This window comes from Schistosoma haematobium, chromosome ZW, assembly GCF_000699445.3.
Source record: "Schistosoma haematobium chromosome ZW, whole genome shotgun sequence".
NCBI lineage: Eukaryota > Metazoa > Platyhelminthes > Trematoda > Strigeidida > Schistosomatidae > Schistosoma > Schistosoma haematobium.
Window position 1 is genome coordinate 64,765,052 of NC_067195.1, and position 113,597 is coordinate 64,878,648.

General features: G+C 34.6%; 2 protein-coding genes across 5 annotated transcripts; one reads left to right on the top strand and one right to left on the bottom strand.

Moving 5' to 3' along the window:
- The first annotated feature begins 19,547 nt into the window (after positions 1–19,547).
- On the top strand, positions 19,548–85,024 carry PAK3_1 (Serine/threonine-protein kinase PAK 3). The gene is made up of 16 exons (XM_051212037.1): positions 19,548–19,633; positions 22,163–22,237; positions 22,276–22,337; positions 22,377–22,450; positions 23,974–24,083; positions 25,685–25,847; positions 43,854–44,149; positions 46,523–47,041; positions 49,798–49,933; positions 58,524–58,792; positions 64,206–64,498; positions 66,210–66,378; positions 67,812–67,922; positions 72,268–72,570; positions 80,101–80,235; positions 82,188–85,024. Exons 2-16 carry the CDS (start codon positions 22,229–22,231, stop codon positions 82,281–82,283), a joined length of 2,745 nt encoding a protein of 914 aa, XP_051072178.1. The 5' UTR covers positions 19,548–19,633; positions 22,163–22,228; the 3' UTR covers positions 82,284–85,024.
- A 439-nt stretch (positions 85,025–85,463) lies between these two features.
- STK25 (Serine/threonine-protein kinase 25) lies at positions 85,464–112,269 on the bottom strand (the record flags this gene model as incomplete). 4 transcript variants are annotated; one of them, XM_051212041.1, is made up of 10 exons in its annotated part: positions 86,950–88,106; positions 88,886–89,126; positions 92,052–92,203; positions 92,898–93,145; positions 95,633–95,974; positions 101,961–102,109; positions 105,031–105,216; positions 110,144–110,301; positions 111,730–112,120; positions 112,204–112,269. In XM_051212041.1, coding segments are annotated over 9 exons (1,908 nt in total), but the record flags the coding sequence as incomplete, so codon positions are not given. The 4 variants fall into 4 exon arrangements, with proteins under 4 accessions (XP_051072181.1, XP_051072179.1, XP_051072180.1 ...); XM_051212038.1 differs by having other exon boundaries at positions 85,464–89,126; positions 95,633–102,109; positions 105,031–112,120; XM_051212039.1 differs by lacking the exons at positions 105,031–105,216; positions 110,144–110,301; positions 111,730–112,120; positions 112,204–112,269 and having other exon boundaries at positions 85,464–92,203; positions 101,870–102,638.
- Between the last annotated feature and the right edge of the window lie 1,328 nt (positions 112,270–113,597).

Below are 113,597 nucleotides of genomic sequence, written 5' to 3' on the forward strand. Positions count from 1 at the left end.
AGAAGCTTTCGCTTAACAGGCTTCCGTGTCTAGTAGCAGGGGATCACCAAATCCTCCAGGCAGGAACCTAGGTATGTTAACAATAAAAGAGGAAAAGAGATTGGTAAATCATAATGTGATGCTGTTCTTGGTCCTTAAGAATAGGTCAAGTTGCCTCTTGAAGGACTCCTGAGAAGTCGCTTGGACTAGCTCGGCTGGCAGCGAATTCCAGATTTTGACAACTCTTAAGGAGTAGAAATTGTGTCTACATTCCGTCTTGCTATGTTGTGTTTCCAGTTTCTGGGTGTTGCCCCTTAGGTTATTATTCGAACTAAGCTTAAGTAGGTGTTTAAGAGGATGTCCAGAAGTGTTAAGAATACTATAAGCCATTAATAAATCACCTCTAAGACGCCTATATTCTAATGGGTAAAGGTCTAGTGAACGGAGGCGTTCTTCGTAAGGCTTAGATTTGAGTCCTCGAACTGATTTCGTGGCTCGCCGCTGGATACGCTCCAAAGTGACCTTGTCCTTTTGGAGTGAGGGGGGAGTACTATGTTTCCGTACTTTAAATGGGGACGGATGAAACTATTGAAGATTGTGTGGAAAGTTCTTCCGTCAAACTGGCCAAAAATGCGCCTCAACGTTACCAGTGCAAGGTTTGCTCGGAAGGCACTTTTGTCACAGCGTAAGACTTTAAATCATGGGGCACCAGGACTCCTAAATCTTTTTCGACTTGGGATATTACTAGAGAGGAGTTTCCTAAGTTGGAACTGTAGTTTGCGACATGTCGCAGATGGACTACTTTACACTTTGAAGTGTTGAAGGTAAGTCCGTTATCGTCTGCCCAACTTTGAAGTCGAGTCAGATCCTCCTGAAGTGCCTGTGTATCGTCTTGGTTGTGTATCTCTCTCCAAAGTTTCACGTCGTCGGCAAAAAGTAATAAATCTGACGTTACCTGTTGAGGAAGATCATTTATGTAGATCAAGAAGAGAAGAGGCCCTAGTACTGAGCCCTGGGGGACCCCACTAGGACATTCCATAGCCTGAGATAAAGTGAAATTAACCCTAACCTTAAAGTGTCGATTTTTAGGTATGAAGTAAGCCAATCGATTAGGGGTGGTTTGATACCTAGTCGTTTGAGCTTGTTGATAAGACACATGTGGTTAACCTTATCAAAAGCTTTTGAGAAATCAAGGTAGATGACATCAACCTTTCCCTTGCAATCGAGGATGCTTGTCCATCTGTCCACCGCAGTCAGCAGGTTGGTTATACAAGAGTAACCCTTCCTGAAACCATGCTGTTGGGGTGAGAAGAAATTTAAGGACAGTAGATAGTCATTTAAACCGTCGCATATCAGGGACTCCATGAGTTTTGAAGGTAATGACAGAAGAGCCACCGGCCGATAACTTGAAGGTTCATTGCGTCGACCACCTTTGAAAATTGGTGTGATGTGAGCCAACTTCCAATTTTCCGGTAATTTGCCTCGGCTAAGCGAGTGAGAAAACATCACGCTAAGCGGCGTTGACAAGATTGAGGCTGCCTCTCTCAGTATGGCTGGATGAACCGTATCCGGGCCAGGAGAAGTGTCTAATCTTAAGTGCTGCAATTTCCGGAACACCAAGTCAGCGCTTAGGTCTACTTCGGAAAGTCCTGTGGAATTGCAGATGAAACTGTCGTCAGTAAAGTTGATGTCAGCCGGTTGAAACGTTTGAGAGTAATGTGCAGCCAGAAGGTTAGCGGCGTCGCCATCGTTGTTGGTCGGGCCGTTAAGACCTAGCAGTTGAGAAACTCCTGTTTTGGCTTGACGAAGAGAGGCTGCATAACGGAATAAGCTTCTAGGGTTAGAGGCGAATTTGTCCATAAGCTTTGTTTGGTACTGAAGCCTGTCTTCTCTTATAGCCTTCGTGCATATGTTCCTGATATGTTTATATTGCCTATACGCTCCATCGTTATTAGTTCGTTTGTATTCCGCCCAACAGTGCCGTTTGCGGCTTAGGAGGCGAAGGGTACGGTTCTTGATTACTGTAGGTGGCTTGAAGCTTTTGGGAACCGTTTGAGGAACTGAATGGTCTGTAGCACATAAGAGCGTGTGCAGTAAGAAGTCCCAATGACCATCCACATCGATTTGAGGGTGAACATCCCAAGCCACCTGTTGTAGATAGTCATGTAGAGCTGGGACATTCAGCCGTTTAAAGTTCCAACGCAAATTATTGTTGGGATACCTTAGCTTAGTTTTGATGACAAAACTGAAGGCTATGACGGCATGATCGCTCTTTCCCAGAGGAGCCAGGATTGAGAGGTTGTCGACTAGGAATTCTTCGTTAGTGAATACACAGTCTAAGCGCGATGGTGTCTGACTGTTTCTCCAACGAGTTGCCGACCTCACGTTTTCATATAAGCCCAAGTCATCGATGAGGTTGTAGAACCGAGCTTCAATTGAGTTGTCGCCTCCAGTGTACGTGTGTTCCGCGAAGTTGACTCTAGGGAGATTAAAGTCCCCTAGAATCAGGATGTGTGTGAAACCGAGACGGATAGAGCGGGATAGTCCTTCCAGCATACGACTATCGTACTCGATGTCGGCAGTTGGCTTTCTGTAAATGACTCCGACTAGACACCTCGAAGTACTAGACAATCTTACAGAGCACCATATGGATTCCTCAAGATTGTTAAACTCGAGGTTGTGAACTTGGTGCACCTCCAAGCAAGAGCTTATGTATATGGCTACTCCGCCCCCAATTCCTGTTTTTCTGTCGTTGCGGAACAAAGTCATCCCAGGTAATGCTAACTCATGGTCCGAGAACTGAGAAGATATCCAGGTTTCAGATATTCCTATCAGATGGGCCTTATTAGCGTTGCTAAGTTCACGTAATTCATCCAGTTTGTTTGGTAGACTCGCGGCGTTCATATATAAGCAGTTTATGCTTTCAATTTGAAACGCGTGAGCTTCGTCCTGTTTTTCTGTATGAACCTTATGTGAATGGACAGGTAGCCCACCTATATGAGGTTTGCCGAGGTGGTAGGCCCTGTCCTTTACACGTTTTTTTTATCGTTTAGACAGTCCACAAGTGGAATGGTCAACTCCAACTTGCCTTTGTTCTTGGTCCTAGCTTCGTATGGCCTATCCGGGTGCATGTGGATTCCAGGTGGCAATCGACGTCTATTAGCACGAAATGCTTCCAGAACTGCAGCCGCCATGTGGGAAGATGGGAAGGTTATCTTCATTAGACGGGGTCTGGGGTCACCGTCCTTCTTGGCTAGTCTCGTCACATGCTGAGTCAGTATGTGTTTGAGCCTCAAGGACTGTTTGATGAATTTCCATTCCCTGATGTCAGAATGTGATTGAGTAGGGTCTGCATTTTCCGGTATACCTTGAACAATTATGTTTCTACCGCGGAAAAACTTCTCACGAGATTCTTTAGGGATGTTTCGTATGATATTGCGCTCAGAGTACGGTATGTCGGGCAATATTCTTACGTTACCATCTGATTTCAGCAAGTGACTTGCTAGCATGACGTCCTCTACGTCGGTAGCATTCTTAAATGTTACTCGGAGAAGCCTCGGGTGATTTAGATGCTTAGAATCCTTTCCTCGAGTGAGCCGGGTGACCGTTAAAGGCTCTATTCTAGGAAGTTCAAGCTTCTTGTTCAATTCACCCCAGAGCATCCTGTCGTTTTTGTCCTGCAGACTGAGAGGAAGGTCAGGATTGTCAACGAGGTTCATGATAATGAGAGAATCGTCACGAACTGTTGTTGATTTACCAGGTTTCACGATGGGTTCAGGTTTAATAACTTGTTGTTTGGAGGTCAGTGTGCGTTTTTGAATCTTGGGCTCTTTATTGACCCGACGGACAGTCTTGGGGGTAGACTGTGCGACCAAATCACCAGTTATTTTCCGTGCAGCAACACTTGGGTTGCTCGGCTTAGGCGGTGATGCCTGGTTCTTATGGGCTCTCTTAACGTGGGTCGAATCACCTACAGGGTTTTTGGGAACCACTGTTGTGTCCAGGGACCCTGAGCTGGGAGACCCGAGTTTGCTTAGGGAGTCTAGTACTGTCGACGTAATGATGGTGCTGAGCCTCAACACGTCGTCATTAGTGTTGATGGATGCTCCATCGTTGGTATGCCTGTCGACATCCCTATTTTTGAGTCCGTCACACGCTCTTGTTTGTCGACCGGATTTTTTACTAGTGTTATCCAAGTTAACTGACAACTTGTTCCGAAGACCTGTCAGTAGGACAATGATGTTACTCGGCAAGACAACTGCGTCCGTGCTGCACGTGACACATACCCACTTTTGGTCTGACTTGCTGAGTTTGTTGTAAGAAGGAGACCTAACCGATCGACAAAGGTTAGATCAACTCTTCAATAACATCGACCTGCAACACGGTTCTGCGACGGACATGTTGCAACGGATGAGAGAGGTTATAGGCCCAAGAACTTTCGACGAAGGTCTATTCAAACAACTCTTCTTGTCAAAACTTCCCCAACAGGTGCAAGCAGTTCTGGTCTCGTTCCAGAACAACGCCTTAGACGAGCTAGCTGCATCTGCCGACCACATTTTAGAAATTACGAAACCTACTACCGAGGTATTTTCAGTCAAAGAAAAACTTCAAACGACTCAGAATGATATAACCGAGTTATGTCACACACTCACGCGTTATCTTAGTCTTCGTACCGACCGTAAGAGATCGCGCACACCACGTAGAAGCATTTCACGTAAGCGATCTGTCTCTAGACCACGAGAGACAGATAACCCCGACTGGTGCTGGTATCATAACCAGCATGGAAAGCTTTCCAGAAATTGCAGAAAACCCTGCAATTTTCCCAACACGAAACCGACTGACTCGAAAAACAACTCGGGAAACTTCCAAGCCTGCACGCGTTAACGGCAACCGCAGCCGGCGAACATAGCCGTCTGTTATACGTCACAGATGTGACAACGAGAGTTCGCTACCTCGCCGACACTGGCGCAGAAGTTAGCGTTCTCCCAGCGAATTCCAACGATCGACTTCACGAATCGACCCTAAACTTACAGGCGGCAAACGGAAAACCGATCGCTACGTATGGCAAAAGGTACGTTTACCTTAATGTGGGTTTACGCAAACCCATTCACTGGATCTTCGTTGTTGCAGATGTTTCTATGCCAATCATTGGTATGGACCTTCTACAACACCATAATCTGATCATCGATACGCGCAAACGGAGGCTAGTAGACGGAAACACTAATTTGTCCGTTTGCGTAACTTCCTTCTCTGGTTGCAGATTATCCCCAGTCACAATTAAGCATATGATAGACCCACTTTATCAGCCACTTCTCGATAAGTGTCCTGGGATACAACAAACGCAACCGAGATTACCTTGTGTAACCAGCGACGTTACACATCACATCACGACTACAGGACCACCTGTGTTTTCTAAAGCACGACGACTAGCTCCCGAAAAACTAAGGTTAGCGAAAAACGAGTTCGACCACATGATAGACTTAGGAATCATACGACCGTCAAGTAGCCCATATGCATCTCCGTTGCACATGGTCCCTAAAAAGGACAGCAACGATTGGCGTCCAACTGGTGACTATCGGCGATTGAACGCGAAAACCATTCCCGATCGTTGCCCGTTGCCTCACATTCACGATTTGACAGCTGCCTTGAAAGGTACAACTGTCTTTTCAAAAATCGACTTGGTTAAAGCGTATAACCAAATCCCTATGGCTACTGACGACATTCCGAAAACAGCTATCATAACTCCTTTCGGACTCTATGAATTTTTGCGAATGCCTTTCGGTCTAAGGAATGCTGCTCAAACATTCCAAAGATTCATAGACGACGTTTTTCGAGGTCTCAACTTCGTACACGCGTATGTTGATGACTGTCTAATCGCAAGTCCGGACAGAGAAACACATCTCAAGCATCTGGATCTTGTTTTCGAACGACTTCAAAAACATGGCATTACTGTAAACGTTCAGAAATGCCAATTCGGAACCGACTCGTTAGACTTTCTGGGACACACTATCGATACTCAAGGTATCCGACCCCTTAGAACCAAAGTGGTGGCCATTCTGGATTACCCAGAACCGACCACCGTCAGGCAATTACGCACGTTTAACGTCCTCGTAAGTTTCTATAGACGTTTCATACCGAAATGCGCATGACTTATGAAACCGCTAACCAACCAACTTCGTGGAAATGCAAAATCCATCAATTTGGACGACAACGCACGAAAAGCATTCTCCACAGTTAAGGAACTGATTGCTAAAGCAACAATGCTCGCACATCAGGACACCGAAGCACCCATTAGCATCGCAGTAGACGCATCCGACCCAGCAATCGGAGGAGTCTTACAACAATGGGTTAACAACTCCTTGCAACCATTAGCATTTTTCTCTAGACGGTTGCTAGACACTGAATCGAGGTACAGCATATTCGGTAGGGAACTCCTAGCTATGTATTGTGCTGTACGACATTTTCAACACTATATCGAAGGCCGTGAATTCACTCTTTTCACGGACCATAAACCGCCCACTTTCTCGTTAAGCTCTCCTTCTGACAAGTACTCTCCCCGTGAGTCTCGACAACTGGACTACATTTCGCAGTTTACTTCAGATATTCAACACATCTCTGGAGCAAACGATGTAGTTGCAGACGCCTTATCTCGCATAACTTCCTTGAACAGTTTCCAAGGGATCGACCTCCTGAAACTCGCCCAGCTTCAAAAAGAAGACAGTGATCTTCAGCACGAGTTATCGTCCACAACCCTTAAACTACGCATCAAACAGATGGGAACAGGTAAGGAAACCTTACTTTGTGACACATCTACAGGTAGGGATCGCCCAATCGTGCCGAAACATTGTCGACGCAATGTCTTCAATACATTGCACAAACTTTCGCATCCAGGTGTCCGTGCAACCATCAAGCTTATAGCAGAAAGGTTTTGCTGACCTGGAATGAATAAAGACGTGAGGGAGTGGGCACGCTCCTGTGTAAGCTGCCAGAAAATCTAAGGTTATCAGACACAATAAATGTCCCTTAGGCTCATTTAGAACTCCCGATGCTCGTTTCGACCATGTTCATCTGGATTTCGTAGGACCTTTACCAGATTCAAATGGATACTCTCACCTCTTAACCTGCGTAGACCGTTTCACTCGATGGCCAGAAGCAGTAACTATCAAGTACATCACTGCTGAAACAGTGGCTCGCGCCTTCGTCGAACGATGGGTAGCAAACTTCGACTGCCCTTCAACCATCACTACAGATCGCGGACGTCAGTTTGAATCTGATCTTTTCCGTCGTCTGACCACACTTTTAGGAACCACTCGCTTCCGAACGACCACCTACCACCCACAGGCGAACGGGTTGGTAGAACGTTTTCACCGATAACTAAAAGCTTCACTATCAGCTGCAAACGTTTCACAGTGGACGGACGCTCTTCCACTCGTCCTACTAGGTATCCGCAATGCAGTGAAAGCTGACATTGGATACACTGCGGCTCAACTCGTTTATGGAACGACATTTCGACTTTCAGGAGAATTCGTGGATCCTTCGTCCTCTCCAATGAACATGGATCTAACCTCCTACACGAACAGGCTTACAAACGCAATGCGTTCAGTTAAACCTGCTTCCACTCGACCACAATCAACCGATGTTTTCGTTCAACCTGACTTACGATATAGTACACACGTTTTCGTTCGTCGAGACTCACATCGATGACCCTTCGAATCAGCATACGAAGGACCTTTCAAAGTTCTTCAACGCGAACCGAAGTACTATATAATCGATAAGAACGGAACCAACGATAGCATCAGCATCGATCGCCTCAAAGCAGCGTATTTAGAAGGAAATCCTATCTACGTCGATTTTCCTTCGGTAAAATCGAACGAAACGACTCCACTCATAATTCCTCGACCGACTACCAACACTAGCGATGATACTCCGAATGTATCTGAAAATAAACTTAAAACGACGCGTTCTGGAAGAAGAGTTAGATTTCCAGAACATTTAAACGACTATTGCACGTAAGACACTACCAGACATTTAATATTATCTCGATCTTTCTTTTTACGATATATAATATTTTAAAAAAAAGCAATTTCAATATGCTTATACATTTTTATTTTTATTCCAAAAAAAAAACAAAAAAAACAAAAAATTTTTTAAACGCTATTACGTGTGCTTGAAATTATTTTCCATTTTTTCGCCGACATTGTGTTTTTACGCACATACGAGTGTATTTCGACATGCACTTAAACTTTCTTTTTTCTTTTCCAGGACGGCTGGAAAAGAACGATGAAGTTTACGAGGAGTCGAAATTTTCGTTGTAACTTTTTCTTTTTTTACTATGTTGTGCCTCGGTCCCATATAGTAAGGAAAGACGACCAGACGCTGCTAATCCTAGCAAGCTATCAGAAGAGTGTTTACCAACGACAAACTCGCTCGGTTTAAACTTCTGGCTGGACACGTCTTAGGGTCATCACTAACCCACTAGGGGGGGGGAGAGTGATCTGTAGCGGTAAATAAATCCCTAAAATAAATAGCCCTGTAAGTTTTCGACATTGGATGCTGACCATATGTTTTAGTGGACTCATCTAGCTGAAGGCGCTCGGTCATGCATCCGCACCAGATCACGTGTGGTAACGCCGTGCTTAACATCAACCGCAATCGCTAGCCAGATTAGATCAGAGAATTCCGATAAATTGGTTATCGCCAAATACACTCTTCCGATCTCCTCGACTCTGTCTTTTGATTTCTCTGGGTTGGAACGAAAAATATATTAGGTGTTGCTGGTAAAAGCGTTGTCAAACACTGAATACCTGTCACATCCTCAGTAGTATACGCATACTAAGTACTTTGTGTTTGTATGTAAAGAGAACAGTGATGATCCAACTCTAAAGTATTTTTTCGTGAGATATGTCTGTACGTATCGATGTAAACGCAGTTCGTCGGAGTCAGATGCTTGTTTTCAGGATGTAGATGATGATAGAGCATACAACTTCTAACTCGTCACCACAACCTAGACAAAGAAGACGAAGTCGGTCACCTAACAGCACCTGATTAGTGAATTTTCAAGGACTTAGCGATACCATGTACCGAAAAATGGAAAAACCCCTTTTCATTTAATCGTAAAAACGGAAAATAAACTCGCAAATTTATTATGAATTATTTCGAATTTTGGCTGTGCACAAAGCAGAAATAAGAAAGTAGCGCAGAGAAGCGTCGCGATACCCCTGGAGCGTTGCCACACACTAAGCACGGAGAAATTCAACATCCTGAGTACTGAAGATCACGTGTCCAATATTTCCAACTACATCGAACTTGCGTATGATAGATGATTAATATACTTTTATCTCCGTAGGTGGTAGAACGATTGTATGTATTAGATATAGTCGCGTTTATGAAACCTGGTCATCAAACAAGAGTATTTCAGACTTTTAAACATACGCTTGTTAGTTTGTTGATTTCGAAGCTATATGAATAAGCTTGACATATAATTGTGAGACTAATAGGGCTACCTATACCTGTGTTCTCTGGTAGTAATTCCACTTGCCAGACTATCATATGCAGAGGTGGTAAAGTGTTAAACAACTGAACTGGCAATTCATATCAGGAGAATTTTAACGGTGATCCGATACAGATCCTTGTCTATGGAACTAACAGCATCCAACCAGTAAATGTTCATTAGAAGTAGGTGTCAATATCCATCACTGGAAAGCTGTTTGCTTTGTGGATTTACTTAACACTACAACTTACTCCCTCCTACTGGGGTAGTGATGACTCTAATACGTGACCAGCCACAAGTTTAAACCCAACGACCCTGCCGTTGATAAGCACTGTTCTGATAGCTTTCTATGTCCTCCAACGTCTAATATTTCCTCACTACACGGAGTTACATAGTACAATATTATGACAATAAATAATATTCCTCATCAGTTTTTCGTCTTTCCAGTCCCAATCAACCAACAAAGGGGAAATAAAGGGATAAAAACGTAAATAAAAAGGAAATTTCGCTTTTTCACCTTCACGTCGGTTATTTAGGGGAAATTTCGATTTTCCCCCCTTACGTTGAGTATTTGGGGATATTCGTCGACACTTATACGTAACGTACGGTGTTTGACTATGCCACATCCCGTACTTATGTTTTCATAAACGTCAACAAAATAACGCATCGTTTAATAAAAAAACTATTGTCATAAACATAAGTAACAAAATACGGACACAGAGATTTGACTGAGACGCATATACACTGACTTCGTTGTTTGTTCAGCTAAAGTGTTCCGACACTCTTGGTAGCCATCACAAATAAATTGCGTGATTATAATATTTGAAAGTATTTGAATTATCGTATGAACTAGGAATCCCAGAATTAACGCAATCGAATAAAGAAGTACTAGATGAGCACAAACGAATGTATTGTATTTAGAATTCGAAATCAAGCAATCAACAAGTACAAAAGAATCATTAGTTCGTTCGAACACCATAGTGATGCAAGTGAGTGACGTGCTGTCCGTTTTTCAGGTTCATTATGACTAATTACCTTGTTAGCCCAACGCGATGAGTTCAGTTAAAGTCACTGAGAGAGCTTGTAGACATAGGGAAAATATCAACGTATCAAGCGTCCTCGGCCGTCATAGATTGGCTTTTAACAGACGGTAGAATAAAATGCGAACAGCTTTCATGAAAAAACATAACTTGCTTTCGTTTAGCCAGGTCGCTAATGAAAGTACGGTCAAAGGTAACTGACTTTAGCACTGGTGTATGTTTAATCGATAGCAGTTAAGAGAGAAATTAGTTGCAATGAGAATCCTTTAACTGTTACATCATCCACTAGCTAAAGCAATGAAGGGCTTCTAGATAATCATGGTATGTATATGAAGTGAATACGTTAATATATTTCTTATAGGATGTAATGACGTTAATTTTTGCTCTCAAAAGTTCATAAATCGTAAAGACCAGATCACCAATGTATTGATGAAATTAATTATAACAACCTTTCTGGTTTCAGACTTATCAAGGAGCATTATAAGTGTCCTTAGGACATGCAAAAGTGTTCAACCAAAGTTCATCGGCAGTGGTGTTTACTACCACGTCGGACTGAAAACCAATCTGTTTAGATATGTTGAACTTTGGTTGTGTATTTTGATTTTGATACTTTAAATCTGTATAATAATGTAGATGAACTTTCTATGTCTAGGAGCTCTAATCTACATTTATGTCCAATATTAGGACAGATCGTTGCCCCAAGGTTTGATGACGTGTTCATAATAGGGATCTACGGAGGGAATATTAAACCGGCCGAATTCAACGAATTTTCTCCGGACAAAATTTCTGAAATAAGAGGAATGACTGACGTGGGTCTGTTTAGTGTTAAGATTAATATTAAAGTAGCTATTAAGTTGTTCGCTGTAATATGTGATAACGTTGTCCATGATTAGAGAATAATGGGATTGAAGTTGCATGTGCACGTCGAATGCACTCGTACTAGCGTAAGCAAGTTAAATGTGTAAAAAACAGATATATGTGCGGATGTACATACTATACTACAGCGAGAAAAATGCGACACAAAAGGGCTTTTAAGATTTTTAAAAAGTGTACGTACATAAGCATACTAAAGACAATTTTTTAACGCAACGATGAAAAAATATGACAACCCAAGCAAATTCATGTTGTAGCCCGAAAATAGGATGAACCAAAAGGTTTCAGAATTCAGTACTCATTCAAGTGTACAGAAGACCTTACAGATCTGATAGTAAGAATCGTTTTTGGCGATTATCAGATGCCCGCGATGTTTCGTCGTGATTGGGAAAAATCAAGGATTACTTAATAGCCACGAGAATTCTGTCGTTCAATTATTTAGCGAGAAAGTCAACGTAGATAAATTTCCCTCTATTAAAGCAGCTTTTGGACAGTCGATGTTGATATCGTGAGACGGGTTGGACGGAAACATCCATCGGCCGAAGTTGTTTGGGAACAGGTTCAAGTGAACACATAGCCTTTGTAGGCCGGCTCGTGTAGGAGTTTAAGTTCACATTTATAGCGAAAAATGAAGAATCTGCAAATCCTTCTGAGAGTTGGAGTGTCGTTCCGTGAACGAGTTGTGTTTCAGTGCACCCATCGTCAGTTTTCATTGCATCGAAAGTACCGAGAAACATGTGTGGAAGCCGTCAGTCTATTTTAAAACTCGTCTACCAACCTGTTAGCTTGTGGTTAGTAGGCGGGCATTCGGAGTCGTGCGACTTCTAAGAGTGTAGCAAGATAACTGGAAAACAAGTTTCGGAATGATGTATATGGTTTTTAGTAATTTTCATAGGGCAGCCAAAGTTTGCTACCCACCGTTCGACGAAGTGTCTGGCCATTATTTCGGCAGTGGTGTCCTTGATAGGCACTTTTACCAGTTATCAAGTGAAACAGTCCAGACATACTAAAGGATGAGGGTATACATCGAGTCTGGTAAGGGTCCAACCAACATGGTCAAAACGAGCGTCGAGAGTTACGAAAGAGCCAATCAAACATTGATTTCGTCCAGTCATCTTATATGTCTGGCAGCTTGCACGAGTACGTATTTACTTCCACACGTCTCTATTCATACAAGGCTAGCAAAATCGTTCTGAAATGAGCTTGATGGTTGCACGAACACCGGAATAAGAAAGTTGTTACGACGTATTGGTGACATTGCGTCGATAATGGTCTGACACAGTTAAACGATTTCCACCTGCATATGCATCACAAAGTAAGGTTCACTCACATCTTTCCATCTACTTGATCCGTAGTTTCAGGGTTTTCGAAGATAACTCATGCTAAAGATCTGTATCTCTTTTTGAAGCTGGGTGAGTTTAAGGAGGTCGATTCCTTGGAAACTGTTGAAAGTTGTGGGAGACAAGTCATCTGCAACTACACTTTTTACCCCAGAAATATGTTGTATATCTGAAATAATTCATTCTCAAATAACATTGTTACACAGAGCATGTCATTTTACAGGCAAGATCAAAATTTTACTAATATAATAGGATTTGCTGTAATAAGTTACTCAGTTAGATCGACAAGTTATTAGGACTGCTGGTCGTAGAAAAGGAGTATGATATTCTGTACACAAGAGTGTTAATAATAATATATATCTGGGAGAGCGGGTACACGCCATTTTTACAGGCACGATCGGTAATTCGCAAAACGGGTTTGAAGATAAGATATTATTCAGGTATTGCGTAGAATGTCGAGACTCGAAGAGAGTAATTGTCTGAAGACTAGCTGAGAGAAAAGGTGAAGTTCTATAGTTTAGCGTATTGCAATCATCTCGAGAAGAATGCCACAGGTTGCCAGGTGTTATTTACTTATTGTCATAAAATTCCTTTGATTTCCGGATTGCATGCGTCTTAGGCGAAATTAATGGATGATTTCGCGTTGAGATGTGCCAGGATTGAAGATATGGTAATACTGCTTCTCACCGTGGTAGATGTGTCGTGGGATTCGGTCCTAACCACACGACCTTTGAAGCTGAGCACATAACTACTGAAAAGACTTATGTTCAGTAGTTAACACGAAGAGGTTAACAATGGAGAACGCTGGAACATTCACTCAATTCACGAGGCTGGCATGACTCAGCCTCGCAGACGTGGTCATTCTGAAAAACATCTTTACTCACATCAAACATAATATGCTGTCCTTAGCCTTAAAGTGTTCCTTAGAAACGCCAAACATTATATTGCTTATTGTCACGACACCACGTGTCAGGATACACAATGATGTGACTTCACGATTGATTGGTCACTGGGTGGTGATCAATGTCATGTGTATCAGGTCCTTCTTAGTTCAGATCGAATCCGATCGACCAAGTTGCAGAATGGCCACCAGTTCAGATGATTCTATAGTGTGTGCACTACGTTGAGGTAAGATGGTGGTCGACCAATAAATTGTGGACACAGGAGGTCAGTTGCGGCCCGAATAGCCGAGTGGTAACATATCTGACTGTGAAGCTGGGTTACACGGGATCGAATCCGTCAGGGAGGTACACCCTTCTGACGAGTGCCGAATCGCACGAAGCCCCGGCCCAGGGTATCTCGTTGACTACCTCCAACCACCGTCGTGTATCAATGATGTGACATCCACGTAAGATCCAACAGATTAGGTAGCCTTGTCATGACAAACCTCCAATTTTAGGACCATTTCTATTATTAAAGTAGCACTAACATGTGAACTGGAATATAATACTACAGATGCTTCGCATTGTCGTCTATGTTGATGATTTTTTCAGTTCCACTAAGTTAGTCTGTTAGAGATCTCATGAGACGCTCAATTCGATATGGAACGTCGATAAATCTTGCCGGGTCGTTGAACTTGCGTGACTGCTCCGTGATAGTTTTGTGGTTCTATGTAATCCACAATGACAGTCACTTTATCTTGTAGAGACTGAATACCTTGAGTGTGAATGTTATGCTAGTGAATTTTTAGGGAGTTGGCTCCTAATGACATTTTCGAATGTTTGCAGTAATGTCATATTTTTGGAGTCATTTAAAAACAAGTTCATGATGCTGGAGATGAGATCTTCTTCACGGACTTGTGATCATGAGGTCATCAAAGTAGGCGTACACGTAGTTCAGACTCATGAATACGTCACTGATGAATCTATGAAATTTTGTGCAGCATTTATAATGCTGAAAGGCATGCTCAAAGGTTTGCAGAGTTCAAAACGAGTGGTGATAGCTTTTTTAAGAACGCTCCAGATAACACTGTAATTCGGAACAGTGTTCGGGACCGTACGTGAACATTTGTAACCCCGGTTGAGAGGAGTGTGTGAAGAACTGAAGGCAACAGTCCCAGACCTGATCTTGCTACAGCTGCGATTAATATTTGGTTAAGTTGGAACATTGGAGATTTCTCTTCAGAATATGTGTACGACCCTCCCTTGAATACTGCTCTTTTGTCTTCTCTAATATGAATATCACAGACAAGATAAGAGTAGAAGATGTTCAAAGACGTTTCACACGTCAACTACTAGGATGTAACTCGAATCTCAATTACACAGATAGATGTAAGCATCTATCTTTAGAACCTTTATGGCACCGTAGGCTAAAGAACAATTTAATATTTCTCTACAAAGCGATATATGGGCGCTCCTTTCTAACCCACTGCCCGACTATCACCCACGACCCAGCCTATAGACTTAGAAACAACGCATATACACTACTTACCGTAAAACACCAAAAACAAATGCGTTGTAAGTTTTTTACAGTACGGTATAGTTTATTTTGGAACAGGCTGCCAATGCCTATCCGTAACTGTGATACGTTTACCAGATTCAAAAAGCTAATAACCCTATTTCTAGACTCCAAAGAGCTTCAACATTTCCTTGAACTCCCGCCCACCAATGAGGCACTTTATTACGGACCGCCTAGTATCTAGAAAGAACAAGATTATAACAAGTTCGACTGTTACTAATATGAATATAACCAAATCACAGAATGTATGGCTTATCCTTTCCTATTATTCATTGTTTATTAATCATGGCCTTATGCTCCTAACCCTAGCTTTCAGTTCCTAAATCTCTACAGGTTAAATGTACATTATTCTTCCTAAAAGTCGCGCCTTTTTTTCTACTGCAAGTAGACAGATAGCTCAATCTTATGGATGCTGATCTACTAAGGCCGATCATACAAAGCTCAAAATCTGGCCACAAAGTCTTGTGAGTTTCTTAATGTTTTATTTGTCTTACCCTGACATCTTTTTTTTCTTTCTACAATTTTATACCCTCTCATATCTTTTGATTTGCTATTAGTCCTTACTTCTTTAAACCATTAGTTATTTTCATAGTAGTGTGATATACTATGTGGACATCTAACCCATAAAACAGACTTTTCAACTATCTGATTTGCTTGTAACATGGACCTAGTAGAGACAGTGTATTCCGACCATGGGCTTTGATTAAAACAGTTTTCATACCACAAACGTAAGAGAGCCTAACATCACAAAAGGAGGGAGGGTGGCATTACTGACCAGCAAACATGATGGTGGGGAGATAAATTCAATCCGCCCATGTCTGTAGGGCAGAACACTTTGTTTAATTACGGCTCCTTACGGTTTAATGGGATGTCACGAACTTATGGTATTGATGCTGATTTGTCACGCAAAATACCTCATTAAATCGTGTTACGAACGTTGAATTGGTTTCACTTCCTACCCAGTAATCCTATTACAAGCAAACTAGACAATTCGCGAATATACGAAGCCTACTCAAGACCCTATAATACCTGAAAAAAATAATAGTACAAAAAAACGAAAGGGGCTCTAATAGCTTCGATAAAAAAGGAAGACAGCCAATTGTATATCACAATACTGTTTCTAGCACTATATTTTATTTTATAACCACACATAATCCCATAATCTCAGCTCCTTTCCGAATCGTCTCCATTTGTCAGTTGTATGTCCACTCACACCTTGTTAACACTTATTTTCTTTGACCTATTAAAATGCTCTTTCTTAACAAATACCTTAATAAAAGAAAATTAGACTGAGTAATCATACCTTAGACACTCCTTCATGAATATTGGCTACTTTGCCTCTCGTCCTTTCTTTTACTTGCTCCCTCTTTCAGTCCCTTTGAGATATGGAGCGGGTGACTTCATCTTGCACCATCCTTAAAGCCTCAGATATTCCAAAGGGACATAAGGTTGCGATTCCTAGAAGCTCCCACCTTCAATGGACCTGTCCTTGGCCATCAGTTGCACATTTGCAACGCACTTTTCATGAAGCGCGCCAACTGTGGTACTGATTAAAACCATCTGCATTCATATCTTATAAATTATCAACCCAGCTGAGTAATTTACTACAGTAGATACTGTGTCATTTGTAACACTTTGATCTTGCCTGTAAACTGGCATGCCTCATGTAACAAACTGTTATTTGAGAATGGATTATTATTACTGTTATTGCTATTACTATTATTATGATTTAGAACATTTTGGATATATTGTATCCAGGGTCTAATTGTCTGCGCTGCGAATTCTGCACTAGACATAGATGTGTACGCTTAGGAGCAAACGGGAAGTCTCCGTTATGTCGGTGGAATCCTTTCAATACACCATCTGCTCGTAAGTAGTGAACGACCGTACTGAATCTTATGGCTGCCGGGAGTTTACTTAGATCATGGAAGATTCAAATTCTATCTGACGTCCAATGCTACCTCAATAGTTCATGGGCAACAATAATAACAATCTTTTAATGGAGGAGCTTGTTTTTATTTCAGGAATAATATAGTTGATAGAAACTCCTGATTATCAAATAAAGCGATCAAAATTTGTTCAGTGAAATTCTCTGTCAGATGCTGTAAGGAACCCTCAGATTAAGATCTACGTGATCAAAGCATATTTAGCGGTAAATTAACCCCCGAAATTAATAATTCTGTAAGTCTCTGGCATTAGTGGTTATCTTATCAGTCTTGATTGATACACCCTGGATGAAGACGATTGGTGATGCATCCGCACAAAATTACCACTTCATACATCTTGTCACTCACCTCTTGTGACAATTAGCCAAGTTAAATGAAACGCTTCATAACATATCGACAATTTTTCAAATATACCTTCAAACACTTTTGTTCCTGACTTTTAATTTGACTGGGTTGGAGTCTTTCGATTACAGAGGTGTGGCATTTTTACGTGTATCAGTAGTTTAAAAATAACCTGATAAATATTTAAGACATCTCGCAACCTTCAATTCCGACGACTAACTCGCGAGCATGTCCTTAATCTCATGTCATATACCATTCCTAACTCGCCAAATTGCCAAGACGGTACATAAGATGACAACCTATCACAGATGTCCGACGATAATGCTTCCCAATGGTCAGACGGTTTTTGTCTTTTGATATTTTCAACATATTAGCATTTCCAAACCGCCCCATTCAGTTTCGGTTGGAGTTTAAGGGTTATTGGCGACAACTAATGATGAATATCAATGTTTTTCTTGAAAGACAAATTGCTTCAAAACGAATAATGGAAGAAATCCCCGACAAAGTATTCGGTAATGCATTATCCACCCGTGAAATATATTATATACTTAAAGCAACTTGCAAAACTGAGTCTATTTGGTTGGAATGTCGTAGACAGTATTTGTAGACTAATGAGTTTAGATAAGGTTATCAGTACCTACAGTCTAAGAAAGTGATGAACCGTCGTAATTCAGTGGTGTCCAAAGTGCCTTAACACACATAACAGAACAGAACGTTCATTAACCGGATCGAATATCTTCTGACTTGCAAAATAATGTTGATGTCGAGTTGCAAAGTATGTACTTCACATACGAAGATGTTTCGCAGATGTAGTCGTCACTCTTAGGAATTTCTTCGCAGGCCCTAACTATATCGATTACCGAAAAAATACTCTTATCCCCCAATATAGATCTCGAGTCGTTAATTCTCTGTGAGATATAACGAGTTGGATTGGCTTAAAAATTTAGTCATTTACAATCACCACCAAGGCTCCAACAACTACTAGCCTTTAGTTGTAAATAAATCCACAAAATGAATAGTTCGGTAAGTCTTCGACATTTGGTGCTGATCTCAACGGTTTTACTGAACATATCAAGCTGAAGGTGATCAGTCACGCATCCGCACCGGATCATGAATGGGTAAGCCGTGTTACGCATCCCTTACAACTGCTAGCTAGATTAGATCAAACGTTCCCACGACATATCGATAGCCTCTCAAATATATTTTCAAACACCCCATTCTCGAACTCACTGTTAGCCTACATTTGTTCACACTGAAAATTCCGTTGTTTGGGAGGCTACAATTTCGTAGTAGTTGTTGATGCTCGACTTACTTTATCAAGCACTGAGGCCGTAACCTCCGGGATACTCTGAAATTATTTTAGGCCAAATAAAGAATAGTGGATTCAGCTTGTCAGTTCACGTGGCAATGACTCACAGAACCGCTATGAAACCAGCTGTGACACTGGATAACGTACTTGGCAAAAACGTAGATCGGCATGTAGATCACTAACGTAGACGAGCTATTTCGAATAATTGACGGTCTAATCGAGATAGACGGGAATGATTTGATGAACCAGATAACTTCGAAGTCATACCTCGTGGTCTGCACCTAACGTTGATTACCCCTTCGTCGCATCAAGGTACTATGATTTCCTTGAAGACCGCATAAAACAAAGGACGTTTTTACGGAAATATAATAGTGAAAACTGGTACAGAGAAGACAGTACGACCACCACCTCATAGGCTAGTCCATGGCGTACGATTAATTAATGCGCGTTGGTTGTCCTTAATCCTACGGGGAACGATAGACTGTTCGAAATTCAGTGACCCAACCGATGGATGATTTGGCTAGGGCGCAGTGCCATTTCACTGGCCATACAGGCCCCCAAAACAAACCTGAAAGATGCAAAAACAATTCTCAGGCCTTTTGTCCTCAAAAAATTAACCTAGACCTTCAATTTCGCTATCAGCAGTGCCGATAGCTCAAGGAAAATATTCATGACTAATGAATTTCATTTTGTATATATCGTTCACATAGTGTATGTTGGCGAAGCTATTGTTGTAGTAAGTCCAAACAACTGAACTTGCAAAGTACGACAGAAGCTCTCAGTTTGAAATTAAGATGAGATTACGTGTTGTCGTACAACAAATTATTCTGACACCATTCTGTCTTCATTCTACTCTGGTGCGTTTTTAAGATTGGTCTTATTATATATTATTCTATAGATTTGATTGTAAAACCGATTCACCAAAACTTATCGATCCTTGCTTCAAAGAACGCCTATGATAACGGTCTTAAATAATCCATATTGTTAAGGCCATTTCGTACGTTGGCCTTAATGTGAATCACCTTAGTCGGTGGCTTTTGTTTGTGGCCATCCTAAAGGTTGATTAAATTTCTATGAAGTTGAAAAGTGCACCTCACATTAAGTGCGAAACATTCGAAATTCTTTAGCAACAGAAAAAGTCTAATTTCTTCATAGGAATGAGCAGACCGACTATCTGAAACGCCACTCATGCTTCATAAAAAGTTCTTTTGAACTGCCATTCACGTGCCCATCGTTACACATCTACTTTGCCAAATGGACAATTTTCTTACCAACACGCTGTTAGTTTTACTTAAGAAGTGTATTAAAGGATTTACCTGGAAAGAGACGAAAAAAATAAGAGTTATCAAAATCTTTTTACTGTCTGGAGAGAATATGCCGAATAAGTGCATTTATATAAAAGTTAGATGAAGTCTCGCCCTAGTGGCATTGTTTGTATATTTTACGATTAACATTGGGAAGAAGAATTATTTGCTTTTATCCAAAATTATACTTTTTGTCGGGTGTTAGTCAGTTAAATCTAATATCCGTCTGTATCAAGTTATTAATTAACAATACATATGAAATTCAACCTCAGGGATACTACTCGTCCTTGAATATATAAAGTTCCAACAACACTTTAAGTCTTGATTTCATATGATTTTTTCCATTTGACATCTTTTTCGCCGTGAAACCCATTGTTACTCTATATAAATTTGGTTTGTGGTGAATTTTAAGACAATAAGTAACGTTTATCTGTACCCACACTTAATAAGCATCATCTCTTAATATCCTGTGTATGTCAATTAGCAAGTTGGTATAAGTTAATTTTGAAGCTTAACTTTAAAATAACCCATTCACCGATTGCTCTGGTACCAGTCACAATCTAATTGTGAGGACCAATAAAATCACTTGGCTGCCAAAACTGAAGTGGACGGAGAAATGTATAAACAAGAGGTTTAATAGCTGAAGGTTACCGTCCCATATAACTTAGTTATGATCTGCTAAGAATATCTTAAAATTGTAGCAATTTTGATACATTAGAGTTGTCTATTCTGTTGGGATTTATAAATAGATTGGATATGCCAACTACCTCATTTTGATCATGTTTTACTGATTGTGAATGCTCTATAAACAAACGTTATATCACGTGTTGGATTGTTTTACACTGCCACTATTGTGGGATATAGCCAAATGTAAGTCAGTCAAAGTATGGAAGAAATCGATAGATCTACTGATTTGTGGTTAAATACTTGAGTTAGAGCTCGGCGTCTGAATATTTGGGATGAAAAGATGTAAAACAAAAACCACAGAAAATTTTGTGAATGATGTTTTCAAGAATATGAATCCTTTATTACTCTTTGCTTTTTGTTCCATATCACATAATTAACTTCCTCTTTTTATTAAACTCCCTTGGTTACCGCCGTTGTCTGTTGTTCTCGGGTTCCTTGGTGCCCGGTGATTCGGACCAAGAATCTTTGTGCAAGTTTCTATCATGTCGCCTTGTTTATTTGAATAAATGAGCTTAAACGACAATGAAAAGTCAGCTTACTAAAAGTATCTGGAAGTGACTGTACGACTGTAAGGTAGTAATGTGACTTTATGTTCGAGAATAAAAATCATATTTTTCACATCTTTAAATTTATTTAGGTTTTTACCTAGAATTGTATGAGGTTAAAATTAGCCATAATTTGTTTTCGATATCTTGTACTTCAACATTGACTACTAAGAATGTTTCATCTGGAATGTTAATGATTCTTATTGAGCTGATATCAAAACTAATGACAAAAAGTTTGACATTTCATTCTACTTTCTTGGCTTTCGGTCTATCTATTTAAAAATACGTAGCTAGCATATTTTGGAACTCTTCATCATCTAATTTAATTTGGCTGAGCGTCGTTGACGCACATGAAGTATAAAAACCCTTTCCATTCGTATTGTTCTTTGTCCAAAACTTAAAAATAGGTTTTTATTAGTCGTTTGTGCTTGAAATAAGAGCGAATAGATACTGAAAGTAGTTTACTTAAAGCTTCTGTTATAATATTTAGGGAAACTTTTCCCTTACTAACCACAATTTTAGTTAACAGCCTTTCAAGAATAGTTGGAGTGGGTTCTCGAAGTAGTATGCAAATTATAATAACTATGAAAGTTCTACATCCTATTTCTACCTGACACTGCATCACTATGACGCGGTCAAGCAAAACCTTACCATAGTTAAAGTAATTATCGAATAGCTCTGACAAAGCATATGATATCCATCAGGTTAAAGTAGCTTAATTATAGATTTATTGGGTAACGGATGGTTATAAGTTCTGTTATCAAAACTCATTTTGGTAAACAGAACATTTACCTAAACTTAGTCTGCCCATTTTCGAACGTTTCCATCAAACTCACGTTTATTTATTCAGGTTACAGAGCCAATTATATCCCTAAACTCATGGGAAAAAGAAATGTTTTCGTAATTGGAAGCTATTATGGAAGAGGTATGTATTTTCAATTTATATGTCTATATCATGCCCAGGATTTAAGTCTATCTCATAGCTGCACACCACCCGAACCACCAGTTCGATCTTCCAGCACTATGTAAGTTAAGTCTGATACATTCATGCTCAATAATTCTAGGCATCGACATCCCTTGAAGGTTGCACCCAAAAAACCACTCCCAGATCTGCCAAAGAAAGCCGGAAGAAGCAGAAGTAATTTCATATCATATCATTGCATTTTTCCCTATTGTGGTTTTACATGACAATATCTAGCTTATTTCGTTAAATAATGCTCGTGTACAACTCTTAAAATCTTTTTATTTCTAGCATAAATGCTGTAGGCCTAAAAACAGGAACATAACTGTCTTTGAAAATTATCTCATCAACAAATAAATGATATGAGAAACGTTTCAAAACGCTATCCGAAGCTACAATAGCCCAGCAAAAGCTTTGCATGAAAGTAATGTAATTGTGAAATATAGAAACCGCGAACGGTTGTCTTGAAATATTAACAGGCTCCGTCTAAATATTTTTGCTGGTTAGATTTTCCTACACATCTTACCATATGTTACTTAATATCATGTGCTCTGAGGCAATTAGAACGATTTTATGTATCAATACTGTTATTTTGGAAGCCTGCTGGTTTTCTATAGTTCTCTAGTTAAGCGTCTCGCTTCTGGAATATTTAGGTCAACTAATTCTCTGTTAAAATACCGGTGTTGTCACATATGACCAGTGACTGAATTTTATTAGTCAAGAAATGTGATATCTTTATTACTGCAAGTGATGTAACGTAGCTATATTATTTACAACCATTTTATCCACCAGGAAAAATGCCTTTAGTTATTCAGGGAGAAATTCGGAACCCGAGAAACGTTATCGTTTTCAATTGAAACGAGGCGGACTAATAGTATGAAAGTACTTTTGAAAATTTTCGAGAAAGTTAGAAGAGCGTTTATTCCGTTGTTTATAATACTATTTCACCTGCATTTAGGCAGCGAAATGTTAATAAAAACTTTCCGTGTAAGGGATAGAATAAATTATGCAATACTAAAAATCGGCTGTCTTTAATTAGAAAAGATGAATTAAAATTGATTGTATTAGTTTGCTTTAAGCTTTACTCTGTTCATGGATAAAACATAAATGTACTCTATCAAAAATACCAAAGGCAAGCATCGTTAATGACCCTATATTCTACTATAATTGCTGTTTGTTAATGATGTTGAAGCCCTAAGCTGTCTTCGTATTCGTTGGAAATTTTTGATAAATTAGTAAGTAGAAAGAAAATCCCAAAACGGGCTTCATACCTGTCTAAGTTACGTCTACCAAATCTTTCCATTTATATGGTCTCACTTCTGCATCTTGAAGGTTGGAATGTGATCCAGAAATTGATTCTTAGAAGTTTGGATAACCGGACTACAGATTTAAAACCAATCACTGAATTAAAATTCAAAACTCAATATTGCTATCCTTTGACAACCATTCTATGCAAACTATATGTACTTTGGTTCAAGCGATTAAATACATTAGTTTATGGGTCACGGATAGTCCTGATTGTTGTATATACTGTATAAAAAGAGACATAATAAAATATCCTTCATTGCTTGAATCCTATATAGCTTCCTTGGACGTGCATAAACGACTATTTAGATGGAAATATATATAATTTTCGTTGATTTTTAAGTTCGTTAACTTCTGGTCACATATTTAAGCAAACTAATTTCACTTTATTGTAGTTAGATTATTCAGGTTACCTAAACTGACTAGTGATCCGAAAATTTCTTCTCCGTTATGTGTTAGTCATGAACTACACGTGGTCTATGATGAAAATACCGGAGAATTCAGAGTAAGTTTCTGAAAAAATGAAAAAATGAAAATAAATTTACCAGTTCATTTGTATTTTTATTGTTGCATCCGTTGGCTCCTAGTGTTCTGTATTTATGATCAATAGGTTTAATTGAAATTTAACTGTACAACTGTTATTCATCTGTTCTTTTATAATAAACTATCCTAAAACTTCAACAATAAGTTAAAACAGACAAGACTACTCATGTAGATAGCTATCAAGATCACTAACAGATATTTCCTAGACGGGAAAATCTAACAACTTTGATCGGTCATGCTTTGGTGCTTGGAGTTTTAGTTATTCACATCAAAAGGATAAGAAACTTTACTGAACCGACACTGAGTTGGCGTGCGCACATTTTAGATAGTTTATTGAATGAGAAAACACTTTATTATTGCTTTTTAGTTTCATCTGGTTTTCCAGATAATTCTGACCATTGATAAATTTTATATTGGTTTTGATTAGTGGTTGTTTGACTCTCTTTCTTCGGTCTTAATGTACTTTCGTCTTGAGCTTAATGTATGTCTGCATCTAAAAGTATGAATGAAGACAAGTTCGTGTTTTTCATTTCATTTTATTCTATATGGCATATCCCATGGCATTCCATACCATGCAAGTACAATATTCTATAATTCACTCTGTTTGACATCGAAATGTGATGGGCCGTCTACGGAAACTTCGATCAATAGTGTCCTAAGAAAATTTCATTTACTTTTCTTGTGATCAATGCAAGCAAATAAATTTGATGAAATTTTGTTACGAGGTTTCATAGAAATTAGTTTAACTTATATGTCGTATTTGTTACGATGTCGTTAGCTTTGGTTTCAGTGCAAATTGCTTTACAGTAGTAAGTGATTACTCAACAAAGCTCACTCACAAACTCCTGTTGATATAGCTTCAAACACCACATGCAAATCGATCTAATATGGCCTAAACCTCTTGGAAAAAATACAATAGTGCACCCACAAGTGATTTACTTTGAGGTGAACCAACTTGGTTTAAGTGAGAATTTGTGGTTATCGGAGTTTGGCAATGATATTAGACAACTGTTACGTTGTTTCACAACCCAACTGAAGTTGGCCGGTTCGATTGTTGGGCTTTATTTCAGCGATTTAGAAGTGAAGCGCTAGCTACACGACCTATGTAGCAGGAATTTAACCTTCGGTTTAGCTGTGGAAGTTCTGTACGTGAGAAGGCGTCTATACCTTTCTTTCTAATTTTTAATTGTATCCAAACATATGTGCATCTATAGTGAAGACCATAATAAAACAGAAAAAATCTCTATTTTTTAACTTCGATAAATACTGCCCCAATGTAAAGGGCACTGACTCTTTTTAATTGATTGTAAGGAAAGGAATATCTACAAAACGGAAACACGGTATTTTATTTGCTTTTATCAATATCAGAAGTGCATTCCTTTTGATTGTTTTACTGTGGCTTTTTGAATGCATGTAATAACTTTTAAATGTCCAGTTATATGTTATACATATTCTTAATAAGTTTTGCAGAAACATTTAAATTTTTTTACATCTGAATGTTAACCATAGTTTCTCAATGAATTAGTAAAGTGGACTACCCACTTAATAAGTTTTTTCTTCCAGGGAATGCCTGAGGAGTGGTTGGAATGGTTACATGCCGCTAATATATCATTTCAAGAGCGTGAGCAAAACCCAGAGCTCGTTATCGAAGTTTTGCAGTGTTACGATACGGCTAAACATCGGGCTAGGAGACAAAAGTTTATTATGACGGAAGAACATTGCTGGGGTAAGTGAACACTTGAGATGCAATTTCTTATCACTGAAATCTTATTATCACAGAATGAGTAGGCGAAATACTGACTAGTGTGACTGAAAGTGTAGATGTTTATTAGTAGTGGTAAAGTTACGTTGTTTGCATTTAATTTGTGTGTACAGTAGGAGGCTCATGTTCATAATAATATTTCACAACGATAAGAATAATAAGAATAATTGTTTCACAAATATGACCAATAGTCAATGAAACTCAGGAATGATACAAAATATTATATGAGACTTATCTTTTATATTACATGCTAGATCTAAGTGTTGATTACTATCCTAGTCGAGCCAACAATTTATTTTCATGTAAATAGGAATCTGAGATTGAGGGGAAGATTTGAAGCTCAGATGGATACTTTTGATGTTCACCTGTTCTCTGAATTCAGTGGCTTAGTTGGGAGTCCTTCATTGTCATTCTGGAAAAATTCATCGGCACGTAATTCATGTGGTAGTGAAAATTTTGGTTATTCCACAAGCTTTAAACTAATTTGTTCGAATGATCTTGTCTTAGCATGGTTTTCTTCGCAGATTTCGTCATCTTCATTTGTTCTGGTATTTCTGTAGGCTATCTTGTTTGGCTGACCTCTGGATTCGATGATGTTTGACTTTTTACGCATGAGCCGGTGAAAGGATTAATGTAGATTAGTCTAAATGCCATGCTTATAAGATATTCTTAGAATTTTCTCTGCTTAACATTTTGACGCCTATTCAGACAAATGCTTATCTATAACTGTCGACGTGCAATAATATCAGTAGTAAAAAATCATGTAGCTTTTTGACCATTCTGTTTTCATGTATGCGTAAATAAAGGCATGTTCTTACTTAGCTACATTTGGTATTTTTTTACTTTTGTATTTGTCACGTTTCGTCTTTCTCTTTTCTGCAAAACATAAAATAGAACGAAATGGCTGTATATATATTACATAGTCCTGATAATCTTCGTTTTCCTGGTACACTATTAAAATTTGAAAACCTTAAAGTATCCATAACCACTTGATTATATATGAAAAACTAGGTGTTGAAGTCATGGTATGATGACAGCTTTCATGTGACGCTTTTAAATACACAGCTCGAGTTTGAAATGATGAACCACTAACAGCTCTGCAGCGGAATGATTTATAAGATATTGTTGTAATGTTATTGTATCTATAATTTAAGTTAACTAGTTTTAAAAAACTGTTTAAATGTTTTTGCATCTCACGCGTAAATCTGAGTATTGTTTGAATTTAAATAAATGATTATTTGACATATAAATAATAGTAATTCCATAAAATTTGTCTTGCTCATCTACTTAATACCAATAATATTAAATAAAATCTAGTTATTTGACTCTTATTACTATGGATGTCAACAATCTACTGAACGAAATTTCATTAATTTTCACCGGAGAGCACAAAGGTCAATGTGAAGGGGAATACAGGTAATGATGAATGTCGTATACAATTATCTTAATTTCAAAAGAAAGGCATTTTCGGCATTTAAGACTCACTAAACCTGAAATTCACCAAACATTACTGAAACACTTTTAAAACATCTATCTAAATAGATTATCATTTAGTTGTTTCAAATAGATGTACGAGATAACATGACTGGGTTGATAAGAATAAAACGTTGTTACCAAAATTGAAAAATTACACCATTTGTTGAAAGTAGACTGTTTATTAGACATTTAGAAAATTACGTTTTTGATTGTTCGTACAGACTCCAAGATCCAAAAATGTTGTTCCTCATTTCGATTGTCTCTCTTGTTCATGTGGGCCTTTTTGATGGTCATTCTTTTGTTTTCGCTCTTATTAATGTGAAGCTGGAGACTAAGATTGACTAAACAAAACTGCGCTTTACGACAAATTAAAACTGGACGAGTATTATGTACAGAGGTCCTGTCAGATATAGTTTATTATGCTTACCAAGAAAGGGTAAATATTTCTTTATGCTATGACATGAGTATAAAAATTGAAAGATTGTTATCATACAACAAATGTGATTGATATACGCATAAATCTGCTCTCAGGTTGGACAATTTTGATAATAAGAAACATAAAGAGCTGAAATTTTTATATAATTCCTGGTTCCTAATAATCAATAAAAACGATTATTCTACTCAAGATACAGGGAATAAATTCACATTTTTCGTTAGTTGCAAAGTTAGTGGGAATAAAGATCTTGCGTTTCATTACTAACTATATTATGTGAAACGTTTGTCGTATTAAGCTGATTATGTTCATTGGATGTAAAGCATGTGTAAGCTCTTGTGTTTTAGATTAGATATTTCAAGAAGTCATTTAGATGTGTTAATTAATTTTACCTACTCTAATTTTTTTATCAGTTTCTTCGTAAATTTGTACTTTCAGTAATCAGTAATGTCATGATAAAATCTCCCAATTATCTATTTCGATTTCTAGTATGAATAACTAATCAATTAGATATATGATCGAAAAACCTTTTGCTCCTGTCTATCTCTCCGTCTTTCTGTCGCCCAATTTGTATTAGTATTATCACATATTATTTTGTTTGGCAAAATGCAACCAAATCTTATAAATTATATCCTGCGCATTGTTTTTTTTTTATAAAAAAAACAGAACCTAATTATCTGGTTTGTGATTATTCTTTTCATAATAAAATTGTAGTAAGACAGGATATACTGCACGTTCAGTTCTCTTCAGATTTTGAGAGAGAGAGAGAAACTGTGAAATGATTTGTTTATCCTTGGGAAGATTTTAAGCTCCTGACAACCAAACAAGTCTTATATGAACATAACCTAGATATTAAATCAGTCTTATTTGTCAACTTACACATAAGAATACAGATGTCTGTTTGATAGATGAACCAAGAAATGTTGCGTACACACAGGTGATAGTCAAACAACAGTATTAGTACATTAATAATCAGTCTATTATTGTTATTTATAATGAAATGAACAATGCTTACCATCCGTTAAAATGTTGTTGTATATTAGTTACTTTAGACCTATGAGATAAGTAAAAAAATCAATCTCAAGAAGAACTTTGAATAATGCTATATTCGAACGTCTTTAAACACACTTAAATTTAAATAGTTCCAAATAAATATTACAGGTAGGTAGATATCTGCTGGTCATTTGATTTAACTGTAGAACCTAATCTATCACTTATAAGAAAGAACTTTAGCTGATTACCATCCTTAGATTGCTAAGTACAATATCAATATATTTTATTATATGACTTATAAGAGAATAATATGTAATGATCTACCAACTACTTCTTTATAATCGTCTTTTAGCAATAAAACGTTATTGTTCCTCTCCTCATTAACTGTAGCAAGTACGAAGTATTGACTGACTGCACTTGTGAGTCTGAATTTTTGGCACTATATGACTTCTTGCAGTATGACAATAAATGGTATTACTTTATTGACTTACAGTCGAATTCTACAACAGGATTATGAGTGGGAAAACAAATGTCTTTGTCAACGAACAACGTCTAAGTATGTATGAAATGTAAGCAATCTCAATGTGGCAGTTACTAGATGAATACTTTACTAAATTATACTGTTTGTTGTCGTACATAGTTTTGAAAAGTATTCATTTCAATTAGTCGGTTACTTCATCATTTTTAAAGACAGGTGTTCATGAACTTCGTTTGCTATGAATTTAAACTAACTAATAGAAATGAGGGAATTTGTCTTTATATCTAAAGATCATTGCAAGAAAATGAGGAAATTTAGGAATAAGAATTTAATCGAAAAAAATGGGAGAGATTACTTGTAAAACTAATTTATAATTATTACCAAATGATTACTTGTAAAACAAATTGAGATAAACTGAAAGCTGAATTAATCTGCAGTTGTTAAAATAGATGATTAGACTATTTATTGATAGAAAAGTAATAAGATAAACATTCTATGAATTTACTAGACCTTGATTCTATAACGACAGAAGGAACATCTATGTCAATAGGTTATTTGTTGTTGAATCAGTACTTAGCATACTGGTAACGATCTAGCATATTTGACGTCGTGAGCTTTAAAACTATTGGTAATAAGACTGATCAGTATGTCTACTGTTACACTGATTATATTTCATGATCAAGATTTTCGTCCCAGTTAGTCTTTTATTCATCATTATATTAAGTTAAAACTAAATAGCTTCCTACTAATAAAGCAACTGACGTACATTCTTGATAACGCATCCCTATATGACTAGTGTGGTCTTTCTCTCGTCTAATCCTTAGGTAAATTCTGCGAATAACTGAAATTCCTATTAATTATGAGGCTAGCCAGTATATCAAATAAAATTTTAGGATTTCTTTGGATAAAGAAAAATTAATTAGTATCAGTTATATTCAACATTTCATGTCATTTATCTGTATTTGGTAATGATAATTTCTGAGTAGTGATATACAGCTTTCACAATTAATAACGGCAATGCTTTAACAAAATTATGATATGCGTTTAATTTCGTGGTAGATTTGAAGTACCCAAAATTAATTAAAAATGAATCTAGATTAGTGCATTTGAAGTGTGTTTAATTATAAAAATAATGTCACCAACAATTTAATGATTATATGTAATATAATAAAGTTTCTTCGTTGATATTGCATATTTTTCAAATGAATCTGAAGAAGAATGTGAATGTTCATCTTATTTGAATATTCACTTACTTACTACATTCAGTACACAATTTAATACGCAGCTTAGCCTAGAGTAATAACAATCTTTTATCGAAAACGAAGCTGTTGACAACTTTTCATTTGAAATAACCAGTGTTGTGCTGACTTCTCTAAACACAAACTTACTGTTTCCTCTGGGTTTTTTTAAATATCGACCAATGTGGTTCTAATCTGTTAAATATGATCCTTTATTTACCTCTGTAGCTTATGAATTGAAAAGATCGTTAAAATGTTTCTATTAAATGCTACTTTGAATTATTTTCTGCATTTAGGTTAATTTACAAATCCATTTTCCGTAGATTCACACTTATCCAAGTCTTTGTACATTTGTATATTAACAAAAACAAAAATGGTTTATTTTGACTCTCATAGTTATATATTAGCGCTATTACTGTAAAAGTTGGAGTTACTGTTTCTGACCTTATATTAAGTAACTATCCATTATAAAGTACTTTTCAGACCAAAATTAAACAAATGTTTTTGATGGAGTTATGTTCTCTGAGCTGGATGGTTTGGTCGTGGAGCTTTCATCGTTCTTCTGAACGACATCATCAGCACAAACTTCAGATAGAAGTGAAGTGTTCGAATTTCTCCATATGTGTTTCACAGCTTGTTCTGTGCACCTCGATGTTGATTGGTTCTTGTTGACCTTAAATTTATCATTGTTTACTTCTTTGTTTTGGTTGTGTCTCCCATTGGTTTGATTTTTGTTCCCATATTTATGCATGGTTTTCCTGATTGGTTGATAAATTGGATTGATTTCAATATGTTTGTTGATTGCTGATTGACCTGAGTGCCAGGCTTCTAGAAATTCTCTGGTGTTTTTGGAGTTTCCTCTGTCTAAGATTTCTACATTTTCCCAATCGAATGAGTGTCCGTAGTTATCCACGTGTATTGAAATAAGTGAAGAAATATCATGGCGTTTGACTGCTAATTGATGTTCATGTAGGCGTAGGTGGAGGGGACGTCCGCTTTGTCCGATGTAGTGTTTGTCGCAGTTGGTACAGTTTATTTTGTAGATAATGTTTGATTTGTTCTCCTTTGTTATTTCATCTTTTGGTTTGCATAAGATTGATTGTAGTGATTTTGTTGGTTTGTGTGCCACACCTATCCCGAAGGTTTTCAGCAGTCTCGTTGCAGTTTCTGATATTCCTTGTATGTACGGTAGGGTGATCCTTTTACTGATTTTTGTGCCTGACTTGGGTTGTGATGCTGTGTGCCGTTGGTGCTTTTTGATAAAGTTGATTGGGTAGCCGTTCTTTTGAAATATGTCCTTCAGGTATTTCTCTTCATTTCTTCGTGCTGCCAGTGTGCTGCAGTGTGTCCTCGCCCTCTTGAACAATGTGTGTACGCAGTTGATTTTGTGAGCCCTTGGGTTGTTGCTGTTGTAGTTGAGAATTTGATCTGTATGGGTTGGTTTCCTATATACTTGAGTTTCCAGTTTTCCTGTATCAGTTCTAGTGATCAATATATCCAAAAATGCTAGTTGGTTGTTTGACTCCTGTTCCATTGTGAACTTGATGTCATTGAAAACGTTGTTGATCAGTTTGTATGTGTTTTCCAGTTCATCCTTTTTGACGATGACGAAGGTGTCGTCTGCGTAGCGAATCCAAATTTTTGGCTTGATCACTGGTAATATCGTGGCTTCTAGTCTTTGCATCACTGCTTCTGCGATCAGTCCTGATATTGGTGATCCCATTGGTGTCCCTTTTGTTTGTTTGTAGATTTTGTTGTTGAATTGAAAATATGTTGTTAGGCATAAATCGATGAGCTCCAGTAGACTTTGAATTTGAAGCGTCGTGTATTTGGTGAGATTTGTGTCGTTGTTGAGTAGTAGGGATATAGTTTCTTTTGCTAACTGTGGTTCAATTGAGGTGAACAGTGCAGTTACGTCGAAGGATATCATGAGTTCGTCGTTGTTGATTTGAATGTCCCTAATTTGGTCCAAGAATTGTGTTGGGGATTTGATGGAGTGTTTGGCTGAATCTACTAGATGTCTCAGTATTCGTGAAATTTCTTTTGACAAATTGTACGTTGGCGTTCCGGGGAGTGCTACTATTGGACGTAGTGGAATGTTCGGTTTGTGTATTTTGGGCCTGCCGTAGAGTCGAGGGAGTACTGGTCCACTGGATTTCATTCTCCATTGGTCTTGTTTTGTTATTTCTCCTGCTTTGACTAGCTTGTTTAAAGTCTTTGAGATTTGGTTGTCTAATTTTTTGACGGGATTTGTGTCCATCAGTTTGTATGTGCTCTTATCTTCGAGTAGTTCTTCGGCTTTGTTGACGTATTCTTCTTTGTCCATGATTACTGTGGTGCGTCCTTTGTCCGCTGGTATTATGACAATATCCTTTCTATTTCTGAGTTCTTTCAAGGCCTTTTGTTCTTGTGGAGTTAGTTGGTTGTTTTCTTTCACCTGTTGAGTTATCGGTACTATAGTTTGCCTTATTTCCTGTTGTGTTTCTTCACTGATTCCGGAAGTTTTGAGTGATGACTCTAGTGCTGCGAAGAACTCCAGCTTTGAGGCGTCGCTTGTATTGTAGTTTAATCCTTTTTGGAGCAGGTGTTCTTCCGTATTTGTTAGTGGTTGTTTTGACAGATTGATCACGCAGTTGTTTGTGTTCTCTTCCATGGTTGGTTTAGAGATCTTGATTAGTTTTTCTTTAAGGTGTTTCTTCTTTGTTCTCTGTGTCGTTTGCATGATATCTCGATGGCTGTTGTCACGATGTCTAAATGTTCTGACGTGAGCATCCTTTGTAGCTTTATCTTTTGGTCCTCTATGACGTGCTGGTATTTGCGGATCCTGTAGTGTGCATCCGTTATCATTAGGTGTACCATTTTTCTTCCACTTTGCTCAGCTATTCTCCATCCTAATGGGCAGTTGATTGGAGGTCTATATCTTACACTTGTTGGTAGAACATGCTGGCGAAGACACTCATGGAGAAAATATAGTTGTTCTCGAGTGGAAGCCTGCCTTTTGGCGAAATTCTCCCATTTTCGAACAACGAGAAGCGTATTACGCTCATATGATTTTGAGATGGTGGAGAAGATTTGTAGCTCAGGTGGATGATTTTGATGGAGTTTTGTTCTCTGAGCTGGATGGTTTGGTCGTGGAGCTTTCATCGTTCTTCTGAACGACATCATCAGCACAAACTTCAGATAGAAGTGAAGTGTTCGAATTTCTCCATATGTGTTTCACAGCTTGTTCTGTGCACCTCGATGTTGATTGGTTCTTGTTGACCTTAAATTTATCATTGTTTACTTCTTTGTTTTGGTTGTGTCTCCCATTGGTTTGATTTTTGTTCCCATATTTATGCATGGTTTTCCTGATTGGTTGATAAATTGGATTGATTTCAATATGTTTGTTGATTGCTGATTGACCTGAGTGCCAGGCTTCTAGAAATTCTCTGGTGTTTTTGGAGTTTCCTCTGTCTAAGATTTCTACATTTTCCCAATCGAATGAGTGTCCGTAGTTATCCACGTGTATTGAAATAAGTGAAGAAATATCATGGCGTTTGACTGCTAATTGATGTTCATGTAGGCGTAGGTGGAGGGGACGTCCGCTTTGTCCGATGTAGTGTTTGTCGCAGTTGGTACAGTTTATTTTGTAGATAATGTTTGATTTGTTCTCCTTTGTTATTTCATCTTTTGGTTTGCATAAGATTGATTGTAGTGATTTTGTTGGTTTGTGTGCCACACCTATCCCGAAGGTTTTCAGCAGTCTCGTTGCAGTTTCTGATATTCCTTGTATGTACGGTAGGGTGATCCTTTTACTGATTTTTGTGCCTGACTTGGGTTGTGATGCTGTGTGCCGTTGGTGCTTTTTGATAAAGTTGATTGGGTAGCCGTTCTTTTGAAATATGTCCTTCAGGTATTTCTCTTCATTTCTTCGTGCTGCCAGTGTGCTGCAGTGTGTCCTCGCCCTCTTGAACAATGTGTGTACGCAGTTGATTTTGTGAGCCCTTGGGTTGTTGCTGTTGTAGTTGAGAATTTGATCTGTATGGGTTGGTTTCCTATATACTTGAGTTTCCAGTTTTCCTGTATCAGTTCTAGTGATCAATATATCCAAAAATGCTAGTTGGTTGTTTGACTCCTGTTCCATTGTGAACTTGATGTCATTGAAAACGTTGTTGATCAGTTTGTATGTGTTTTCCAGTTCATCCTTTTTGACGATGACGAAGGTGTCGTCTGCGTAGCGAATCCAAATTTTTGGCTTGATCACTGGTAATATCGTGGCTTCTAGTCTTTGCATCACTGCTTCTGCGATCAGTCCTGATATTGGTGATCCCATTGGTGTCCCTTTTGTTTGTTTGTAGATTTTGTTGTTGAATTGAAAATATGTTGTTAGGCATAAATCGATGAGCTCCAGTAGACTTTGAATTTGAAGCGTCGTGTATTTGGTGAGATTTGTGTCGTTGTTGAGTAGTAGGGATATAGTTTCTTTTGCTAACTGTGGTTCAATTGAGGTGAACAGTGCAGTTACGTCGAAGGATATCATGAGTTCGTCGTTGTTGATTTGAATGTCCCTAATTTGGTCCAAGAATTGTGTTGGGGATTTGATGGAGTGTTTGGCTGAATCTACTAGATGTCTCAGTATTCGTGAAATTTCTTTTGACAAATTGTACGTTGGCGTTCCGGGAGTGCTACTATTGGACGTAGTGGAATGTTCGGTTTGTGTATTTTGGGCCTGCCGTAGAATCGAGGGAGTACTGGTCCACTGGATTTCATTCTCCATTGGTCTTGTTTTGTTATTTCTCCTGCTTTGACTAGCTTGTTTAAAGTCTTTGAGATTTGGTTGTCTAATTTTTTGACGGGATTTGTGTCCATCAGTTTGTATGTGCTCTTATCTTCGAGTAGTTCTTCGGCTTTGTTGACGTATTCTTCTTTGTCCATGATTACTGTGGTGCGTCCTTTGTCCGCTGGTATTATGACAATATCCTTTCTATTTCTGAGTTCTTTCAAGGCCTTTTGTTCTTGTGGAGTTAGTTGGTTGTTTTCTTTCACCTGTTGAGTTATCGGTACTATAGTTTGCCTTATTTCCTGTTGTGTTTCTTCACTGATTCCGGAAGTTTTGAGTGATGACTCTAGTGCTGCGAAGAACTCCAGCTTTGAGGCGTCGCTTGTATTGTAGTTTAATCCTTTTGGAGCAGGTGTTCTTCCGTATTTGTTAGTGGTTGTTTTGACAGATTGATCACGCAGTTGTTTGTGTTCTCTTCCATGGTTGGTTTAGAGATCTTGATTAGTTTTTCTTTAAGGTGTTTCTTCTTTGTTCTCTGTGTCGTTTGCATGATATCTCGATGGCTGTTGTCACGATGTCTAAATGTTCTGACGTGAGCATCCTTTGTAGCTTTATCTTTTGGTCCTCTATGACGTGCTGGTATTTGCGGATCCTGTAGTGTGCATCCGTTATCATTAGGTGTACCATTTTTCTTCCACTTTGCTCAGCTATTCTCCATCCTAATGGGCAGTTGATTGGAGGTCTATATCTTACACTTGTTGGTAGAACATGCTGGCGAAGACACTCATGGAGAAAATATAGTTGTTCTCGAGTGGAAGCCTGCCTTTTGGCGAAATTCTCCCATTTTCGAACAACGAGAAGCGTATTACGCTCATATGATTTTGAGATGGTGGAGAAGATTTGTAGCTCAGGTGGATGATTTTGATGGAGTTTTGTTCTCTGAGCTGGATGGTTTGGTCGTGGAGCTTTCATCGTTCTTCTGAACGACATCATCAGCACAAACTTCAGATAGAAGTGAAGTGTTCGAATTTCTCCATATGTGTTTCACAGCTTGTTCTGTGCACCTCGATGTTGATTGGTTCTTGTTGACCTTAAATTTATCATTGTTTACTTCTTTGTTTTGGTTGTGTCTCCCATTGGTTTGATTTTTGTTCCCATATTTATGCATGGTTTTCCTGATTGGTTGATAAATTGGATTGATTTCAATATGTTTGTTGATTGCTGATTGACCTGAGTGCCAGGCTTCTAGAAATTCTCTGGTGTTTTTGGAGTTTCCTCTGTCTAAGATTTCTACATTTTCCCAATCGAATGAGTGTCCGTAGTTATCCACGTGTATTGAAATAAGTGAAGAAATATCATGGCGTTTGACTGCTAATTGATGTTCATGTAGGCGTAGGTGGAGGGGACGTCCGCTTTGTCCGATGTAGTGTTTGTCGCAGTTGGTACAGTTTATTTTGTAGATAATGTTTGATTTGTTCTCCTTTGTTATTTCATCTTTTGGTTTGCATAAGATTGATTGTAGTGATTTTGTTGGTTTGTGTGCCACACCTATCCCGAAGGTTTTCAGCAGTCTCGTTGCAGTTTCTGATATTCCTTGTATGTACGGTAGGGTGATCCTTTTACTGATTTTTGTGCCTGACTTGGGTTGTGATGCTGTGTGCCGTTGGTGCTTTTTGATAAAGTTGATTGGGTAGCCGTTCTTTCGAAATATGTCCTTCAGGTATTTCTCTTCATTTCTTCGTGCTGCCAGTGTGCTGCAGTGTGTCCTCACCCTCTTGAACAATGTGTGTACGCAGTTGATTTTGTGAGCCCTTGAGTTGTTGCTGTTGTAGTTGAGAATTTGATCTGTATGGGTTGGTTTCCTATATACTTGAGTTTCCAGTTTTCCTGTATCAGTTCTAGTGATCAATATATCCAAAAATGCTAGTTGGTTGTTTGACTCCTGTTCCATTGTGAACTTGATGTCATTGAAAACGTTGTTGATCAGTTTGTATGTGTTTTCCAGTTCATCCTTTTTGACGATGACGAAGGTGTCGTCTGCGTAGCGAATCCAAATTTTTGGCTTGATCACTGGTAATATCGTGGCTTCTAGCATGTTCTTCCAGCATGTTCTACCAAGAAGTTTATGATATAGACCTCCAATCAACTGCCCATTAGGATGGAGAATAGCTGAGCAAAGTGGAAGAAAAATGGTACACCTAATGATAACGGATGCACACTACAGGATCCGCAAATACCAGCACGTCATAGAGGACCAAAAGATAAAGCTACAAAGGATGCTCACGTCAGAACATTTAGACATCGTGACAACAGCCATCGAGATATCATGCAAACGACACAGAGAACAAAGAAGAAACACCTTAAAGAAAAAACTAATCAAGATCTCTAAACCAACCATGGAAGAGAACACAAACAACTGCGTGATCAATCTGTCAAAACAACCACTAACAAATACGGAAGAACACCTGCTCCAAAAAGGATTAAACTACAATACAAGCGACGCCTCAAAGCTGGAGTTCTTCGCAGCACTAGAGTCATCACTCAAAACTTCCGGAATCAGTGAAGAAACACAACAGGAAATAAGGCAAACTATAGTACCGATAACTCAACAGGTGAAAGAAAACAACCAACTAACTCCACAAGAACAAAAGGCCTTGAAAGAACTCAGAAATAGAAAGGATATTGTCATAATACCAGCGGACAAAGGACGCACCACAGTAATCATGGACAAAGAAGAATACGTCAACAAAGCCGAAGAACTACTCGAAGATAAGAGCACATACAAACTGATGGACACAAATCCCGTCAAAAAATTAGACAACCAAATCTCAAAGACTTTAAACAAGCTAGTCAAAGCAGGAGAAATAACAAAACAAGACCAATGGAGAATGAAATCCAGTGGACCAGTACTCCCTCGATTCTACGGCAGGCCCAAAATACACAAACCGAACATTCCACTACGTCCAATAGTAGCACTCCCCGGAACGCCAACGTACAATTTGTCAAAAGAAATTTCACGAATACTGAGACATCTAGTAGATTCAGCCAAACACTCCATCAAATCCCCAACACAATTCTTGGACCAAATTAGGGACATTCAAATCAACAACGACGAACTCATGATATCCTTCGACGTAACTGCACTGTTCACCTCAATTGAACCACAGTTAGCAAAAGAAACTATATCCCTACTACTCAACAACGACACAAATCTCACCAAATACACGACGCTTCAAATTCAAAGTCTACTGGAGCTCATCGATTTATGCCTAACAACATATTTTCAATTCAACAACAAAATCTACAAACAAACAAAAGGGACACCAATGGGATCACCAATATCAAGACTGATCGCAGAAGCAGTGATGCAAAGACTAGAAGCCACGATATTACCAGTGATCAAGCCAAAAATTTGGATTCGCTACGCAGACGACACCTTCGTCATCGTCAAAAAGGATGAACTGGAAAACACATACAAACTGATCAACAACGTTTTCAATGACATCAAGTTCACAATGGAACAGGAGTCAAACAACCAACTAGCATTTTTGGATATATTGATCACTAGAACTGATACAGGAAAACTGGAAACTCAAGTATATAGGAAACCAACCCATACAGATCAAATTCTCAACTACAACAGCAACAACCCAAGGGCTCACAAAATCAACTGCGTACACACATTGTTCAAGAGGGCGAGGACACACTGCAGCACACTGGCAGCACGAAGAAATGAAGAGAAATACCTGAAGGACATATTTCAAAAGAACGGCTACCCAATCAACTTTATCAAAAGCACCAACGGCACACAGCATCACAACCCAAGTCAGGCACAAAAATCAGTAAAAGGATCACCCTACCGTACATACAAGGAATATCAGAAACTGCAACGAGACTGCTGAAAACCTTCGGGATAGGTGTGGCACACAAACCAACAAAATCACTACAATCAATCTTATGCAAACCAAAAGATGAAATAACAAAGGAGAACAAATCAAACATTATCTACAAAATAAACTGTACCAACTGCGACAAACACTACATCGGACAAAGCGGACGTCCCCTCCACCTACGCCTACATGAACATCAATTAGCAGTCAAACGCCATGATATTTCTTCACTTATTTCAATACACGTGGATAACTACGGACACTCATTCGATTGGGAAAATGTAGAAATCTTAGACAGAGGAAACTCCAAAAACACCAGAGAATTTCTAGAAGCCTGGCACTCAGGTCAATCAGCAATCAACAAACATATTGAAATCAATCCAATTTATCAACCAATCAGGAAAACCATGCATAAATATGGGAACAAAAATCAAACCAATGGGAGACACAACCAAAACAAAGAAGTAAACAATGATAAATTTAAGGTCAACAAGAACCAATCAACATCGAGGTGCACAGAACAAGCTGTGAAACACATATGGAGAAATTCGAACACTTCACTTCTATCTGAAGTTTGTGCTGATGATGTCGTTCAGAAGAACGATGAAAGCTCCACGACCAAACCATCCAGCTCAGAGAACAAAACTCCATCAAAATCATCCACCTGAGCTACAAATCTTCTGCACCATCTCATTAACCAAATGTCCTGTGTTCCCTGTTCATCAATAGTTTGTGTCCAAAACTGAATTCATGGATATTTAAATGCATTGTGAATCGAGATGCCTGTATACTAGATTTATTTAGTGTGACTCAATGTTTTTGTGATAAGAGTAATTAATTATTCAGTCTATTGTAACGAGAGCATGAAAACAGACTAAGTCATTTGAATACATTTTTATTTGGACATTATTTTATAAACGATGAAACAGGTTATTTTTTAAAGTTTTATTCCGCTTCATCTAGTTAGTAACTGTTTAATTTTAGCATAGATTTTTTCCAAATTTAGTTTTTTCCTATTCATTCAGTTATCTTTTAACAAAAATAGTATTCAAAATATCACACGATACTTTAAAGAGCTTCTTAATCGATTCTAAGTGTGATCAATTATGCAAACAAAGCGAATGAATATGGAATACATTTCTGAATAATTATCTAATGTATTCTCAATAGTTATGAACTCATTATGAAGAGTAATGGATATATAGATTGTGAAATATGATTAATCTTTTATTAACAAGAATATTTCGTCTCCATACACCAAAACATTCTCAATAAATTCGAGCTTTATATAATTTGTTCTCTAGATTAATTCCAGATATCAACAACACAGCAAACATTGTAAGATGAAATGATAGATGGGCTGTTGTTACTGGTTGTTTGCTTTCACAAATAATTTATACGAAAACTCTACATCTTCCTTCCCATTGTAGGTTTGCTAACCCATGTACGTACTAGCCCTTTTTTCAAACTTTCATACCACATTGAAACATTACTTCCTCTTTCATCACAATTACCTCGATATAGCATTTCGTCATTGGTATAAAGCTTATAATCCCGTGTTTTATACTTCACTGTCTTTCACGCTGATCATATTCCCACATAAATTTAACTCCTATTTTCAAGCAGAGTAATTATAATTATTGTTTATCCGTAAACTAAATATTTTTTCATATGAAACCACATTCGTAAAACATTTAGTTTAAAATTATGAGTGGAATTATAAAGGACTTAGAGAACATGAGATGAACAAAATTCGTTTCAATCTGCAACATTTTTGTTCTTAGTTTACGAAATTTAGTCTTTCACAAAGTTTTAGTTTTGATTTCGGCTATACCATTCACAGTGTAGAAGCTTAGGCTCAAGTCCTCAGCTGTCTATGATCGATCACATCATTAGGACAATAACTGACATTTTTGATTAAACGGATAATATACTGTTCAATTATTGGATATTTTAATGAACTGAAAAAATGTTTACTTTAGGGAGGTTATAATGTCTGTCTGTTTATCTATCTATCTGTATGTATGTAGGTTTATATGCACATGAAGTTTGAATGAATAAACAAGAAAGAAAATTGAATATCATTGTTTCTGTATCTCCCTTCAAATGACCGTATGCATGCACAAATATATAGTGCTGATAATGTTTGTCAATTCCATTTTTCAATATTCAATGTTCATGATTAAATATTGTGTTTTATTTAAACACGAATTCAGTTTGAAGCAGTTGGTGAGAGCGCATGGAGTAAATAATCAATTCATATTGTTCTGAGTCGTGTCCTTCTTGCCTTATTCATATGTATAGAAAAAAATAATTAGGTAACGTAATTAATGTAATGATGTTTATCAAAATGTAGATATAAGTAAGATGATTAAGGTGATTCCAGGGTAATTTTTTGCAGTTATTAGCGGGACATAGATTGTATTATATGCTCAATGCACCCTTGCGTTGGCGCACTCTGATTGGCTAATTCTTATCCAATCAGCGTTAGGCAATACTTACTGGACACTAGAAATCACATGTGAAAACCATAAATATACTAACGTTTTCCCTATTGTGCTTCTTACTCCCATCTAACCTTGTTATTCAGAATATAATCTCTTTTCCTGTTCAACCGTGTTCTGATTTGGGGGACTTGTCGAGTGAACTGGTGTCTGATAATATTAAGCAATAGGAATAGCTGGGTTGTAATAAGAGAGAATTATAACAACAGTGTACATTTTAACAAAATAAATCACAGGTTTATGCAACTAATAAAAATGTACCAATATGTTTTTATATTCTTAAGATTTAGTTAAATTGAATTTCAAATTAATTAATTAATGGATAAAATACACGAATTTTTTTATAATAGAACTTTTAATAAAATTCAACGCTTGTTACATTTACTAATTAAGATTACAATATCAGCTACTGACCAAAATCTTATGTAATAAGAACTTTATCTTAGTAAACAAGATTTTTATTCGCTTTCAGAATGTTATTTTGGCTTTTAATGAAAAGATCTGATATTAGTTCTTAGGAGTTAAAGTAACACTGTTCATATTTCATAAAAATGCAATAATACTGATATGGTTACTGTTTTCACTGTTAAATTCAAGAGTCTAGTACTGTTTGGACTTTCACGTTTATATTTATATATTGAATTATTTCCACTTATGTTTATAAAGCTATTATAACACTTTTCCTATTTGAATTAAAGTGTAAGTTATTTTGTAGGGTTACTGTACTGAAATTTATACCATCTGTTAAGAGGACTATATCTGTCGTATGAAATGTGTTTGCTTAAATATTTGTCTATTGGTTTCCTTGTTTTAAAATTAGCTCAAGATAAACGTTAATTCTGGAATAACTGAACTTATTTATACTGACCTATGAAGTACTATTAAAACTAAAAATTATTTCTGACCAATGCTAAGTTACTGAAGACAACATTTAAAGTTATTGTATAAAGTGTTTTTAAGAAACTTAGAACTTAATCAAATTAAAATGGAAGAATTGTATATCACTTAACAGTCATTCATCTCGTTTTATAATCACTCAATCTATCGAAAATATACTGTGCAACGTTAATCTGTTGAAAATTGATTCAAATATATATTCCATTAAATCAATTATTTTAGTTTCTTATGACATTTTTGTTTTCACGATATGGATGAATGGGTTTCGTACGATAAATTTTTGATTAATTACTATATTTTTTACCAAATATTAGTTATTGATAATTCAATAATTAAATCACTAACTGGTAAAATTTCCTAATTCAAACAAATAATCAGTGATGAAAAACTTAATTTGCAAATAAATGTATTGAAGTGTTGTATTAATTTATTACCCTAACTAAGCAAACTTCTTTTCAAATCATATTGTAATATTTTAATGCCACTATTATCTATATGGAAGCAAAATATCCTTTGACTATCAATTATGTCTAATAATGTTCTTTTAAGAAAACAATAAACCTTTTTTTAGTTTCGCTAAGGCATTAGAAATTAATCACATCTTAAAATAGTGTATTACATTCCTATTGAATCTCAGCATAAGTTTTTTATTCAAATGATATATGAAATAAGAATTTGTGTAATTTTTGTATGCTGAAAGGTTGTATTTGGTTTTTACATGATACAATGTAAAACGTTTGGCTGGAAATACAACGCCTAAAATTATTTGTACTAAATAATTTTTGATTTAAGATAGAAGGATTAAGTATAAATATATGTAATAAATAAAATATTGTATTAGTGAAAATAACTTAAAAGAAAAAAAAGGATTATCAGTATAGGGTTGTGGAGATCATTGAGTTTTTATTGAGACCATGAAGCGCCATTGAAAACCTTGAAGCACTTGATGGCCGTTTAGCTTTAGTGTGGGGACCCCTCAGTTGTTCCTTTTGGTCTCACACAAACTCTTAAGTTCTAGACCAGTGAGCCGGAATCCAATGGTGTTAACGTCTAACTTCAACCAATCCACGATAGTGTGCGACTGTCTTCCATTGTCCGTCCGGCTGTTCAGTACTCACAGGTTTCAAATAGTGGCCTAAAACTGATCAGTTCATAATTTTCATTACATAAGCACTTTTATAAACTAACATACAGCTGTTTAATTTCCTTTGATCTGATACTACCGATGACTTTTCAGACATAATATTCTGTAGCATATTTCACTTTTTACTAAAACAAGTCTATTTTTATTTTAATTTATAGAAAATTTTGAAAATACCACTTCATCTGTATGCCATCAGTTTATAAATAATGAAGTTTCTGCTAATCATAGATGTAGAAACTTTCAACATAATTCAACTGATTCAACTTCTTCAAATGCAATATCTGGAGATTCACCATGTTCTGATCTTTCTATTCCTAATTCATGTCAATTTTCTTGTACGTCAACAACAAAAGATATTCCGCCAACAGCACTACGACGACCACCACCTGTTCCACCTCATTATTCCGTTACTCATCGACAGGATGGAGACAAGAATTTAGAGATAGATAAAAATGTAATTTTGAATTGGTCTAATTTAATGATGATTTTGAGCTAACGATTTGTTGTTGTTAATAATAATAATATTAATAATGTAACAATGTTACACTGTTTGTTTGAGACTTAGTGTTACAACATAGGCTGACAAAATTGGATGAGGTAAGGCAAGAGTTGATATCGTGACCTTTTAGGGTAAGTTTAACAAGGTTAACCACTGAACTACTGGTTCATGATTTATATTTATGTGATACTGTAATTAATTTTTACTCCATTGTAACACTTCAAAGAATTGTTAATTTGTCTACCGTTGTTTGAAAAATGTTTTGATGTAGTCTCAAATATGATTTATTTTATGCAAACATGATTTCATGTGCGTTATTTTTGCATTATACGTGTTCTATAAAATCTTTTTGTGTGTAATTTAGTTATCAGTAAACCCTATATGATTTACACCCTTGAGAAAATTAGGCTAAATTTCTCTAATATTGTGTCCGTCGGACTGGATTGTAATACTCTATAGCCGATTGATAATAACCAAAACTTTCTTTTGCTAGTTGTCCGATTGTACCACCTAAATTTTTATTAAAAGTCCCGTTTTTTTTGCAATAATACATAACGACTTTTATTTAAAGTGAGACAGTTTCTTATAAAAAGCAAAGGAAAACCATCATTGGTCTGCACTTAACCTCAAACATACTCTATTGTTTTATGCTCTTTTAAGTTCTACAACTCACAGTCATCAACTGGCACGAAACAAGTATGTGAGGAAAGCTTAGTATCTGGCCAGTTCTTTATTTTCAGTATGCGGGCGGTGGGAGTGTTTAATTTTACTGAAATTACTAACCAATGTTTAAGGTTTTCAACATTTGTCTAACTTAGACTGAGTTCTGGCATTAATCAATCTCAAAACCATTCGCAACTTCCATACCGACAATCATGATGTGATTACTAGTGAATAACTTCAAAAAGAACTTTCCGGAGTTCTAGTTAGAGGCCTTAACAAATGGAGTTCAATCGTGCTGCATATGCACAAGTCACCCACAAAAGACGATAAGAATTGGTTGTCTAATATCGAGGACCGATCAAAGTTAAACTTGGACAGGATTAAATCCCGGCTCAATTGTCTAGAGGTTAAGTTTTCGTGCGCATGATCTGAATGTCTTCAGTTCGATTCTTAGTGGCTGGGGCGTGTGTAGTCACTGTTGAGGAGCTCCATACTAGAACGAAATAGCTATCCAGTGCTTCTAGGTTTTAGCGATTCTTTTGCGTACTTATTTATGATTCAAATCGGAAACTAGAATTCTTTTCTGAATAACTGAGCAAATTTTGTTTCGTGATTATCAATACACTATTCAAATATTTTACCAGTTCAAATTTTCATACCAACTGTCAATCTGTTGATATGGAATAATGAAAATTATTTATAGCAATAAACATTGTTTTTTTATCTAAATTTTATCGTTATTGTGAAGTTGTAACTTGGCGGTTAAAATTATTGACTTTTCATCACTTAATGGAAGTTTAGGCAGCTAAGTAAGTTAAACAGACATAATACAAGTATTGTAGAAATAAAATAATATGAAGGTTTTCTTGATTATAGATTTATTTACTTTTATCCATGCCACTTTTTGAGCATAGTACTTTTAACTTATGATAACCTTTCATTTGAAAATAGATATAAAAAATAAAATACCAGTATAAGTACATTTTTTGCTTTCAAATTTTCTGTCCAATCAGTTATGGAAGATAATCGTAAATAAAACAATTGCGCTTGTACATACATTACTTCAGCATTCATAGTCATCTTTTTACTATATGAATAAATAGTAATTAATTAAAATAACTCAGCTCTTATAATTTTAATTTGGTTATCATTTGTTTATAGGAAAAAAAACTCATGAATATGTTTTGGTCAAGTTCAACTTCTATGGATAGAGTTTTTGGCAAATTCCTGGATGCATTTATACATTAAGTTAGCTGAAGACAGATATGTGTGTAAAACGTCATATACTTCATCATTTACTTTAAACAAAACAGTTTCTATGAGACCATTTGTGGATAAATGGTTGATTTTGTATGAATTTAAAATGACATACGTTTATGTTACAATACAAATATCTTCTGATTATTTGACTATTACTAGTGCAGTTTGTTTTCACGATGTGTACGATGTATTATTCAGACTTTAAAAACCGTAAAGATATCTTATTTTCCATGTACTACAAAGACCAAAAGCCCTTCTGATTACATCATAAAGATAAATGTAGATTTATGAATAATATTTGCAGCTTTGTTTAGTCTTAGTTTTTGTTGTTACTCTGTTTCACTAAAAAAAGATTTTATTTTATTAACATTAACATGTATTTTTAATTTCCTCTGTCATTAACAGAATAAGGAAGTTCTAACTACTGAACGAACAAAATCTGACTCGCATTTGGAACAGAAATCGCTATCTGGAAATGATATTTGTTTTGTCGATGCTAATGTAGATTCGGAACATGAATCAATATCCTTTCAGATTTTAAATCTTCACCACCGTTTTAAGGCTTCAAATGAATGTATTGACTGTGAATCCATCCGCAGTTATTCCAATATATTTTACAGCTCATTGCCATTAGATGAAACAAAAGAGATAGAAAAACTAGATCGAAAGGAATCAGCTTTTCAAATGATTGATCATGCTAATGACAATGATGAAAAATCTGATAAGAAAAGCACATGTGAAACAGATTTGTGCACAGAGCAGACATTCAATAATGCTTTGCTTGGAAGTAGTCTTAATGAAACAAATAGATTCATAATCGAGGAGGAGCCCTACGGTGTGGAAGAAATCGAGGTTTACGAATCAGAAAAAGTGTCTGATATTATCTCTACTAATAGGACATGTCAGCCTGTCACTGAGATGGAGGTGAGTATAGTAATTTGTAAACCAAATGCTCACACAGATTTCTAATTAATTCAGTATAAGTCATATTTCGTCAATACCTGTTTTTCGAAAAGTATAAAACTGATTTTAAATGACTCTCAGCTCTTTATGTTATTCATAATTTACTGATAAAAATGAGACAAGTTGACTGGTTCTGGAGAAATGTGAACTTTTGTGATTTTTCAGATGTTTTTATCACAAAGGCTATATACTTCATTGTAAGTAATTTGTGAAATAATTCAGAAGATTTCCATTATTATGTTATCTAAACAGGGACATAATCGTTCACTGGAATAGGAAATTAAGTAGTCAAGAAAAAGAGACTATTTTTAGATTTCATCATTTTTAATAACGTGCAAATTATAATTTTTATTGATGGCAGTTGGATTAACAAGTATATCATTTCTAACAAAAATAAGGTTTGGGAGAGATTGAGTTGCTGTGTTGTAGATGTTCTGTACAGACTTGAAACTCGTACATTATAAGTATTATTAACAAATTACTCTATGAATATTGAAGCGAAGTTCATATTTGTTATGAACTACACAAATCTACCTTCTGCTTACTTATATGTGTATTTATGTGTACAAATTTAGTCAATTCAACATTAAATTGTATTTAATCGATCATTATAAAGTTACTGATACAGGGCTACTTACCTAGGAGTACCAACAATATTCTGTGAACTAGACACTCAGTGTGGGCACCAAACTGGATGACGTGATAGTTTTAGAAGTTTCTGCTTGTATTAGACATTTTTAGAAAGTTTACTAGAAACCTTTGGTTTGCGTTTGTATATTATGTATTAAAAACCAGCTGGAACATTTATGTTTATAAAGTATATTATAAGTAGGGCTAGTCAATCGTTATCCATAATATCTGGACTTTCCAAAGTTTGTTGAATGGCTTTTCTTCAACCTTAGTCTATTTAAATATATAAACAGTTCGAGACATTTGTACTTACTTATTTATTAAGCTCACAGAATGTAGCTACTAGAATCGGAACTTTCTACATAAGAGTCACAGATTTCTGTGTCATACTCAATTGAGTGCTTCAACTGGTCCTTATGATAACTCGAACATTTTTAATGTTAGATAACTCACTCCATTAACATCATGGAACTAACCTTAAGCCCTATTTCTGTTAAGGTATTTTCACGCGAAAACTTTATGGAGTAGCATTGAATGAGGGATTGAAAATAGTTTTATTAGATTTATACATTTACCTTAGACTGTTATTTGGTATTCTTTGTTAAATAAAGTATGTTTAGAAATGTTTCTTATATACCACTTTTGGGTTAGGAATAGGTTGCAAAAGTAATTTTGTAACTACTGGATTGTAAAAAGACCTTCCGGAATCGCTAACAAGAGCCATAAACTTCTGATTAGTAGCTAATAAATATATGATTAGTTAGAAATTATTGTAGAAATATCAGTGTTAACAAACGGCTCCACAATCTGTTACATAACGCTTTAAAGAAAAATTCTTGGGCTCATGAAAATGTTACACTTTAGGTCTTCTGAAATAAGCTGTATATATATACAACAGCTTTAAAAAATAAATTACTAACTTTGTGTGTTAATTTAATCTTCTTCAAAACCATTTAAACCACAAAACAAGATTTCATTAATTAGTGCTTATTTAAAAACAATAAACAAACATACTCTACTTTAGAATGAATTTTACTTACACAGTAACTTTGCCAATTACATATTTGTAAGTAAATAAACACTACTTATGCAAACATTTAGAATTTTTCGAGCAAGTGTATTGAAGTTCATTATACTTCCATGAGTTTTTCAATGAATACTTATAAGCATTCTCAACAGTCAAAACAATTATTAATCAAAGTCAATTATATTCATTAAATGCTTGATTTTGACAAAAATTCTTGTTGAAAAACAGTAATATAATAAGCAATTGTTTCATTTACTTTCTACGTATGCATAAAAGTACGTATAGAACTTTAGAAGTATGTTTATCGTTATGAGAGATAATACAGATGACTTTCTTATAAATGCGATTGAATCCAGAAGTGTTATCAAACGTGTAAATTATTCAGCGTTGTCATAGAAACCGAATATATTACAATAATAACAAATATGTAAATTGATGAAATAACATCTAAAGTTAAACATTGAGAAGTAAAATGTAACCTGTAAAAGCATGAAAACTAGTGTTTGATGTTAAAAAAAAACTAAAGCAAAAAGCGGTATTTAAAAAAGGAATTTTTAAGAATGTAGATTAAGTGTACCGTAAGAATAGAGATTGGATAAGATAATTTAGTCTAGAATTCTTTATTTAAAAAGAACTCCTGAATACACAAGTTCAAACAATAAATTTTTCGAACTAACGACTATTGAGTTAACAGGATTACTATTTAGAAATACAGTCACATACAAATTCAAGAGTTTACACTGTTATTTTATTAGTGATACATTGACTTTGGAAAATAACTTCCTTTATGTTATTTGTTAGAAGAAATATCTTACTTTACATGACTGAATAAAAATCACGCAATAAATGAAAGTGGAAATTTTTTAAGATGACCTATAAGTGAATATTTATTATTTTGTATTAGTATAGAAGTGTTTTTAGTTGTTGACAGCCATTAAGAATCAAGTCTAACAGCTGTTTCTTTTTTTCCTCTAATGTATTCGATAGAAGGCAGTTTTTGTTTTAATTATTTTTCTACTATTTTTTCACTATAGTTGATTTTTATGTTTATTTATTATAGATTAGTTCACAAAATCATTTATCTTTAATAAGTTCGACTAATTGGCAAATATTTTGTTGTATTAGCGAAGCGGCATTTACGTCAAATATCACAGATTCATCATCAACTGGTCTGCAGATTTGCTTGGCTCAACCAGGTAGTTTTGTTTCAGTAAAATGGTATATTAATGTTCTTAAATATTTTTGACGTTTAGTTAATTGAGTGATTAAGAACTGAGAATAATTCTCGAAACAAAACAGATTTTAGAGCCGTTTTATGCTAAATCAAAGTGGTCGTAAATCACTTTTTCGGTTCAAGCTGCTTCACGAATGACAAGTAATTATGACGAATACTTTCAGGAGTTTGTAAATATATACGAGACTCATAAACATGAAAATACAACGGCAGAGTTCTTAATTTTGTAAGGTTAAGAATTAGTTGAAAATAATTATGTATTCACGCCCACTAAAAAGACGACCATCTCGGGAACAAATGAATGTATGGTTCTTTAAAAAGTATCACACAGAAGCTGTGTTACCCGTAGCTAATAAACCAGTTTACTTATTAATATTTTCACGTTATAAGAAACGATGATGTCATCAGTAGTTTAAAGACAAGTGTACTGAGAATTGATCTTACCTAACCATAACTATTCATCACATATTAAATATTCGACGGAAAAGTCATTCGCTACTAAATCATACTCTCTTACTTAGTAAGTGATGGCAAATAGCGAATGTAAATAGAGGTAAATTTTCATATTTTAGATGGGCAATGTGATAGGTCATAAGTATATTCGTTTAGTAACATAATAAAGTGACACAGAACTCCATTGCTTTTAAAAGCCAGTTGTCTCTAACCGTTAAAGCATACATTTATAAGTTTTATTATTATGAAAACTTACACACCTACTTACATACGCCTGCTACCCCTCGTCGAGGAGCATAGGCCGCCCATCGGTATTCTCCATCCAACTCTGTCCTCAGTAATTCTTTCCAGTTCTTTCCAGTTGCTATTCATCCTTTTCATATCTGTTTCCAGTTGCCAACGCAGTATGTTCTTTGGCCTTCTTTTTTCCGTTTCCTTTCACGATTCCAAGTTATCGCTTGCTTCGTAATACAGTTTTTTGATTTCCTCAATTTATGTCCTACCCAATTTCAGCGTCTTTTCCTAATTTACTCTTTAGTCGAAAAATGGTTTGTTCTCTCCCACAGAAGGCTATTGCCGATGGTATCAGGCAAATGAACATTCATTATCTTATTGTTTATAATGGTTTATGATGGTTGTAGTAGTTCTCGAAGTTTCAGCTCCGTACAGCAGGACTGTCTCGATGTTCGTTTTGAAGATTGTGAGTTCGATGTCGACTGATAGTTGTTCTGAGTTCAATATGTTCTTCAACTATAGGAATACTGTCCACACCTTGCCAATCCTTTCCTTTACGTTTGCATCAATCCTCCTTGTTCATCGATGATGCTGTCTAGATGAGTGTAATTCTTCACCTGTTCCAGAGCTTCTCCATCCAGTGTGATTGGTTCGGTGCTTTCAGTGTTGTATTTGAGGTTCTTGGTTTTTCCCCTGTGTATGTTGAGGCCTATTGCTTCACTGGTTGTCTTGACCCGCATTTGTTGATGTATATGGTATAGAAGAGACAGGTCATCTGCGAAGTCCAAATCTTCTAGTTGATTCCGAGATGTCTCTCGTATTCCGTGCTTCCCTTCAGATGTCGAGGTCTTCATAATCCAGTTGACTACCAGAAGTAAGAGAAAGGGAGAGATACAGCAGGCAGCCTTATTTGACACCGCTCCTTACTTGGAATGAGTTTGTCAGCTGTCCTCCATACTTGACTTTGCAGTGTACTTCCTCGTATGGATTCCATATGATGTTGGTGATTTTCTCAGGCACACCATAGTGTCGAAGAAGTTTCCATGATGTACTCCTGTCCACACTGTCAAATGCTTTCTCATAATCAAGAATGTTGATGCACATTTACGAGTTCCATTCAATTGACTGTTTAACGAAGATCTGTAATGTGGCGATTTCGTCTGTGCACGATCGATCTTCGCGAAATCCAGCCTGTTGACCTTGAAGTTCGGCGTCTATTGAGTCTTTCGTTTGGTTCAGTAACACTGTTGAAAAAGTTTCCTGGCACCGATAGAAGCGTGATTCCTCTGTAGTTCTCACAATTGTAGAAATCTTTCTTTGGTTTCTTGATGAGATATCCTTCTTTCCAGTCTGTCAGTACTTGTTCTTCTTCATGAATCTTCCTGAATAAAGCGTGCAGTATCTTTGAAGTCACTTCCATGTCTGATTTCACTGTTTCGAGTGGTACAATGTCAGTTCCTTCTGCTTTCCCACTCTACATTTGTCTGATGACTAACCTTATTTCTTCGATCGTTGATGGAGTGACATATATAAAACGGTCTGTGTGTGCTGCATTGATGTCTAGTGGATTCGTTGGAGCTAATCTACTCAAGTATTCCTCGAAGTGTTCTGCTTATCTGTTCCTCTGTTCTTGGATCTCAGTGATTGGTTTACCTTATTTGTCTTTGAATGGTCCCTCTGGTTCACAATGTTTCCCTTCTAGTTTTTTTGTTGTATCGCATAGTTGTGATGCAAATATGACAATTCGTTCCTCTATAGTGTGATCCGATGAGGTTTATGTAGCTTTGTGTATTCGTTTGTTTGGGAATATTGTGTCGCTTATAAACATTTTCTTGAATGCACATAAATTCTGGAATCTATAACAATTCTCGTCCCTCTCTCCTGGTCCATGTCGTCCCATGATATCTTCATATTCGGTGTTGTCCATTCCGACTTAGATGTTTAGATCTTCCATCAGGGCGGTCAGATCTTTTACTTGGTACTTCACTATAGTCGAGTGCAGCCTTTCGTAGGACTGATCTTTATCGTTGACATTGATATTATTAGTGTGTGCATAACACTGGATAATATTCCTTGTAATTCCCTCTTTCTTTGTTTTGAATGATGCTTTGATGATCCTGGATCTACAAGATTCCCATACAACAAGTGCATTTCGTGCTTCTTTGGACAGCATCAGCGCAACTTCCTGAGTGTGTGGAGCATTCTCCTCTTCGTGACAGGAGTACATCAGCATCTCTCCTGTACCTAACCTCTTCTGTTCAGCTTGGGTTCAATGGGTTTCACTTATTCTGAACATCACCAGGTTTTGTCTCCTCGTTTCTGTAGCTATTTGATTGGTCCTTCCGGTATTTCACATTGTCCAAACATTTCACGTATTTTATTAATTTTTGCTCTGTTGTTAGAAGGGGCATCAGCCACGTGACTTCCAGAGAACCTCCACTTTCACCAACAGTTGTCATAATTCTTCTGAATGATGATCCTTCAACTCTGAGGGCAGAGATTAAATGGTTTAATCTTCTTAATCCGCTTAGCGCTTTTTGGCAAGGTTGTTTTCTACGGGATGGAGTTGCTGGCCACATGCTCAAAACTACTTGTTTATCCGGGCCTGGGACCTACATTAATCCTAGAAGAGCTACATACGAAGTTATTATAATAACAAAGTGGATGTTTAATACGACTTGGTGTTCAATGAAAAAATATATAAATCTCATTTATTTAGATTTTTCCCTAGTCACTATGAAGAACGTTTAGGTAATATTTCTAGCGTGCGTTTATTCAGAAGCAACCTTGCGTTAAAAATATATACTAATAAGTTCTTATTAGGTTCAGCCGCCATGAAAATTTATATCTGAACGGATATTCCATAATACCTGATATCTTTTATATCATAAATTGGCGCTAACTAAACAGATATTGAGAAACTGGAAAAGGACTAATAGGTCGTTTGTTTAGGATTCCAGACTCCTAAGAAGTGCACTTCCACGACTCAGTATTGCATAGAACCATTGGCTTTTGTTTCACAAAAGCCTTTCAAACATGGAGTTAAAGTGTAAAAACATTTTCTTCATAAAACTCGTAATAACAAATATTCAACCTACTAGAGAAATAATTATACATGTGTATTATTCATTCCTACCCCAATGTTCTAGTCCATCAAATGTAAAACTAAACTATATGAGTTACACGAAATGGTTAAATGTTGCCTAACTTCGTTCACCTCTTTCTACTCTTTTCTCCCTTTCCCTTCCATTAAAATTATTCCCTATGATGAATATAGTAAACCAATATCATAGAGATGGTGGATTTGATTGCTTATTACCCAGAGGAAAAAAGACTTTTGTTGTTACAAACTAACCTAAAACATGCAAAAACTATCAATAATTCCTGACTAAATGACTGAAATATACACATCAATCAATAAAGAATAACTAATTTTACGTCGTTAATTTAACAATGCCAATTTCAATGTATATTTATCCCATTTTTAGTGTGATTATATTCATTGTAATTAATGCTGTGGTGTTTGTATTGCTGCTAGATCAGATCACATTTAATCAAAACAAGATTGATTTCATTGATTTGTAACTCTTATCATATTTTACCTTCATAAATAACTAAAAAACATTTATGTAATTAAAGTTGATAATCCTATGAAAACTAATTCTTTTGACTACTTGATTTTGACGATAGAATCAAATGTCTTCCTGATATAGTAATAGCTAGGTTGAATTATCCTTGAAAGTAACTTCGTTAGCAACTATATTTGAAGTAGACAGTTGGTAAAATTTCCGTAATAAGTTGGCAAGCACTTAGTTACAATGTTTCAGTTTTTAAGTAAATAGAAATAGCATTACTCTCATATCGATACAAAATATTAGCACTAGGTTCCTTTTAAGTGGCTTATTTAGTATTTAATTTTTGACTTAGTCGGTTAAAATTTAATTAATGAAGTGTAATTATATACTAGTGGATAGTTTATCGTACTAAGATGTTATACACCACAGTTGACTTCTTCTCAGAAAACCTATCAAAAACATTTTGTTGCAATGTTTTTGATTTTATTTCTGAAATGCTACTTTTGGAAATTCAAGAATCGTTTGGTGTATTGAGTGTATTACGTTGTACACTTACTGAACACTTCTATAACGTACTAGAGTTTAATCATATGCAAGAAACAAATTGTTGAATGAAGTATCTTGTTCCAGTTTTAAAGATGTTTGACGCTAACACTTTTTGCTTGTACCAGTAACTGTGATCACAGTTTTACCACATTTGGAAAATTAGCGATGAATGAACACTAAAAGGTGACCTTACTTTTTAATATTATTGTCAAAAAATATATCTTAATGATTCAACTTGCAGATAAGATTTATTTAAAGCTAGGGACAAGCAAACACTTAAATTATAGACCCATTTTTTATTAGCTACCATCCATTCCTTAGTTTTAACTGTCATCCAATATCTGAAGGGATGATAGTGTTAAGTTCATCTCTGAAGATTTATGATGCGATAAAACACTTGTTCATCTAAGCTCAGTGGATGTTTTTAGAAAGTTGATCAATTGTTGTTCCTTCGGGTTATTCATGACAGATTGGATTTGACTGGTTGCATTCTTCCATAAAAATGATTATTTTTTGAGCATGTACTTTTTCATACACTACGGTTTATGATCAGGTATAACCTTTGGTTTACCAGATTATTGCACAATCTTTCAAATTATGTTTGATTTCAAATTAATGCGTTATATCATATGATTCACTCACAGTTTATTAGTAAAAGATGAACCATATATATTAAAGCTCTCTTATTTTGCATTAAAAATTGACGTGTACAGGATAACCTAGGTTAGAAAACTCTAGATTTCATGTACGAAGCGATTAAAACCAACTAATTTCAATATAATTGGTATTTTATCAGGATTATAATATTCATTATTATGAGTACAAAGATATGGTTTTAGTTTATGGAAAGGGGAATGATAATTTTTCACTCACTACGTTTTATATTTTTCACTAAAACCATTATCTACTACATACAGATTTTGATTCGGTACTAATTTCTTGCAATTTTTATTCTTAATGCCAAGTAAATATTATTTTTAACTTGTCAAAGGGTTTTAGACATCGATTTTGGTTCAGGGAAACTATTATCGATCTGAATTCAATGTTTCTTGGTATGTTTATCTCGCCTGTCATTTAGGGATTAATTCGTATGTCTATATACAGCTTATTCATTCTTGAAATATAAATTCTATCCCCTATTGTTTAAATCCACATGAATACACATAATAACTATGCAATTAAAGTAAAACTAATTGAAATACTAAATTCAGTACTCAACTCATATATAAAGTCGCACTTTCGCAGACATAGATGAACAGATAAAAATCGATCAGTTCGATTAATAGAAATGATTATCGATGAGTATATTTTAGTCAACTAATTATTTATTTATTAGAGGGGTTTGTATAGGGTTCTATAATAATTTACTAGTTTTTCTGACCTCAAGTCTTTGTTACTTGATAATAATGAAATACAATGGCTAAGAAAGATGAGAATTTATTTTATTTTAATGAATATGTTTATATAATTTTCAAATCGTAAGAAAGAAAACGAAATAGAGTAAAGCGGATAAATTTATTTGATGAACACTATTGGGTCTTCATATTGCTGTTGCTATTAAACATTACTAAAATGTAACGGTCTTTAGGGCTCTGAAAAGTATGAGGATTTACTTTATCGGGCATAATATTGTTTCATGGGGTTTTCCAACATACAAACAACTATTCTGAGAAACGTCCTGTATCTTAATGAAAGTTGATAGATATTTAATTCCGTGCAGTTATTAAGAGATTCCCGAGGAAATTAATAGGAGGCAATTCGCTCAACTTTTACTGATTAAATATACTGAGTTAGAATAAAGTATAAAAAACGATCGTAATAAAATAACACATGTAAATTAACTTTGTTGCCCGGATGTTTCTGTACTAACGGAAAATAAAGTACGTCTATCCAATTTTCTCGACGAAATAAAACAAAAGGGCACAGTGTTTTATATTTGAGCACTTCATTGTGAAGAAGAGAATATAAATTGAGAAGCTTTAACATCTGTTAATGAGGAAATTTATTTATTAGGGTAAGTTTCAAGTTGCTGAAATGTGCATATGAGCACATGGACGTCATGGCTGAATAAGTAGATTAGAAAACTAAATTAGTTAATGAAGAATGAACAATTCAAACTAGTCACCAATTATTCTTGACTAAAGGAAAGATGAATCCATTCAATAGCATATAACTAACTGTGATTCTGATTTATTTTCACTTTTTGAAATACTGAGTGAAAGACTCTTTTGGGTCCTAATTGTTGAGAAAGATTGTTAAAATATTCTGTTAGTTCACAAGTAATTGCCAATGGAGCTGTCTGTATTGTGTCGCGCTTATTGAACATCTAAATTTATTAACTTGAAATACTACATGGGGAAGATGGGCTTTGGATTATTAGCAAAACTTTATGACTCATGTAAACGTTCAATGCCATAAACAAATATACTTCTATTCGTTATACTTTTATAATCTTCTGAAAAAAAGATTTAACAGTAGTGAGGTGAACCATTCTGTTTACAAGGAAATAACGAATATACAACTAAACAAGCATAAAACTGCTGTTTAATTTTATATGCTAATTATGTGTTTATTGTCACATTGCAGAAAACACTTTGAGTATTTATGATAAAAAGTTGCCTTAAGTGTTCTTACGATGAAAAATTAGACGAAAATTCGTGTAATTTCTGTCAAATAAAATATACTATCTAATCTTCAAAACAAGGTCAGTGTAATGCTTCTGTGTGTGAACACAGGATGGTTTGCTAGCTTGGATTATACTTGCCTTTAGTTGCATTGATAATACAACAATAAATTACGCAACCTAAATAGCTTTGTATACCTATGAACAAAGTTAGAAGTCTCAGAAATGTTTTCAATATTGTCGGTTTTAAATTTTATTTACTTAGAGTTAGAGAAAACTTTTCTTGCTGACATCTAAATACCAAATGACTATATTGTTTATATCCGTGTTTCCAGCTTGCTGATTCTTATATTTTTAAAGACTAAGTCCGGAAAATAGATCTTATATGTGATTATTTTGGTTGTTGTTGGTTTCCAAAACCATCAAAACGTATAAGGTCAACGTTTCAGTATACTTTCACTTACTGTGGATGTAAATAACTTTAAAAGTCATATAAATTCCCCAGCGAATCCTCGAGAAAACCATTCCTTTCGGAGTAACATTAAGACCCTCGGCTGTAGAATAATCTTACTACAGGTCAGCTTATCTCTGCCTTATTTCATGTCAAGAATTATTTGTATGATTTATTGAAGTTATTCATTTATTGAAATTCTAACATGTAACATTTATTAATACTTTTCTGTTATAACTTTACCTACTTACTACGAATTAAGTACTATAAACAGTAATTTCCATTACAAATCAGGTTAGGTGTTAGACAGGTTCGGTTAGTTTTGGATAAGAAAAAAAATAGTCATAGTCGAAGATAAGTTTAATATAATCCGACAAATCCATGAAAACTCTCCGAGCAGTTAAATTGTTGAATGAAACAAGGAAGTATTTGTTTGGATTATCTATTTATACACTTTGACACAGTGCTTGGGGAAACGTGTGTTAGACGCTTATGGTAACCTAATCGTTCCACATGTCATATTATTAACATTCCTATGAGAAACAAATGCTCTTGTGCATTATCGAATGTGCATTAGCTGTTTGCAGTACTTTCATGTATAAGCAGGCTTACTTAATCATATCTGTAACTTGTAATTTTGATATTAAACGTTCTTATGTTGATTATGCAGAATTGGATGAAGATACTCATCTAACTGAATCAATACAAGCTGATCAAAACGAATCACATACTTCCGAAGCTACCCAAAAGCCTATATTTCCTGATAACAGTTCAAATGTTTCACAATCAACTTCATCCGTTGAACTGAAAAGCATATCTGAAATGTTATCAAATGACGAAAACATAACCACTACCTCTGAACTCCATTCGGAATCAGTTGGTCCACAAAGAGGCCGTACGGTTACAAGATGCAATGTTGTCCAAAGTAGAACAAAGCGCGTGAGTTTTATGGACATATGTTATGTTAATTATAATTACTGAAAGTATTACTTGTAATATTTTCGAATAACATGTCATTATGAAGTAGCGTTTTCTGAATTGACCAGGTCACTCATTTATTCTACTTACTTTTAAACGGTTCACTGACTTTTGTTAACTATAAAAAGTAAATACTGTTAATGAATGAATAGTTAAAATGATTTTTATGGTTAAAATTTAAAATCATTTTTATCTGTTTACTATGTTTATTTTGAATAGTTGGGAGGATAGAATAAAATTTGTTATGATGTTTATCACAATAGAATTGATCACATAAAGTTTATCTTACTTAACTGCCGGATTGCTTTCATTATGTTTAAGAGTATTAAATAGATAAGCTTAATAAATTGATTATGCTGAAAATTCCTTCTTCAAGTATTTTATTGATTTATATTACAATCATTCTTCATAACAAATAAATTAAACGAATGAAGTATAAAAATATTTGAGGTGATATTTTGAATGATTTACTCAAGTATAAAAAACGTTTGTTTGTTTTACTAAAATATCCATATGACTAAAAATAATACACTATGAAACGTGAGACGACAGTGTTAGATTTTTTGTTGTTCAAAATAGATTTATAGCTGTTTGAATTATATATAACGTTATGCTGAAGTTAAAAAAAACAATTCTTTAAAAATTGAATTAAACTAAGTTCTGAAATGTTGATGGGAATAACTGATGACCTCCTTATGTAAGTCAGTTCAGGTCATTTCCAAATATATTTGAATAAATAAATAAGAAAAAAGTAATCGATAGTCATGCGTTTAGTGTAACGGATTTTTCACAAATCATCTATGACAATAGCAGTCTTTTTATCTGACTTCATCTAATGATTAGAATGACTCATTTTTATTAACCATTTGTTCGATAAGGATAATGTGTACTTAACACTTCAGATCAGTTAATGAATTGTGAACTGACTTCTCGTTTTACCTCCCTGAATCCGTTTCCATCATACTCTTATACCTTAATAGTATTGCATTTTAAAATAGGTAATAGTTAGATACTATTAATGTTTACAATATCTACATCGGTCAGTTAAGATTTGAAAAACCATTCACTACTCTATTTCTTGAAACTAGAGCTCCTTTCTTAGCCTCTGATTACCCACCTTTTTATATTCAGTAATTCCAAACGATTTCCTTTTCAATCGACCCATTACCGTTCGCTTTAAAAGCCATCACGTTATCCACCTAGTTATTGAGTGGACAAAATGCGGAATAGAACTTGATGAAAGTGATTTGATTTAAATCTGATCTTCTCGGACACATTCGAAGGTTAAGTTTATGAACAGGGATTCCGACTGCTTCAGCAAGATACAACAGATGAACTTGTAAACCATATGATAAATTTGATGGAATATGGTTCTCTATTTGTTTCTTTTAGTAAATGTCAAAATAGGAATTTTCTATAGTAAAAGTGATTAGTAATCAACAGTGGTTAGCAATCTGGCAAGTTATTACGCGTTTTGTTCTAATACTTTTTGAGCCAACCACTGCATTAGTTATAGAGCTGACTAGAAACAGCTAGAAAGCAAGATATTTTGACATGATATAGGCATTTTCAATCTGTTGTGACTCCCTAAGCTAAATCACAGAATTTTGATTTTTAAACAAAATTTATTATGTGTATTTATGAATCAAATTATTTCATCATGGTTGGTATTTTTTAATTTCTGTTTTCATTACTTATTATAATAATAAATAGATAAATATCTGAAACCTTTCAAAACATTTCGATCGCGAAGATGAAAAAGTCAGTTGTCAACAAAATAGAAGTTAATATTTTATATCTTTATCTTGTATTTTATTCTTCACGATCTTAATAATAGTAAGCAGGAATGTTATTAAGGTACATTCAAGTCTTAAAATTGTAGCAAATACTGAATAAACACATTGTGAGTATTATGTAATTTTTTTTCGCAATCTAAATTGTCTTCTACTAACCTGAGGTCCCTTTTTATTAATTCATCTAAAAATAGACCAATAATAGTAATAACCAGTAAGTGTAGGATACAATTCGAAAACCTATCAAATCAAACTCATGATCTTGTGCCTACATCCCCAGAAAATCTCTTATTATCCTGCCTTAAATTAGTATTATTTACGTAACAATTGTTTATACCAATACACAGACTAAATTAAACGTCATTCATTTACTAACAAATTCTTATTAGTTTCGTCAATTACAAATGATAACATGCAAAATGCATTAAGTATTTATTTTAATGTAATTAAAAGACTTTTTTTTTTATTAACATACGTTCATTCATACATAGTTACAAACTACTTTTCTTTCATTTTCTTTTGTTTCAACATTACATTCTACGTTGATTATTGTTTTATGAATAATAATAAATTCATTAAAATACTATAGACAGTTTATTGAACTAATGCTAAGCATTTTACTAAAATATTTTAAGGTTCATCTAAAAAAAAGAGCATATAAGCTACATTTACAAGATTTAATGCTTATTTAATATAGGTGAGTATGATTAATGTGAAGATCTATGAAATTTAGTGAATTAACTAATTGAATCATGTAATTAATGTAAAATCAGTGTTGTATTGTTTAATGAAAAGATTCATACGTGTTATATTTCTGTTAAGAGTAATAATAGAGTATAATAAATGCTATTAATCATTACATTATAATGACGAGTAATTTTAAAAGGAACAAATTGATCACTAATATGCTTTATTTTATTATTTCAGTCCTAAATTAATTACTTTACATAAATGTACAGTTCACTATTTACATTGATGAATACATTTAACAATTATTTTCATTTAAAAATTATGATATAATCTGAACAATTTGAATAAGCCAGAATAAAATTCATCCAATTTGTTATAGAATGCAATTTACTTTATTGGTCTCAAACTGATAAAGTTGGTAATATTTATTCATGATCAAAAATTTATGTTTTACTAAAGTTTATGATATCGACAACGTTCAAAGTTACTTTATTTGAATATCGTTATCACTTGGTTCTTCATGGATTCCAGTAATTTGATATAAATTTATGAACTCAACCATGAACGATATATATTTTTCTAAAGGCTTCCTAATTCATGGTTGGTTCGAATTTGTAGTTATATGATTGAATTAAAGATCATTATTCACTTAACTATCAGATCCGTTTATTCTCTATTGATTTTGGCGATTTTTCTACTGCTAGATTTTTCCTTCGCAACCATAATCTTTTTATAGGTCAGAGGAATATTCCAATAGGTGCTTCTTATGTATCTATCCTGTACCCATTGTATCTAATCCAAATTATGATATCTTGATAACTGTTTTTACTGCTTCAAATACAATTCTGATACTATTAAAAAACTGAACTGCGTTAATGGCTTACAAACTTCGGAAAAATACTTAATATTCTTCTCCTTCCATAACTAGAGGACAGTTTCGCGATATACAAATAAACAGTAATTTGGAGGTAATTTAAATGAATTGGATTCCTCTAAATCAATGAATGCTTTTAGTAACTTCTTAAGTGTACGGTTATTGTGATCAAACAGACAACTTCCTCCTAGATGATAAGTAGTTGTTTATCCTTTTTATCAACGTAGTTTCCTTTGTGGCATATTCCGAAAGTTGGAATCGAGATTTAACTATAAATATACAACAGTGTCCCAACGAATAACTATTTGTTTAAAAGTTGTTTTGTTAATGCTCGAATAACCTTTCTCTTAAATTGCTGCTTTTAACCACTTCATATATGAACAACAATTACTAAGTATGCTTAGTCAACTACCTATTGAGTCATTTTTCCCTTCATTTTCCTATAAAATCCAGAATGTGTTTTAATGATGGGACAAAGGGCGTATTAAAATTCAACACCATATCACTTTTACGGTCACCTTGAACAGTATTATTTGTGTTAGCACAGTTAAAAAGGATTTTGCTTTTAAACTTAACGCTGAGCTATTTCTAGGTTGAGGTATACTCGAATATCAGCCCATTAGAAAAATATTATATAAATCTTAAATAAACCGTATACTTTGGCGAAAGGCTATCCTTCGTATGTTAAATTGATCGATTAATTAGTTGTCAGCTTTTTCATGTTCAGTGCTGGTCGGATTCTATCGATCAAATTGCAATGTGGTTACTACTCTTGATAACTTGACATCTCGTCCGCCATAGTGAGATGCTATGTAAATAGAAGTGGTGGACTAGAAACCGTGAACCTATTATAAAGGCGTATCTATAATTTTGATGAAACCTGTGTTTCCTTTGGGATTCAAACTCGCATCAAGAAGCTGAAAAGTCTCTTATATTGCTAGTGAGTTATTCAGACAGCAATTGACCTCCTGTAGGATAGAAATATTTTCATCCAACTGATAACTGAGTAGGTTAAACGAATCCTTAAACAAAAATTTCATTAGTAATCGAATTTTTCTAAACTTATGAATTAAATAGCACTCTATGTATCAATACGATCATTTATCACTGGGTTCATGCATAAATATATGCTGTGTTGTTCATCTTTTAACAAATTATCGATTGTCTAGTTTTTATTTAATTATAAGTACGTTAAAAATGTATAAATACATACAGAAGTTGTTTTATTACAGATCAGTTTTTCACAACGTTTGTAGTAATTGTCCTAGACAGTAAGTTAAGCATTTAAAAGTTGAATACATATAATCTTTTTAAATCAGTTGCTATCACTATTTGATAAAGGTTTCATATGAACTAAAATAGTCTCTAAAATGTCAGTGTGAAAATAAAATTACGTGGCTGGAACATACGCAACTGTTAATGAGTTTTATTTAAAAAGCTTGATCTTTAAACATTTCCTGTGAATTTTTGCTTTCTAAGACGAGGTGATCAAAAAATATCTGTAAGAATTCAAGTAGAAATCTGCTAATCAAAAGCTAACAGTTGTTGTGAAGTAATTTACCCTAGAGTCTTATTTCACCCAAGTCGTCTGATTTGAAATTGAAATTCCGTGAATTCATGAGTTTGAATTAATAGTGTACTGGAAAAGTTCTTTATTGATATATCTTTCCAGTTAAAGTGATATTTTTCTTTAAACAACTGCAGATATTTATTTACTCAGTTTATATAACAATTATTATTTGTATTAATTGTTTTTCGCATTCTGACTTAACGGTAATTATAAATCATTCATACAGTTTGTATTGATACATTTTCTGTAGGATCTTAGCAGATTTTACTGAATAATTTGCTTTCTGTCTTATATTCTTGCGTTTCCCATACTAAACTTGTACTTTATGTATCTAATGTAAATTGAGGGGTGAAATAACACATTTTCACGTAATATTTTCAATTATATTTACAATTGAAGCAAGTATTTGGTTTGTAAGGACTTTATGCACTTTTTATCGTCATTTAGTCTGCAGTTCACTCAGGAAGACAGTCAGCAGCGAGCTTGAAAAACTCTCCTAAACTTCTGGCTATCAACAGAAACCTGGAACCCGCAATTACTCCCAGTGACACAAGTTCTCCAGATGATGGGACCGGATTTCAAAACCCCAATCCCCCAGTTTGTCTAGTTTCTCGGCATTCCCCAAGTTGCCGTAGCAGAATTCGTATGCGTGATGAACAAATTATTGCTAGGTTAAGGACAATTGTTAGTCGGGGTAAACCTTCAGAAAAATATGAAACCCTTGGACGTATTGGTCATGGGTACGTTAATCAGTAGAATTCTATTTCTTTATTTTCAGAAATATTGTCCTGAGATTATATCACTTGAACAGTGAAAATTCACTCAAGTAATCGTAATAAAAACTAACACCATGTATGCTGCTGTGTGGCTGTGGGTCCGGTTTTTAGTTGGAAATTTCCTTGAAGGCTCAAAACTCCTCATGTAATATTTGTATCCATCTCAGCACCATTAACTGAGTCCTTTTAAGATTTTCGTAGACATCACAGAATGAAATACACTTACTCTAAAACGTCGTGAAAATAGCTTTTTATCCATGAATTCAGATATCCTGTCATTACTACGGACAATAAGTAATATCTAAAAGTGGACTAACACGTTGGCACTTCTATTATCTTAATGATAAAGTGTCATTTTCTGGGTTCACACGTTGACTTTTTATTCAATGACTAAACAAATTGAAATACAGTACAGGTTTGCGAAATTTTAATTATGAAAACTGCCATATTAAGTATAAGATGTTTTAAGGAAGTCACTGGAAAACTATCTATCCAGAAATCATACTACAAATAAAATCCATTTTAAATATCAAGAACATTTCCGGAATGCTTAGCCATCAAACCAATGTGAAGTTTTGGTTCATCTGCTCGACAAAAAGTCATGTGATTCTGAGTATATTATTGTTATATCTAGAACTTGAATTTTCTCTATACCGCGTAAAACTTGAGCATTCGAACACATGATCCCTTCAATTCGCAAGTTAGAATACAGAAAACGATTGGAAAGGAATCGCATACCAACTAGTGTCAAATACGGTACAAAACACTCGGGTACTTATAGTTTTTAGTAAAAAGGAATTCATCATTACGATTATTCAGTCTGCATGCAATGGTTTTTAGCATATGTTCAATCGGGAAGCTCCACGTTGGGGTTTCGGAATGTTCCTCCAAACGATGATTGAATGGGACATCTTTAAATCTTTCAGAGCTTCCTTGAGTTCACCGGGATCCGTCCTCACATTTAGTATCACAAATATTGTTGTAGACCAAAGTAATGAAAATCATAATGGGAGATTATTACATGAGGTGTTTTTATCATTCTTTTAGCTTTTATTCTCATTTCATACTGATTAACACCTGTCACACTAATTGTATTATACATTTAAGTCTTATTAATATATGTGGTGTGAGATTCACTAAGATATGCTATGTGATTCTTCGATCGTTCTTGATTTATCTCATTCCGTCCTGCGAAAACAATACTTAAAGAAATTTGACGAAAACACTGTTTTCGGTTGATTATTTCTTACATACAACTACCTGACATGGTTAATCATGTTCTGCTTTCGAGTCAGAAGATTTAGATGACAAGATCGAATGATTTATTGAACTTACCTCAAGTAGTGGATAGCTTATAAAATATCATGGGAATACAACTATATTTTTAAGACTTCACATGAATTGAGTATCCTGAAATCGTCCTTAATTACGGTCGATTGTTGAAAATAAAGTCCAATTATCTGCTTACAATTCGACTTTTTTTTCTTCAAAATAAAATAAATTTTAATTTATAAAAGAAGAACACACCTAATTATGTGAATGACACTGAGGACTGAAAATAAGTTAATTATGTTTCCTTCTGTTTAAATTTTAAGATCATCTTTTTATCCCCTTTACGTTTAAGATAATTGTTGTACTTTCATTATCACAATTCATACTTAATGATAATGTTTAGAGCTTCGGGTGTTGTTTATATCGGTCGAGAACTTCAGTCTGGGTGTCGTGTAGCTATTAAACAGATGAGTCTACGACAACAACCTAGAAAAGAATTAATCCTCAACGAAATTTTGGTTATGAGGACATATCGAAATCCAAATGTAGTCAATTACTTAGATAGTTATTTAGTAAGTTCTCCTGTACCATCATCTATTGTTTTTTTCACTTACTACTCACCCCATTGTTACCATATCTTACCTAGTTCAAATTACTTCTGACAGTGTAAAATACTTGACTGAATATTCAGTCTGATTGATAATAACATTTTTGTTACTATCACTTTATATTAATTATGTTGTCTATAAATTTTGATTCCGTTATTTCATTTGACCTACATACTAATTTAAACGTACATCATGTGCAAATATTTTCAACATTCGCAAACGCTAACATCAAACACAAACTGCTGAAAACTTCACCGAATATACAAAGAACCAAAATAGTACGAGCAAAACAGCAAACTTTGCTTAATACCAAAGTAAATCAAGCTATTAATGTTATGTACCGTAACTAAGAATATAAAAAATGTTACTTATATGTCATTAGTAAGTTATAATTTTTAGCAAACTGAATGGTTAACCAACTAATCACGTGGTGTTAAAACATTGATGATGTAAATGTATCATATTTTTTGATATTTTCACTTTATTCAGTATCGAAACATACTTAATCAATTTATCACACGAATTCCGTGTATTCTATGTTTTCATTAAGAGTTTCCGTGATGCATATTAAATGTATTGGAAACAGCAACTACAGTATATCAAGATAGAAAGACTTTATTAATTACTTGTTCTGGCTGAATTGTAGTGTTATATTTTATGAATTCATTGATTTAAGTGCTCATAGAGATTGGCGTTGCACTAAAAATTGTCTCGGTATCACAATGAGATTGATAACAATTTGATGATTGTCATATACGCAGGTAGATGCATCAACATTCTATTACTTATCCGGCTAATCTTGTCATATCTTGATAATATTTAGGTAAAGAATAGTTCGTCCGCGTTAGATAAATTCCTGAAAATTTTATTTATTCTGTTATGACTTATGTCCGGCTTTTACCACGTGACTTATCCACTAATCGAAATACGACTTATACAATCTTCGCACTGTGCCAAAACCAATGACGTTCGACCGGTATGAGCAGCCTAGCGTCTTATTTGGTCCTATGTCTGCCTAGCTCGTCCACTTGAGTCTAAACATACTGTGTTTATATATAAAACAAACAGACCGCATCGCACCACAAAAAATAGGAAATAATATTTGTCCACAATAAAGCCAAAAAGTGGCTGTGAACGTGGGAGGCAGTAGTTAATAAACTGAGCATAATTTAGGGACAGTAAATCGTATAATAATAAATTATAGGTCAAAATGAAGCTTATGATAAGAGGAATATAAATATACATAATCTAATTATTGAATAATTATACAATAAGAATATTTACAGAATATTAGTCCATTAATAGTCCTCGGAAGTTACCCGTATTTTAATCTTCACTGGGATATAACATATTCAACAAAATTAAAGTTTACAATTTACTCTTAACTTAATACCTAGCTAGGAGATGAATTGTGGGTCGTAATGGAATATTTAGATGGTGGTTCATTAACTGATGTCATTACAGAAACATGTATGAGTGAATCACATATTGCTACAGTTTGTCGTGAAGTAAGTCCACTATAAATTTGTACTTTCACATTTATTTATCTCTTAATGCTAAAAATTAATGTCACTTGTCAATATTTCAAATAACTACTGTGTTTCCACTTGTTGTATCGCGATTCATTAACTGTCAAGTCCAAGTATAAAAATCAAACTAAAACAAATTTGGACAGCTGTTTTTGGTTAGCTTTAAGAATTGGTAACCTAATACAGTCAATATCTTATAAATTATAGTCAGCTCACAGTGGAGATACGTTGTTTAAATAATAAATTTCAGATATATGAACTGAGAGCTCTTCATTGAGAATTCCCCATCTAGAAGAAACATGGATGACGTTTTAATAATATACAGTAAGCATTTTGATCTACCTTAATTCTTAGATGGAATTAATGATATGCAAAGTAATTTCATACTAACTTATGAGGAAAAAAAGTATGTTTCTGAGTTAAATTGATGTTAACTCAATAAGATGGTCAAGTTATAATGGATCCATTTCAGTAGGACATTGTGTTTTCATTTATATGTATAAGTGATGTGCCACTTCATGAGAATCCAGCGTATTTAAAATGTCGGTATAATCCATTATATTAGACTTTTAACTTAAAAACTAATATAAAGTGATACCCATTAAAGTTTGTAAACGAATGTTTATTCATAAGAAAAAGATTTATATTACATTTTTGTGTTGTAAGTAGTCAATCATTTATAAATCAGTTGGTAGTAACTGTGATATACTCTTAATATATTCGTTTATTAATTACCCTTACAATTTATGCTGTCAAGATAATCAGCTATCACAAAGTCAAGTGGAATTTTATTGACGAGTTGACGAATCATGACAATTCATGATTCCAATTTCATAATTAAGAAAGAATTTTTGAGTATTTTGACAAAATGAATGCTTCGGCAATAAGTCATACACAGTAGCTAGGAATATCACAGGCGTTGAATATCTTATAATGGAGTCAGGATTAAAGGGGATATAAAAAAAATTGTTCATTTTTTAAGAGTGTTTTATTCATCAAAGATATTGCATACGCAGTAATATTACTTTAATGTAATATTGACTGTCAATTAGTTTATATAATAATAAATTTGAATGAATGAATGTGCGCTGACACTAATGTGAAAATTCATTTAAAATCTTCATTATCTGTGTAAAAATACATTTTTGGTAGGCTTATGTATTTTGAATAATGATAATAATAATATAAATAATAATAATAATAGTGTTTATGTATGTATGTTTACTTGCAAACCAACAAAAAAAACAAATCAATAACAGGATATCGAATATCTAACTTCGACAGGGTTTATTCTTTTCCATAAGGTCAGAAAAGTCTATTGAAACTATTGTGTACTATTAACAACAATAACTGACTGTAGGTTTATTCACGTACAATATTCACTCGATTATAGAGGCAACATAAGTATTTTTGCATTAGGATAGTATTTTAAAAATGTTTTAATTACTATAAATAAACTTATTTGATTTCACTGATTTAATTTAAATTACTTCTATGTAAATCATTTTTGATGTGAATTTAAGAAAGTAGAGAAGTATACATTTTTCTACTGTGAAATGATATTAGAAGGTATGCTAATGAACTTTGGACATGTAACATAATAGTATCAACCAACAAATTTAACTGTACTTAAAATAAATTTATTTAAGATAGATTTGATGAAGCGAAGTTTCAATAACATTCATTGAATCAATTATTGATCTTACTAACCTATTTAATCTCGCCTGTTACAATTGTAGAATACAGGCCACTGATCAGGATTCTACAACCAACTCTATTTTGGGCTCGCTTTTCCAGTTGTTTCCAAATATTATTGTTTTGATGTCTGCCTCTAATTCCCAACTCAATCTGTTCTATGGTCTCCCTCTTTTCATCTTACTTTTGGGATTCCAAGTTAGTCCTTGCCTCGTGATTCAGTTTGATGATTTCTTCAATGTATGTCTTATCCAATTCCAGTTTATTTTCCTTATTTTCTCTTCAGATGGAAGTTGGTTTGTTCTGTCTCACAGTAAACTTTTGCTGATGGTATCCGACCGACGGACACTAAGTATCTTGCATGAACAACTGTTTTAAGTACCTTAACATTCTTGATGATGATTGTGGTAGTTCTCGAAGTTTCAGCTCCGTACAGCAGGACTGTCTCGATGTTCGTTTTGAAGATTGTGAGTTCGATGTCGACTGATAGTTGTTCTGAGTTCAATATGTTCTTCAACTATAGGAATACTGTCCACACCTTGCCAATCCTTTCCTTTACGTTTGCATCAATCCTCCTTGTTCATCGATGATGCTGTCTAGATGAGTGTAATTCTTCACCTGTTCCAGAGCTTCTCCATCCAGTGTGATTGGTTCGGTGCTTTCAGTGTTGTATTTGAGGTTCTTGGTTTTTCCCTTGTGTGTTGAAGCCTACTGATGTAGAGGCTGCCGCTACACTGGATGTCCATGATGAAAGTACGGAAATCCACAAATCTCCCGCCGTTTTCGTCCCTTTCTCCCAGTCCATGTTGTCCCATGATGTCCTCATACTCGGTGATGTCGGCTTGATGTTTACGTCTCTCATCAAGTATGTCAGGTCCTTTCCTGAGCAATTCTCTACGATGGTTTGCAGCTTCTCATAGAACTGATCTTTGTTGTCTTTATTGCAATCATTTGTGGGTGCATAACACTAGATAATATTCATTGTGATTCCCTCCTTCTTTGTTTTGGAGGATGCTTTACTGATTCCAGATCCATGAGATTCCCATTCGATAAATGCTTTTAGTGCTACTTTGGACAATATCAGTGCAACTCTTTGGGTGTGCAGAGCACTTTTTCTCATACCTAGATTACAATAGCAACTCTCCGGAAGCTTATCTATTCTGTCCATCTTAAATCCAATGGGTTTCACGTATTTCGAGCATCACCATGTTGTACATCCTCATTTCCGCAGCTATTAGACTGAAATATCCGCTCTCCCACATTGTGCAGACATTCTATATATCTATGTTAATTGTTGTTGATTTGATTGTTAGGAGTGATATTATCCTCGTGACTTCCGAAGAGTCGGCTTTAACCATATGGTGTCATAATTCTTCTAAACGAAGGTGCTTCAAATCTCAAGGAAGAGCTTAAATAGACTAAACGATTTTTCTAGTTAGTTTTCTTATGAAAGTTGTTTTCTAGGACATGTAGATGCTGACCACATGCCTAACTCTCCTTCTGTACACGGGATTGGAGCTGGGAGTAACTCTGGAAGAGCTACAAGCGGAGTTTCAAAATTACGAATCATTTCGATCTGATAATCTAAACTATGGCAAAAACATAAACACATAATATACCGCCTCTGTAGGCAAACTGAGTTTACAGTCTACAAATTACAAAACTTTGTGATTAACGTCAGCAGTAAATCTGTACTTCATACAAACTATTTAGTGTCAAAAAATTTCTTGTAGAACATTGTGATCAGTATCTGTAGAGTTTTCAAGAATAGATGCACCATCTATACCATGTCGACGTTTAGTCATTTAAATAGCTTATTTTTTTATAGCAAATTTAAAACAAATCTGCTTTGTATAGAATAAATAATTGCTTACAGATAGACAAACACACTGGCATACTGTTATGGAGTTAACCTGAAGTATAAACTTGTATTTCACCCATCCTTAAATTAGTTACTAGTGATAAAAGAATGCAGAGATGCGTAAATAAATAAAAAAATTATTAACTTTGAAGAAGACACTTATGTCATGTCCATTAACATCTCTCGCGAATATAGTGTTTATTTACTAGAAAATATGGTTCTTCGTGTTTTATACACATATTTTTTACAAGTGTAACTATTTTCATCAGTACGTTCGAAATATGTTTTTAACTGTTTATTCATTTCATAATCTGTGCATAATTTTCTGATCAATAAAGATTTCACATTAAATCATTCGACCGGGATGCATGCATTCTTGACTCCACGCAACTTATAGTCACAAACTTCTGACCTTATTTCAATTATAATGTGTATAAATCTCATCAATCAGTAACGGGGTGCATTTAAAAAGTATTTATTACACTTGTTAGAATTTTATAATTAAACTTATGTACTGTCATAAAGGTGGTACCTCCATTCATCATTCCATATAATTTTTTCTCATACAGTATATCATATCAATATGATGAGGTTTCACTATCATGACTGGTGGAACACAAGTTTAAAAAGAGATCGTTCTTGAAATAATCTCTTTTTGAGATTTATTTCTGTTCTCTAATACTTTATCATTACGATAAACATTACTTCAATAAAAGTCTAATACCTTAATCAATAACTGTATTTATTGTTTTTCTCTTTTTCTCATAGACTTTACAAGCTTTAAAATTTTTGCATAGCAAACATGTAATACATCGTGATATAAAGTCTGATAATATACTCTTAGGGTTAGATGGTTCTGTAAAATTAACAGATTTTGGATTTTGTGCACAATTATCTGCTAAAAATGATGATTTTAAACGAACTACAATGGTTGGTACACCTTATTGGATGGCACCTGAAGTAGTTAGCAGAAAACAATATGGTCATAAAATTGATATTTGGTCATTAGGTATAATGACATTGGAAATGTTAGAAGGTGAACCACCTTATTTAAGTGAAAATCCTTTAAAAGTAAGTACATTTAATTGTATTTTCTATAATGTTAAAAGTTATATTTTAAAATAGTTATTACATATATTAATATGAATGGACAAAGAGTATGAAAGAATGTATTTGAACAGTTGTCGATACTATTTTGTAAAAATGATTTTACCAAAAAAAAGGAACTACTAGCACGTTTTGTTTGAAACCATGCTACTGTTTTTTTTTGTTCTTGGGAAAGTGGATTAAACATTTTACAGACAGATTAATTTTTACTAAATTACTGATGTATTTTTTTTGGAAAAAAAAAACAACCTATTTTATACTTAATAATTAATATCTCAGTAAGATAACTATCATAATATGGAAATGTTATCTCAATGATAATTTCAGAATTATGTAAACTTGCTATATCGAAATTAGATATAATAACATAAAGAAAATACTTGTGGTGGTCGGTATTCGATATAATCTTTAAACTTCGTATACAGTTCGTCTTGATAACCGTTCTATATAACGTCCCAACGGTATATTAATCAGAAGGCAAATACGAAGTGCTGATTACGTTTATTACGAGACCACACACATATATCCAAATGATCAGATGCGTTAAACAAGCATAGAAGAGTTGTGCCGATAGGCAAGCAAGCGAGCGAGAGCCATAGCAAGAGCGAGACGAGAGTGTGTGAGTGAGTTTAAAACCCATAAATATTTTTGAGAGTTAATCGGGTGTGGATAAATTATCGATTATCTGCACATTGAAACCAATAGGAGGATAGCTTAAGAGTTAATGTACAGACATGCATTCGATCATACACACCGAAATTAACATAGTGAATTAAGAGTCTGAGTTACAATGAATAGACAAATGATACAGTGGCCAAATGGGCTTGCCACATACTTTATGAATACTGCTATTTAATATCTCATTCTTAAGAAGGAAAAAAAATAATGCAAATTCAGACTTTTAAAGTTGACTAACCTTTTACAACAATTATACACATAGTGATTTCACTCATTCTGGAGTGAATATATTTCATAATATGCTGCATATATTTCTGCGAATGATTATCATAACTTTACTGGTATTCATTTTTACAATTGATTGATTCTGTAGAATTTTCTCAAGGAATATGTGCAGTTAGAAATTAAAAAGTCATGTTTAATTCTAACAAATATTTTGATAAACAATTTGTCCAGGCTGGAAGAACATGTCATCATTAAGCTTAGATTGATTAAATAAGACTTAATCATTGTCTAAAATGGTTTAGAAAATATCAAACCTTTTGTATTGATATGTAAAATGACAGATACCTCATGTCTTGTCAGTCAAATCGTTTTATACAAGTGTCTGACGTCACTGATATCACTAAATTTTGACAACATATTACCAATCCTTCTGCTCCCGTCTTCATGTCCAGTTTTTGTTTTGAATTTGCCAGGAGATTACTATGTATATTTTGGAAGTATCTCTTAGTGCTAGAAAAAAAGCCCTGATCTTTCAGTTAATTTGTATTGGGAGAATAAAATAAGCATTACCATAGTATGATTCTTAAAAAAACCATTACTATGTGTTCTTCAGCTTCTAAATATAAAATGGCATTACCTGATATTATTTTGTATATTGGTTATCAGTAGAATTCATAAAGTCCATTTAATAGAATCCAGTCTTAAATATTGACAATGAGGAATACAAATCTTTATCATTATAACAACATGAATAGTAATTATCTATTCACATACAATACCATAAAATTTCAGTTAAGATTTCATAGTATATACTAATGCAACAACTCAAACGTCAACATTTCGAAATAATAAAACGAAAAGTACCATTAGAGAATATGAAAAACTTAATTTTGGTTTGTAACTATTTTTATCGTAATTTGCATCTATAAGAATCATAAAATTAAAAAGATTCACGTTTACATTTAAAATTTGTTTTGAAAAAACAAAACAATTTAATGAATTTTTAATTATTTTACGACAAACTTCCTATTACTACAACTGCTTTTCTTTTAATAACGGCTAAATAATATGAATATTACATTCATAGACGTTTTCAGCGTTCTCAGTTTTGTTTTGAATTTATTTGCAGAATTATCTATGTTTATTGACATGATGGAATGCCACAATATCTATCAGCTTATTCATGAATTTATATGGGAATACATTCTCTAAAATGACTCCATAGAGTTATACTTACTGAAATTGTATAAAATTAAAATCTGACATGAGTTTCGCAACTGTTATACTTAAACCCAATCTATCAAATTTTATTCATTACTTTATTGTTCATGGAAACTTTAACTATATATAGGAAAGTCCGAAAATTCATGGTTTCTCAACTTATCACTAACATATAAAATCGATTTTACCAAGTATTAAAAAGAACGAACTGATTCAACTATGGGCTATTATAATTTAAACAGCATATTTGTCAGAGTAAACATAAAAAAATGTTCGACTTATTGATTATGAACTTCACATTGAAAACATTAGATAATTACTCCTTTCAAAGTCAGTAGGTTTTTGAAGTTTATCTTTGATGAGAACTTGCTTTATGTTTGTAAAAATGTGAGAGCTAATGGATATTATTTTATCGTAGATGGTATAACAAACACTTATTACAACTGGAAGGTTCTAAAATTTAGTAGTAGATTTTAAGTAGAATTTCATCCTATATATATATATATATATATATATATATATATATATATATATATATATATATATAAGCACTATCATTCAATATAAACCTTTTCGCTTGTAAAAATTTTGTTATTTATTTTTTAGCCTGTGATAATTCCATAAAAAATAATTATTCATTGATGGTAGTAATCTCTAAACGGAAAGCTCATTATTTTAACCTTATTATAGTTATCTTTACACAGAATATAGCCGGAAGTCAAAAACAGTGTCATTCCGTGACCATAAAACATCATATCCCTGAAAAATGTAACTTCATTACATGTTTTAAACCTTTTAAATCAGCTCGGTGCGTACTAAACTACTTGGGATTTATAAAAAAATCCTTCCAGATCAACTCCGAGTTGCGTGCAAGCATCTTTTTTACCCATTATGAGCAATATCAATCCACACACAATACTCAGAACTCATTTGTTTGTGGATTTTAATAGCAATATAAATAAACATGAATAACCATGAATTTACTTTGAGGATTTCGAACGTAGTCCATGGTATAACTTATATGATATATAGAGTCCAGTACAAAAGCATGTACATAGAGAAACTGCTCGACTATAGATAAACAAGTTAAGTATTTCTTGTTCTATTCAGAATGCTTTGATGAAAATCTCAACTTCTTGTGATATGGTTGAAATACGTATCACTTATTCCTTACCATCACCTTATACTGAATATTACACAAGTATATGACTAAGCTGAAAGAATGTGCAATCAAAAGAAAACATAAAATCAGTTTGCTAAGTCGTTGGTTATTATTTAATACTGTTCCATGGGGTTCAGACTTATGGATAAGTATTGTCAGAATCGTCGTATTTTATTCTTGAAACGCTCGATACAATGATCACAGAAGCAGATGCATTCCTCTAAAGATTCGGCTATTATTTTACACTTCGTCTATTTCATTTGTTTTCTTTTTAAATATATAGCCCTGATATTGTCCTCACTATGACCGTCAGTAGTGATTTTTCCTGTTTTTTTTATGATATTCATTTACTGTTTCTTATGTAATATGAGACAAACACAGTTTAGACTGTTCTTAATTATATGTTATTTATGTCTATCTATCGATCTTATTATCAATGGATAAAACTCATTTTTAATAACTTTACTCTTTAGTGAGATACTTTGTTTGGTTAACAAAGCTATGTCTTTGAATAACTGCTTTTGTTTCAATAGTTAAGTCACGAGTAGATCTTAATTAAATAATCACTGAAAGCTAAGAAGCAATGGATACCTGTTTCGTCCTAGTATCAGACATCTCGATAACAAGCATCCACGAACTTTCGGTAGGTCGAATACAAAATTATCACGTCTCATCACAAGTCTTTAACATTTACACCACTAAATTGACACCCAACAATTTACTTGTTTGGTTTTAAACAATTGACCATATGGTTCAACAATCCTCCATTGTCTTCGATGAGTAACTGCATCACCCGACGTCGTACTCTACTGGTCAAGAATTTCTACTGACTGAGATACAATATTAGTGACAGACCAACAGTTGCTGTATTAATAAATGTGACCAACACAGTTACTCGGCAAATATATAATTCAAACTTGAAAAAACTTAGCAATAAATTCAAACCCCCTTGTATCTATAATAACAAGACTGCAACAATGCAGCTAGTTTTTTGAGTACAGTGTAAACAGGGTACATTCAAAGGTGAGAAAGTCGACTGCGCAATGTCCAAGACTTATTGATATAGGGAGACCAACAAGTTAGGGGCAGTCACCTTGTATAATATGGAGAATAAAAGAACGTGCAGTGCGCATGAAAAAAAAGCGATTTTGACGCAAATCACCGATGTAATGCAAAAACATTTTCATGTGTTCGTCTATGCATTTATTTGAAAAAATAGATAATGTTGTGCAAAACAATGAATAAATGAGCTCGATAAGATATTCCTATGTGGAGTCATAAAGATCGTAGATTTTAACTTTCCAACCTAGTGATGATCAACGAATTAGTAGATATCTCCGTGAAAATATATTTTCCGCCTATAAATATCATTATGCAATCATTTCACGGACAGATAAGTGCAAGATAAATTGAATGAAAAAGAACGGAGATCGATTTAGTTGTTTGAAAGTTTTGCTCAAAAGTGAGTTAACGAAATTCGTGATCTTGGTCATTTCCATAGGATTTTGTTGTACGGACATTCTATCTAAATTCTCGGGTCATATTTTCTGACATAGCTTTTGAATGAGGGGATGGATTTTGTCCATTCTTGGTGTATTTTTGTTGAACAAACGAACAATCAGGAAATTTTGATCACCAACAAAAACTGTTCAAATTCCCATATTTTTACTGAGCGTCCGAACTTCTTGGACTACCACTCTAGATCACCTACTAGTGAGAGCATCGTCAGTACTACAATATGGGTTTGATTTTTCCTTGTATAGTAAGGTTACATGACTATAACAGCAAATACGTCATTTATTAAATGTTTTACATTTTATCTAGTGAATAGAAACAACTTTTGTATAGAAAAAGCTTACTTCACAAAAAAACAGTTTTAGACCTGATGCTTCTAGGTGTTTTCTTATTTTTTGTAAAAGTACTAATTCCGTGAGGAAATGTGAACACAGTTAATAAAAAGGTTATAATACTAGATTACGTAATATGAATAATAACAATAGATTTAGTGAATATAATAAAATGATTAAAATGTTTTTCACAGGTTGAAATCATGAGTCAGTTGAAGCTAGACCACCATTGAAAACCTGGAAGCACTGGACGGCCGTTTCGTCCTAGTATGGGACTACTCAGCAATGCGCATCCACGAACCCTCCCCGCGGGGAGTCCCATACTAGGACGAAACGGCCGTCCAGTGCTTCCAGGTTTTCAATGGTGGTCTAGCTTCAACTGACTCATGATTTCAACCTGTGAACTTTCCTAAAAATCTCCACAAAACTCATTCTGATAAAATGTTTTTGTCATAATAATTAAAGGTCATAGGGGTGTAAAAAATAAATAAGGTGATATGATGAGTATTTACGAATAAAACAATGGGAATATAAGACATAAGTAAAGGGGAATGCAGTAATAATAATAATAATGGGATAATCAAAATGCTTAAGGCCAAGGTAACGATAACGATAAGACGTACTTCCTGTCTTATATTCTCATTGTTTTATTCGTAAATACTCATCATATCACCTTATTTATTTTTTACACCCCTATGACCTTTAATTATTATAACATTAACACCGTTGGATGCCGGCTCAGTGGTCTAATGGTTAAGTGCTCGCGCGCGAAGCCAGTAGGTCCTGGGTTCGAATCCCGCGGGGGCAGGTTCGTGGATGCGCATTGCTGAGGAGTCCCATACTAGGACGAAACGGCCGTCCAGTGCTTCCAGGTTTTCAATGGTGGTCTAGCTTCAACTGACTCATGATTTCAACCTGTGAAAAACATTTTAATCATTTTATTATATTCACTAAATCTATTGTTATTATTCATATTATGTAATCTAGTTTTCTTATTTCATGAACAGCAAAATAATATGGTCACGATACTTTGAAATGTATCAGTCCTTTGTATATTAAATGCAAACATATTCTCAAAAGAATGTAGACACAAAAAAACGAAATATTTTAATACTTCAACTATATCATTATCTTTCATAAATAAAATAAAACACTATTGATATTCTATTTAATTAGTCTGTATAGTTCAACTGTATTTTGCTTGATATTCATCTGAATGGATAATATATATATATTTTTAAAAATTTTAACTATACAAATCTATTCGGATTCTTTTATAATATCATATAAGTTGAAATGGTTATTTAGACATTGATATATGAGTTGAATAATACTATCTTCATTACATAATTCTATTCGACAAAGCAAATTTTAATCGAGAAACAAATTTGAACATTTCTTTTTTCATTTTAATTTAAGAAATATTATATTAGAAGGGGTTTTGTGGAGATTTTAGTGATTTCAATAGTTGAAATCATGAGTCAATTGAAGCTAGACTACCATGGAAAACCTGGAAGCACTGGATGGCCGAATCTCGCGGGGCGCGGGATCGTGGATGCGCACTGCTGAAGAGTCCCATACTAGGATGAAGCGGCCATCCAGTGCTTCCAGGTTTTCCATGGTCGTCTAGCTTCAATAGACTCATGATTTCAACTACTGAAATATTATATATCGGATTATTTATTTATAATTGACAAGTTTATAATGAATGTCAAACATATAAGAATCTTTTATTCCTTGAAATGAACAAATTACAAATATGAATTATTCAGGTACTTGTTAAAGGATGTTTAGAGAACTATAATTTCAATATCATTCAATCAATAAATGAATATTTTTCAACTCTATAAATTATATTCTATTTAACAAAAGAAAAATAACATTTCTGTAATTATCTTTCCACTTGTTCATTATTTCGTTTAGAAAACTAACATAAAATACTTGATAGAAAAGTATCAATTAATAATAAACATCGTTTTATAATAAAAACGAAATTTTGGTAAAAACTATATTACTGTATATTTAATTTCTATACTTACAGTTTGTAAAAAAGAACCAAATCAATTATATTTAAAGGAAACTATTTACAATTGATTGATCATAAGGTGGTGATCAATGTCATGTAAGTCAGATCCTTCTTAGATCAGATAGAATCTTATCGAACAAGTTGAAATGTAACCAATAGTCTATGTGAATCAACATAACGTGCACTATGTTGAGATAAAATGGTGGGTTTCCTGTTGACTACCTTCAACCACCATCTTATCTTAAAAGAAACTAGTCTAGAAAACAAATCAGATTCATATTTTAAAAAATTCTTATTAGTTTCCTCTTTATTATTTTTCTTATCTGAATATTTAGGCATTATATTTAATAGCAACTAATGGTAAACCAGATTTTCGTAAAGATAATCTTAGTCCGGAATTATTAAACTTTCTTGACAGATGTTTAGAAGTGGATGCTCAATCTCGTGCTAACGCATCTGAACTAATTGAAGTAAACATTTTTATTTTCAAATAACTGTGATTCATTAATCAAGTCATATATATATATATATATATATATATATATATATATATATATATATATATATATATAACGTTTACTAACGTTTTGAATAGATTTTATAATGTTCTGTGAAGGATGAATAAATAACGTTGTATACGAAGTGAAATCTGCTCCATCTCTCGATATGCTTAATGTGATTATAGCAACAACAGTGTAGAATAAATCTTATTCTACTCAGATTCTTTTTCAGTTAGAGAGGACAATGAGATTAGAACAATTTTCGAACTTAATCCCGAACTATAAGCTTGTCATTTAGAGATAAACGATAGCAGTATCTAAGTAAGACTGTGCAAAGTAAACGTAAACGGTTATGAGGTATCATTATCAAGGTTTGACTTGCTAATTTAGAATAAATTGAGCATTAGGGTAGATTGTTATGAATAAATTAATATACTTGTAATATCCCAATGAGTAGAAAACCTAATTTTTCTACTCATTGGGATGTCACAAATGTATTATTTATTTGTAAACGGTTATTCATTTTTTAAAGGTGACGTTAAACAGGAGACTGAAGTAAGTGCCTGATAAAATGGTTTTCGTGCTAATCGCTTCTCGGAATTTAATGTTTGTTTGTTGCAGACTGCTAAAGTACTATCCTTGTGGATAAATGTCACTCTGAACAATTTGACTGGAACCTTTTGTTATAGCCCAAAGCCGCCAATCAGAAGCAGCGAATTGTCGATCGGATCAAGGACGGGTAAAACACGTGCAAGCAGCCTAGAGTTATGATTGGTCCTGCTTTCGGCCTAGCCCATCCAGTTAAGTCCAGAACGACAATCTCAGCCTCTGCAACATGAATCATTATATTTCAAACATACTGAGTTTATATACCAATCAAACAGACCACAATGTAGCATAAAATAGAAAATAACATTTATACAAAATTTGGCCAAATGTGGCTGTGAATGTGTGAGGCAGTGACTAATAGATAGGGCATAATTCAAGAATGTTAAAACGTAAAATAATGGTTCATAGGTCAAAATAAAACTTATAATAAGAGGAACATGAATATGAATAGTTTAGTTATTTAACAATTATACAATAAAAATATACGTTTGGTATTGGCCCAAAAAAGGATCCCGAAGTTACCATTCATTATGTTTATCGGGACCTAACACCTTTTATCTGTTAGATTAAGGATTTATTCATTTTATATAAGGATTTATATTGTAATAACATATTTACGACTGTCGGTATATTTTGGCTTAAGTCAGCTCTAAATAATCTACTACCATGAAATTGCGTACTATTGACTAAATAAAGTACAGCTTTGAAAGAGTAGCATTTAAGATCGCAACATTTTCTCAACTAGCAGAAATGAGACTGACAATTGAGACTTATACTTGTGAGTTAAATGATCATGTTCAGGGGTTCGTAGCAGCAGAAACACAATAGTTTCCTAAGAGTCAAGCTCGAATGGAGTAAAAAGAAACTAATTAGTGTTCCATCCGATGTTGAGAAACTGTTCCAAAACATTGATGACAAAGTGTGACCCAATATCTTAATCAAATAGCACATGACAGCTAAGTAAGTTGGAACTAATAAAAGAAGATTAAATAATTAATTAATAGTTCTTATCAGTGTTGCTAATAACTGAATAACATCAACCAAATTTGCAATACGATGACTCAAGCAAATAACTTACAATTGTTACCTAGTCTAAATGGGTAGATAAAGCCGTGTTCAACAAATTGTTTTAATATATATGTGAGAACACTTCCCAAACCATAGTTTGGGTATATTTATGTCAATAGACGTGAATAACATCAGAATGAAAAGTATATTTGGCGTCCATTTCTCCTTATATTACTTATTGTAGATATATGTATTTTTCCATGTTGATAATCTTATTCTAATTTGTTCTCTTTTTGCATGTGAAGCACCCGTTCATACAACAGAATGCTCGCCCAGTGATAACTTTGATTCCACTCATTCTATTAGCAAGAGAACAAGCTCGTTCTGTTACAGAATCATAAATCCTTGAGCCTATTAAATTGTGTAAATCTATAATCCTGGTTCAACGTTTGTGTATAAAAAAGGTTACAGAATACTTTGCTGTATTTTTAAAAAAAAACCACTGCTTGTACGTATAGATTGCATTTTCAGTTTTAAATAATATGTTCAAGAAATTTTCTCACTTTATGAGTGATATCACTGCTCCCACTATTTTACATTTCGGTTATTGTAAAGATTAACTTCTGTTTTGCTTCATACTTTATCATAATCCCAATAATAAACGAGTTGCGCTTCTAATATTTTTTTAGTATCTTATACGTTATATAGATAGAGTTCCTGGATTTATTTGTTTGATTATACTAAAAGATAATGACGAACACTGGATTTTTATATTGTATATTTGACTGTTGTTACATTACTGCTTTTGTGATCAATCTAAGAAAACAAAAACACTTTTAACCGATTATCGTATTTTTTTAATATGAAAACAAATGTTTTTTTTCTTAAATATTACCTTGCACTAACAACACTTATTTAACTGTAAGAGAAAGAATGAATTAAAACAAAAATTGCCTTATAAAGACACATTTATTTAATTCCAATTTACTCAAACTAATTTTATAAGGTGAACTTTTATTCACTAGACGACTATTTAGTTATTCCTTTGATTTTTTTGTTATTTTAATTAATGCTTCCCTTTGTGCAATTTCATCTGGAAACTTACATCGATGTGTATGTCTTGTATACAGACAAAAATACATTAATTCAATTTAGCATAATACAAAAACTGAATGACAGTTGCCAGAAGTAACCATTATATTTATCATTTTATTATTATTCATTCCAAACAGAATAATTATTTCCATGTAATTTAAAAAGATTTCATTGTACAATCGAAATTGATTTTATCAGTTTCTGAATACACGTTACATAAACTACTATTATTATTGTGTCATTAATAGTAACAATTGTATTCTTTTTTTTTGCCAATTAAAATTCTCGCTTAGTGACTATCCGTTATAATCACGTTTTATATATGATAGACAATTTGTACAGTTTGATTTTCATTTCTATGAAATCATCAGGATGGGGAAAACAACTCTTAATTTATTGGCTTGTTATTCAAGAAATGCGAACTTTTAATGATAAGTTTATCAATAATTCTGGAAAATCAAACGTTTTAGTAATATTTACGAGGCGTTTTGAATTAAGTTTATTGTGTTGAATCGTGGTACACGATGACTTTGGACGAGTGCAGACTCCGTTGGTAGTTGTCTAATCTATATAAAAAAAGACTCGAATTGCATTTGTTCAAATGTTAAGATTAAGATAAATCATGACACGATCAATGACTTTGACAATCAGTTTGTTTTGCAGAAATGTTTAGATATACTTAGGTAAAACCACCAAATTTTTATCCACCGACACTATTTTACTGACCTTGTATACACAGAAACAAAGCTGTGAATTTCCTTAGAAAACAATTTAGAACGGAGACATACACGAAGATATCCGTATTCCAATTTTAATAATTCAGTGCATCGATCAATGAAATATTAGTAAGTTTATAACTAAGTGGGTGAAAGATAAATCCTCCGACATGCAAACTATTTTCGGAAACTTCCACTCGATAATGTCAGATTATATATAACTAACAATCATGGTGCCAATTTATGGTATTCTAGATCGGTCCAAATGAACAGCCCTAAAGACTACATTCCTTACACTATTTCAATTTATTCATGTTGTTATTTTAATAATCAGATGATCCAAAAAGAAACAATAAATTCTTTCTCGGACTGCAAAAATGATAAACACAAAACAAATAGAAACGAATAATCTTGTTGCAGTTTCTCATAAACCTCCAAATTACTCTAACTTTGACATTTTTAGAAAGTAGGTTGGGAAACTACCAACCAACTTTATTAATTCCCGATTAATTTGTATAAATTCTTCTTTCAGAGTTACTATAACTAACAAAGTTGTAACTACAAAATATTGTTGTGATGGTCAAACAGCCTAGAAACATTCGAAAACGAGGATTCGGTCATTCATATTGATTGTGGAAAGTGAAATTTAGAATATAGACACCACCGTCAGGTCTACTATCAGTCAGTCAGTCAGTGAAAACGTAGAACTTCATACGTGCATACATCAGTTCGAGTTGCCACACCACATTAGCACAGAGATGCAGTGGTCGATTCAAATCCCACAGTGGTAGAGGTAGTAAAAGTACAAACAGTAATCGGAAAGATCAGGGACTGAAGATGTTATTCAAGCAGTATAATCCAGTAAAATAAATTTAGAAAGAGAAAAAAGAGACAAGGAGGAATCAGGAGATTAGAATTTGGAAGAACACAAAGAGTGTACGCACCTGCGCCATTCCAAACGATTTTGAACCATGCCATTCAAGGTCTCTAACCATCGGTTGCTATCATCTCGCGGTCCCCAACCAGGTAGTCTACACCCATGAACATGACTCAATCCACTTGTCAGTGACTTCATGGACTTGTGCCATGTTTTGGTCTGGCCTCCCCTAGCTTTCTCCCAACCTACTCATACACCACAAAACATAGCACGTCGGGGCAGTCGGTCGTTGGGCATACGTAACACGTGTCCCAGCCATCTCAACTGATGAAGTTTCACTACGTCATCAATTGATTTGCCATCCTTACCTAGTACCCGTTTCCTAACAACTGCGTTACTTACTCGATGGTCCCAGGATATACGAGCAATATTTCGAAGACACCTATGATCAAATACTAGTAACCTATGAATGTCCTCTACTCTTACCGGCCATGTTTCACTGCCATAAAGTAGGACGGAACGAACTGCTGCGCAGTAAACACGTCCTTTGGTTGGTAGACGGATATCTCGCCCACGTCATAAATGACATAAGTTGGCAAAAGCTAGTCGAGCCTTTTGTGTCCGTGCTGAGATTTCGTCACACACCAGACCACAAGGGCTGATGAGACTCCAAAGATAAGTGAAGGGGTCGACACGCTCAACTACTTCACTTCCAATCATTAGTTCGGGTAACGATGCCACCCAATCCTGAAGTAATATTTTGCATTTCGAGGAGAATCGCATCCCGAACATGCTTACATTGTTGCTCATAGTGGTCAGAAGACTGCATTTTGTCAGCGTCTTCACCAAATAAAACTATGTCATCAGCATATTCTAAGTCAACAAGTGAACCTCCTGGTAGAAATTCAACTCCTGGAAATTTAGAAGATGAAAGTGTTATCTCTAAAAGCACGTATACGACAAAGTTAAACAAGAATGGAGAGAGTGGACAGCCATGACGAACAACACTTGAGGTATTCAATCCTGATGTCAGTTCACCATAAGCTCTCACTCGACTGGTTGTTTTCAAAAAGAGAGCCTTTATAAGGTTAATGTACTTTTTTCAGTAACAAACACTGCTATAGAACCTCACGATCAACAGAAACGAATGCCGCTTGAAGGTCGAGAAATACTACCATTGTGGGCCATCTGAATGTGTGTCTATTTTCTAGGATCTGACGTAGTGTGAATATCAGGTCTATACAACCACGTACAGGTCGAAAACCAGCCTGATTTCCTATAGTCTGCTCTTCACGAGCTTTAGTTAGGCATCGAAGTATTATTGAAGCTAACATTTTAGACACTATATTAGTCAAACTGATTCCTCTGTGATTGTCACAAGAGGACTTTTGTCGTTTTTTTGTAGACTGACACAATCAGTGATTGAGACCAGTCAGATGGGATTACGTTCAGTTCCCAAATTCTACCTAAGACCTCAGTCAATATTGCTGCTAATACTGGACCGCCATCCTTAAAAATCTCAGGAGTAAACCTGTCAGGGTCTGCTGCTCTCCCACGCTTCAGATTCCCTATTGCTTTTTCAACTTCATAGAGTCGGAGGACCTACATTAACTTGTCATTCAGGTTGACTAGAGATCGTGGAAACCTAAGTGTGACTGAATGCCAGTTGAGCTGATCCTCAAAGTGTTCTGTCCATCGATCCAATCTCCTGGATTGAGAGTGAATAATGTGTCCACATTTTTCCGAGATAGTTACACCAACAGTAGGACTCCTAATACCGGTTTACTGAACAAATCTGAACAGTTGTCTGCTGTTACCTATTACCACTGCTTTTTCCATCTCTCTTGCTTTCGCTACGCACCACTGTTCACGATCATTGCGTAGGCTTCTTGTCAGTTTGCGCTTAAGCTGACTCCGCTCTTCGTTATGCTCAGAGCCAGATGGGATGTGGCTAGTACAACCCAAGTCACGTAATTTCCATTGGAGTTAAGAACTGACTCATTCTACTGAAAGAAAAGTACAGTTTAAAGTCTGGAGAACAATGAAATTATATGCAAGTAATCAAAACATTTTTGTAGATTGTTTAAAATTTGTATAAATAGTCTGTGTTCCGACAACTTAATAGTACCGAGGTAGTAGTGATGACATACAGTAATAAAATTCACCAAAAGCAAATCTCAGCAATAAAAAAATGTAGTGTATCGCAGTTTTCTATTCCACTTCAACTACGTCACTAGTTAGACAGTGACGCACGTAGTTCAAAATATCACATCGCCATCTGAATTTTCACTTGAAGTGCAATAACTAGTTTCCCAAGTGCAGTGTAAATGAACGATAACTTTTAGTTAACTAAGGATTATAGCAAAGAAAACGATAAAATACGTTATTAATCAAAACTTTTATATTTTTTCATAATCAGTGAAACATGTTTGCTGGCTACCAGCAGCTACAGACACATAGAGATACGAACATATACTGTATTTAAATACCAACCATAAGAGAAATAAAATATAAGATTAGAACAGAAAAATGATTGAAAGACTCTGCAGCATTATTATTACTAATAATAGTAGTAGAAATAATAATTGTTTCATAGGTGTGAAAATTATCATTCATAAAACGAGAAAAATGCCCTGTAAGACAATATCCAGTGTACTATTAGCGAAAATTTTACATTAAACGAAACCATTCAAGATAACAGTTTACATACATACTTGAGTTTTTTTTTCGTGATTTGATTGGTTAGGTTTATAATAAAAGATAAGAAAATAGTACGTAACAGAGAGCAACAACAAAAATTCATGCCCGAAAACAACCTTGGGGAAAGAAAGAAAACTAACGGTGACATCAAAACGCTGATTAACACTTAAATTTTTTTTTCTTTACAACCTAGAATCATCCTCAAGGAGATGATACTAAACTTGTCTGATAGCTAACGAAAATGATAAGATCGACATGATTAATTATTTAATAGTTTTAAAAAAAACAAGGACAACACACCTAAAACTTGCGAACTTCAATAACACAATGATTGTAATAAACCACATTGTGTATTGAATAACGAGGTCATGAGAAGTATGTAATTTATAGAATAGTAGCTCTTATTGCTTTACGTTACTGAATGACAAAATATGCAATAAAACTGTCTTTTTTTAACGAACTACATGAACTAGCATGTGTATATTAGAAAAACATGAGAATAGAATATTATTCCCCTAATAAAAAGGTGACAAAGTCTAACTAATAAGTGTTAAGGAATGTGAGAAAACAAAGTTGAGCACATAGAGTTTGTTAAATTAAAATTACACAGCATATATTGCTGACATACATTGAGTTAGGAAAATATATTTTCATACAATATATTCCTTGCAATAAATCATATTACAAGAACAAAATGATGAGAAGTCATAAAAAAGAAGACAGAATATATGTACTAAAGCGAATATGATTGTGTATCAATTTTACGCTAACGATAATTTAAATATATATAATAAACTGATGAACATATAAAACTATCCACGATAGGAATGGGATTGCTGGAAAAATAGAAAACACACACAAGACAAACAAAGGGATTTAACCAAATTATTATATAAGAAAAATTAAATAAATTTAAAATCATACGAATCCGCTAGGTCCTATAACTGGTTTCACTACGGGGTTGACTAGTACAAGCATCTAAAACTACTAAAAACGCTTTAACACACAATAATTACTGTTGTTTATCACTCTTTGACGATATGTTTACAGCCTAACTGATTGATTTTCTCTATTCACACAACCAATTATCGTAAACAGTAGATTAAATTACTGTTAGTTGCCTAAAACTTTCGAAAATCAGCAACTACATTTCAGATTTCGGTCATCTTTCGAGATATGACAGAAACAACTATTAGTAGTACATACGTAACAAACCACAGAAAATAGAATAACAAGACAGAGGAGTAAAGTAAAGTAATATTTCGATAGTCAAATAACAGAGGATTTCAAAAATAAACGAAAGGTATGTATTTCAGAGTAATGAGATGTGAAGGAAACACATTTATACTCAGATGTCGCAAATGAGAACGTTTCGAGTTAGCACCATCATATTTTTGAAAATACGTCTTTCGATAGTATAACTCATTTTGATTGAATCCAAACTGCTATATGTTGAAGTGCAGGTAGAAATGACGAAAAGACATTGCTTCTTTTAATGCTTACGTATGATCCCGAGAATGAACATGATTTTAAAGAAAATATTTTCGGAGTTATACATCAAAAACACAGGTATCAATAGTACGGGATCGAAAAACGTAGGTACAACAAAACATACCACTGCTATTAGAAAATAATTTACATTAAGAGTCGGATGAATTCATGCGTAAGCGATCTAGTACACGACGCCTAACATTGGTAGATAATCGTGGATTGCTATCCAATACACGGGTTAATAACTCCGCTAAAAATTCGGTTGTATACTGAGGTGACGAAGCATCAACTGCCTGAAACGTAGCCGCTAAATTGGAGATCGAATCCGAAGCACCACTAGTGACTTGACTGTAAACATCTTGGAGCTGAAGAAAAAATCACAAAACATTTGGACGTGATAAAAAGAGAATAAGTGTAATACAATGAGGATATATTACGAAATAAAACGTTTGAGTGTACGGTCTAACGAACTTCATATTATTTTGAGATAACTCGATTTTTAACAGTATCGTTTACACAGGTAATCACATAGAAACCTGAAGACAACACAGGTAATAACAAATCAACACCTTTTTATCGAATCAATCAAATCGCTTGTTTTATTGTTTACAAAACGAAAGCTGATTATACATTCACTTGATGGGCTTAGACGGAGAATCCTTGTGATGCGAAATCCGAATAAGTGTCGACAGATTTCATTTTATTTATTTATTTTAACACATAGATATTGGTACAAGGAGGCATCAAATACATATGCGTCACACAAATCTCATTTGATATGTGTGAGGGCTGTGATACTGAACGAGTGCCCAAACCGAAGCAGGTGGTTTTCTTACGGGGCCACACCCTGAGCCTTCGACCTGAAGGTCTGATCCACAAGGCAGTGGAGCATCGTAAGGAGATGCAGTCCCATGGTAGCCGGTGACCAATGACTGGTTTATACTTCATTTGTTCCGACAGGATACTGGAGCCCATGTGCACCATTGGTTTGGAATCCGGTTAGAGCTCCGGACATTCGCTTTTCGTTCTCTCATTTTCGTAAACAACACCCCCGCCACGAGAAGGCAATGAGTAGGACTTCCCTGGCAGAGGCTATATACGCGTGGCGATGTGAGAGCATTTCGAGAGGGAGAGCGGACTCTCCCCACTCTCGGCCGTACCAAGGCGTTCGAGGGCCGACAGAAAATCTAATTTTTATACTCATTGGGATATTACAAGTATATTAATTTATTTATTTCGTGAGTCAGTATAAGCCACATCTTCAGAGAATAAAAAACCAAGTCAAAATTAATTATATTTTATATTACGTTTTTATGGTTTACCTAAAATTCATAAGTCAGATATTCCTCTAAGACCCTTAGTAGACTTCACGAACAAACCAACAAATGAATTATCGAAATATCTGAGCAGCATATTAAAGCGACTACAACTTGACTTACATAATATAATTAAAGATTCCTATGAATTTAAATTAAAATATTGGAACTAATTATCGAAAAGAATGAAATCATGTTAAGCTATGATGTTGTTTTATTACACTAGTATTCCTATTGATAACTTCTTAGAATTCATTAGTGGTTTACTAGAGAACAACAATACTTTCTGAAAGATGTCATTTAAGCAATGGTCTAATCATGAAATCCTTAAAACTTTGCTTAAATTTGACACTATTTACTTTTAAAGGGACATTATACAAACAAACTAACGGTGTAGCAATGGGATTCCCTGTGTCCCGATTGTAGCCAAAATGTTTTTGGCACACATAGAATATTTCCGCCAATGACATTAAACCACAAATTTGGCTTAGATATGTAGATGATACCTTTGTTGTGACAAAAAAACTCATCTAAGATCTTTTTCGAAACGGATCAATACACTTTCATCGCACATCAAATTTATGAACGAGAATGAAAATGAACATGGTGAGCTGACATTTTTAGATTGCTTGGTGAAAAGAAATCTAAATGGAATTCTAAATCTATCCGTCTACAGAAAACCTACACATTTAAATTTTTATATTGACTTCAACTCTCAGCACATCCATTCAGTGCAAAGATCTCGCTAGTCCTAAAACTTTTAGAAGAGTTAACAAGATTATCACATTGGAAGCGGATAAACAAAAAGCAGAAAAGAATGTAATCAATATCTTACAATTCAATAATTCTCGTACGAAGATTATTAGAAGTGTATTAAAACAAAATGTTTCACTGATTAATAATAATTCGAATGAAATACCATGGATTGGTACTGCAGTTTTACCATACCGCCACGGTACGACACAACTCCAAAGAATTTTAAAACAACACAGAATTAAAGTATATTACAAAACAACGAAAACTTTCGAAATACTTTAGTTCGCTTAAAAGATAAACTCCCATTTATGTCAACACAGAACTGTCTACAAATTAGGATGTATCAATTGTGACGCCTTCTATATTGGAGAGTCATCTCACGAAATCTTCACTCGAGCCAAATAACATATTAGGTTCAAAAAGAAACCATCTAACAATCCCGTAGAAGTGGATAGACTTCGAATTAAATGTGTAATAGCAGTTCACGCCATTTTCAACAACCAGCAAATCGATTTCAAAAACATTAAAATATTACAAAAACTTTTTTCGAACTACAAAGAAAGGATAGTAGCTGAAGCTTTCTATATAATGCCTAATCCCACTGCTCTCAATAGAAAAGGCTCACTATACATCCGACTATCTATCCTATCTATCATGTCTGATATTATTCACATTTCACACTATTACCTTACCTACAAATTAAACTTCATCCTTTCTCACCAGAAAGATCACTTTTTTCATCCCTAACCTTGCACACATACACAAATTTACATACATATCGCTTATAAATCACCTTGACCGAAATGACATGACATTGACTTGTTCAGACCTGTTTTTTAATTGATCGCACATAATATTCTTGCGTTGTTTCTTTATATTATTTAAACTTGGATTAATTTTGATTTGGTCACTTATCTGAAGAAGTCACAAAACGTCAGAAAATCTAATTTTTCTACTCATTGGGATATTACAAAGACATTAATTTATTTAATTATTCTGATAGTTTTTGACTGAGGAAAAATGTCAGAGACAGATTAAGTCCCTGTAATGTTATTTGACCAACACAGTTGTTCGGTAAATATATGGTTCAAACTGGGGAAAACATAGCAACAAAATCATACGTTACACAAAGTTAACACTAGACAATTTTTTTCAGAAAAATGGAAGCCATACGCATAAAAAATGAGTACAGTGTTAGTGCAAAATAATTTATCTTACATCCTGAAGCAAAGGTAAAACGTGCTGATGGAAACAAGATGGTTTATTGAGATTTACAACCAATGGTGGTGATTGACTATGTTGAGGTTTGTTATTAGCTGATGTAGAAATATTCTTTGAGTTGACTAATTTCGAGTGTCCAGGATCACCAACTGTAAAGAAAACGAGGAAAGGGAACGTACAGAAACAAGCGAATGTCTACTTGGAAACAAAATGAAGTCTTCGGAGTGTCTAATTGACATGAATCAAGTCTCATTTCGTACATCATTCCTTTTCCTACCACTCAAAATTGCTTGGTACTTATAAAAGCTTAAGTGACTTTATGAAATGGAATTTTCGTCTCTATGAAATGATTTTACTACAGTCAGGCAAAGGTAGTTGAATCAGACAATTGTTGACACGTCTGATACAATGGTTCAGTTATCGCATTAGCTATATTATACAAGAATATAATTGGAAACTTTATTCTGAAGAATGAAAAGTAAAAGGAACATTTTATTAGTATAAATAAATGGTAAATTTCATGACCTCCAACTTCACAGTATGATTCTCCCATGGGATATGATGAGATTGAACAAACAGTTATTATACAGCGAAAAGAAACATTGCAAGGTCTCGTGAACGAGCAGAAGCAGCAGCATTATGTTTGTACCATATAAAAAATATGTATCCGTTGTAAGAGATAATTGTGCTTTCAGAAAAATCTCACTAAAAAGTACTGTGTCACACTCGTTATTAAAATTAAAATGTTACAAATTAGAAGTTAAGACAACTCAGAATTATAAGACATCGTTATAATTCATTTCACTAATTATAACCTTTAATATATAACCAAACACAACTAACCATAAACTTGGCGTGACTGAGGAATATCGCTAGCCATAATTCTAGTAACAGGTTGAACATTTTGTGGCCGGATAATCGGAATATTAGTAGGGCCGGAAAATGCATTAGGACTAGCGGTATTCTGATTTGAATTCATTGCTGAACGTGACATTTGGACACGAGAATTTTCATCTGCTGTACATAAACCAATTTGTGAAGGTTGGAACCCCGAATGAAGAGGTCCTCCAATTGCAGGGTTCGCAGCACGTCTAATTAGATAATAATTTGGACAAAAAAGGTTGCGTGATAAGTATTTAACAATTACTTTCAAAATTACTAATTTGTGCCATTTTTGCAGAGAAAAAATATAGCATTTCCAATACAGGTAAAAAGAATGCCAAAGGAAGCAAGATAATGTTTAAAGTTGTAAGAGCGCATTGTACCTACGAAACATACCATTCAGAATAAATAAATACATAAATACCTTACTTAGTTTGAGCATATTTAGTTGAACAAAAATACACTTTCGGCATTTCAGTATACATTAGTAATGTGATAAGACGAGATAAGGAGTGCAAGAAAACCACAGGAATCTTGAATTAGCTTTCGAGATAAAAAGGATATCATGTTTTTTTCTTGATTCATTATGATCTTTACTTAATACTACTTCAGTTTACGATCCAATGTGATAATCGCTTAAAGAAAAAAATGTCCTATTTTTAGCATGGTAATTTGCTCAGCATAACATTGATTTTATTTTCAGTATGAGGTTTACTTACTACAATATACTTTGTATTAAACTAATGTGAACTTTGTTCAGTATGATATGCAATATGTGTCTATGTAATAATTCTGTGCACCTTTCATATATATGACATTTGCTAATTAATTATCAAATGGATATACAAGATAAATAAGCGTATTTTTTGGTTAAGTGACGTGGATTTTGAAAGGTCAATGAGCCTTTGTTTGTATCAAACTTTCGTGTTCTCATTTCCAGTCGTGAGAATTGTCGTGGTTTCCAATTTCAAATAATTACCAATAAAACACAACAACTAAATTGGATAGATAAATGAATTGAATATCAAAAATGTGTAATCCTGAAAAGAAGTTATCATTTGTCGAATTAAACGATAATTATAGTGCAACCGGTACTAACTGAAAATGTCCAGTATGAACAATGTAACGGAAAAGAAATTGGACAGAAGATGAACAGACATTAAATACACTAAAAAATTATATAATGAAGACTAAACAAACATAAATAATGTCACGCATAACTAAATAACACAACTAATGACCACAGAGAAACTCAAAAAAAGGAAACACTACAGAATCCAACTAAAAAACAAAGCGACTGGATTATTTCTGCCTGCAACGAAATATACCCATAAACGACCAAAAAAATATTGATATCGAAATTGTGATCAACTAGTAGGTTTTAAATGATTTGTTTACGAGTCATGATTATATTTCATAAAAGCAAACACTAGATTAACGATAAGCTACATTTGAAAGTAATCGCTGTAGATGGTAAATTATGAAATGCATACAGTATAGAACCTGGCATATGTGTACATCAGTCCAAGTTGTCACACCTCGCCGGTACTGCGAGATGAAATGTTTACGATGAATTCCAGTGGGAGAGATATTAACAATATTGGTGGCAATAGAAAAGATTAGGAAAAGAAGATATGATTTCAGACGCATAAACTAGAGAAAAAATTCATTACGAAGTAACTTATGAACTTACGTCTAAGAGTGAATGCAACTGTCGCATTCCATACAGTTCTGAGCCGTGTCACACAAAGTCTCTAGTCACTGGTTAAAATAAACGAGCAGACCACAACCAGACAATATGGAACTACTCACACGGTTCAGTCCAAAAGTCGGTAACTTTTTATGCACCGATACCATGTGTTTAGTCTGGCCAACCCTAACTTCCTTCCAACCTACTCATTGTGCATCAAGACAGACTTACACACTACGTAACGAATTCGAAGTCTGTTTTGTTGATCAATAATACCACCAGCACATTCACTGAGTCAGTTCACCGTTTAGTGTACGGATTTGCAGTTACTAAATTGAATGATTTACAGAACCCTGTTTATTTAGTATAAATACTTTTGTTGATCTTATACAACGTTAAAATTCAAAGCTACACATCGAGAATAATAACGAAAACGATACAGTGAAACAAATTTATTTCAACCAGGAAATCTTCGTACAACCTAGAGCGAACAGGAAACAACGGGAACCTAACCATAGAACAATCCACACAAAAGTAACATTGAAAGACAAACAGTATACATTATCTCAAAAAAAAACATTACTGTCAGTGACTTTCTGGATTTATCAGCGATTACCGTATGGGTATCATTAGGAAAGTACATACATTTTACAAACTGAAGCAATGGGTGAAGAACAGTATGAGACTTTCATTATATAATCATTTCCGTGTACAATATTGGAAAGTGACTGTATAAAAGTCGCGTTTCTATGATTAAATATGAACGGCTGTGAAAACATTTCAATAAATTGTCTATTGAAGATTTCAATCACCATTCAACTAGTGAATAAAAGACATTTTAAACGGTTACAAGTATAGGGATAAACATACAACATTTAGACTTATTTTCTACTTTTATTAGGAACTATCTCCGCAATACCCCAATAAATGTAATGAAAAGTTAGGCAGTAAGGAATGGAAAGACCAACCCACTAATTACAATGTTTAATTTTTAGTAACTACTTACGATTCATATCCATCAGAGAGACGTCGTTCGGCTTCAAGTGCAGGACCACCAGATGTTCGCTTGATAACAGACTGGGCATCTGAACTGGATGGTGACGATGAAGAAGAATGGTGGGTAGTAGAAACATCGGGAGAAGAGTAAGCTGAACCTGGATTATGAGAAACTTGTGCAGACTGTGATGGCATAGCACGAACTGTTTCAAAATTCCACTTGAATGTATCAGACGCTTTTCCCGGTCTCATACCATCAAAATGTTTCTTCTTTTGACCGGGTTTTTCAGCACCAACAGGAGCTCCAGGAGTATTTGGATGAGCATTTACAAGATCTTCCTCATCTGGAACACTAAGAAAATTCAAATAGCAACAACCAGTCTTAATGTACGTGGAAGCCAATACAATAACGACAAAGTAAAAAATGAACATAACTGTAATTCATCACGTTTCATCTTTCCATATATCATGATATTGTGTTGAGAAGTGTTTTAAAAATAACGTAAACTTTACAATTAATGAAGTTAGACCAACTGATGAGCATTTATTGTCTCACCGAGTTGATGTCTATAACGTCGTTAACCAAAATCATGAAGCATCCATGGTCGGATATCAAAGGTCATAAAATATAACACAATTGTAGGTTAGACGATTATATTACCGTTTCATGTACTAGTTCTCTGTAAATTTTAAATTCTTTAGCCTACACTTTTACAACTCTTCGATTACAAAATTTAGTTTTTAATCAAAATTTTCACTGATTTGAACTTTTAGCATCTAATAATAGACAATAATGTCATCTGGGACATCAGCTTAAGCACTTATCTAAAAAAAAATAAGACTTCAAATATAGTTAGTGTTCCATTTGGATTCAATTCTAACGATAGTTTTCAAGTCATATACGATTTTCAACAAATTTATTAAAAAAACCTGTACTTATAATGTGCCAGCTATCAATATATTTCTTCCAATATTAAAACATAATTGGATGGATAAGATCAGTAAGTACTTTACCTAATGCCAACTTGTGGAATCTGTATAAGGACGAAAAACGTGCAGAAAAAAAAGAGAACAAAACCTTTTTCAGGGTTTTGGTGCAACTGGGTCACTAGGAGCCATTTTGAGGCATATCGCTTGAGGCCTCTAACCAGTAATTTCGGTTATAATATGAAACTTCCAAAATAAGTAGAGTTATTAAGGCCCTCAAATACTCCACTCCTTACTAACAGACTAGTATTGAAGTAAAATCTTGTATTTAGAGAAAGAGAAACAAACTTTAAACATCCTTATATTGTCACTTTAAAAAACATTCAGGACATAATTTTGTCAGCGTCTTCAGTAAGTAGATCTACCCTTTAATAATAATAATAGTAATAACAATGATAATAATACTATGAAACTCCAGAAGTATTATTATCATTTGGAAAAATGTTAAACAAATAATTTCATAACTGAAAACTTAATGTAAGAAACAATCAATTTTTAAAAATAAAACAGTTTAGGTTAGAAACCATGAACAGTTAATGAAATGTGATTACAAACAAGATAGGAGAGTACAATTCGTTACTACGTAAACGTTATGTGATTTCACAACATTTCTATTTAGTCGTGAGTAAAATATATAGTTACTAAACATTCACTTGGATTTCAATGTTAAATGCTGAAAATTTTTTAGAGGTTTATAAATAAAAAGTAACTAAATTGTAATAATACAACGCAATTATTTGAACAAAAAGATCGAATTACGTAAGTACAGACATATATGCTACGAACAAAAAATGTTTATGTGCAGCATATGTGCTAGTCTTTTTTTTCAGTGAATTATACTATAAAAATAGTATAAAGAAAAGAATCAAACAATAAACACAGATCTTGGACAAATCAGTATCAAAAAAGGAATGTGAATGTGCGTACGTGCACAAAAAGACAATTCAATATTATTTTTCATATAGCAAAAAACCTCTTTTCATGTCTGTGTAAATTGTGTAAGGTATGCAATACTCCATTTGTTTAATTGGCAACTATCGATTTGACCAAAAACTAAGAAACTTTACACGTCTAATGCCGGAAACCAAACAATCACATCACTATACAATTTAATACCACACAACACTATGTATGGGGGGGGTTGAAATTCACTAACCTAAGCTTGCTAACAATCTGAATCGTGTAGTTGTATAATCATGGCTTAAAATACAGAAATTGAATGATTCGATCAAAGAAACTATGACCTTTTACGTAAGATTAAATTAACAACTCAACGTAAAGTAACGGGATATTACTAATACTTAATCTCCAAATATTTAAGTGACAATCGAATAATGCAGGACAAATATTGAGCCTCCTAAGAATAAACGCAAATTCCATGACCAAAGTTACCGCATCTTTACCTGTGGTATTAAGTGGAATGATGAAATGTGCCAACGTAAAAGTGTGGAATCAAATTGACAGGCTGATTAAAGAATTCCAGCTGTGTAGGCATATTTAATGTGTATTCAATATGAGGTTGATACCCCACAAAGAGATTCGCATTTTGATACACATCTTTATGTGAGAATCCTACAGTTGATTATATATATAATTAACTCTAGAATTCTCACGTCTATAGTGATGAATAACGGGATTCCATAGTATGGTGTTTTGTTAGGAGATGATCAATCGATTCAAATTACTCGGTATTCTCAGTTGATATTACTGAACGAAATAAATGTAACTAAATAATTGACAATTCGTCCTATACAGAATTTAAAGACTGCAGAGAAACTGCTCTAAATACCTAACATTTCACTGAATCGCAACAACATTGTACCATAATTCTGAAACTAAATTCAAATATTTTAAAACGAGTATATCTATTCTACGAGTAAGACCTCTTGTTAAAGACGAAAACTTTTAAACTATGGTAAGTTCAATACTGTATGAAAGAATGTGAGCAAGGGATTTCTATCAAATTACACCTAAACAGATCCATTCTGATTATCTATGCAGAAGGATGAATTTTAAGCAAAACGCATACGACAAGAGCTTCTCATGAAGTTTCCCTTGATGATTTAAGCAAGTGTTATAGGTAAATACTACTAATTGAGTTCTGAAATAGATTGTTTCATTTACCGTTTATATGTATAAATATACCGTGACCTTTCACATTTCTATATATATCCCACTACTTCGTTCAACCAAAGATTTAGAACAAGACTCTTAGGTTCATAAATGACAACTTTGCCACCACTTGGTTGTCAAAAATATCTACTCTCACTTTACTGTGGAGTAATAAAAAACGTCACATAAAATCTCACCTAATATTACACAAGGTGGGATCAACAGGAAGATAGAACGATGTTTAGAATACAACAATGAAAGTTTACGGAAAGTAAATGAGTTAGAATAAGTAGAAAATAAGACAATATGTACTTGAGGTAGGATATGTCAACTAACTTTTTGACTCTCGTAATCTTACAAATAAAATCACTCAATGAGAAGCAACAATTACGTCACAACCCACGTAACATTTACTTTTAAATATTAAGAACGCGACTGGTTGAGTGTTTTTTTTACAAAACTACGTCTTCATATTATTTACTTACCTTCAACTGTAAGTAAAGATAACTCTGGCTAGAGCCCCTTTAAGGTTACCACCCGGATAAAGGAGGGTTGGGTATAGGTTAGCAACACCATCCCATAGAAAAAACGCTAACTACAAAAGTCATTTAAACCATTTAAACCTTGTCCTAAGAGTTTAAGGATCTTCCTTCAGAAGAATGATAGGACACATATTGAGGAAATCATCAAATTGAATCATGAGGCAAGGACTAATTTGGAATCCTAAGAGTAAAATGAAAAGAGGGAGATCATAGAACAGATTGAGTTGGGAATTAGAGGCAGACATCAAAACAATAATATTTGGAAACAACTGGAAAAGCGAGCCCAAAATAGAGTTGGTTGGAGAATTCTGACCAGCGGCTTGTGTTCTACTAGGAGTAACAGGGATTGGATAAAGGTAAAGATACTTCTTTACAAATTTTTTGACTGTAGACTTCAGTAAACACCTAGAACCCTAAGTAGAAAAATTTATCCAAGAGACAACCACTAAGAAAATGATATTCCTTAGTATAAGATCAAAATTGATATTGTAATAGAGTATTTATAAAAACACATCAACATATGCTATGTTTTATCATGCAGGAATGGTACAAACTCCGATAACAATACGATATCATGGTTCACAATAAAAGCGATTGGGATGACTAGCCGAAATCAAAAGAAAACATACCAAACATTAAATTTCAGATAGTTGCTACGGTCTCAACTGTTTAAAGCTTAAAGAACCAAACGAAATGAGTTATTTCATTTTAAAACATATCTACTTGTCCGATAGTTAAATATACTTCGGCAAAATGATTCACAGTAAACTACAGTTTGGACTTTGACTAGACTTTTTTCTCGTAAATCAATGAATGAATCGTCAGTTATTCACACCAAATCTTACAAACAAAACTAGTATATATTTAGTTTTTACTATTTAGAATTTTTGGTGTTAATTTATCGCAAACATGTATTTGGTCAAGTGGTATGTTACTTAGATTTCTGAAAGTATTAAGATGAGATTTTCTAAATTTTGGTCCAAGTAATTGTGTTGTTGAACTCATCTACAATACAGCATATCCGAAGGTATGACTACCTTCCAGGAATAAAGAAAAATTATAGTCCCGGAAGCGTTACCAGAGTGGATCTACATAAAACCCGAGGAGTGACAATAACTTTAACAGTCTGATATTCAAAACTATTCATAAAAGCAAAAGTACCGTATAATATTATACACATCGTATTATCGTGAATAAGCATTGTATGAAATAAACAGTCAACTCTTAGTCACTGCAAAATAGAATTATATCAGCGAAATATATGTTAATGTTTGCAGATAGATAACACAAACTATCCTTAGATCAACATGTAGACTATAAATTAGTCGAATATCTTCAATTTGCTTTGATGTTTTACATGACGAGCTTTAAGGAGAAATTAGCGCTTCCATAACGCGAAAGACATAATCAACTTTCATAATAAGAATGACCATAACTAATGACAACTAATCCACTAAGTATAATGTTCTGACTCTCAATACTCATTCCATTTTAAAAATCGAGGGACCAAGTGAAGCAGGCCTGAAGATTAATAACAATCAATTACTTCTTCACACTTAACAGTAACTGAGAAACGAAATCTCTCTTGACTTTGTTTGTATTACGAGTTTTTAAAGTTGTTTCGTCATTATATGATTCCCCTCTTCTACAAAATACCACTTCCTTTATAATGGAAAACTACTGTGTTTTGTTGTGATGAAATCTATAAATAGATAGTCAGTAGTGTTACATATATGCTTATATGTTTTTTATTAACTGATTTTCCCATTAACAACACTTTAATAGGCACACTGACGATAATTTAACTACAAACTTTTGTTACTTGAAAGAGACGAAGCAGCTTTGGTTTGTAATTTTACGTTCCTTGTAGAAAAATAGTGAACTCATAACAATAAATCAGCTTTATCACACTTCAAAACCTTTCGTCCTACATCCCTGGTCATACCAGGTAGAATACGAAATGAGAATATAATGATTTATTGATATACTGAAGGTTATTGGTTAGGAAACAGATTTTCAACAATAAAACTACCAATATTGAATGTTGAATTTATAAACTGTTCAATTAACATTAATATGGTCACACAGATTACATACACAGATAGGAAGGGCTTATTTCTTAAAACTTAATTAGTGCTTTTCTCTTTTGCAGTCAAAATCAAAACTGACCTTAAAAGTCGTTCTTTTGGCTTTCTAACAGCCAATGACTACTTAGGCTTAACAACACGTAAAATGAATTATGAAGACAGTAGTTTACAATTCCATTACGTGATACATATAACTTCCAAGAGCTAAACAATTCAAAACATATAAGGCATCAATATTTTCTCAGTAAAACTCCATAACGACCCAACGTTGTTTATGATTGCATGGAGCCAAGAATTAAAATGTATGAGTTGTGGTCTATGGATGAAATATAATTAAAATATCAGGATTTGGAAACAATTTACACATCAGCTTAAGCATATGTAATGACTAACGTTAAACAATGAATTATTTTAACTGAAAAGCCAGGACAATAGGAAGATATGAGATGAGATGTTGAAGCAAATAATGGTGAAAAAAACATTTAAAAGCTAAGAGATTTTCAGTCAGTCAATACATACCTCTTACCATTATTTAGAAAATGTCCCGATTCTGTATGATAAAGTAAATATGTTGAACACGAAAACAGCAGTTATGTGTGTTTGAACTTACAGTCCATCGTCGTCAGATTCACCATCTGCATCATCATCTCCACCTTCATCACGCCATTTTCGATAGCGCTCAATTAGCTCTTGCAGAAAAGCTGTTTTACGAGCCTTTTTAATAAAACTGTGACGTAGCAATTCATGTGCAGTTGGTCTCTGGAAAGAGATGAATTTGACGGACGTAAAAGCAATTAATGTACATAGAATATAAAACAGACTAAACTTCTACAGTAACGCACGAATAAGTTGTTTAAGTAACCCTAGATAGATAACAATCAAAAAGTATCTGAAAAGGGATTTATACAAATACATACGATATAATTCTGCAGCAAGTATCCAAAATAAGAGATCACAGCCACAATACTACCAATGAATAAAAGTACTTACAGTAAAGCAAATTAGGAAATAAAAAACAGTACAAAAGCAGGAGGCTGTTAATAAGGTACACAGGAACTTGACCACTTAGTAACTTATCGTTACAATGCGATCGCATTGCAATACGTTTTCTAGCATACATCATTTCATTGAGTATTTTGAATGACTGATTTCATTCTCACCTATGTGGTGGGTCACTTGTTTCACAACTTGTGGTATCACTTCACATCACTGATATTGTTACTCCAGTCTTCATCCTTAACTTCTGATTAACATATCATGATTCGAAATTGTTAAAATCTAGTGAAACTCGAACAATTGTTTAATATATATATATATATATATATATATATATATATATATATATATACTTGGTTGATGGGTTACAAAATTATTTTTACTTAAACCCGTAAAACCATAACTTGGTAGAGATAAACAGGTTACATAACCTTGTGTAATGAAAAACAAGCGAATGGTGGGTATTAAATCAGAAGAAAGTCTAAAAAACAGTAATTGCATAGCATTAATAAACAGAAAATTAACAGATAATCAAAACAGAATTAGAATTTCACTAGCTTCTAGAAATAGTGACCATCGTACCACATATAGATTTACATACGAAGAAAAGATTGAAAAAAGTTTAAATTATTCAGCAATGTGGAAGCATATATGTTCTGAAAAAATTGAAGACTACTAACATGGAGTTGTAGACAAACAACCTAGACAGTGGATGGAGTATGAATACAAAAACGAAGTAACATGAATAAAGTGAATCTATAAACATAATGTACGTTTGACTACTTCCTTGCATGTGTTAAGTAATACATACAGAGAGCGCGTAAATTATAAGTAATATAACCACCAAATGGTTTTCGGACTATTTATATAATAACTAAAAGGAAATGAATACAACCAGATAAATAATATTTTACATATTGGCGTTAAATAATTATTTCAACATCCGTTGATGAGCTAACAAAGTGTCATTATATTGATAGATGATCAATATCATTGTGAAAATCAATTCAACATGAAGAACGGAATTGCGAGCACAAGTCAAACTGCTCAGTGAAGCCTTCTGATGTACGTGATTTATTTCATTTATTTTATTTGAACACATGGATATTGATACAAGGAGGCATCAAATACATATGCGCCACACAAATCAAATGTGATTTGTGGGGGGGCTGTGATACTGCCCGGGTGCCCAAACCGAAGCAGGTGGTTTTCTTGAGGGGGCTACACCCGGGGCCTTCGGCCCAAAGGTCTGATCCACAAGACAGTGGAACATCGTAAGGAGATGTAGTCCTATGGTAGCCGGTGACCAACGATGGGTTCATACGCCATTTGTTCACTCAGGATACTGGAGCCCATGTGCACCATTGGTTTGAAATCATGGTTTTCCAACTCCCCTAGGTGGACTTTCCGTGTCCACCGACCCAGTTAAAGCGCCGGACATTCGCCTTTCGTCCTCTCACTTTCGTAAACAACACCCCACCACGAGAAGGTAGTGAGTAGGACTTCCCTGGCAGAGGCTATATACGCGTGGCGATGTGAGAGCATTTCGAGAGGGAGAGCTGACTCTCCTCACTCTCGGCCCTACCAGGGCATTTGTGGGCTCTAAAGCGTTTTGAATATTTGGCAATTTATCAACCGAAAGATAAATATATACGTATTTGTCCAAAAAATTGAGGGTTTACTTTAAAATGTTGATTTACAGTTCAAGCCAATCGCATATATATGATCAGACGCTGAATTGTAAAACTATAGTGCAATCAAAGCATGTAAAGAGGTCACCCGAATAATTATAATCCGAAATTAATATTATCCTTGCCAAATAGTACAAAATTACTTAAATCTAACAATAATTGATTGTAAACATACTAAGAGATATTTTGTACGATTGCATGGATTAGATTACCATACCACAATATGAGCAAACAAGAAGCAACTGTTTCGTGGTTTTAAGTTACTATCTATCCATAAAGAGTACAGAGTTGTAGTGATCCTGTTTATTACATTTAACAGCATTAGACAGGAATCACAAAAGACTAAAACATTGACGTAACTCAACAGACAAATACAGCGTACATTCACTAGGTTTAATGTCACGGCAAAAATTAATAAACACGAAAAACACCCATTAAATAACACAAGAACAAAATCAGTAGACTAAATTCAAACGGCACATTAATTTGGGCAGATAGTGATGATAATCGTTCCAAGAACCCACAAAAAATTTTGTAGACAGTTCTGAGATTATTAAGCTTTCTGTCGAGGTAGGCAGACATTGAAAATAGACAGAATTTGCATAAACAATTATCACTGAATGGCTGTTCAATGGAATGATGATAAAAAGTGAAAATGTGAAACTCAGCTAATTTACTGAGTCGCCGTTCATTCAAAATGAGAATCTAGTCCTTACAGAAGGATCAAATTTGAAAACCAACACAGTCTACTCATTTTCAGTATAGACTGCAAGAATAACCAGAGTCCCAACAAAATGAGATCTGTTTGAAAATCATATGAATGTATTACGGCACGGAACACAAGGGAACAAAAAAAACGAATTCGTACTACATTCAGAAAACTGATATGACGAAAAATAATACTTAGGAATTTTACAATAACCAGAAAGATATCAATATCGAACAAAAATAATTACTTTAATAACATAATCAAACAAATAACTAAAGACTTACATTTTCTGGAACTTTAGTCAAGCAGCAATCTACAAAATCTTTGAATACCTTACTAAAATCGCCAGTCAACTGAGGAGAAGGGTTCTTTGGGATAAGCATGAGAACACGTATTGGATGTAGGTCAGCATTAGGTGGTTCGCCTTTAGCTAATTCAATGGCTGTAATTCCTGTAGACCATATATCTACCTAGAAAATCCAAAGGACAATTTACAGTTTGTTATTAAATAAAACGTCGAGATCAATAAACAACCCAGTAATTTGTAAGTCAAATTTATTAAGCAGAAAATACAGAAAAAAATAGGTAAGTAGCGAAGATTATTTCAACAGTGACTCCTTAACGGATCCAAAACAGACCAAATGAGTAGCAAGTGTTAAAAGCTGTGTGATGTTAGTTCATTTTTATCATTGAAAACCCCTTTGCTGACAGAAAAGTACAAGCAACTCAGATAAAAAAAATAATTACGGTATAATGTCATGGTTTAAAGTGATTTCGTCGTTATCTGCAGTAACACTTGAATAAAACTGCCATCCTCCAGTAAACAAATAAAATGCAATCAAATATCTGCAAATACACCAGCATCAAAGGAAAACAATCTAAGTGGTAATGATCACTTCATTCGACACCGTTTGGTTAAAAAAAACCCTCAGAACGTGGTTGGCAAAAACATACGTAATGAAGTCGGAATACTGCATACATATACGAATTCCTTCGTGATCATTATTAAGGTATTCCTATCCTAGTAATAGAGAGATGGCTGTTTGGCGAGATTGCATCTGACTCTCAATACCTACCTTATACCTTACTCAATCTTACTGAACATTATAGTTCATAACTTATGAAGTTAACCCTACAAGACTTGATGTTTTCCCATAACTGAGATTAGTTGTGACATTTTCTTCCTTAAGAAATGAAGGTTCGACATCAAACTCACATGAAGGTTAGTGGTAATCGGGATGCAGTTAAAGTGAGGGACTGTCCTTCAAACTACCCTACCTACTGTTTTAGTCACTTGGTCTGAGAACATTATGTGATTGTAGTGAGTTCCACTGACACCCAACTGTTTATTTCAACTATTTGGTAAGACTGAACATACTTTATTGTTGTCTGTCGTGGCTGTCTTCCCTATACGTATATCTCTCGTTGCCCACTATTGCCTACGACTATTCTGTGGACATTGTATGTCTAAATTGCTTACGATTCTTTTGGACAGGATTTCAAGTATTTATTAGTTGACCAGAAACTACTGAAATTTACTAGAACTTTTGGTTTACATCGATAATAGAGGTAACAGCTGGTTTTACAGAAGAATACAGATCATGCAAGGCTACCTCAGGATAGTCTTTTCATCTTTTGCTGAGCAACAAAATAGTTTTTAGTTAGATACATTTCAGTATTCAAAAGGAGCTTAAAAAGTTCTCTTGTTACAAAGTTGATGTGTCCCGCAGGACAGATACATGTGTGTTTGAACTAAAACATGACCATACTGCAGAAATGTGCCTCAAAAAGAGCGGCAGTTTCCTAACAAGCTTTTCCAGAAATAGATTATGACAATATGGTCTACCTGGACTCGCTAACACGATAAATCTTAAGGTCGAATATTGTTTCTTTTGGGCCTAAAACTGTTAGGGAAAAAATTCCTTATCTAAGTAGAGCTGTAGTATGTATCCAATAGCTTTTTTCGAGCTGAAAGAATAAAGCTTATATCTAATTAATTTTAGCTTGACTAAATTTGTCGATATGGTCTTAAAAATTACCCGCTACAGCTACTGGATCTAAGTGCCTTGTCTTACGGAAAGGTCTGAAGGCTCTAGGTTAAATTTATGCTACATCTTATCCAGGTCGTAGTCAACAAAGTAATGCTCATAATGGAGCGGGGGCTTAGCAGTAAAGGCGTTGAACTTCCGGTTACTAAGCTCCACGTTTGAACCCCGCTCCACCTACTTCGGTTTGAGAAGCCGGATAATATCACCAGCCCTCATACCCAAGTACCCGGTGAACGGGTTTATTTGTTTAGTTAATTATTCGTATGCAAAGAAAACGGACAAGCACCAGCGTCTGTCCCCAGTGTTGGGGATGGTTGGAAGAAAGTTAGGGGCGGCCGAACCAAAACGTGGCATCAGTGCTTGAATTCACTAACTTTCAGTGTTAGACATGTTAGTAGATGCAGACTACGTGGTTGGGGTCCGCGTGACCATAGTAACCAATGGATGGATATCTCTACATAAAATCTTTCTTTTATATATTATCACCATTGAGTTAACGGCTTCTATGAATCCGATGTTCGTCTTGCTGTGCTAATGGGGTATGGCAACTTGGACCGATGCATATATGTGCTTGATCCTACGTTGTGGTTGACTGTCTGTCCCTACTCTTCTGAATTTCTACATTCCAATTTCATTTCACAAAGCATGATCTAATACAAATGTTGTCTAATGAAACCAATAAAGCGAAAATATCAGGAGCACGAAGTGAGCAAAAGTGATATCAATTCCAGGATGCTAAACAGATAAGCATAAAGAATATGGTTAGACAAAAAGGGTTGAAATAAAGGAACAGAAGCATCAAGCATTCTTAAAATTACAAATTTAGATAATAATAATAATAATAATAATAATAATAATAATAATAATAATAGAAATTACTCTGACCCATCAATAGAGGTCATTAAACAATGTTAATGGTTGTCATATAGAGTCTGCACTTTACAAGCCGGCTAAGAACAGTCGACAATGACCCTTTGGACGTTATTTTGTCGTCTTTTAAATCCACTGTACAGCTGGGTAGCTAAAACTGAGCGTAACACATTTAAAATACCTCAGCGGACTCGGCATTCTTAAATAATGCCTAATATCAGCATTGAGAGACACATGAGATAATATCGACTGAATTCAGTTCAGAAGGGCCTCTTTTTAGACCAAGATTCCCAAAATCGAGAGATGTTGTTAAGAGTCTAAATAATCTAAGGTCAGAACGATTTGGTTATCCAACCAGAGCAAAGTTCAATAGTGTTCGCTCATGCGACATTTTTATCGAATTTGACAAAATTCGAACACTGGAATCCTTTACATCTAGTTTAGTGTTATTTTGAAAGACCAGGGACAACATTATGTAAACTGTAACCGTTAGTACTGATTATGTAAACCGGAAAGATAAAGCACAGTAAGTGTATGAAAACAGAAGGAAATTTAGTAAACAAGGGGGGGTTGATAGAAAACAAGATGAACCCAAGTCCTGTTAGATAAATGTGGGGAACGGACGTTTCTTGTTAGTTCATACATTGATAAGTTGCGAATTCCTATATATCCAGAACGTGAACTAAGACTGATAACATTCTGCATTCGGAAACATGACCAGGGACCAAAGGTGAATTGCTTGAGGCCAGTTACATGAAACTTTTAGTGAATTCTTTTGGTTGAATTAGCCCCACATTAATAACTTATCGGAGGCAAAGAGAATCCGCTACTCAAACATGTGCTGGTTTTATGACTGAACATTTCTAACATCGGACTATTTATTTAGACAAATAAACATTGGTACAAGGAGGCACTAAGTATATGTGCGCCACATAAATCATTCGATTTGTGTGAGGACTGGGATATTGCCCGGGTGCCCAAACCGAAGCAGGTCTATAGATGCTGATCATCCATAGGACACATCTTGCTCCGGTCACACTGGCATTCAATAGTACAATTTTACTGTAGATTATTTATTTTATTTATTTATTTAAACACGTAAATATTGGTATAAGGGGGCACCAGATACATACACACCATAAAATAATAATGAGAATAGGGAGAGGTAAAGAATGTAAGGTGCGTGTAAAAAGAAAAAAAGAATAATAACGACCACAAATTAGTGTATGGTAGTAAAATAATAATAATGGGGGAAACAGAAAAATGCAACCAGAAAGAATTCCTTCAGTTAAAGAAGTTACGGTCACCTGTTATAAAGATGGTAAAAAGGGTTACAGCAGGATCGCCACTGGCTTCTATTCTGAGCCATAACTGATAACGTCTCTAGCCACTGTGTTGCACCATCTCTAGGACCCCAACCAGGGAGTCGTGAAGGACCAACAGAAGCCAGTCCTGTGCATCTTTCTCTCGTACTACAACACTTTACTGTAGAACTGATGATCCACTAATTTTAGTTTTACCGCACTCCAACACTTGACTGCAATGTTAGGACCTTGGTAAGGATTCCGGTCAACATAACTCAATTATGTCGTCGCAAAAGGTACAATAGATCATCATGTTATTGTAGTATGGTCGCAGATTATAAAGACAGTCTCATCCTGACTATTATGAGACTGATAGTTTAGAATTTAGTCCTTAGTATGTATAATACTATTCAAGTAAGACGCCATTTGGACGTAGTCCTCTAAGTGACTTAAGTAGCAATATAACAATCTAGTGGGTGCATCGATACGACTTCAACCACCCAAAGGTAAAATGTTACTTAAGGACCAATCCACTCCAGTATCACAGAAAATGAAGTAGCAATGAGGGCTGACCATGTGACAATCTGAATACTAGTAGTCCTAAGTTAATAAGTGACACATGATCACAGATGTGAAAACTTTGTCTGACTTGGATAACCAACAATATCCATGGTTCAGCCTCAAACTTCATTTGCTTGTCAAGGGGCGAGTATACTATGCAAAATTTCGTTTTATATTACTCTGTCTATAAAACTTGATTTCTTAGAGCAAATAAATACACCCGTTGCTAGCATTTGATTACAGGTATACTTGAACCTTTCCTTATAAATGATGAAACCATAGATTTAGCAATCCAGTGATCAAGAAGTGGGTACAAATTAGGGATGCCCGATTAGTGCATGAGGATGCAGCTATTAGTACAAGTTCAATACCTGAGAGCTTATGAAGGTACAAAGTATTGTATATGATTTCAGTACTTATGTGTTTATATATCATGAGAAAGAAAATTAAATTTGAGAAGTTTGGAACAAAAAACTATGAACCCTTTACTGTTCAGTCAGTTAGGAATTCCCGAATGCGAGTCGAATCCTTTGCTTTAAAAAAGGCCTTTACAGATGAATATTTGGGTGTTAAGTACTGTAGCAAACATGTAGACAGTCCTGAGAACAACTGACCTTAAAATCATACGCATATCGCTGAATTAATTCTGGAGCCATCCAGAATGGGGTCCCCACAAAGGTGCCACGCTTAGTTATAGTTGAACTCAACTGACCAGCGACGCCAAAGTCAGCCAATTTTACATCACCACTGTAGGAAAGCAGGACATTAGCAGCTATCAAAAGGCGAATAGTATACCAATTAATTAATTAGTTCCAGTGAAAACGAAAAATAAACTTGGAAAAGTAAAGCTGAATACGTGCCAATGTCAACAACATGAAGGATATGTAATGGTAATATGAATCAAGACGTAATACAGAAACAGAATAAGCAAGCAAACAGAAATACTTAAATTGATAGAGTTGTTCACTTCAGTCTACTATCAAAATGGGAAAAGCCATTACTACCCATGGACAAGTAGACATTGATAGGCTATCTATAATCAAAAGTGGACAAAGAAAGTCAAACTAACTGAGGTAGCTTATGAGAAGTGGAGTGCATAAGCAGATACTTTTAACTGTCTTTTGTTAATTATCAGTTGAGTTTATGAGCCGACGAGACTATAATTTATGGGCCAACCAATCACATTTACGATAGGTCTTGGATTTTAGCGCGAGATTCATTCAACCGTTTGGCTAAATCGTGTTTTGGCATTTTAGCTTGTCTGTTCGTGATGAAAACCATGGATCTAATTCCTAATCCTAACCATCAATTGTAAATCATAACCCTTATTTTTTAAACTACTTCATAATCCTCATTTAGCTCTAGGAAGCAGATGGGCATTCTTTTGGTCACTTTAGAGTCGCTCAAAGTTCGTCCATAAATTATTATCACCGCTTCATTTTGACCTATAGACTATCATGATCCGATTCGCTATTCCTGAATCATATTTAGTTTATTGATTACCGTCTCCAACAGTCACAGCCACTTTTTGGCTTGATCCTGTACAATTTTTATTTTTAATGGTTTGTGGTCTGATTTGCTTGTATATAAATCAAGTATTTCTGACATAAATTAATCATATAGTGAAAGCTGGTATTGATGTTCTGGACTCAACAGGCAGGGCTAGGCAGAAAAGGGACCAGTAAGGACGCTAGGTTGTCCATGTCAGTCAATACGTCATTGCTGTGGCAATGTTAAGATTGTATAAGTCGTATTCTGATTGGCGAATAATTCACGTGGTATTTAACGGGTAAAAGTCGCAACACCAATTTTGATGAGGATTTCTTGCTAATCACTGGTTCGACTGTATACTTTGCGTCCACTGTCTAGCCTCTATCTGAGGATTATAAATCCGGAAGCATCCATGAGACTTATCATTAGAATATGTTATGTCGAAATGTTTTCCTATAGATACTCTACAAACCACTCCACATATCTACCCTGATCTTCTAAATCACGAGGCCTGTTTTAAAAGTAGAAAACAGCTGTAAAAGCTTGAGAATTCACCAACACACAACAACAGATGAGGAACTATCAGAACCCTATAAGACTGAACATCCACAGCTTATCCACAACTATAAGGATGAACTTTCATCTGAAATCTTTAGAATAAACCAATTCATCAAACGAATTTAAGAATGAAATGTTACAAATAACAAACCTTTAATATCTCTATGAATTTTACTTTGACTATGTAGGTAATCTAGTCCCTTTAATATCTCTCTCAAAATAGTGGATATATGAACTTCTGGTATAGGTCCCGGTTTCATTAAATCAAGTGCCGATCCACCACCTAAGTATTCCATGACGATCCATAGTGTAGTGTCTTTCAAATAAGAACCATGATACTTTGTGATATACGGGCTGTTGCACTGAGACAAAACTTTGATCTCCTGCTGAATATCCTCAATCTCATCCTCAGCTGCTTCCAGATCAATAAGCTTGATAGCTACAACTTCTCTTGTCCTTCTATCCACACCCTTATAAACTTCCCCGAAAGAGCCTCTTCCGATCCGTTCAAGAATGTCATAAATGGTCTCTGGGTTTACATTCTATACGACAAAAAAATGAAACGTGTGAAGGTTGAATACCATAAACATGACTGCAATGATAGATTAATGAACAAAACACTTACAACTTTTAACTGTGTTCCCCTTGGATCAGGCATAATGTGAAACGAGTCTAAAACCCCCCGCTTTACCTAAGTGGATTAAAACAAATAAACATTTTACGGTCTAAAATTTTTTTTAAAAGTACTAAACGTTCAGCTCTTATATAAAACTTTATTTTAAAAGTGATTATATCTCATCACACTAAGTATTTACATGTCAACTGAAACAAGGCAGATTATTTATTTAGAACTTTGATTGGCTGGGTGAAAATCACAAACTGCTTACTGCTTGTCTTGGTCTTCAATAAGAGGTTTGAGCTGTAAACAAGTACAACTTGCTCTGATGGTTGAACTATATTAATTGGTGATTGAAGAATCAAGCTTAAAATAATCACTCAAAGTACCGATGGAACTTAAAGAAATCTCAACCCTTCTTTTTAAAGAATCAGGAGGAGGAGTGGTCTTCTTAGCAGCAAAATAATAGATCTTTGAAAAATGATCATTGATGATGTTGCAAATTATTACCATATTCCCTTTTTATCTCCCTGTATTACACTGACTGGAGCTTGACTTATGCAAAACGAGTAGATGTTACTTCTCGATACATTTAACTTTTTGGCTGCTCTTTCTTCTCCTAACTCAGATAGAGCGATATACCTCTCGAGGTGGAAGAACATGGTGATTTATGATTTTCACATGAAACTTTGAGTAACCACCTTAAACTGTCTTGAATAGTTTGGAAGTTAAATTTTAGAATTATGTGAAGAAACCTGATAGCTGGGTACAAATTACTGACAGCTAATTGTAAGACTGCTAAATTTTCATAAAGACTGATGCACATATCCTTATCTATGGAAGAAATTGTGTTAGTGTAATGAACTAGGATGCACAAGGACGATATTTAACTACCATGCATCATTAGCATACTACACTTACATTAAGTTGAAACGTGTTTTTAGCAGAGAAATCATTTATCCTCTATTATGTCCACGTCTGAATCTAACATAATCTCTTTATATTCAATACTCCGTCACAACTAGGAATGTATACCCCGACATTCACCTGAAACAATGTAAGTTTAGTCCTAACGCGATTTGCATTCCCCAAACTTTTGCTGTGTCCTTCCGCAACCAAAGTACCATTTTCGGTCCAAAGAATATGTCCTGAGCTTTACAATTGGTAGATTACTTTTCTTTTTGAGTTTTACCCAGGTTGATAGTTGACTGTGGTTTTTCCTCAGCTTGCTATCCGGTTTTTAAGCTTTTTACGTCAGTGCTAGTTTGATTTTATCCTAACCTTGTGTACCACCCGTTTTGCCTGTTTTCAATGTACTATTTTTGTCTTATAGTCGTAGACTTCTGCTCGAACAATTTACATCACCATAGTCATGAAAAATGCATGCAAGTGACCCGAATGCC

Bases quoted from the DNA above. Each gene is read 5' to 3' on its own strand.
- PAK3_1 (XM_051212037.1), top strand. The intron at 47,042-49,797 runs GTGAGTATAGTA...TATTTATTATAG, and splicing joins AGCCTGTCACTGAGATGGAG to ATTAGTTCACAAAATCATTT. The intron at 66,379-67,811 runs GTAAGTTCTCCT...CTTAATACCTAG, and splicing joins ATTACTTAGATAGTTATTTA to CTAGGAGATGAATTGTGGGT.